This window comes from Oncorhynchus keta, chromosome 4 (genome assembly GCF_023373465.1).
Source record: "Oncorhynchus keta strain PuntledgeMale-10-30-2019 chromosome 4, Oket_V2, whole genome shotgun sequence".
NCBI lineage: Eukaryota > Metazoa > Chordata > Actinopteri > Salmoniformes > Salmonidae > Oncorhynchus > Oncorhynchus keta.
Window position 1 is genome coordinate 86,133,330 of NC_068424.1, and position 131,752 is coordinate 86,265,081.

At 43.7% G+C, this 131,752-nt stretch overlaps 3 protein-coding genes and 2 long non-coding RNA genes across 42 annotated transcripts; 2 read left to right on the top strand and 3 right to left on the bottom strand.

The window, feature by feature from the left end:
- Nucleotides 1-2,190: 2,190 nt before the first annotated feature.
- LOC118382034 (gap junction beta-1 protein-like) lies at nt 2,191-7,011 on the top strand. Of its 2 annotated transcripts, none has more exons than XM_052518018.1 (2): nt 2,191-2,679; nt 4,357-7,011. In XM_052518018.1, exon 2 carries the CDS (start codon nt 4,371-4,373, stop codon nt 5,196-5,198), a length of 828 nt encoding a protein of 275 aa, XP_052373978.1. In that variant the 5' UTR covers nt 2,191-2,679; nt 4,357-4,370; the 3' UTR covers nt 5,199-7,011. The 2 variants fall into 2 exon arrangements, with proteins under 2 accessions (XP_052373978.1, XP_052373977.1); XM_052518017.1 differs by lacking the exon at nt 2,191-2,679 and adding an exon at nt 2,888-3,372.
- Nucleotides 7,012-18,882: 11,871 nt separating this feature from the next.
- Nucleotides 18,883-20,306, bottom strand: LOC127929770 (uncharacterized). The gene is made up of 3 exons (XR_008136091.1): nt 19,851-20,306; nt 19,150-19,237; nt 18,883-18,907 (listed from the first exon to the last, which is right to left on the bottom strand). It is a non-coding gene; the product is annotated as an uncharacterized LOC127929770 (long non-coding RNA).
- A 797-nt stretch (nt 20,307-21,103) lies between these two features.
- On the top strand, nt 21,104-94,500 carry LOC118383632 (gap junction alpha-3 protein-like). 36 transcript variants are annotated; one of them, XM_052518020.1, is made up of 4 exons: nt 21,104-21,875; nt 90,916-91,065; nt 91,308-93,275; nt 93,328-94,500. In XM_052518020.1, exons 2-3 carry the CDS (start codon nt 90,937-90,939, stop codon nt 92,307-92,309), a joined length of 1,131 nt encoding a protein of 376 aa, XP_052373980.1. In that variant the 5' UTR covers nt 21,104-21,875; nt 90,916-90,936; the 3' UTR covers nt 92,310-93,275; nt 93,328-94,500. The 36 variants fall into 36 exon arrangements, with proteins under 36 accessions (XP_052373980.1, XP_052374001.1, XP_052373979.1 ...); XM_052518041.1 differs by having other exon boundaries at nt 93,926-94,500; XM_052518019.1 differs by having other exon boundaries at nt 91,308-93,249.
- Nucleotides 94,501-94,706: 206 nt separating this feature from the next.
- Nucleotides 94,707-96,595, bottom strand: LOC127929773 (uncharacterized). Its single transcript, XR_008136095.1, has 3 exons — nt 96,414-96,595; nt 95,739-96,345; nt 94,707-95,497 (listed from the first exon to the last, which is right to left on the bottom strand). It is a non-coding gene; the product is annotated as an uncharacterized LOC127929773 (long non-coding RNA).
- A 6,243-nt stretch (nt 96,596-102,838) lies between these two features.
- LOC118380448 (transcription termination factor 1-like) lies at nt 102,839-119,276 on the bottom strand. Of its 2 annotated transcripts, XM_052518057.1 has the most exons (10): nt 118,229-119,276; nt 117,818-117,945; nt 116,485-116,670; nt 116,263-116,344; nt 115,954-116,084; nt 115,620-115,815; nt 111,033-111,125; nt 105,160-105,225; nt 104,754-104,839; nt 102,839-104,371 (listed from the first exon to the last, which is right to left on the bottom strand). In XM_052518057.1, exons 1-10 carry the CDS (start codon nt 118,990-118,992, stop codon nt 104,223-104,225), a joined length of 1,881 nt encoding a protein of 626 aa, XP_052374017.1. In that variant the 5' UTR covers nt 118,993-119,276; the 3' UTR covers nt 102,839-104,222. The 2 variants fall into 2 exon arrangements, with proteins under 2 accessions (XP_052374017.1, XP_052374018.1); XM_052518058.1 differs by lacking the exon at nt 111,033-111,125.
- Nucleotides 119,277-131,752: the final 12,476 nt, after the last annotated feature.

Sequence of the window (131,752 nt, forward strand, 5' to 3'; positions counted from 1 at the left end):
CACCATGTATTGCTGACTGAGACACAGCAAGCACCATGCTCTACTGACTGAGACACAGCAAGCACCATGCTCTACTGACTGAGAAACAGCAAGCACCATGCTCTACTGACTGAGACACAGCAAGCACCATGCTCTACTGACTGAGACAGCAAGCACCATGCTCTACTGACTGAGACACAGCAAGCACCATGCTCTACTGACTGAGACACAGCAAGCACCATGCTCTACTGACTGAGACACAGCAAGCACCATGCTCTACTGACTGAGACACAGCAAGCACCATGCTCTACTGACTGAGACACAGCAAGCACCATGCTCTACTGACTGAGACACAGCAAGCACCATGCTCTACTGACTGAGACAGTCATACAGACATCATTATGTATGGCTCAGAGACACAGCAAGCACCATGCTCTACTGACTGAGACACAGCAAGCACCATGCTCTACTGACTGAGACACAGCAAGCACCATGCTCTACTGACTGAGACACAGCAAGCACCATGCTCTACTGACTGAGACACAGCAAGCACCATGCTCTACTGACTGAGACACAGCAAGCACCATGCTCTACTGACTGAGACACAGCAAGCACCATGCTCTACTGACTGAGACACAGCAAGCACCATGCTCTACTGACTACTAGCCAATCAGAACCATCTAATGGAAAGATCAGGGGAACAAGCCAATCAGAACCATCTAGTGGATAGATCAGGGGAACAAGCCAATCAGAATCATGTAATGGATAGATCAGGGAAACAAGCCAATCAGAACCATCTAATGGATAGATCAGGGAAACGAGCCAATCAGAACCATCTAATGGATAGATCAGGGAAACAAGCCAATCAGAACCATCTAATGGATAGATCAGGGGATCTAGCCAATCAGAACCATCTAATGGATAGATCAGTAGAACAAGCCAATCAGAACCAGCTAATGGATAGATCAGGAGAACAAGTCAATCAGAACCAGCTAATGGATAGATCAGGGAAACAAGCCAATCAGAACCATCTAATGGATAGATCAGGGAAACAAGCCAATCAGAACCATCTAATGGATAGATCAGGAGAACAAGCCAATCAGAATCATCTAATGGATAGATCAGGATATCAAGCCAATCAGAACCATCTAATAGATAGACCAGGAGAACAAGCCAATCAGAACCATCTAATAGATAGACCAGGAGAACAAGCCAATCAGAATCATCTAATGGATAGACCAGGAGAACAAGCCAATCAGAATCATCTAATGGATAGACCAGGAGAGCAAGCCAATCAGAATCATCTAATGGATAGATTGGGAGATCAAGCCAATCAGAACCATCTAATGGATAGATCAGGAGAACAAGCCAATCAGAATCATCTAATGGATAGATCAGGGGAACAAGCCAATCAGAACCATCTAATGGATAGACCAGGAGAGCAAGCCAATCAGAACCATCTAATGGATAGATCAGGAGAACAAGCCAATCAGAACCATCTAATGCATAGACCAGGAGAACAAGCCAATCAGAACCATCTAATGCATAGACCAGGAGAACAAGCCAATCAGAACCATCTAATGCATAGACCAGGAAAACAAGCCAATCAGAACCATCTAATGCATAGACCAGGAGAACAAGCCAATCAGAACCATCTAATGCATAGACCAGGAAAACAAGCCAATCAGAACCATCTAATGCATAGACCAGGAGAACAAGCCAATCAGAACCATCTAATGGATAGACCAGGAGAACAAGCCAATCAGAACCATCTAATGCATAGACCAGGAAAACAAGCCAATCAGAACCATCTAATGCATAGACCAGGAAAACAAGCCAATCAGAACCATCTAATGCATAGACCAGGAAAACAAGCCAATCAGAACCATCTAATGCATAGACCAGGAGAACAAGCCAATCAGAACCATCTAATGGATAGATCAGGAAAACAAGCCAATCAGAACCATCTAATGGATAGATCAGGGGAACAAGCCAATCAGAACCATCTAATGGATAGATCAGTAGAACAAGCCAATCAGAACCAGCTAATGGATAGATCAGGAGAACAAGTCAATCAGAACCATCTAATGGATAGATCAGGAGAACAAGCCAATCAGAACCATCTAATGGATAGATCAGGAGAACAAGCCAATCAGAACCATCTAATCCCTAAATAAACACCCAGTATATAACACAAAGACATTGACTGTCCACTTTTGGAAATGTTTCAGATTTATAGTTTCTTGAATGATTCTGCAAACATCTCATTTTACCCACTGCTCTCCCTTCTTTCCCCCCTGCTCTCTCAGTGGTTCAGGCCCTCTGCCCCTCCCCTCCCAGCACAATAAATAATGTGGCATGGGACTCAGGCCTTTTGTGTCCACACAGATTCTTTCTACTGTATGTTCTGCTGGGGGTAGGCAGAAACCAGGGCGTTTTATCAGAATAACACACCCGAGTCTTGTTGGGGCTCTGATAAAGGGCAGCATTGTATGGTAATAGTTTATATAAGACCATATGACCGCTGTGCTGCGCTGGGGCTCTGCTACGGTACAGGGTAGTGGCTAGTGTCGCGGGAATGATTAGCATTTTACCAACCCATCGTGTTCACAAGCCAAGAGCCTTCTGATTCGATGATAAAATAAACACATTTAATTTAACCCTTCTTTGTACACATTTTGTGTACCACCACAGCTGAAGGTAAAATCCATAATATCTCTGATTGTCTTTATTAACCTTTTGGATGATGATGTGTTGAGATTCCTGAGGAAAAGGAAAGAGATTCTGACTGTCTGAGGTGTTCTGGAGTTCTCTGAGAATTCTAGAATTCCAGACTAGATTCTAGAATGGTTCTGCAGAAAGACAGTAGTTACTGATATGAAACATCTGTTCACTCGAATACAATAACTTCTCTTGGTTTGATCTGGGTGTATTTTATGATTGGTATAGTTTAAAGACTGTTTTGAGATTGGCTATATATTTCTTCAGTTACAGTAGAGGTCTTAGACAGTGTCTGTCTGAAGTTAGTTGTAAGATTCTTCTAGTGAGATGGATGTTTAGAGTCGTTGCTTGGAGAATATATCTTGGCTGGTCTGTCTGGTGTAGCCGTGTCCGTTTGTCCGTCCGTCTGAAGGTCAGGTGACGGTCAGTCAGTATTAATACTTGTTGAATGGATCACATGTCTCCGTTATCGTTTCTCTATTGGCTATCAGAGCGTTACGTGGCGTGACGTTACGCCCGTGTTAGGCCATCGCCCGAGGTTCTTAAAGCGCAGGCCAGGGATTGGCTGAGTCTTGTTTGCCGTTGCTGTGACCCGACCAGCTCCATGGCCAGGCTACACCTGACGGTGGTGGTTTAAGGACCTGGTGCTGCCGCCGCTGCCGGCGGAGACTGGTAGGACCAACAGCTCAGGGAATACTGGGGCTGCTTTCTAAATCGCACCCTATTTAATGGGTCCTGGTTGAAAGTAGTGCACTTTTATAGGGAAAGGGGTGCTATTTGGGACATAGACAAGGGTTAGGTTGGGGATTGTTGTTTATATAGGAGGAAGGTTCTGTTTTAGTTCACCTTAGTACGGTTTGAGAATGGGGTTTTTCTGTCTGGTGTTTTAGTCCACGTTAGTACGGGTGAGAATGGGGTTTTTCTGTCTGGTGTTTTAGTCCACGTTAGTACGGGTGAGAATGGGGTTTTTCTGTCCGACGTGTCTGGTGTTTTAGTCCACGTTAGTACGGGTTGAGAATGTTTTTCTGTCTGGTGTTTTAGTCCACGTTAGTACGGGTTGAGAATGTTTTTCTGTCTGGTGTTTTAGTCCACGTTAGTACGGGTTGAGAATGTTTTTCTGTCTGGTGTTTTAGTCCACGTTAGTACGGGTTGAGAATGTTTTTCTGTCTGGTGTTTTAGTCCACGTTAGTACGGGTTGAGAATGTTTTTCTGTCTGGTGTTTTAGTCCACGTTATTACGGTTTGAGAATGTTTTAGTCCACGTTAGTACGGGTTGAGAATGTTTTTCTGTCTGGTGTTTTAGTTATTTGAGCTCAAGCATTTCAGATTGGTTGTTGGTTGGATACATACAGTACACCTGTGGGGTTATTTAAGAACTCTCTCTTCCTCACTACAGGTTTGATTGATTGCCTTTATTAAGGATTGACTCAGAGATTGTACAGTTTCAATGACTATATCAATTTGTTAAATCAAATCAAATCGACATGTGTCACCAACGTGATGTACCTTGACGTCCCCTAATTCCTTCATAGCATGTTTCCTTGACATGGTCGTTCTTATAGAGAAGGACCACCTTCCCCAGTGTGATCGAACGTCAGCTTGTATCAATCAATACATTGTCAACAGAACTATATCCCTTCCTGTTTCTCCTCTCCAGACCTGGAATCGAAAATGAACTGGGGGTCCTTTTACGCCGTAATCAGCGGCGTAAACAGGCATTCCACCGGCATCGGCCGCATCTGGCTGTCTGTCATCTTCATCTTCAGAATCCTGGTCCTCGTGGTGGCGGCCGAGTCGGTCTGGGGCGACGAGAAGTCTGGCTTCACCTGCAACACTCAGCAGCCCGGCTGCAACTCCGTCTGCTATGACCAGTTCTTTCCCATCTCACACATCCGCCTGTGGGCCTTGCAGCTCATCCTGGTGTCCACGCCTGCTCTCCTAGTGGCCATGCATGTAGCCCATCGCAGACACATCAACAAGAAGATCCTGAAGAAGTCCGGGCGCGCTTCCCCTAAGGAGTTGGAAGAAATCAAGTATCAGAGGTTTGCGATCGCAGGCGCCCTCTGGTGGACCTACATGATCAGTGTGCTGTTTAGGATCGTTCTGGAAGTCGGCTTCCTTTATATATTCTACTTGATCTACCCAGACTTCAAGATGTTCCGTCTGGTCAAGTGTGACTCGTACCCCTGCCCCAACACTGTGGACTGCTTCGTGTCTCGACCCACGGAGAAAACCATCTTCACCGTGTTCATGCTCTCCGTGTCGGGGGTGTGTGTTCTCCTTAACCTGGCCGAGGTGGCCTACCTGATTGGCAGAGCCTGTCTGAGGTGTATCCATGGTAACCAGGACAAGAATAAGGTAGCAGGGATTGGTCAGAAACTGTCCTCCTACAAACAGAATGAAATCAACCAGATGATCGCTGACCAGTCGAAGTTCAAGTTCAACGTGGGAGCTAGGAAGACCTCTATGGAGAAGGGAGAGAGGTGTTCTGCTTTCTGATAGGCTGCCCTGGAAGGGAGAGAGGTGCTCTGCTTTCTGATAGGCTGCCCTGGAAGGGAGAGAGGTGCTCTGCTTTCTGATAGGCTGCCCTGGAAGGGAGAGAGGTGCTCTGCTTTCTGATAGGCTGCCCTGGAAGGGAGAGAGGTGCTCTGCTTTCTGATAGGCTGCCCTGGAAGGGAGAGGTGTTCTGTTTTGCTGCCTATGGAGATGGGAAAGCAGGGCTCTGCTTTCTGATACGCTGTCTAGTCCGAGTTCACTGCTTCAAACTAATGAACTGTAACCAGCATGTAACCATATACCGGATAGAAATCCTTAACAGCTCCATCTAGTAATAACATCAATCATTCACTCATTTATTTCTTCATCTATTTATTCTAGTGGCTGGTGCTACAGGTTCTCAACATTCCTAACGGTGGTAGGATATAGAGAAGAACAAACAAGCCCAGACAAACTCAACGCTAGATTGGAGAGAGAACTTTGTTTCATGGTGATCGACACAGTCACTGTTTTGTCTCACAACCTTGGGGCAGGAAGTAGTGGATAAAGGAACATTTGTTTCAGTACATGACTTGACAAACCCATTGTATTGGAACTCACTGAGTCTCCTACAGCAGGGAGACTACTCCTACAATACGGAGATTATTCCTACAGGGTGGAGACTACTCCTACAGCAGGGAGACTACTCCTACAGCAGGGAGACTACTCCTACAGCACGGAGATTACTCCTACAGCGTGGAGACTACTCCTACAGCACGGAGACTACTCCTACAGCACGGAGACTACTCCTACAGCAGGGAGACTACTCCTACAATACGGAGATTACTCCTACAATACGGAGATTACTCCTACAGCGGAGGGACTACTCCTACAGCGGAGAGACTACGGCACGGAGACTACTCCTACAGACTACTCCTACAGCAGGGAGACTACTCCTACAATACGGAGATTACTCCTACAGCGTGGAGACTACTCCTACAGCATGGAGACTACTCCTACAGCACGGAGACTCCTCCTACAGAAGGGAGACTACTCCTACAATACGGAGATTACTCCTACAGCGGAGGGACTACTCCTACAGCGGAGAGACTACGGCACAGAGACTACTCCTACAGACTACTCCTACAGCAGAGAGACTACTCCTACGGCAGGGAGACTACTCCTACAGCAGGGAGACTACCCCTACGGCACGGAGACTACTCCTACGGCACGGAGACTACTCCTACAGACTACTCCTACAGTAGGGAGACTACTCTTACTGAATGGAGACTACTCGTACAGCAGGGAGACTACTCGTACAGCAGGGAGACTACTCCTACGGCACGGAGACCACTCCTACAGAATGGAGACTACTCCTACAGCACGGAGACTACTCCTACAGACTACTCCTACGGCACGGAGACTACTCCAACAGACTACTCCTACAGCACGGAGACTACTCCTACAGCAGGGAGACTACTCCTACGGCACGGAGAGTACTCCTACAGACTACTCCTACAGCAGGGAGACGACTCCTACGGCACGGAGAGTACTCCTACAGACTACTCCTACAGACTACTCCTACGTCAGGGAGAATACTCCTATGGCAGAGACTGCTCCTACAGACTACTCCTACAGACTACTCCTACAGCAGAGAGACTACTCCTACAGCAGGAACAGATCACTCATAAAGACTTTGAAGGTATTTTTAATGGTGCACAGCAAACTATGGAGCTTTAATACATTGCTTTCAGTACCAAGAGTGTTAGCAGCCGCGACGTGGAAAACTGGTTGTCCTAAAATGGATTACTGACAACTTCCATTAATGGTTGTTAACCCGTACAAAGTTATGGTATGTTAATATCCCACATTATACTGTTATATATATATGGTATGTTCATATCCCACATTATACTGTTATATATGATATGTTAATATCCCACATTATACTGTTATATATATGATATGTTCATATCCCACATTATACTGTTATATATGGTATGTTCATATCCCACATTATACTGTTATATATATGGTATGTTCATATCCCACATTATACTGTTATATATATGGTATGTTCATATCCCACATTATACTGTTATATATGGTATGTTCATATCCCACATTATACTGTTATATATGTTATGTTCATATCCCACATTATACTGTTATATATGGTATGTTCATATCCCACATTATACTGTTATATATATGGTATGTTCATATCCCACATTATACTGTTATATATGGTATGTTCATATCCCACATTATACTGTTATATATATGGTATGTTCATATCCCACATTATACTGTTATATATATGGTATGTTCATATCCCACATTATACTGTTATATATATGATATGTTCATATCCCACATTATACTGTTATCTATATGGTATGTTCATATCCCACATTATACTGTTATATATATGGTATGTTCATATCCCACATTATACTGTTATATATGGTATGTTCATATCCCACATTATACTGTTATATATGGTATGTTCATATCCCACATTATACTGTTATATATGGTATGTTCATATCCCACATTATACTGTTATATATATGATATGTTCATATCCCACATTATACTGTTATATATATGATATGTTCATATCCCACATTATACTGTTATATATGGTATGTTCATATCCCACATTATACTGTTATATATATGATATGTTCATATCCCACATTATACTGTTATATATATGGTATGTTCATATCCCACATTATACTGTTATATATGATATGTTCATATCCCACATTATACTGTTATATATGGTATGTTCATATCCCACATTATACTGTTATATATGGTATGTTCATATCCCACATTATACTGTTATATATATATATATATATATATATGTTATGTTCATATCCCACATTATACTGTTATATATATATATATATATATGTTATGTTCATATCCCACATTATACTGTTATATATGATATGTTCATATCCCACATTATACTGTTATATATGATATGTTCATATCCCACATTATACTGTTATATATGTTATGTTCATATCCCACATTATACTGTTATATATATGGTATGTTCATATCCCACATTATACTGTTATATATGGTATGTTCATATCCCACATTATACTGTTATATATATGGTATGTTCATATCCCACATTATACTGTTATATATGTTATGTTCATATCCCACATTATACTGTTATATATGGTATGTTCATATCCCACATTATACTGTTATATATGATATGTTCATATCCCACATTATACTGTTATCTATGGTATGTTCATATCCCACATTATACTGTTATATATGGTATGTTCATATCCCACATTATACTGTTATATATATGGTATGTTCATATCCCACATTATACTGTTATATATGGTATGTTCATATCCCACATTATACTGTTATATATGGTATGTTCATATCCCACATTATACTGTTATATATGATATGTTCATATCCCACATTATACTGTTATATATGGTATGTTCATATCCCACATTATACTGTTATATATATGATATGTTCATATCCCACATTATACTGTTATATATGATATGTTCATATCCCACATTATACTGTTATATATATGGTATGTTCATATCCCACATTATACTGTTATATATGGTATGTTCATATCCCACATTATACTGTTATATATATATATATATGGTATGTTCATATCCCACATTATACTGTTATATATGGTATGTTCATATCCCACATTATACTGTTATATATATGGTATGTTCATATCCCACATTATACTGTTATATATATGATATGTTCATATCCCACATTATACTGTTATCTATGGTATGTTCATATCCCACATTATACTGTTATATATATGATATGTTAATATCCCACATTATACTGTTATATATGATATGTTCATATCCCACATTATACTGTTATATATATGATATGTTCATATCCCACATTATACTGTTATATATATGATATGTTCATATCCCACATTATACTGTTATATATATGGTATGTTAATATCCCACATTATACTGTTATATATGGTATGTTCATATCCCACATTATACTGTTATATATGGTATGTTAATATCCCACATTATACTGTTATATATATGGTATGTTCATATCCCACATTATACTGTTATATATGATATGTTAATATCCCACATTATACTGTTATATATATGGTATGTTAATATCCCACATTATACTGTTATATATATGATATGTTCATATCCCACATTATACTGTTATATATGGTATGTTCATATCCCACATTATACTGTTATATATATGATATGTTAATATCCCACATTATACTGTTATATATATGATATGTTAATATCCCACATTATAATGTTATATATATGGTATGTTAATATCCCACATTATACTGTTATATATATGATATGTTCATATCCCACATTATACTGTTATATATATGGTATGTTAATATCCCACATTATACTGTTATATATATGATATGTTCATATCCCACATTATACTGTTATATATATGGTATGTTCATATCCCACATTATACTGTTATATATGGTATGTTAATATCCCACATTATACTGTTATATATATGGTATGTTCATATCCCACATTATACTGTTATATATATGGTATGTTCATATCCCACATTATACTGTTATATATATGGTATGTTCATATCCCACATTATACTGTTATATATGATGTGTTCATATCCCACATTATACTGTTATATATATGGTATGTTCATATCCCACATTATACTGTTATATATATGGTATGTTCATATCCCACATTATACTGTTATATATGGTATGTTAATATCCCACATTATACTGTTATATATGGTATGTTCATATCCCACATTATACTGTTATATATATGATATGATATGTTCATATCCCACATTATACTGTTATATATATGATATGTTCATATCCCACATTATACTGTTATATATATGATATGTTCATATCCCACATTATACTGTTATATATGATATGTTCATATCCCACATTATACTGTTATATATATGGTATGTTCATATCCCACATTATACTGTTATATATGGTATGTTAATATCCCACATTATACTGTTATATATATGGTATGTTCATATCCCACATTATACTGTTATATATATGGTATGTTCATATCCCACATTATACTGTTATATATGGTATGTTCATATCCCACATTATACTGTTATATATATGATATGTTAATATCCCACATTATACTGTTATATATATGATATGTTCATATCCACATTATACTGTTATATATATGGTATGTTAATATCCCACATTATACTGTTATATATGGTATGTTAATATCCCACATTATACTGTTATATATATGATATGTTAATATCCCACATTATACTGTTATATATATGATATGTTAATATCCCACATTATACTGTTATATATATGATATGTTAATATCCCACATTATACTGTTATATATGATATGTTCATATCCCACATTATACTGTTATATATATGATATGTTAATATCCACATTATACTGTTATATATATGATATGTTAATATCCCACATTATACTGTTATATATATGGTATGTTAATATCCCACATTATACTGTTATATATATGGTATGTTCATATCCCACATTATACTGTTATATATATGATATGTTAATATCCCACATTATACTGTTATATATATGATATGTTAATATCCCACATTATACTGTTATATATATGATATGTTAATATCCCACATTATACTGTTATATATATGATATGTTCATATCCCACATTATACTGTTATATATGGTATGTTCATATCCCACATTATACTGTTATATATATGATATGTTAATATCCCACATTATACTGTTATATATATGATATGTTAATATCCCACATTATACTGTTATATATATGATATGTTAATATCCCACATTATACTGTTATATATATGATATGTTAATATCCCACATTATACTGTTATATATATATATATGGTATGTTAATATCCCACATTATACTGTTATATATATGATATGTTCATATCCCACATTATACTGTTATATATATGATATGTTAATATCCCACATTATACTGTTATATATATGGTATGTTAATATCCCACATTATACTGTTATATATATGGTATGTTCATATCCCACATTATACTGTTATATATATGATATGTTAATATCCCACATTATACTGTTATAAATGGTATGTTCATATCCCACATTATACTGTTATATATATGATATGTTCATATCCCACATTATACTGTTATATATATGGTATGTTAATATCCCACATTATACTGTTATATATGATATGTTCATATCCCACATTATACTGTTATATATATGATATGTTAATATCCCACATTATACTGTTATATATATGATATGTTCATATCCCACATTATACTGTTATATATATGGTATGTTAATATCCCACATTATACTGTTATATATGGTATGTTAATATCCCACATTATACTGTTATATATATGATATGTTAATATCCCACATTATACTGTTATATATATGATATGTTAATATCCCACATTATACTGTTATATATATGATATGTTAATATCCCACATTATACTGTTATATATATGATATGTTAATATCCCACATTATACTGTTATATATATGGTATGTTAATATCCCACATTATACTGTTATATATATGGTATGTTCATATCCCACATTATACTGTTATATATATGATATGTTAATATCCCACATTATACTGTTATATATGGTATGTTCATATCCCACATTATACTGTTATATATATGATATGTTCATATCCCACATTATACTGTTATATATATGGTATGTTAATATCCCACATTATACTGTTATATATGATATGTTCATATCCCACATTATACTGTTATATATATGGTATGTTCATATCCACATTATACTGTTATATATATGATATGTTAATATCCCACATTATACTGTTATATATATGATATGTTCATATCCCACATTATACTGTTATATATATGGTATGTTAATATCCCACATTATACTGTTATATATGGTATGTTAATATCCCACATTATACTGTTATATATATGGTATGTTAATATCCCACATTATACTGTTATATATGATATGTTCATATCCCACATTATACTGTTATATATATGATATGTTAATATCCCACATTATACTGTTATATATATGATATGTTCATATCCCACATTATACTGTTATATATATATGGTATGTTAATATCCCACATTATACTGTTATATATGATATGTTCATATCCCACATTATACTGTTATATATGGTATGTTCATATCCCACATTATACTGTTATATATATATATATATGGTATGTTCATATCCCACATTATACTGTTATATATGATATGTTCATATCCCACATTATACTGTTATATATGGTATGTTAATATCCCACATTATACTGTTATATATATGGTATGTTAATATCCCACATTATACTGTTATATATGATATGTTCATATCCCACATTATACTGTTATATATATGATATGTTCATATCCCACATTATACTGTTATATATATGGTATGTTCATATCCCACATTATACTGTTATATATATGGTATGTTAATATCCCACATTATACTGTTATATATATGATATGTTCATATCCCACATTATACTGTTATATATATGGTATGTTAATATCCCACATTATACTGTTATATATATGGTATGTTCATATCCCACATTATACTGTTATATATATGATATGTTAATATCCCACATTATACTGTTATATATATGATATGTTAATATCCCACATTATACTGTTATATATATGATATGTTAATATCCCACATTATACTGTTATATATATGGTATGTTAATATCCCACATTATACTGTTATATATATGGTATGTTAATATCCCACATTATACTGTTATATATATGATATGTTAATATCCCACATTATACTGTTATATATATGATATGTTCATATCCCACATTATACTGTTATATATATATATGGTATGTTCATATCCCACATTATACTGTTATATATATGATATGTTCATATCCCACATTATACTGTTATATATGGTATGTTCATATCCCACATTATACTGTTATATATATGGTATGTTCATATCCCACATTATACTGTTATATATGGTATGTTCATATCCCACATTATACTGTTATATATGGTATGTTCATATCCCACATTATACTGTTATATATGGTATGTTCATATCCCACATTATACTGTTATATATATATGATATGTTCATATCCCACATTATACTGTTATATATGGTATGTTCATATCCCACATTATACTGTTATATATATGGTATGTTCATATCCCACATTATACTGTTATATATATGGTATGTTCATATCCCACATTATACTGTTATATATATGGTATGTTCATATCCCACATTATACTGTTATATATATGATATGTTCATATCCCACATTATACTGTTATCTATGGTATGTTCATATCCCACATTATACTGTTATATATATGGTATGTTCATATCCCACATTATACTGTTATATATGGTATGTTCATATCCCACATTATACTGTTATATATGGTATGTTCATATCCCACATTATACTGTTATATATATGGTATGTTCATATCCCACATTATACTGTTATATATATGGTATGTTCATATCCCACATTATACTGTTATATATATGATATGTTCATATCCCACATTATACTGTTATATATGATATGTTCATATCCCACATTATACTGTTATATATGGTATGTTCATATCCCACATTATACTGTTATATATATGATATGTTCATATCCCACATTATACTGTTATATATGGTATGTTCATATCCCACATTATACTGTTATATATATGGTATGTTCATATCCCACATTATACTGTTATATATATGGTATGTTCATATCCCACATTATACTGTTATATATGGTATGTTCATATCCCACATTATACTGTTATATATATGGTATGTTCATATCCCACATTATACTGTTATATATGGTATGTTCATATCCCACATTATACTGTTATATATGATATGTTCATATCCCACATTATACTGTTATCTATGTTATGTTCATATCCCACATTATACTGTTATATATATGATATGTTCATATCCCACATTATACTGTTATATATGGTATGTTCATATCCCACATTATACTGTTATATATATGATATGTTCATATCCCACATTATACTGTTATATATGGTATGTTCATATCCCACATTATACTGTTATATATGATATGTTCATATCCCACATTATACTGTTATATATGGTATGTTCATATCCCACATTATACTGTTATATATATGATATGTTCATATCCCACATTATACTGTTATATATGGTATGTTCATATCCCACATTATACTGTTATATATATGATATGATATGTTCATATCCCACATTATACTGTTATATATATGATATGTTCATATCCCACATTATACTGTTATATATATGATATGTTCATATCCCACATTATACTGTTATATATGGTATGTTAATATCCCACATTATACTGTTATATATATGATATGTTCATATCCCACATTATACTGTTATATATATGATATGTTCATATCCCACATTATACTGTTATATATGGTATGTTCATATCCCACATTATACTGTTATATATGGTATGTTCATATCCCACATTATACTGTTATATATATGGTATGTTAATATCCCACATTATACTGTTATATATATGATATGATATGTTCATATCCCACATTATACTGTTATATATGATATGTTCATATCCCACATTATACTGTTATATATGATATGTTCATATCCCACATTATACTGTTATATATATGATATGTTCATATCCCACATTATACTGTTATATATAGGATATGATATGTTCATATCCCACATTATACTGTTATATATATGGTATGTTCATATCCCACATTATACTGTTATATATGGTATGTTCATATCCCACATTATACTGTTATATATATGGTATGTTCATATCCCACATTATACTGTTATATATATATGGTATGTTCATATCCCACATTATACTGTTATATATGGTATGTTCATATCCCACATTATACTGTTATATATGGTATGTTCATATCCCACATTATACTGTTATATATATGGTATGTTCATATCCCACATTATACTGTTATATATATGGTATGTTCATATCCCACATTATACTGTTATATATGGTATGTTCATATCCCACATTATACTGTTATATATATGATATGTTCATATCCCACATTATACTGTTATATATATGGTATGTTCATATCCCACATTATACTGTTATATATATGATATGTTCATATCCCACATTATACTGTTATATATATGGTATGTTCATATCCCACATTATACTGTTATATATATGGTATGTTCATATCCCACATTATACTGTTATATATATGGTATGTTCATATCCCACATTATACTGTTATATATGGTATGTTCATATCCCACATTATACTGTTATATATATGATATGTTCATATCCCACATTATACTGTTATATATGGTATGTTCATATCCCACATTATACTGGTACCGGTACAGAGTCAATGTGGAGGCTATATACAGGGGGTACCAGTACAGAGTCAATGTGGAGGCTATATACAGGGGGTACCAGTACAGAGTCAATGTGGAGGCTATATACAGGGGGTACCGGTACAGAGTCAATGTGGAGGCTATATACAGGGTATTAGGGTACAGAGTCAATGTGGAGGCTATATACAGGGGGTACCAGTACAGAGTCAATGTGGAGGCTATATACAGGGGGTACCAGTACAGAGTCAATGTGGAGGCTATATACAGGGGGTACCAGTACAGAGTCAATGTGGAGGCTATATACAGGGGGTACCAGTACAGAGTCAATGTGGAGGCTATATACAGGGGGTACCAGTACAGAGTCAATGTGGAGGCTATATACAGGGTGTTACGGTACAGAGTCAATGTGGAGGCTATATACAGGGTATTACGGTACAGAGTCAATGTGGAGGCTATATACAGGGTATTACGGTACAGAGTCAATGTGGAGGCTATATACAGGGTATTACGGTACAGAGTCAATGTGGAGGCTATATACAGGGTGTACCGGTACAGAGTCAATGTGGAGGCTATATACAGGGTGTACCGGTACAGAGTCAATGTGGAGGCTATATACAGGGTGTACCGGTACAGAGTCAATGTGGAGGCTATATACAGGGTGTACCGGTACAGAGTCAATGTGGAGGCTATATACAGGGGGTACTGGAACAGAGTCAATGTGTGGGGGCACCAGTTAATCAAGGTTATATATACATGGAGGTAGAATTATTAAAGTGACTATGCATGGAGTGGGGGCAATGTAAATAGTCTGGGTAGCCATTTGATTAGATGTTCAGCAGTCTTATGGCTTGGGGGTAGAAGCTGTTTAGAAGCCTTTTGGACCTAGACTTGGCGCTCCAGGAAACGCTTGCCGTGCGGTAGTAGAGAGAACAGTCTATGACTAGGGTGGCTGGAATTTTTGGCAATTTTATTGGTCTTTCTCTGAGACCGCCTGGTATAGAGGTCCTGGATGGCAGGAAGCTTGACCCCAGTGATGTACTGGGCCGTACGCACTACCCTCTGTAGTACCTTGCGGACGGAGGGCGAGCAGTTGCCGTACCAGGCAGTGATGCAACCAGTCAGGATGCTCTTGATGGTGCTGCTGTAAACCTTTTGAGGATCTGAGGACCCATACCAGATCTCTTCAGTCTCCTGAGGGGGAATAGGTTTTATCGTGCCCTCTTCACGACTGTCTTGGTGTGTTTGGACCATGTTAGTTTGTTGGTGATGTGGACACCAAGGAACTTGACGCTCTCAACCTGCTCCACTACAGCCCCGTCGATGAGAATGGGGGCGTGCTCGGTCCTCCTTTTCCTGTAGTCCACAATCAGCTCCTTTGTCTTGATCACGTTGAGGAGAGGTCCTGGCACCCCACGGACAGGACTCTGACCTCCTCCCTATCGACGTTGGTCATGGTGTTTCTATCTTCTCAGACCGCTAACAAATATATAAACGCAACATGCAACAATTTCACTTTAAAAAAATTCAATTGCACCGAATCTGTGGATTTAACATGACTGGGCATAGGCCCGCCCACTTGGGAGCCCAAGCCAATCAGAATGAGTTTTTCCCCACAAATGGACTTTACTACAGACATAAATACTCCTCAGCACCCCCTCCACCCCACCTCAGATGATCCTGCAGGTGAAGAAGCCGGATGTCCTGGACTGGTGTGGTTACAACGGTGGTCTGAGGTTGTGAGGCTGGTTGGACGTACTGACAAATTCTCTAAAACGGTGTTGGAGGCGGCTTATGGTAGAGAAATTAACAATAAATTATCTGGCAACAGCTCTGGTGGACATTCCTGCAGTCAGCATGCCAATTGCACACTCCCTCAAAACTAGAGACATCTGCGGCATTGTGTTGTGTGTCCAAACGGCACATTTTAGAGTGAACTTTTATTGTTCCCAGCACAAGGTGCATCTGTGTAATGATCATGCTGTTTAATAATATATGCCATTTAGCAGACGCTTTTATCCAAAGCGACTTACAGTCATGTGTGCATACATTCTACGTATGGGTGGTCCCGGGGATCGAACCCACTACCCTGGCGTTACAAGCGCCATGCTCTACCAACTGAGCTACAGGACCACCATAATCAATCAGATTCTTGATATGCCACACCTGTCCGGTGGATTATCTTGTCAAGGGAGAAATACTCACTAACAGGAATGTAAACAAACGTGTGCACAACATTTTTGAGAAATCAGCTTTTTGTGCAAATGGAACATTTCTGTGATTTACATCAGTCATCTCAACACAACGAACTGAGTTTGAACCTGGTCATTATTCTGGATCTGCCCGGTGTCATTGTTGAGAAGTCACATGACGTGCAGTGGAGCCTATGAAGAGGCAGAGATTAGAGAGAGAATTCATTTGTCTTTCTTCAGGTTTGGGCGTTGCCAGGCAAAGTAGATTAGCCAATAACATCCTGGTTTTTGATTGGTTGAAAACAGGCTGTTGCCATTTGACATTTACCTACAGTTTTTTTTAATGACATTAAATCATTTTATTTGGATAATATTATTTATTTTTCATATTTAATGAAAGTTATTGTACTGTAATATAATTATTCTCCTCTCTTTTCCTGTCTAGTTTCCAGTTTATAATTTAATCATGCGCATTGTTCTCATAAAAGGCTAAATACATTTTGTTGTACAGTAAAATGATAAAGATAATGAATTGAACCTGTGCTTGTCATTCAGCTGTTCAACAGCTCTTTATTGCTGCTTCAGTTGCAGTATTAAATGTTCATCTACTGTCTGTAAACATCCTGGTTGGTGTCACATGTGCTCCCTCTCCGGCCTCGAGGTCACCAGGCTGCTCGTTATGGCGCACACCTGTCACCATCGTTACACACACCTGTCACCATCATTACGTGCACCTGTCACCATCGTTACGCACACCTGTCACCATCATTACACACACCTGTCACCATCGTTACGCACACCTGTCACCATCATTACACACACCTGTCACCATCATTACGCACACCTGTCACCATCATTACGCACACCTGTCACCATCGTTACGCACACCTGTCACCATCGTTACGCACACCTGTCACCATCATTACGCACACCTGTCACCATCATTACACACACCTGTCACCATCATTACACACACCTGTCACCATCATTACACACACCTGTCACCATCGTTACACACACCTGTCACCATCATTACGCACACCTGTCACCATCGTTACACACACCTGTCACCATCATTACGCACACCTGTCACCATCGTTACACACACCTGTCATCATCGTTACACACACCTGTCACCATCGTTACACACACCTGTCACCATCGTTACACACACCTGTCACCATCGTTACTCACACCTGTCACCATCATTACACACACCTGTCACCATCATTACACACACCTGTCACCATCATTACACACACCTGTCACCATCATTACACACACCTGTCACCATCATTACACACACCTGTCACCATCATTACACACACCTGTCACCATCATTACACACACCTGTCACCATCATTACACACACCTGTCACCATCATTACACACACCTGTCCTCATCATTACACACACCTGTCCTCATCATTACACACACCTGTCCTCATCATTACACACACCTGTCCTCATCATTACACACACCTGTCACCATCGTTACTCACACCTGTCACCATCGTTACATACACCTGTCACCATCGTTACACACACCTGTCACCATCATTACACACACCTGTCACCATCATTACACACACCTGTCACCATCATTACACACACCTGTCACCATCATTACACACACCTGTCACCATCATTACACACACCTGTCACCATCATTACACACACCTGTCACCATCATTACACACACCTGTCACCATCATTACACACACCTGTCACCATCATTACACACACCTGTCACCATCATTACACACACCTGTCACCATCATTACACACACCTGTCACCATCGTTACGCACACCTGTCCCCATCGTTATGCACACCTGTCTCCATTACGCACACCTGTCACCATCATTACACACACCTGTCACCATCGTTACACACACCTGTCACCATCATTATACACACCTGTCACCATCATTATACACACCTGTCACCATCATTACACACACCTGTCACCATCATTACACACACCTGTCACCATCGTTATGCACACCTGTCACCATCGTTACGCGCATTATGACACTCACCTGGACTCCATCACTGATTTACCTGCCTTATATCCCCAGGCGTCATTGTTTCTGTGTCCGGTCTGTGGCCTTTGTTCTTGTTTGTGTATCTATTTATTAAAACACTCCCTGAACCTGCTTCCCGACTCTCAGCGCACATCGGTACAGTTGGACCGGATTTCCTGCTTATTCCGTCTTGATTCCCGGAATTCTAAAAAAACGGGATTTCTGGGAATTTTGGGGAAAGTAAACGGAAAATATCGCAACCCTGGTGTATATCTGACAGATGAAACAGGTATATTATTGTACATTAAGGAATAAAATCCACAATGATTTGACCAACTCGTGTGTTGTTGACTTTATAAAAACATTGACTGACATTGCAAAGTGTCAGTAGCTGTATGTTGTTATAGATCCCGACCTCTGGTTTCACATCTTAGTATACAGTAAATCCATGCGGATGTCATCTGTGTTGACCAGCGCTCCCTATAGCAACCTTCCTGGAGTTGTCTACGTTGGCGTCTTCTCACTCCCTCCATTACACTCCTGTCATTGGTGGCTTGAACATTCTTCGCCTGCCTGTCATTGGTGGCTTCAGGACCTGAACGGCTGCTCTTCTCCAAAGCTGAGTCCCAAATAGTTCCAAATTTAGTGCTCATAGGTCTCTGGTCTAAAGTCGTGCACTATATAGAGAATCGGGTTCTATAGGGCTCTGGTCAAAAGTAGTGCACTATATAGGGAATAAGGTTCTATAGGGCTCTGGTCAAAAGTAGTGCACTATATAGGGAATAGGGTGACATAGGGCTCTGGTCTAAAGTAGTGCACTATATGGTGAATAGGGTGCCATTAGGGACACCCACACATGAAGTCATGCCCCCTGCCCTCCTACACCACAGTGACAGAGACACCCTTCCCCTATATTTAGCACTGAGCTGCACTTGATGCCAGACAGACCAGAAAGTCAAGCTTATTGGCCAGCTGCCCTGTCGATCACCTCAACAAGCTGGAGAGTTGGGCCAGGGGCTGCCATAGCTGACGTTAGAGAGTGCCCTCAGCCCTGGGCCAAATGTAACCCTGGGGGACAGAGGGAGGGGATAGAGGGAGGGAGAGTTGGTCTTGGCTAGCAGCAGTATCAGTAGCAGTGCCGTTCAGCTGGTTGGAAGGGAGAGAGGGTCGGAGAGGAACTCCAGGAGGGAAGACAGGGAGAGAGGGTCGGAGAGGAACTCTAGGAGGGAAGTCAGGGAGGAACTCTAGGAGGGAAGACAGGGAGAGAGGGTCGGAGAGGAACTCTAGGAGGGAAGTCAGGGAGGAACTCTAGGAGGGAAGACAGGGAGAGAGGGTCGGAGAGGAACTCTAGGAGGGAAGACAGGGAGAGAGGGTCGGAGAGGAACTCTAGGAGGGAAGACAGGGAGAGGATCGGAGAGGAACTCTAGGAGGGAAGACAGGGAGAGAGGGTCAGAGAGGAACTCTAGGAGGGAAGACAGGGAGAGAGGGTCGGAGAGGAACTCTAGGAGGGAAGACAGGGAGAGAGGGTCGGAGAGGAACTCTAGGAGGGAAGACAGGGAGAGAGGGTCAGAGAGGAACTCTAGGAGGGAAGACAGGGAGAAGCCTCGGCTAACTGAAGAGGGAAGACAGGAGTGTGTTGGTGTGGAACGGTCTTGTTGTGGCCAGTGGTGGGCTGGTCTGGTGTTTCCTGTCCATTCAAGGGCATTCCATCTGCTGAGACCTGGACAGGAGAGAGACAGCGGAGAGGAGCAACCAGCCACATAGGTCTCACTGGGTTGGAGAGAGAGAGAGGGACAGGGGAGGAGGGAGAGACGCAGAAGGAAGGAGGCTACGAGGGGAGCCACATGGTCTCAGTCCCACAAGGAGCTACTCTTCTGGGGACAGTAGACTGACGAGGTAGGTACTTCCATATTCTACTTTCTGTTTCAGTTTTCTTCTCTGGATTTATGTGTGTGGTACTGTTTGGATGGAGAGAAAAGATGTAGATTCAATGTAAAGGTGTTGACTTGACCCAGTAACCCAGTAAGGTGTTGACTTGACCCAGTAACCCAGTAAGGTGGGGACTTGACCCAGTAACCCAGTAAGGTGGGGACTTGACCCAGTAACCCAGTAAGGTGGGGACTTGACCCAGTAACCCAGTAAGGTGGGGACTTGGCCCAGTAACCCAGTAAGGTGGGGACTTGACCCAGTAACCCAGTAAGGTGGGGACTTGACCCAGTAACCCAGTAAGGTGGGGACTTGACCCAGTAACCCAGTAAGGTGGGGACTTGACCCAGTAACCCAGTAAGGTGGGGACTTGACCCAGTAACCCAGTAAGGTGGGGACTTGACCCAGTAACACAGTAAGGTGGGGACTTGACCCAGTAACCCAGTAAGGTGGGGACTTGACCCAGTAACCCAGTAAGGTGGGGACTTGACCCAGTAACCCAGTAAGGTGGGGACTTGACCCAGTAACCCAGTAAGGTGGGGACTTGACCCAGTAACCCAGTAAGGTGGGGACTTGACCCAGTAACCCAGTAAGGTGGGGACTTGACCCAGTAACCCAGTAACCCAGTAAGGTGGGGACTTGACCCAGTAACCCAGTAAGGTGGGGACTTGACCCAGTAACCCAGTAAGGTGGGGACTTGACCCAGTAACCCAGTAAGGTGGGGACTTGACCCAGTAACCCAGTAAGGTGGGGACTTGACCCAGTAACCCAGTAACCCAGTAAGGTGAGGACTTGACCCAGTAACCCAGTAACCCAGTAAGGTGAGGACTTGGCCCAGTAACCCAGTAAGGTGGGGACTTGGCCCAGTAACCCAGTAAGGTGGAGACTTGGCCCAGTAACCCAGTAAGGTGGGGACTTGGCCCAGTAACCCAGTAAGGTGGTGACTTGACCCAGTAACCCAGTAAGGTGGGGACTTGGCCCAGTAACCCAGTAAGGTGGGGACTTGACACAGTAACCCAGTAAGGTGGGGACTTGACCCAGTAACCCAGTAAGGTGGGGACTTGACCCAGTAACCCAGTAAGGTGGGGACTTGGCCCAGTAACCCAGTAAGGTGGGGACTTGACCCAGTAACCCAGTAAGGTGGGGACTTGGCCCAGTAACCCAGTAAGGTGGGGACTTGACCCAGTAACCCAGTAAGGTGGGGACTTGACCCAGTAACCCAGTAAGGTGGGAACTTGACCCAGTAACACAGTAAGGTGGGGACTTGACCCAGTAACCCAGTAACCCAGTAAGGTGGGGACTTGACCCAGTAACACAGTAAGGTGGGGACTTGACCCAGTAACGCAGTAAGGTGGGGACTTGACCCAGTAACACAGTAAGGTGGGGACTTGACCCAGTAACCCAGTAAGGTGGGGACTTGGCCCAGTAACCCAGTAAGGTGGGGACTTGGCCCAGTAACCCAGTAAGGTGGGGACTTGACCCAGTAACCCAGTAAGGTGGGGACTTGACCCAGTAACCCAGTAAGGTGGGGACTTGGCCCAGTAACCCAGTAAGGTGGGGACTTGACCCAGTAACCCAGTAAGGTGGGGACTTGACCCAGTAACCCAGTAAGGTGGGGACTTGACCCAGTAACCCAGTAAGGTGGGGACTTGACCCAATAACCCAGTAAGGTGGGGACTTGGCCCAGTAACCCAGTAAGGTGGGGACTTGGCCCAGTAACCCAGTAAGGTGGGGACTTGGCCCAGTAACCCAGTAAGGTGGGGACTTGACCCAGTAACCCAGTAAGGTGGGGACCTGTCCCAGTAACCCAGTAAGGTGGGGACTTGGCCCAGTAACCCAGTAAGGTGGGGACTTGACCCAGAAACCCAGTAACCCAGTAAGATGAGGACTTGGCCCAGTAACCCAGTAAGGTGAGGACTTGGCCCAGTAACCCAGTAAGGTGGGGACTTGGCCCAGTAACCCAGTAAGGTGGGGACTTGACCCAGTAACCCAGTAAGGTGGGGAATTGTCCCAGTAACCTAGTAAGGTGGGGACTTGACCCAGAAACCCAGTAAGGTGGGGACTTGACCCAGTAGCCCAGTAAGGTGGGGACTTGGTCCAGTAACCCAGTAAGGTGAGGACTTGACCCAGTAACCCAGTAAGATGTGGACTTGACCCAGAAACCCAGTAAGGTGGGGACTTGACCCAGTAACCCAGTAAGGTGGGGACTTGGCCCAGTAACCCAGTAAGGTGGGGACTTGACCCAGAAACCCAGTAAGGTGGGGACTTGACCCAGTAACCCAGTAAGGTGGGGACTTGACCCAGTAACCCAGTAAGGTGGGGACTTGACCCAGTAGCCCAGTAAGGTGGGGACTTGACCCAGTAACCCAGTAAGGTGGGGACTTGGCCCAGTAACCCAGTAAGGTGGGGACTTGGCCCAGTAACCCAGTAAGGTGGGGACTTGGCCCAGTAACCCAGTAAGGTGGGGACTTGACCCAGTAACCCAGTAAGGTGGGGACTTGACCCAGTAACCCAGTAACCCAGTAAGGTGGGGACTTGGCCCAGTAACCCAGTAAGGTGGGGACTTGACCCAGTAACCCAGTAAGGTGGGGACTTGACCCAGTAACCCAGTAAGGTGGGGACTTGACCCAGTAACCCAGTAACCCAGTAAGGTGGGGACTTGGCCCAGTAACCCAGTAAGGTGGGGACTTGACCCAGTAACCCAGTAAGGTGGGGACTTGACCCAGTAACACAGTAAGGTGGAGACTTGGCCCAGTAACCCAGTAAGGTGGGGACTTGACCCAGTAACCCAGTAAGGTGGGGACTTGACCCAGTAACCCAGTAAGGTGGGGACTTGACCCAGTAACCCAGTAAGGTGGGGACTTGGCCCAGTAACCCAGTAAGGTGGGGACTTGACCCAGTAACCCAGTAAGGTGGGGACTTGACCCAGTAACCCAGTAAGGTGGGGACTTGGCCCAGTAACCCAGTAAGGTGGGGACTTGACCCAGTAACCCAGTAAGGTGGGGACTTGACCCAGTAACCCAGTAAGGTGGGAACTTGACCCAGTAACACAGTAAGGTGGGGACTTGACCCAGTAACCCAGTAACCCAGTAAGGTGGGGACTTGACCCAGTAACACAGTAAGGTGGGGACTTGACCCAGTAACGCAGTAAGGTGGGGACTTGACCCAGTAACACAGTAAGGTGGGGACTTGACCCAGTAACCCAGTAAGGTGGGGACTTGGCCCAGTAACCCAGTAAGGTGGGGACTTGGCCCAGTAACCCAGTAAGGTGGGGACTTGACCCAGTAACCCAGTAAGGTGGGGACTTGACCCAGTAACCCAGTAAGGTGGGGACTTGGCCCAGTAACCCAGTAAGGTGGGGACTTGACCCAGTAACCCAGTAAGGTGGGGACTTGACCCAGTAACCCAGTAAGGTGGGGACTTGACCCAGTAACCCAGTAAGGTGGGGACTTGACCCAGTAACCCAGTAAGGTGGGGACTTGGCCCAGTAACCCAGTAAGGTGGGGACTTGGCCCAGTAACCCAGTAAGGTGGGGACTTGGCCCAGTAACCCAGTAAGGTGGGGACTTGACCCAGTAACCCAGTAAGGTGGGGACCTGTCCCAGTAACCCAGTAAGGTGGGGACTTGGCCCAGTAACCCAGTAAGGTGGGGACTTGACCCAGTAACCCAGTAAGGTGGGAATTGTCCCAGTAACCTAGTAAGGTGGGGACTTGGCCCAGTAACCCCGTAAGGTGGGGACTTGACCCAGTAGCCCAGTAAGGTGGGGACTTGGTCCAGTAACCCAGTAAGGTGAGGACTTGACCCAGTAACCCAGTAAGATGTGGACTTGACCCAGAAACCCAGTAAGGTGGGGACTTGACCCAGTAACCCAGTAAGGTGGGGACTTGGCCCAGTAACCCAGTAAGGTGGGGACTTGACCCAGTAACCCAGTAAGGTGGGGACTTGGCCCAGTAACCCAGTAAGGTGGGGACTTGACCCAGAAACCCAGTAAGGTGGGGACTTGACCCAGTAGCCCAGTAAGGTGGGGACTTGACCCAGTAACCCAGTAAGGTGGGGACTTGGCCCAGTAACCCAGTAAGGTGGGGACTTGGCCCAGTAACCCAGTAAGGTGGGGACTTGACCCAGTAACCCAGTAAGGTGGGGACTTGGCCCAGTAACCCAGTAAGGTGGGGACTTGACCCAGTAACCCAGTAAGGTGGGGACTTGACCCAGTAACCCAGTAACCCAGTAAGGTGGGGACTTGGCCCAGTAACCCAGTAAGGTGGGGACTTGACCCAGTAACCCAGTAAGGTGGGGACTTGACCCAGTAACCCAGTAAGGTGGGGACTTGACCCAGTAACCCAGTAACCCAGTAAGGTGGGGACTTGGCCCAGTAACCCAGTAAGGTGGGGACTTGACCCAGTAACCCAGTAAGGTGGGGACTTGACCCAGTAACCCAGTAAGGTGGGGACTTGGCCCAGTAACCCAGTAAGGTGGGGACTTGACCCAGTAACACAGTAAGGTGGGGACTTGACCCAGTAACACAGTAAGGTGGGGACTTGGCCCAGTAACACAGTAAGGTGGAGACTTGGCCCAGTAACCCAGTAAGGTGGGGACTTGGCCCAGTAACCCAGTAAGGTGGGGACTTAGTGTCGTAAGAGGTTGAGATCTCTGAATGAACCCCAGTATTGAAAAGGCAGATATGGTTTGGTTGTTATTGTTGTGTTCCAGAGGAGGACATGGGATTTACCCGTTGCTCTTCCCCAAACAGTAGCAGCCCAAATCTCAACAACTGATTCCACTGTTAGACCTGTTGATCACAGATCAAACTCAGTCATGGATCACATCTACTAGCTGTCTAATTCCTACAGTCTAACAGCGTTAGTCTCTAGTTATAACTAAATTCTGTCTAATTCCTACAGTCTGTAATGACAGTTTAGTCTCTAGTTATAACTAAATTCTGTCTAATTCCTACAGTCAGTAATGACAGTTTAGTCTCTAGTTATAACTAAATTCTGTCTAATTCCTACAGTCTGTAATGACAGTTTAGTCTCTAGTTATAACTAAATTCTGTCTAATTCCTACAGTCTGTAATGACAGTTTAGTCTCTAGTTATAACTAAATTCTGTCTAATTCCTACAGTCTGTAATGACAGTTTAGTCTCTAGTTATAACTAAATTCTGTCTAATTCCTACAGTCTCTAATGACAGTTTAGTCTCTAGTTATAACTAAATTCTGTCTAATTCCTACAGTCAGTAATGACAGTCTCTCGACACACACAGGCCTCTCTCTATACTATCCCTGGCTACAACCTGCTGTCCCCCGGTCCAAATATATCCCCTTCCCAAATGTAATATAAACCTGTCTGTGTCACTACCTGCCCTGTAGACAGGGGTGTGAAGAAACACACACACACACACACACACACACACACACACACACACACACACACACACACACACACACACACACACACACACACACACACACACACACACACACACACACACACACACACACACACACACACACACACACACACACACACACACACAAGCTTGGGATACTCCTCTGATCTAGGCCCCCCTGTTGTGAGTCAGTCTATTGGAAGACAGGGACAGGACACTCAGCACGTTGAGGACAGTTGTCTCCTGTTGTGAGTCAGTCTATTGGAAGACAGGGACAGGACACTCAGCACGTTGAGGACAGTTGTCTCCTGTTGTGAGTCAGTCTATTGGAAGATAGGGACAGGACACTCAGCACGTTGAGGACAGTTGTCTCCTGTTGTGAGTCAGTCTATTGGAAGACAGGGACAGGACACTCAGCACGTTGAGGACAGTTGTCTCCTGTTGTGAGTCAGTCTATTGGAAGATAGGGACAGGACACTCAGCACGTTGAGGACAGTTGTCTCCTGTTGTGAGTCAGTCTATTGGAAGACAGGGACAGGACACTCAGCACGTTGAGGACAGTTGTCTCCTGTTGTGAGTCAGTCTATTGGAAGATAGGGACAGGACACTCAGCACGTTGAGGACAGTTGTCTCCTGTTGTGAGTCAGTCTATTGGAAGACAGGGACAGGACACTCAGCACGTTGAGGACAGTTGTCTCCTGTTGTGAGTCAGTCTATTGGAAGACAGGGACAGGACACTCAGCACGTTGAGGACAGTTGTCTCCTGTTGTGAGTCAGTCTATTGGAAGACAGGGACAGGACACTCAGCACGTTGAGGACAGTTGTCTCCTGTTGTGAGTCAGTCTATTGGAAGATAGGGACAGGACACTCAGCACGTTGAGGACAGTTGTCTCCTGTTGTGAGTCAGTCTATTGGAAGACAGGGACAGGACACTCAGCACGTTGAGGACAGTTGTCTCCTGTTGTGAGTCAGTCTATTGAAAGATAGGGACAGGACACTCAGCACGTTGAGGACAGTTGTCTCCTGTTGTGAGTCAGTCTATTGAAAGATAGGGACAGGACACTCAGCACGTTGAGGACAGTTGTCTCCTGTTGTGAGTCAGTCTATTGGAAGACAGGGACAGGACACTCAGCACGTTGAGGACAGTTGTCTCCTGTTGTGAGTCAGTCTATTGAAAGACAGGGACAGGACACTCAGCACGTTGAGGACAGTTGTCTCCTGTTGTGAGTCAGTCTATTGGAAGACAGGGACAGGACACTCAGCACGTTGAGGACAGTTGTCTCCTGTTGTGAGTCAGTCTATTGAAAGACAGGGACAGGACACTCAGCACGTTGAGGACAGTTGTCTCCTGTTGTGAGTCAGTCTATTGAAAGACAGGGACAGGACACTCAGCACGTTGAGGACAGTTGTCTCCTGTTGTGAGTCAGTCTATTGAAAGACAGGGACAGGACACTCAGCACGTTGAGGACAGTTGTCTCCTGTTGTGAGTCAGTCTATTGAAAGACAGGGACAGGACACTCAGCACGTTGAGGACAGTTGTCTCCTGTTGTGAGTCAGTCTATTGGAAGACAGGGACAGGACACTCAGCACGTTGAGGACAGTTGTCTCCTGTTGTGAGTCAGTCTATTGAAAGACAGGGACAGGACACTCAGCACGTTGAGGACAGTTGTCTCCTGTTGTGAGTCAGTCTATTGAAAGACAGGGACAGGACACTCAGCACGTTGAGGACAGTTGTCTCCTGTTGTGAGTCAGTCTATTGAAAGACAGGGACAGGACACTCAGCACGTTGAGGACAGTTGTCTCCTGTTGTGAGTCAGTCTATTGGAAGACAGGGACAGGACACTCAGCACGTTGAGGACAGTTGTCTCCTGTTGTGAGTCAGTCTATTGAAAGACAGGGACAGGACACTCAGCACGTTGAGGACAGTTGTCTCCTGTTGTGAGTCAGTCTATTGGAAGACAGGGACAGGACACTCAGCACGTTGAGGACAGTTGTCTCCTGTTGTGAGTCAGTCTATTGGAAGACAGGGACAGGACACTCAGCACGTTGAGGACAGTTGTCTCCTGTTGTGAGTCAGTCTATTGAAAGACAGGGACAGGACACTCAGCACGTTGAGGACAGTTGTCTCCTGTTGTGGGTCAGTCTATTGAAAGACAGGGACAGGACACTCAGCACGTTGAGGACAGTTGTCTCCTGTTGTGAGTCAGTCTATTGAAAGACAGGGACAGGACACTCAGCACGTTGAGGACAGTTGTCTCCTGTTGTGAGTCAGTCTATTGAAAGACAGGGACAGGACACTCAGCACGTTGAGGAGAGTTGTCTCCTGTTGTGAGTCAGTCTATTGGAAGACAGGGACAGGACACTCAGCACGTTGAGGACAGTTGTCTCCTGTTGTGAGTCAGTCTATTGGAAGACAGGGACAGGACACTCAGCACGTTGAGGACAGTTGTCTCCTGTTGTGAGTCAGTCTATTGAAAGACAGGGACAGGACACTCAGCACGTTGAGGAGAGTTGTCTCCTGTTGTGAGTCAGTCTATTGGAAGACAGGGACAGGACACTCAGCACGTTGAGGACAGTTGTCTCCTGTTGTGAGTCAGTCTATTGGAAGACAGGGACAGGACACTCAGCACGTTGAGGACAGTTGTCTCCTGATACAGACCTGACAGATACAGATACAGACCTGACAGATACAGATACAGACCTGACAGATACAGACCTGATAGACACAGACCTGACAGATACAGATACAGACCTGACAGACACAGATACAGACCTGACAGATACAGATACAGACCTGACAGATACAGACCTGACAGATACAGACCTGACAGATACAGATACAGACCTGACAGATACAGACCTGACAGACACAGATACAGACCTGACAGACACAGACCTGACAGACACAGACCTGACAGATACAGACCTGACAGATACAGATACAGACCTGACAGATACAGATACAGACCTGACAGATACAGATACAGACCTGACAGATACAGATACAGACCTGACAGACACAGATACAGACCTGACAGACACAGATACAGACCTGACAGATACAGATACAGACCTGACAGATACAGATACAGATACAGACCTGACAGATACAGACCTGACAGATACAGATACAGACCTGACAGATACAGATACAGATACAGACCTGACAGATACAGACCTGACAGATACAGATACAGATACAGACCTTACAGATACAGACCTGACAGATACAAATACAGACCTGACAGATACAGACCTGACAGACACAGACCTGACAGATACAGATACTTACCTGACAGATACAGGCCTGACAGATACAGATACAGACCTGACAGATACAGACCTGACAGATACAGATACAGACCTGACAGATACAGACCTGACAGATACAGATACAGATACAGATACACAGACCTGACAGATACAGACCTGACAGATACAGATACAGACCTGACAGATACAGACCTGACAGATACAGACCTGACACAGACCTGACAGATACAGACCTGACAGATACAGACCTGACAGATACAGATACAGATACAGACCTGACAGATACAGACCTGACAGATACAGACCTGACAGATACAGACCTGACAGATACAGATACAGACCTGACAGATACAGACCTGACAGATACAGACCTGATACAGACCTGACAGATACAGACCTGACAGATACAGATACAGACCTGACAGATACAGACCTGACAGATACAGACCTGACAGATACAGACCTGACAGATACAGACAGACCTGACAGATACAGACCTGACAGATACAGACCTGACAGATACAGATACAGACCTGACAGATACAGACCTGACAGATACAGACAGACCTGACAGATACAGACCTGACAGACAGATACAGACCTGACAGATACAGACCTGACAGATACAGATACAGACCTGACAGATACAGACCTGACAGATACAGATACAGACAGATACAGACCTGACAGATACAGACCTGACAGATACAGATACAGACCTGACAGATACAGACCTACAGATACCCTGACAGATACAGACCTGACAGATACAGACCATACAGACCTGACAGATACAGACCTACAGATACAGACCTGACAGATACAGACCTGACAGATACAGATACAGACCTGACAGACAGATACAGACCTGACAGATACAGACCTGACAGATACAGATACAGACCTGACAGATACAGACCTGACAGATACAGATACAGACCTACAGACAGATACAGATACAGACCTGACAGATACAGACCTGACAGATACAGACACAGATACAGACCTGACAGATACAGACCTGACAGATACAGACCCTGACAGATACAGACCTGACAGATACAGATACAGACCTGACAGATACAGACCTGACAGATACAGACCTGACAGATACAGATACAGACCTGACAGATACAGATACAGACCTGACAGATACAGACCTGACAGATACAGACCTGACAGATACAGATACAGACCTGACAGATACAGACCTGACAGACTGACAGATACAGACCTGACAGATACAGACCTGACAGATACAGACCTGACAGATACAGACCTGACAGATACAGACCTGACAGATACAGACCTGACAGATACAGATACAGACCTGACAGATACAGACCTGACAGATACAGATACAGACCTGACAGATACAGACCTGACAGATGACAGATACAGACCTGACAGATACAGACCTGACAGATACAGACCTGAGATACAGACCTGACAGATACAGATACAGACCTGACAGATACAGACCTGACAGATACAGATACAGACCTGACAGATACAGACCTGACAGATGACAGATACAGATACAGATACAGACCTGACAGATACAGACCTGACAGATACAGATACAGACCTGACAGATACAGACCTGACAGATACAGATACAGACCTGACAGACCCTGACAGATACAGACCTGACAGATACAGATACAGACCTGACAGATACAGACCTGACAGATACAGATACAGACCTGACAGATACAGACCTGACAGATACAGACCTGACAGATACAGACCTGACAGATACAGACCTGACAGATACAGACCTGACAGATACAGATACAGACCTGACAGATACAGACCTGACAGATACAGACCTGACAGATACAGATACAGACCTGACAGATACAGATACAGACCTGACAGATACAGACCTGACAGATACAGACCTGACAGATACAGACCTGACAGATACAGATACAGACCTGACAGATACAGACCTGACAGATACAGACCTGACAGATACAGATACAGACCTGACAGATACAGACCTGACAGATACAGACCTGACAGATACAGACCTGACAGATACAGACCTGACAGATACAGATACAGACCTGACAGATACAGACCTGACAGATACAGATACAGACCTGACAGATACAGACCTGACAGATACAGATACAGACCTGACAGATACAGACCTGACAGATACAGACCTGACAGACCTACAGAGATACAGACCAGACCTGATACAGATACAGACCTGACAGATACAGACCTGACAGAGACCTGACAGATACAGACCTGACAGATACAGACCTGACAGATACAGATACAGACCTGACAGATACAGACCTGACAGATACAGACCTGACAGATACAGACCTGACAGATACAGACCTGACAGATACAGATACAGACCTGACAGATACAGACCTGACAGAAACAGATACAGACCTGACAGATACAGACCTGACAGATACAGACTGACAGACCTACAGATACAGACCAGACCCTGACAGATACAGACCTGACAGATACAGATACAGACCTGACAGATACAGACCTGACAGATACAGACCTGACAGATACAGATACAGACCTGACAGATACAGACCTGACAGATACAGACCTGACAGATACAGACCTGACAGATACAGACCTGACCCAGACAGATACAGATACAGACCTGACAGATACAGACCTGACAGATACAGACCTGACAGATACAGATACAGACCTGACAGATACAGACCTGACAGATACAGATACAGACCTGACAGATACAGACCTGACAGATACAGATACAGACCTGACAGATACAGACCTGACAGATACAGACCTGACAGATACAGATACAGACCTGACAGATACAGACCTGACAGACATAGACCTGACAGATACAGACCTGACAGACACAGATACAGACCTGACAGATACAGACCTGACAGATACAGACCTGACAGATACAGACCTGACAGATACAGACCTGACAGATACAGACCCCAGACAGATACAGACCTGACAGATACAGATACAGATACAGACTGACAGATACAGACCTGACAGATACAGACCTGACAGATACAGATACAGACCTGACAGATACAGACCTGACAGATACAGATACAGACAGATACACAGACCTGACAGATACAGATACAGACCTGACACAGACCTGACAGATACAGACCTGACAGATACAGATACAGACCTGACAGATACAGACCTGACAGATACAGATACAGACCTGACAGATACAGACCTGACAGATACAGACCTGACAGATACAGACCTGACAGATACAGACCTGACAGACCTGACAGATACAGACCTGACAGATACAGACCCTGAGACAGATACAGACCTGACAGATACAGATACAGACCTGACAGATACAGACCTACATACAGACCTGACAGATACAGACAGACTGACAGATACAGACCAGACAGATACAGACCTGACAGATACAGACCTGACAGACCTGACAGATACAGATACAGACCTGACAGATACAGACCTGACAGATACAGATACAGACCTGACAGATACAGACCTGACAGATACAGATACAGACCCTGACAGATACAGACCTGACAGATACAGACCTGAGATACAGACCCTGACAGATACAGATACAGACCTGACAGATACAGACCTGACAGATACAGACCAGACCTGACAGATACAGATACAGACCTGACAGATACAGACCTGACAGATACAGACCTGACAGATACAGATACAGACCTGACAGATACAGATACAGATACAGACCTGACAGACAGATACAGACCTGACAGATACAGACCTGACAGATACAGATACAGACCTGACAGATACAGATACAGACCCTGACAGATACAGACCAGACAGATACAGATACAGACCTGACAGATACAGACCTGACAGATACAGATACAGACCTGACAGATACAGACCTGACAGATACAGACCTGACAGATACAGATACAGACCTGACAGATACAGATACAGACCTGACAGATACAGATACAGACCTGACACCCTGACAGATACAGATACAGACCTGACAGATACAGACCTGACCTGACAGATACAGACCTGACAGATACAGACAGACCTGACAGATACAGACCTGAGATACAGACCTGACAGATACAGATACAGACCTGACAGATACAGACCTGACAGACAGACAGATACAGACCTGACAGATACAGACCTGACAGATACAGACCTGACAGATACAGATACAGACCTACAGATACAGACCTGACAGATACAGACCTGACAGATACAGATACAGACCTGACAGATACAGACCTGAGATACAGATACAGACCTGACAGATACAGACCTGACAGATACAGACCTGACAGACAGACCTGACAGATACAGATACAGACCTGACAGATACAGACCCTGACAGATACAGACCTGACAGATACAGATACAGACCTGACAGATACAGACCTGACAGATACAGACCTGACAGATACAGATACAGACCTGACAGATACAGATACAGACCTGACAGATACAGACCTGACAGATACAGACCTGACAGATACAGATACAGACCTGACAGATACAGACCTGACAGACAGACCTGACAGATACAGACCTGACAGATACAGATACAGACCTGACAGATACAGACCTGACAGATACAGATACAGACCTGACAGATACAGACCTGACAGATACAGACCTGACAGATACAGATACAGACCTGACAGATACAGACCTGACAGATACAGACCTGACAGATACAGACCTGACAGATACAGATACAGACCTGACAGATACAGACCTGACAGATACAGATACAGACCTGACAGATACAGACCTGACAGATACAGACCTGACAGATACAGACCTGACAGATACAGACCTGACAGATACAGATACAGACCTGACAGATACAGACCTGACAGATACAGATACAGACCTGACAGATACAGACCTGACAGATACAGATACAGACCTGACAGATACAGACCTGACAGATACAGATAGATACAGACCTGACAGATACAGACCTGACAGACAGACCTACAGATACAGACCTACAGATACAGACCTGACAGATACAGATACAGACCTGACAGATACAGACCTGACAGATACAGACCTACAGACCTGAGATACAGATACAGACCTGACAGATACAGACCAGATACAGACCTGACAGACACAGACCTGACAGATACAGACCTGACAGATACAGATACAGACCTGACAGATACAGACCTGATACAGATACAGACCTGACAGATACAGACCTGACAGATACAGATACAGACCTGACAGATACAGACCTGACAGACATAGACCTGACAGATACAGACCTGACAGACACAGATACAGACCTGACAGATACAGACCTGACAGATACAGACCTGACAGATACAGATACAGACCTGACAGATACAGACCTGACAGATACAGACCTGACAGATACAGATACAGACCTGACAGATACAGATACAGACCTGACAGATACAGTACAGACCTGACAGATACAGACCTGACAGATACAGATACAGACCTGACAGATACAGACCTGACAGATACAGATACAGACCTGACAGATACAGACCTGACAGATACAGATACAGACCTGACAGATACAGACCTGACAGATACAGACCTGACAGATACAGATACAGACCTGACAGATACAGACCCTGACAGATACAGACCTGACAGATACAGACAGACTGACAGATACAGACCTGACAGATACAGATACAGACCTGACAGATACAGATACAGACCTGACAGATACAGACCTGACAGATACAGACCTGACAGATACAGATACAGACCTGACAGATACAGACCTGACAGATACAGATACAGACCTGACAGATACAGACCTGACAGATACAGACCAGACATGACAGATACAGATACAGACCTGACAGATACAGATACAGACCTGACAGATACAGATACAGACCTGACAGATACAGACCTGACAGATACAGACCTGACAGATACAGATACAGACCTGACAGATACAGACCTGACAGATACAGACCTGACAGATACAGATACAGACCTGACAGACCTGACAGATACAGACCTGACAGATACAGATACAGACCTGACAGATACAGTACAGACCTGACAGATACAGACCTGACAGATACAGATACAGACCTGACAGATACAGACCTGACAGATACAGATACAGACCTGACAGATACAGATACAGACCTGACAGATACAGATACAGACCTGACAGATACAGATACAGACCTGACAGATACAGACCTGACAGATACAGATACAGACCTGACAGATACAGACCTGACAGATACAGATACAGACCTGACAGATACAGACCTGACAGATACAGACCTGACAGATACAGATACAGACCTGACAGATACAGACAGACCTGACAGATACAGACCTGACAGACATAGACCTGACAGATACAGACCTGACAGACACAGATACAGACCTGACAGATACAGACCTGACAGATACAGACCTGACAGATACAGATACAGACCTGACAGATACAGATACAGACCTGACAGATACAGACCTGACAGATACAGATACAGACCTGACAGATACAGACCTGACAGATACAGATACAGACCCTGACAGATACAGACCTGACAGATACAGATACAGACCTGACAGATACAGACACAGACCTGACAGATACAGACCTGACAGATACAGACCTGACAGACCAGATACAGACCTGACAGATACAGACCTGACAGATACAGACCTACAGATACAGACCTGACAGATACAGACCTGACAGATACAGACCTGACAGATACAGATACAGACCTGACAGATACAGACCTGACAGATACAGACCCTGACAGATACAGACCTGACAGACAGACCTGACAGATACAGACCTGACAGATACAGACAGATACAGACCTGACAGATACAGACCTGACAGATACAGATACAGACCTGACAGATACAGACCTGACAGATACAGACAGACCTGATACAGACCTGACAGATACAGACCTGAGATACAGATACAGACCTGACAGATACAGATACAGACCTGACAGATACAGACAGACCTGACAGATACAGACCTGACAGATACAGACCTGACAGATACAGACCTACAGATACAGACCTACAGAGATACAGACCTGACAGATACAGATACAGACCTGACAGATACAGACCTACAGACCAGACCTGACACAGATACAGACCTGACAGATACAGACCTGACAGACCTACAGATACAGACCTGACAGATACAGACCTGACAGATACAGATACAGACCTGACAGATACAGACCTGACAGATACAGACCTGACAGACAGACCTGACAGATACAGACCTGACAGATACAGATACAGACCTGACAGATACAGACCTACAGACACAGATACAGACCTGACAGATACAGACCTACAGACCTGACAGATACAGACCTGACAGATACAGACCTGACAGATACAGATACAGATACAGACCTACAGACACCTGAGATACAGACCTGACAGATACAGATACAGACCTGACAGATACAGACAGACTGACAGATACAGACCTGACAGATACAGATACAGACCTGACAGATACAGACCTGACAGATACAGACCTACAGATACAGACCTGACAGATACAGATACAGACCTGACAGATACAGACCTGACAGATACAGATACAGACCTACAGACCTGACAGATACAGACCCTGACAGATACAGATACAGACCTGACAGATACAGACCTGACAGATACAGACCTGACAGATACAGACAGACCTGACAGATACAGACCTGACAGATACAGACCTGACAGATACAGACCTGACAGATACAGATACAGACCTGACAGATACAGACCTGACAGATACAGATACAGACCTGAGATACAGATACAGACCTGACAGATACAGATACAGACCTGACAGATACAGACCTGACAGATACAGACCTACAGATACAGACCCTGACAGATACAGACCTGACAGATACAGACCTACAGACCCTGACAGATACAGACCTGACAGATACAGACCTGACAGATACAGACCTACAGATACAGACCTGACAGATACAGACAGACCTGACAGATACAGATACAGATACAGACCTGACAGATACAGACCTGACAGATACAGATACAGACCTGACAGATACAGACCTGACAGATACAGATACAGACCTGACAGATACAGACCTGACAGATACAGACCTGACAGATACAGATACAGACCTGACAGATACAGACCTGACAGATACAGACCTGAGATACAGACCTGACAGATACAGACCTGACAGATACAGACCTGACAGATACAGACCTGACAGATACAGATACAGACCTGACAGATACAGACCTGACAGATACAGATACAGACCTGACAGATACAGACCTGACAGACCTGACAGATACAGATACAGACCTGACAGATACAGACCTGACAGATACAGACCTGACAGATACAGATACAGACCTGACAGATACAGACCTGACAGATACAGACCTGACAGATACAGATACAGACAGACCTGACAGATACAGATACAGACCTGACAGATACAGACCTGACAGATACAGATACAGACCTGACAGATACAGACCTGACAGATACAGACCTGACAGATACAGACCTGACAGATACAGATACAGACCTGACAGATACAGATACAGACCTGACAGATACAGACCTGACAGATACAGATACAGACCTGACAGATACAGACCTGACAGATACAGATACAGACCTGACAGATACAGACCTGACAGATACAGATACAGACCTGACAGATACAGACCTGACAGATACAGATACAGACCTGACAGATACAGACCTGACAGATACAGACCTGACAGATACAGACCTGACAGATACAGATACAGATACAGACCTGACAGATACAGACCTGACAGATACAGATACAGACCTGACAGATACAGACCTGACAGATACAGATACAGACCTGACAGATACAGACCTGACAGATACAGATACAGACCTGACAGATACAGACCTGACAGATACAGATACAGACCTGACAGATACAGACCTGACAGATACAGACCTGACAGATACAGATACAGACCTGACAGATACAGACCTGACAGATACAGATACAGACCTGACAGATACAGACCTGACAGATACAGATACAGACAGACCTGACAGATACAGACCTGACAGATACAGACCTGACAGATACAGACCTGACAGATACAGATACAGACCTGACAGATACAGACCTGACAGATACAGATACAGACCTGACAGATACAGACCTGACAGATACAGACCTGACAGATACAGACCTGACAGATACAGATACAGACCTGACAGATACAGACCTGACAGATACAGATACAGACCTGACAGATACAGACCTGACAGATACAGATACAGATACAGACCTGACAGATACAGACCTGACAGATACAGACCTGACAGATACAGACCTGACAGATACAGATACAGACTGACAGATACAGACCTGACAGATACAGACAGATACAGATACAGACCTGACAGATACAGATACAGACCTGACAGATACAGACCTGACAGATACAGATACAGAGACCTGACAGATACAGACCTGACAGATACAGACCTGACAGATACAGACCTGACAGATACAGACCTGACAGATACAGACCTACAGACCTACAGATACAGACCTGACAGATACAGACCTGACAGATACAGATACAGACCTGACAGATACAGACCTGACAGATACAGACCTGACAGATACAGACCTGACAGATACAGATACAGACCTGACAGATACAGACCTGACAGATACAGACCTGACAGACCAGACAGATACAGACCTGACAGATACAGATACAGACTGACAGATACAGATACAGACCTGACAGATACAGACAGACCTGACAGATACAGACCTGACAGATACAGACCTGACAGACAGATACAGACCTGACAGATACAGACCTGACAGATACAGATACAGACCTGACAGATACAGATACAGACCTGACAGATACAGACCTGACAGATACAGATACAGACCAGATACAGACCTGACAGATACAGACCTGACAGATACAGACCTGACAGATACAGACCTGACAGATACAGACCTGACAGATACAGATACAGACCTGACAGATACAGACCTGACAGATACAGATACAGACCTGACAGATACAGACCTGACAGATACAGATACAGACCTGACAGATACAGATACAGACCTGACAGATACAGACCTGACAGATACAGACCTGACAGATACAGATACAGACCTGACAGATACAGACCTGACAGATACAGATACAGACCTGACAGATACAGACCTGACAGATACAGATACAGATACAGACCTGACAGATACAGACCTGACAGATACAGACCTGACAGATACAGACCTGACAGACAGATACAGACCTGACAGATACAGACCTGACAGATACAGACCTGACAGATACAGACAGACCTGACAGATACAGACCTGACAGATACAGATACAGACCTGACAGATACAGACCTGACAGATACAGATACAGAGACCTGACAGATACAGACCTGACAGATACAGATACAGACCTGATACAGATACAGACCTGACAGATACAGACCTGACAGACCTGACAGATACAGACCTGACAGACACAGACCTGACAGATACAGACCTGACAGATACAGATACAGACCTGACAGATACAGACCTGACAGATACAGACCTGACAGATACAGATACAGACCTGACAGATACAGACCTGACAGATACAGACCTGACAGATACAGATACAGACCTGACAGATACAGACCCAGATACAGATACAGACAGACAGACAGACCTGACAGATACAGACCTGACAGATACAGATACCCACAGCAGATACAGATACAGACCTGACAGATACAGACCTGACAGATACAGATACAGACCTGACAGATACAGACCTGACAGATACAGACCTGACAGATACAGATACAGACCTGACAGATACAGATACAGACCTGACAGATACAGACCTGACAGATACAGACCTGACAGATACAGACCTGACAGATACAGATACAGACCTGACAGATACAGACCTGACAGATACAGATACAGACCTGACAGATACAGACCTGACAGATACAGACCTGATACAGACCTGACAGATACAGACCTGACAGATACAGATACAGACCTGACAGATACAGACCTGACAGATACAGATACAGACCTGACAGATACAGACCTGACAGATACAGATACAGACCTGACAGATACAGACCTGACAGATACAGACCTGACAGATACAGACCTGACAGACCAGACCTGATACAGACAGACCTGACAGATACAGACCTGACAGATACAGATACAGACCTGACAGATACAGACCTGACCAGACCTGACAGATACAGATACAGACCTGACAGATACAGACCCGACAGATACAGTACAGACCTGACAGATACAGACCTGACAGATACAGATGACAGATACAGACCTGACAGATACAGACCTGACAGATACAGATACAGACCTGACAGATACAGACCTGACAGATACAGACCTGACAGATACAGACCTGACAGATACAGACCTGACAGATACAGTACAGACCTGACAGATACAGACCTGACAGATACAGATACAGACCTGACAGATACAGACCTGACAGATAGATACAGACCTGACAGATACAGACCTGACAGATACAGACCTGACAGATACAGACAGACCTGACAGATGACAGACCTGACAGATACCCTGACAGATACAGATACAGACCTGACAGATACAGACCTGACAGATACAGAGACCTGACAGATACAGACCTGACAGATACAGACCTGACAGATACAGACCTGACAGATACAGACCTGACAGATACAGACCTGATACAGATACAGACCTGACAGATACAGATACAGACCTGACAGATACAGACCTGACAGATACAGATACAGACCTGACAGATACAGACCTGACAGACACAGATACAGATACAGACCTGACAGATACAGATACAGACCTGACAGATACAGACCTGACAGATACAGACCTGACAGATACAGATACAGACCTGACAGATACAGATACAGACCTGACAGATACAGACCTGACAGATACAGACCTGACAGATACAGATACAGACCTGACAGATACAGACCTGACAGATACAGATACAGACCTGACAGACACAGACCTGACAGATACAGATACAGACCTGACAGATACAGACCTGACAGACCTGACAGATACAGATACAGACCTGACAGATACAGACCTGACAGATACAGATACAGACCTGACAGATACAGATACAGACCTGACAGATACAGACCTGACAGATACAGACCTGACAGATACAGATACAGACCTGACAGATACAGACACAGACCTGACAGATACAGACCTGACAGATACAGATACAGACCTGACAGATACAGACCTGACAGATACAGATACAGACAGACACAGACCTGACAGATACAGATACAGATACAGACCTGACAGATACAGACCTGACAGATACAGACCCAGATACAGATACAGACCTGACAGATACAGATACAGACCTGACAGATACAGACCTGACAGATACAGATACAGACCTGACAGATACAGATACAGACCTGACAGATACAGACCTGACAGACCTGACAGATACAGACCTGACAGATACAGATACAGACCTGACAGATACAGATACAGACCTACAGAGACCTGACAGATACAGATACAGACCTGACAGATACAGACCTGACAGATACAGATACAGACCTGACAGATACAGACCTGACAGATACAGATACAGACCTGACAGATACAGACCTGACAGATACAGACCTGACAGATACAGACCTGACAGATACAGACCTGACAGATACAGATACAGACCTGACAGATACAGACCTGACAGATACAGATACAGACCTGACAGATACAGACCTGACAGATACAGACCTGACAGACACAGACCTGACAGATACAGATACAGACCTGACAGATACAGACCTGACAGATACATACAGACCTGACAGATACAGACCTGACAGATACAGATACAGACAGATACAGACCTGACAGATACAGATACCTGACAGATACAGACCTGACAGATACAGACCTGACAGATACAGACCTGACAGATACAGACCTGACAGATACAGACCTGACAGATACAGACCTGACAGATACAGATACAGACCTGACAGATACAGACCTGACAGATACAGACCTACAGATACAGACCTGACAGATACAGACCTGACAGATACAGACCTGACAGATACAGACCTGACAGATACAGATACAGACCTACAGACAGACCTGACAGATACAGACCTGACAGATACAGACCTGACAGATACAGACCTGACAGATACAGACCTGACAGACCTGACAGATACAAAGATACAGACCTGACAGATACAGACCTGACAGACCCTACAGACGAATACAGATACAGACCTGACAGATACAGACCTGACAGATACAGACCTGACAGATACAGACACAGAGACCTGACAGATACAGATACAGACCTGACAGATACAGACCTGACAGATACAGATACAGACCTGACAGATACAGACCTGACAGATACAGACCTGACAGATACAGATACAGACCTGACAGATACAGACCTGACAGATACAGATACAGACCTGACAGATACAGATACAGACCTGACAGATACAGACCTGACAGATACAGACCTGACAGATACAGATACAGACCTGACAGATACAGACCTGACAGATACAGACCTACAGATACAGACAGATACAGACCTGACAGATACAGACCTGACAGATACAGATACAGACCTGACAGATACAGATACAGATACAGACCTGACAGATACAGATACAGACCTGACAGATACGGACCTGAGATACAGATACAGACCTGACAGATACAGACCTGACAGAGATACAGATACAGACCTGACAGATACAGACCTACAGGCCAGATACAGATACAGATACAGACCTGACAGATACAGACCTGACAGATACAGATACAGACCTGACAGATACAGACCTGAGATACAGATACAGACCTGACAGATACAGACCTGACAGATACAGATACAGACCTGACAGATACAGACCTGACAGATACAGATACAGACCTGACAGATACAGACCTGACAGATACAGACCTGACAGATACAGACCTGACAGATACAGACACAGATACAGACAGACCTGACAGATACAGACCTGACAGATACAGACCTGACAGACCTACAGATACAGACCTGACAGATACAGATACAGACCTGACAGATACAGACCTGACGAATACAGATACAGACCTGACAGATACAGACCTGACAGATACAGATACAGACCTGACAGATACAGACCTGACAGATACAGACCTGACAGATACAGACCTGACAGATACAGACCTGACAGATACAGACAGACCTGACAGATACAGACCTGACAGATACAGATACAGACCTGACAGATACAGACCTACAGATACAGATACAGACCTGACAGATACAGACCTGACAGATACAGACCTGACAGATACAGACCTGACAGATACAGACCTGACAGATACAGATACAGACCTGACAGATACAGACCTGACAGATACAGATACAGACCTGACAGATACAGACCACGGCAGATACAGATACAGACCTGACAGATACAGACAGACAGACCTGACAGATACAGACCAGACCTGACAGATACAGATACAGACCTGACAGATACAGACCTGACGAGATACAGACCTGACAGATACAGATACAGACCTGACAGATACAGACCTGACAGATACAGATACAGACCTGACAGATACAGACCTGACAGATACAGACCTGACAGATACAGATACAGATACAGACCTGACAGATACAGACCTGACAGATACAGATACAGACCTGATACAGAGATACAGACCTGACAGATACAGACCACATACAGACCTGACAGATACAGATACAGACCTGACAGATACAGACCTGACAGATACAGACCTGACAGATACAGATACAGACCTGACAGATACAGACCTACAGACAGATACAGACAGACACATTCACGATACAGACCACCCACAGATACAGACCTGACAGATACAGATACAGACCTGACAGATACAGATACAGATACCCTGACAGACACAGACCTGACAGATACAGATACCCTGACAGATACAGACCTGACAGATACAGACCTACGATACAGATACAGATACAGATACAGACCTGACAGATACAGACCTGACAGATACAGACCTGACAGATACAGACCTGACAGACACAGACCAGCAGATACAGATACAGACCTGACAGATACAGACCAGATACAGTACAGACCTGACAGATACAGACCTGACAGATACAGATACAGACCTGACAGATACAGACCTGACAGATACAGATACAGACCTGACAGATACAGACCTGACAGATACAGACCTGACAGATACAGATACAGACCTGACAGATACAGATACAGACCTGACAGATACAGACCTGACAGATACAGATACAGACCTGACAGATACAGATACAGACCTGACAGATACAGACCTGACAGATACAGACCTGACAGATACAGACCCTGACAGATACAGACCTGACAGATACAGACCTGACAGATACAGACCTGACAGATACAGATACAGACCTGACAGATACAGACCTGACAGATACAGACCTGACAGATACAGATACAGACCTGACAGATACAGACCTGACAGATACAGATACAGACCTGACAGATACAGACCTGACAGATAACAGATACAGACCTGACAGATACAGACCTGACAGATACAGATACAGACCTGACAGATACAGACCTGACAGATACAGACACAGACCTGACAGATACAGACCTGACAGATACAGATACAGACCTGACAGATACAGACCTGACAGACACAGACCTGACAGATACAGACCTGACAGATACAGACCTGACAGATACAGATACAGACCTGACAGATACAGACCTGACAGATACAGATACAGACCTGACAGATACAGACCTGACAGATACAGACCTGACAGATACAGATACAGACCTGACAGATACAGATACAGACCTGACAGATACAGATACAGACCTGACAGATACAGATACAGACCTGACAGATACAGATACAGACCTGACAGATACAGACCTGACAGATACAGATACAGACCTGACAGATACAGACCTGACAGATACAGACCTGACAGATACAGATACAGACCTGACAGATACAGACCTGACAGATACAGACCTGACAGATACAGATACAGACCTGACAGATACAGACCTGACAGATACAGATACAGACCTGACAGATACAGACCTGACAGATACAGATACAGACCTGACAGACACAGACCTGACAGATACAGACCTGACAGATACAGACCTGACAGACCTGACAGATACAGACCTGACAGATACAGACCTGACAGATACAGATACAGATATACAGACCTGACAGATACAGATACAGACCTACAGATACAGACCTGACAGATACAGACCTGACAGATACAGACCTGACAGATACAGACAGACTGACAGATACAGACCTGACAGATACAGATACAGACCTGACAGATACAGACCTGACAGATACAGACCTGACAGATACAGATACAGACCTGACAGATACAGACCTGACAGATACAGATACAGACCTGACAGATACACGAGATACAGACCTGACAGATACAGATACAGATACAGATACAGACCTGACAGATACAGACCTGACAGATGACAGATACAGATACAGACCTGACAGATACAGACCTGACAGATACAGACCTGACAGATACAGACCTGACAGATACAGACCTGACAGATACAGATACAGACCTGACAGATACAGACCTGACAGATACAGATACAGACCTGACAGATACAGACCTGACAGATACAGACCTGACAGACAGATACAGACCTGACAGATACAGATACAGACCTGACAGATACAGACCTGACAGATACAGATACAGACCTGACAGATACAGACCTGACAGATACAGACCTGACAGATACAGATACAGACCTGACAGATACAGATACAGACCTGACAGATACAGACCTGACAGATACAGATACAGACCACACAGATACAGACCTGACAGATATAGATACAGACCTGACAGATACAGACCACAGCAGATACAGACCTGACAGATACAGACCTGACAGATACAGACCTGACAGATACAGATACAGACCTACAGATACAGATACAGACCTGACAGATACAGACCTGACAGATACAGATACAGACCTGACAGATACAGACCTGACAGATACAGATACAGATACACAGATACAGACCTGACAGATACAGATACAGACCTGACAGATACAGACCTGACAGATACAGACCTGACAGATACAGATACAGACCTGACAGATACAGACCTGACAGATACAGATACAGACCTGACAGATACAGACCTGACAGATACAGACCTGACAGATACAGACCTGACAGATACAGATACAGACCTGACAGATACAGACCTGACAGATACAGATACAGACCTGACAGATACAGATACAGACCTGACAGATACAGACCTGACAGATACAGATACAGACCTGACAGATACAGACCTGACAGATACAGATACAGACCTGACAGATACAGACCTGACAGATACAGATACAGACCTGACAGATACGATACAGACCTGACAGATACAGACCTGACAGATACAGGCAGATACAGACCTGACAGATACAGATACAGACAGATACAGACCTGACAGATACAGACCTGACAGATACAGATACAGACCTGACAGACACAGACCTGACAGATACAGACCTACAGACAGATACAGATACAGACCTGACAGATACAGACCTGACAGATACAGATACAGACCTGACAGATACAGTACAGACCTGACAGATACAGACCTGACAGATACAGATACAGACCTGACAGATACAGACCTGACAGATACAGACCTGACAGATACAGATACAGACCTGACAGATACAGACCTGACAGATACAGACCTGACAGATACAGATACAGACCTGACAGATACAGACCTGACAGATACAGATACAGACCTGACAGATACAGATACAGACCTGACAGATACAGATACAGACCTGACAGATACAGACCTGACAGATACAGATACAGATACAGACCTGACAGATACAGATACAGACCTGACAGATACAGACCTACAGATACAGATACAGACCTGACAGATACAGATACAGACCTGACAGATACAGACCTGACAGATACAGATACAGATACAGATACAGACCTACAGATACAGACCTGACAGACACAGACCTGACAGATACAGATACAGACCTGACAGATACAGACCTGACAGATACAGATACAGACAGATAGATACAGACCTGACAGATACAGACCTGACAGATACAGATACAGACCTGACAGATACAGACAGACCTGACAGATACAGATACAGACCTGACAGATACAGACCTGACAGATACAGACCTGACAGATACAGACCAGACAGATACAGATACAGACCTGACAGATACAGACCTGACAGATACAGACCTGACAGATACAGACCTGACAGACCCTGACAGATACAGACCTGACAGATACAGACCACAGCATACAGATACAGACCTGACAGATACAGACCTGACTACAGATACAGATACAGATACAGACCTGACAGATACAGACCTGACAGATACAGATACAGACCTGACAGATACAGATACAGACCTGACAGATACAGATACAGACCTGACAGACACAGACCTGACAGATACAGACCTGACAGATACAGACCTGACAGATACAGACCTGACAGATACAGATACAGACCTGACAGATACAGACCTGACAGATACAGATACAGACCTGACAGATACAGACCTGACAGATACAGACCTGACAGATACAGATACAGACCTGACAGATACAGATACAGACCTGACAGATACAGACCTGACAGATACAGATACAGACCTGACAGATACAGACCTGACAGATACAGATACAGACCTGACAGATACAGATACAGATGACAGATACAGACCTGACAGATACAGACCAGACAGATACAGACCTGACAGATACAGACCTGACAGATACAGATACAGACCTGACAGATACAGACCTGACAGATACAGATACAGACCTGACAGATACAGATACAGACCTGACAGATACAGACCTGACAGATACAGATACAGATACAGATACAGATACAGACCTGACAGATACAGATACAGACCTACAGATACAGACCTGACAGATACAGATACAGACCTGACAGATACAGACCTGACAGATACAGATACAGACCTGACAGATACAGACCTGACAGATACAGATACAGACCTGACAGATACAGACCTGACAGATACAGACCTGACAGATACAGACCTGACAGATACAGATACAGATACAGACCTGACAGATACAGACCTGACAGATACAGATACAGACCTGACAGACACAGACCTGACAGATACAGACCTGACAGATACAGACCTGACAGATACAGACCTGACAGATACAGATCAGACCTGACAGACACAGATACAGACCTGACAGATACAGACCTGACAGATACAGACCTGACAGATACAGATACAGACCTGACAGATACAGACCTGACAGATACAGGTACAGACCTGACAGATACAGACCTGAGATACAGATACAGATACAGACCTGACAGATACAGACCTACAGATACAGACCTGACAGATACAGACCAGACCTGACAGATACAGATACAGATACAGACCTGACAGATACAGACAGATACAGACCTGACAGATACAGATACAGACCTGACAGATACAGACCTGACAGATACAGATACAGACCTGACAGATACAGACCTGACAGATACAGATACAGACCTGACAGATACAGACCTGACAGATACAGATACAGACCTGACAGATACAGACCTGACAGATACAGACCTACAGATACAGACCTGACAGATACAGATACAGACCTGACAGATACAGACCTGACAGATACAGATACAGACCTGACAGATACAGACCTGACAGACACAGACCTGACAGATACAGACCTGACAGATACAGACCTGACAGATACAGATACAGACCTGACAGATACAGACCTGACAGATACAGACCTGACAGATACAGACCTGACAGATACAGATACAGACCTGACAGATACAGACCTGACAGATACAGACCTGACAGATACAGATACAGACCTGACAGATACAGACCTGACAGATACAGATACAGACCTGACAGATACAGATACAGACTGACAGATACAGACCTGACAGATACAGATACAGACCTGACAGATACAGACCTGACAGATACAGATACAGACCTGACAGATACAGACCTGACAGATACAGATACAGACCTGACAGATACAGACCTGACAGATACAGACCTGACAGATACAGACCTGACAGATACAGACCTGACAGATACAGATACAGACCTGACAGATACAGACCTGACAGATACAGATACAGACCTGACAGATACAGACCTGACAGATACAGATACAGACCTGACAGATACAGACCTGACAGATACAGACCTGACAGATACAGATACAGACCTGACAGATACAGACCTGACAGATACAGATACAGACCTGACAGATACAGACCTGACAGATACAGACCTGACAGATACAGATACAGATACAGACCTGACAGATACAGATACAGACCTGACAGATACAGACCTGACAGATACAGATACAGATACAGACCTGACAGATACAGATACAGACCTGACAGATACAGACCTGACAGATACAGACAGAGATACAGACCTGACAGATACAGATACAGACCTGACAGATACAGACCTGACAGATACAGACCTGACAGATACAGACCTACAGATACAGACCAGACCTGAGATACAGATACAGACCTGACAGATACAGACCTGACAGATACAGATACAGACCTGACAGATACAGACCTGACAGATACAGATACAGACCTGACAGATACAGACCTGACAGATACAGATACAGACCTGACAGATACAGACCTGACAGATACAGACCTACAGATACCTGACAGATACAGATACAGACCTGACAGATACAGACCTACAGATACAGATACAGACCTGACAGATACAGATACAGACCTGACAGATACAGACCTGACAGATACAGACCTGACAGATACAGACCTGACAGATACAGACCTGACAGATACAGATACAGACCTACAGATACAGACCTGACAGATACAGACCTGACAGATACAGACCTGACAGATACAGACCTGACAGATACAGATACAGATACAGACCTGACAGATACAGACCTGACAGATACAGATACAGACCTGACAGATACAGACCTGACAGACCTGACAGATACAGATACAGACCTGACAGATACAGATACAGATACAGACCTGACAGATACAGATACAGACCTGACAGATACAGATACAGACCTGACAGATACAGACCTGACAGAGATACAGACCTGACAGATACAGATACAGACCTGACAGACAGACACAGATACAGATACAGACCTGACAGATACAGACCTGACAGATACAGATACAGACCTACAGATACAGACCTGACAGATACAGACCTGACAGATACAGATACAGATACAGACCTGACAGATACAGACCTGACAGATACAGATACAGACCTGACGATACAGACAGATGACAGATACAGACCTGACAGATACAGATACAGACCTGACAGATACAGACCTGACAGATACAGACCACACAGATACAGATACAGATGACAGATACAGACCTGACAGATACAGATACAGACCTGACAGATACAGACCTGACAGACCTGACAGATACAGATACAGACCTGACAGATACAGACCTGACAGATACAGATAGACCTGACAGATACAGACCTGACAGATACAGACCTGACAGATACAGATACAGACCTGACAGATACAGACCTGACAGATACAGATACAGACCTGACAGATACAGATACAGACCTGACAGATACAGACCTGACAGATACAGATACAGACCTGACAGATACAGATACAGACCTGACAGATACAGACCTACAGATACAGATACAGACCTGACAGATACAGATACAGATACAGACCTGACAGATACAGACCTGACAGATACAGATACAGACCTGACAGATACAGATACAGACCTGACAGATACAGACCTGACAGAGATACAGACCTGACAGATACAGACCTGACAGATACAGACCTGACAGATACAGACCTGACAGACAGATACAGACCTGACAGATACAGACCTGACAGATACAGATACAGACCTGACAGATACAGACCTGACAGATACAGATACAGATACAGATACAGACCTGACAGATACAGATACAGACCTGACAGATACAGACCTGACAGATACAGACCTGACAGATACAGATACAGACCTGACAGATACAGACCTGACAGATACAGATACAGATACAGACCTGACAGATACAGACCTGACAGATACAGATACAGACCTGACAGATACAGACCTGACAGATACAGATACAGACCTGACAGATACAGACCTGACAGATACAGATACAGACCTGACAGATACAGACCTGACAGATACAGATACAGACCTGACAGATACAGACCTGACAGATACAGACCTGACAGATACAGACCTGACAGATACAGATACAGACCTGACAGATACAGACCTGACAGATACAGATACAGACCTGACAGATACAGACCTGACAGATACAGACCTGACAGATACAGACCTGACAGATACAGATACAGACCTGACAGATACAGACCTGACAGATACAGATACAGATACAGACAGATACAGATACAGACCTGACAGATACAGACCTGACAGATACAGATACAGACCTGACAGATACAGACCACAGATACAGATACAGACCTGACAGATACAGACCTGACAGATACAGATACAGACCAGACCTGACAGATACAGACCTGACAGATACAGATACAGACCTGACAGATACAGACCTGACAGATACAGACCTGACAGATACAGATACAGACCTGACAGATACAGACCTGACAGATACAGATACAGACCTGACAGATACAGACCTGACAGATACAGACCTGACAGATACAGACCTGACAGATACAGACCTGACAGATACAGACCTGACAGATACAGATACAGACCTGACAGATACAGACCTGACAGATACAGATACAGACCTGACAGATACAGACCTGACAGATACAGATACAGACCTGACAGATACAGACACAGACCTGACAGATACAGACCTGACAGATACCTGACAGATACAGACCTGACAGATACAGATACAGACCTGACAGATACAGACCTGACAGATACAGATACAGACCTGACAGATACAGACCTGACAGATACAGACCTGACAGATACAGACCACAGCAGATACAGACCTGACAGATACAGACCTACAGATACACAGATACAGACCTGACAGATACAGACCTGACAGATACAGATACAGACCTGACAGATACAGACCTGACAGATACAGATACAGACCTGACAGATACAGACCTGACAGATACAGATACAGACCTACAGATACAGACCTGACAGATACAGATACAGACCTGACAGATACAGACCTGACAGATACAGATACAGACCTGACAGATACAGACCAGATACAGATACAGACCTGACAGATACAGATACAGACCTGATACAGATACAGACCTGACAGATACAGATACAGACCTGACAGATACAGACCTGACAGATACAGACCTGACAGATACAGATACAGACCTGACAGATACAGATACAGATACAGACCTGACAGATACAGATACAGACCTACAGATACAGACCTGACAGATACAGATACAGACCTGACAGATACAGACCTGACAGACAGATACAGACCTGACAGATACAGACCTGACAGATACAGACCTGAATACAGATACAGACCTGACAGATACAGACCTGACAGATACAGATACAGATACAGATACAGACCCTGACAGATACAGACCTGACAGATACAGACCTGACAGATACAGATACAGACCTGACAGATACAGACCTGACAGATACAGACCTGACAGATACAGACCTGACAGATACAGACCTGACAGATACAGACCTGACAGATACAGATACAGACCTGACAGATACAGACCTGACAGACACAGACCTGACAGATACAGATACAGACCTGACAGATACAGACCTGACAGATACAGATACAGACCTGACAGATACAGACCTGACAGATACAGATACAGACCTGACAGATACAGACCTGACAGATACAGATACAGACCTGACAGATACAGACCTACAGATACAGACCTGACAGATACAGACCTGACAGATACAGACCTGACAGATACAGATACAGACCTGACAGATACAGACCTGACAGATACAGATACAGACCTGACAGATACAGACCTGACAGATACAGACCAGACAGATACAGATACAGACCTGACAGATACAGACCTGACAGAGACAGACCTACAGATACAGATACAGACCTGACAGATACAGACCTGACAGATACAGATACAGACCTGACAGATACAGACCTGACAGATACAGATACAGACCTGACAGATACAGACCTACAGATACAGACCTGACAGATACAGACCTGACAGATACAGACCTGACAGATACAGATACAGACCTGACAGATACAGACCACAGAGATAGATACAGACCTGACAGATACAGACCTGACAGATACAGATACAGATACAGACAGACCAGATACAGATACAGACCTGACAGATACAGACCACAGACAGATACAGACCCTGACAGATACAGACCACAGATACAGATACAGACCTGACAGATACAGATACAGACCTGACAGATACAGACCTGACAGATACAGATACAGACCTGACAGATACAGACCTGACAGATACAGACCCTGACAGATACAGATACAGACCTGACAGATACAGATACAGACCTGACAGAGATACAGACCTGACAGATACAGATACAGACCTGACAGATACAGACCTGACAGATACAGACCTGATACAGATACAGACCTGACAGATACAGACCTACAGATACAGACAGACCTGACAGATACAGACCTGACAGATACAGATACAGATACAGACCTGACAGATACAGACCTGACAGATACAGATACAGACCTGACAGATACAGACCTGACAGATACAGATACAGATACAGACCTGACAGATACAGACCTGACAGATACAGATACAGACCTGACAGATACAGACCTGACAGATACAGATACAGACCTGACAGACACAGACCTGACAGATACAGATACAGACCTGACAGATACAGACCTGACAGATACAGACCTGACAGATACAGATACAGACCTGACAGATACAGATACAGACCTGACAGATACAGACCTGACAGATACAGATACAGACCTGACAGATACAGACCTGACAGATACAGACCTGACAGATACAGATACAGACCTGACAGATACAGACCTGACAGATACAGACCTGACAGATACAGACCTGACAGATACAGATACAGACCTGACAGATACAGACCTGACAGATACAGACCTGACAGATACAGATACAGACCTGACAGATACAGACCTGACAGATACAGATACAGACCTGACAGATACAGACCTGACAGATACAGATACAGACCTACGAATACAGACCTGACAGATACAGACCAGACCAGACAGATACAGACCTGACAGATACAGACCTGACAGATACAGACCTGACAGATACAGAAGATACAGACCTGACAGATACAGATACAGACCTACAGATACAGATACAGATACAGATACAGACCTGACAGATACAGACCTGACAGATACAGATACAGACCTGACAGATACAGACCTGACAGATACAGATACAGATACAGATACAGACCTGACAGATACAGACCTGACAGATACAGATACAGACCTGACAGAGATACAGACCTGACAGATACAGATACAGACCACAGACAGATACAGATACAGACCTGACAGATACAGATACAGACCTGACAGATACAGACCTACAGATACAGACAGATACAGATACCCTGACAGATACAGACCTGACAGATACAGATACAGATACAGACCTGACAGATACAGATACAGACCTGACAGATACAGATACAGACCTGACAGATACAGACCTGACAGATACAGATACAGACCTGACAGATACAGACCACAGAGATACAGACCTGACAGATACAGATACAGACCTGACAGATACAGACCTGACAGATACAGACACAGAGATACAGATACAGACCTGACAGATACAGATACGGAGCCTGACAGATACAGACCTGACAGATACAGATACAGACCTGACAGATACAGATACAGACCTGACAGATACAGACCTGACAGATACAGACCTGACAGATACAGACCTGACAGATACAGATACAGATACAGACCTGACAGATACAGATACAGACCTGACAGATACAGACCTGACAGATACAGACCTGACAGATACAGACCTGACACAGATACAGACCTGACAGATACAGACCTGACAGATACAGATACAGATACAGATACAGACCACAGATACAGATACAGACCTGACAGATACAGACCTGACAGATACAGACCTGATACAGATACAGATACAGACCTGACAGATACAGACCTGACAGATACAGATACAGACCTGACAGACACAGACCTGACAGATACAGACCTGACAGATACAGATACAGACCTGACAGATACAGACCTGACAGATACAGACCTGACAGATACAGACCTGACAGATACAGATACAGACCTGACAGATACAGACCTGACAGATACAGACCTGACGATGACAGATACAGACCTGACAGATACAGACCTGACAGATACAGACAGACCTGACAGATACAGATACAGACCACAGACAGATACAGACCTGACAGATACAGATACAGACCTGACAGATACAGACCTACAGACCTGACAGATACAGATACAGATACAGACCTGACAGATACAGATACAGATACAGATACAGATACAGATACAGACCTGACAGATACAGACCTGACAGATACAGATACAGACCTGACAGATACAGATACAGACCTGACAGATACAGATACAGACCACAGCAGATACAGATACAGACCTGACAGATACAGACCTGACAGATACAGATACAGACCTGACAGATACAGATACAGACCTGACAGATACAGACCCTGACAGATACAGATACAGACCTGACAGATACAGACCTGACAGATACAGATACAGACCTGACAGATACAGACCTGACAGATACAGATACAGACCTGACAGATACAGACCACACAGATACAGATACAGACCTGACAGATACAGACCTGACAGACCTGACAGATACAGACCAGACCTGACAGATACAGACCTGACAGATACAGACCTGACAGATACAGATACAGATACAGACCTGACAGATACAGACCTGACAGATACAGACCCTGACAGATACAGACCTGACAGATACAGATACAGACCTGACAGATACAGACCTGACAGATACAGATACAGACCTGACAGATACAGACCTGAGAGATACAGATACAGACCTGACAGATACAGACCTGACAGATACAGATACAGACCTGACAGATACAGACCACAGAGATACAGACCTGACAGATACAGACCTACAGATACTACAGATACAGACCTGACAGATACAGACAGACCTGACGAGATACAGACCTACAGATACAGACCTGACAGATACAGACCTGACAGATACAGATACAGACCTGACAGATACAGACCTGACAGATACAGATACAGACCTGACAGATACAGACCTGACAGATACAGACCTGACAGATACAGATACAGACCTGACAGATACAGACCTGACAGATACAGATACAGACCTGACAGATACAGATACAGACCTGACAGATACAGACCTGACAGATACAGACCTACAGATACAGACTGACAGATACAGATACAGACCTGACAGATACAGACCTGACAGATACAGACCTGACAGATACAGACCTGACAGATACAGATACAGATACAGCCACAGCAGATACAGATACAGACAGATACAGATACAGACCTGACAGACACAGATACAGACCTGACAGATACAGACCTACAGATACAGACCTGACAGATACAGACCTGATACAGACCTGACAGATACAGATACAGACCTGACAGATACAGACCTGACAGATACAGACCTGACAGATACAGATACAGACCTGACAGATACAGATACAGACCTGACAGATACAGACCTGACAGATACAGATGACAGATACAGACCTGACAGATACAGACCTGACAGATACAGATACAGATACAGATACAGACCTGACAGATACAGACCTGACAGATACAGATACAGACCTGACAGATACAGACCTGACAGATACAGATACAGACCTGACAGATACAGACCTGACAGATACAGACCTGCAGATACAGACCTGACAGATACAGACCTGACAGATACAGACCTGACAGATACAGACCTGACAGATACAGATACAGATACAGATACAGACCTGACAGATACAGATACAGACCTGATAGATACAGACCTGACAGATACAGATACAGACCTGACAGATACAGACCTGACAGATACAGATACAGACCTGACAGATACAGACCTGACAGATACAGATACAGATACAGATACAGACCTGACAGATACAGACCTGACAGATACAGATACAGACCTGACAGATACAGACCTGACAGATACAGATACAGACCTGACAGATACAGACCTGACAGAGATACAGACCCTGACAGATACAGACCTGACAGATACAGATACAGACCTGACAGATACAGACCTGACAGATACAGATACAGACCTGACAGAACAGATACAGACCTGACAGATACAGACCTGACAGATACAGATACAGACCTGACAGATACAGACCTGACAGATACAGATACAGATACAGACACAGACCTGACAGATACAGATACAGACCTGACAGAGAGACCTGACAGATACAGACCTGACAGATACAGATACAGACCTGACAGAGATACAGACCTGACAGATACAGAGACCTGACAGATACAGATACAGACCACAGCAGATACAGATACAGACCTGAGATACAGATACAGACCTGACAGATACAGATACAGACCTGACAGATACAGATACAGACCTGACAGATACAGATACAGACCTGACAGATACAGACCTGACAGATACAGATACAGACCTGACAGATACAGACCTGACAGATACAGATACAGACCTGACAGACACAGACCTGACAGATACAGATACAGACCTGACAGATACAGACCTGACAGATACAGATACAGATACAGACCTGACAGATACAGACCTGACAGATACAGACCTGACAGATACAGACCTGACAGATACAGATACAGACCTGACAGATACAGACCTGACAGATACAGATACAGACCTGACAGACACAGATACAGACCTGACAGATACAGACCTGACAGATACAGACCTGACAGATACAGACCTGACAGATACAGATACAGACCTGACAGATACAGACCTGACAGATACAGACCTGACAGATACAGATACAGACCTGACAGATACAGACCTGACAGATACAGACAGACCTGACAGATACAGACCTGACAGATACAGACCTGACAGATACAGATACAGACCTGACAGATACAGACCTGACAGATACAGACACAGACCTGACAGATACAGACCTGACAGATACAGATACAGACCTGACAGATACAGACCTGACAGATACAGACCTGACAGATACAGATACAGACCTGACAGATACAGACCTGACAGATACAGATACAGACCTGACAGATACAGACCTGACAGATACAGATACAGACCTGACAGATACAGACCTGACAGATACAGATACAGACCTGACAGATACAGATACAGACCTGACAGATACAGACCTGACAGATACAGATACAGACCTGACAGATACAGATACAGACCTGACAGACACAGACCTGACAGATACAGACCTGACAGATACAGACCTGACAGATACAGATACAGACCTGACAGATACAGATACAGACCTGACAGATACAGACCTGACAGACACAGATACAGACCTGACAGACACAGACCTGACAGATACAGATACAGACCTGACAGATACAGACCTGACAGAGACAGATACAGACCTGACAGATACAGATACAGACCTGACAGATACAGACCTGACAGATACAGACCTGACAGATACAGACCTGACAGATACAGACCTGACAGACACAGACCTGACAGATACAGATACAGACCTGACAGATACAGACCTGACAGATACAGATACAGACCTGACAGATACAGACCTGACAGATACAGACCTGACAGATACAGATACAGACCTGACAGATACAGACCTGACAGATACAGATACAGACCTGACAGATACAGACCTGACAGATACAGACACAGACCTGACAGATACAGACCTGACAGATACAGACCTGACAGATACAGATACAGACCTGACAGATACAGACCTGACAGATACAGATACAGACCTGACAGATACAGACCTGACAGATACAGACCTGACAGATACAGATACAGACCTGACAGATACAGATACAGACCTGACAGATACAGACCTGACAGATACAGATACAGACCTGACAGATACAGACCTGACAGACCTGACAGATACAGACCTGACAGATACAGACCTGACAGATACAGATACAGACCTGACAGACCTGACAGATACAGACCCTGACAGATACAGATACAGACCTGACAGACACAGACCTGACAGATACAGATACAGACCTGACAGATACAGACCTGACAGATACAGATACAGACCCAGACAGATACAGACCTGACAGATACAGATACAGACCTGACAGATACAGACCTGACAGATACAGATACAGACCTGACAGATACAGACAGACCTGACAGATACAGACCTACAGATACAGACCTGACAGATACAGACCTGACAGATACAGATACAGACCTGACAGATACAGATACAGACCTGACAGATACAGACCTGAGCAGATACAGATACAGACCTACAGATACAGACCTGACAGATACAGATACAGACCTGACAGATACAGACCTGACAGATACAGACCTGACAGATACAGACCTGACAGATACAGACCTGACAGATACAGATACAGACCTGACAGATACAGACCTGACAGATACAGATACAGACCTGACAGATACAGACCTGACAGATACAGACCTGACAGATACAGATACAGACCTGACAGATACAGACCTGACAGATACAGACAGACCTGACAGATACAGACCTGATACAGACCTGACAGATACAGACCTGACAGATACAGACCTGACAGATACAGACCTGACCTGACAGATACAGACCTGACAGATACACAGACCTGACAGATACAGACCTGACAGATACAGACCTGACAGATACAGATACAGACCTGACAGATACAGACCTGACAGATACAGATACAGACCTGACAGATACAGACCTGACAGATACAGATACAGACCTGACAGATACAGACAGAGATACAGATACAGACCTGACAGATACAGATACAGACCTGACAGATACAGACCTGACAGATACAGATACAGACCTGACAGATACAGATACAGACCTGACAGATACAGACCTGACAGATACAGACCTGACAGATACAGACACAGACCTACAGATACAGACCTGACAGATACAGATACAGACCTACAGACCTGACAGATACAGACCTGACAGATACAGACCTGACAGATACAGATACAGACCTGACAGATACAGATGACAGACACAGATACAGACCTGACAGATACAGATACAGACCTGACAGAGACCTACAGATACAGACCTGACAGATACAGATACAGACCTGACAGATACAGACCTGACAGATACAGACCTGACAGATACAGATACAGACCTGACAGATACAGACCTGACAGATACAGTACAGACCTGACAGATACAGACCTGACAGATACAGACCTGACAGATACAGATACAGACCTGACAGATACAGACCTGACAGATACAGATACAGACCTGACAGATACAGACCTGACAGATACAGACCACAGACAGATACAGATACAGACCTACAGATACAGACCTGAGATACAGACCTGACAGATACAGACCTGACAGATACAGATACAGACCTGACAGATACAGACCTGACAGATACAGACCTGACAGATACAGACCTGACAGATACAGATACAGACCTGACAGATACAGATACAGACCTGACAGATACAGACCTGACAGATACAGATACAGATACAGATACAGACCTGACAGATACAGATACAGACCTGACAGATACAGATACAGATACAGATACAGACCTGACAGACACAGACCTGACAGATACAGATACAGACCTGACAGATACAGATACAGACCTGACAGATACAGACCTGACAGATACAGACCACACAGATACAGACCTGACAGATACAGATACAGAGATACAGACCAGACCTGACAGATACAGATACAGACCTGACAGATACAGATACAGACCTGACAGATACAGACCTGACAGATACAGATACAGACACAGATACAGACCTGACAGATACAGATACAGACCTGACAGATACAGACCTGACAGATACAGATACAGACCTGACAGATACAGACCAGACAGATACAGATACAGACAGATACAGATACAGACCTGACAGAGATACAGATACAGACCTACAGATACAGACCTGACAGATACAGACACAGACCTGACAGATACAGACCTGACAGATACAGACCTGACAGATACAGACAGACCTGACAGATACAGACCTGACAGATACAGATACAGACCTGACAGATACAGACCTGACAGATACAGACCTGACAGATACAGATACAGACCTGACAGATACAGATACAGACCTGACAGATACAGATACAGACCTGACGATACAGATACAGACCTGACAGATACAGATACAGACCTGACAGATACAGACCTGACAGATACAGATACAGACCAGACCTGACAGATACAGATACAGACCTGACAGATACAGACCTGATACAGACACAGACCTGACAGATACAGACCTGAGACCTACAGATACAGATACAGACCTGACAGACACAGACCTGACAGATACAGATACAGACCTGACAGATACAGACCTGACAGATACAGATACAGACCTGACAGATACAGACCTGACAGATACAGACCTGACAGATACAGATACAGACCTGACAGATACAGATACAGACCTGACAGATACAGACCTGACAGATACAGACCTGACAGATACAGATACAGATACAGACCTGACAGATACAGATACAGACCTGACAGACACAGACCTGACAGATACAGACCTGACAGATACAGACCTGACAGATACAGATACAGACCTGACAGATACAGACCTGACAGATACAGATACAGACCTGACAGATACAGACCTGACAGATACAGACCTGACAGATACAGACCTGACAGATACAGATACAGACCTGACAGATACAGACCTGACAGATACAGACCTGACAGATACAGACCTGACAGACAGACCAGACCAGATACAGACCTACAGATACAGATACAGACCTGACAGAGATACAGACCTGACAGATACAGTACAGACCTGACAGATACAGACCTGACAGATACAGATACAGACCTGACAGATACAGACCTGACAGATACAGATACAGACCTGACAGATACAGACCTGACAGATACAGATACAGACCTGACAGATACAGACCTGACAGATACAGATACAGACCTGACAGATACAGACCTACAGATACAGATACAGACCTGACAGATACAGACCTGACAGATACAGACCTGACAGATACAGATACAGACCTGACAGATACAGACCTGACAGATACAGATACAGACCTGACAGATACAGACCTGACAGACCAGACAGATACAGATACAGACCTGACAGATACAGATACAGACCTGACAGATACAGATACAGACCTGACAGACAGATACAGACCTGACAGATACAGATACAGATACAGATACAGACCTGACAGATGACAGATACAGACCTGACAGATACAGATACAGACCTGACAGATACAGACCTGACAGATACAGATACAGACCTGACAGATACAGACCAGACCTGACAGATACAGACCTACAGATACAGATACAGACCTGACAGATACAGACCAGACCTGACAGATACAGATGACAGATACAGACCTGACAGATACAGATACAGACCTGACAGAGACCTGACAGAGATACAGATACAGACCTGACAGATACAGATACAGACCTGACAGATACAGACCTGACAGATACAGATACAGACCTGACAGATACAGACCTGACAGATACAGATACAGACCTGACAGATACAGACCTGACAGATACAGATACAGACCTGACAGACACAGACCTGACAGATACAGACCTGACAGATACAGATACAGACCTGACAGATACAGACCTACAGATACAGACCTGACAGATACAGACCTACAGACCTGACAGATACAGATACAGATACAGATACAGACCTGACAGATACAGACCTGACACAGACCTACAGACACAGACAGACCTGACAGATACAGATACAGACCTGACAGACACAGACCTGACAGATACAGATACAGACCTGACAGATACAGACCTGACAGATACAGACCTGACAGATACAGATACAGATACAGACCTGACAGATACAGATACAGACCTGACAGATACAGACCTGACAGATACAGACCTGACAGATACAGACCTGACAGACACAGATACAGACCTGACAGATACAGATACAGACCTGACAGACACAGACCTGACAGATACAGATACAGACCTGACAGATACAGACCTGACAGATACAGACCAGACCTGACAGATACAGACCTGACAGATACAGATACAGACCTGACAGATACAGATACAGACCTGACAGATACAGACCTGACACAGACCTGACAGATACAGACCCTGACAGATACAGATACAGACCTGACAGATACAGATACAGACCAGACAGATACAGACCTGACAGATACAGATACAGACCTGACAGATACAGATACAGACCTGACAGATACAGACCTGACAGATACAGATACAGACACAGATACAGACCTGACAGATACAGATACAGACCTGACAGATACAGATACAGACCTGACAGATACAGACCTGACAGATACAGATACAGACCTGACAGATACAGACCTGACAGATACAGATACAGACCTGACAGATACACAGACCTGACAGATACAGACCTGACAGATACAGATACAGACCTGACAGATACAGACCTGACAGATACAGATACAGACCTGACAGATACAGACCTGACAGATACAGATACAGACCTGACAGACACAGACCTGACAGATACAGACCTGACAGATACAGACCTGACAGATACAGACCTGACAGATACAGACCTGACAGATACAGACCTGACAGATACAGATACAGACCTGACAGATACAGACCTGACAGATACAGACCTGACAGATACAGATACAGACCTGACAGATACAGATACAGACCTGACAGATACAGTACAGACCTGACAGATACAGACCTGACAGATACAGACCTGACAGATACAGACCTGACAGATACAGATACAGACCTGACAGATACAGACCTGACAGATACAGATACAGATACAGACCTGACAGATACAGATGACACAGATACAGACCTGACAGATACAGATACAGACAGATACAGACCTGACAGATACAGATACAGACCTGACAGATACAGATACAGACCTGACAGATACAGATACAGACCTGACAGATACAGACCTGACAGATACAGATACAGACCTGACAGATACAGACCTGACAGATACAGATACAGACAGATGACAGATACAGATACAGACCTGACAGATACAGATACAGACCTGACAGACACAGACCTGACAGACAGATACAGACCTGACAGATACAGATACAGACCTGACAGATACAGACCTGACGACAGATACAGACCTGACAGATACAGACCTGACAGATACAGACCTGACAGACCTGACAGATACAGACCTGACAGATACAGACCTGACAGATACAGATATACAGACCTGACAGATACAGATACAGACCTGACAGATACAGACCTGACAGATACAGACCTGACAGATACAGATACAGATACAGACCTGACAGATACAGATACAGACCTGACAGATACAGACCTGACAGATACAGATACAGACCTGACAGATACAGACCTGACAGATACAGATACAGACCTGACAGATACAGACCACAGAGATACAGACCTGACAGATACAGATACAGATACAGACAGATACAGACCTGACAGATACAGACCTGACAGATACAGACCTGACAGATACAGATACAGACCTGACAGACACAGACCTGACAGATACAGACCTGACAGATACAGACCTGACAGATACAGACCTGACAGATACAGATACAGACCTGACAGATACAGACCTGACAGATACAGATACAGACCTGACAGATACAGATACAGACCTGACAGATACAGACCTGACAGATACAGATACAGACCTGACAGATACAGACCTGACAGATACAGATACAGACCTGACAGACAGATACAGACCTGACAGATACAGATACAGACCTGACAGAACAGATACAGACCTGACAGATACAGACCACAGAGATACAGATACAGATACAGACCTGAGATACAGATACAGACCTGACAGATACAGACCTGACAGATACAGATACAGACCTGACAGATACAGACCTGACAGATACAGATACAGACCTGACAGATACAGACCTGACAGATACAGACCTGACAGATACAGATACAGACCTGACAGATACAGATACAGACCTGACAGATACAGATACAGACCTGACAGACACAGACCTGACAGATACAGACCTGACAGATACAGATACAGACCTGACAGATACAGACCTGACAGATACAGATACAGACCTGACAGATACAGATACAGACCTGACAGATACAGACCTGACAGATACAGATACAGACCTGACAGATACAGATACAGACCTGACAGACACAGACCTGACAGATACAGATACAGACCTGACAGATACAGACCTGACAGATACAGATACAGACCTGACAGATACAGATACAGACCTGACAGATACAGACCTGACAGATACAGATACAGACCTGACAGATACAGACCTGACAGATACAGATACAGATACAGACCTGACAGATACAGATACAGACCTGACAGATACAGACCTGACAGATACAGATACAGACCTGACAGATACAGACCTGACAGATACAGATACAGACCTGACAGATACAGACCTGACAGATACAGATACAGACCTGACAGATACAGATACAGACCTGACAGATACAGATACAGACCTGACAGACAGATACAGATACAGACAGACTGACAGATACAGATACAGACCTGACAGATACAGACCTGACAGATACAGATACAGACCTGACAGACACAGACCTGACAGATACAGATACAGACCTGACAGATACAGATACCAGACCTGACAGATACAGATACAGACCTGACAGATACAGACCTACAGACCTGACAGATACAGATACAGACCAGACAGATACAGACCTGACAGATACAGATACAGACCTGACAGACACAGACCTGACAGATACAGACCTGACAGATACAGATACAGACCTGACAGATACAGACCTGACAGATACAGATACAGACCTGACAGATACAGTACAGACCTGACAGATACAGACCTGACAGATACAGATACAGACCTGACAGATACAGACCTGACAGATACAGATACAGACCTGACAGATACAGACCTGACAGATACAGATACAGACCTGACAGATACAGATACAGACCTGACAGATACAGATACAGACCTGACAGACACAGACCTGACAGATACAGACCTGACAGATACAGATACAGACCTGACAGATACAGACCTGACAGATACAGACCTGACAGATACAGATACAGACCTGACAGATACAGACCTGACAGATACAGATACAGACCTGACAGATACAGACCTGACAGACACAGACCTGACAGATACAGACCTGACAGATACAGACCTGACAGATACAGATACAGACCTGACAGATACAGATACAGACCTGACAGATACAGACCTGACAGATACAGATACAGACCTGACAGATACAGACCTGACAGATACAGATACAGATACAGACCTGACAGATACAGACCTGACAGATACAGACCTACAGATACAGACCTGACAGATACAGACCTGACAGATACAGATACAGACCTGACAGACACAGACCTGACAGATACAGATACAGACCTGACAGATACAGACCTGACAGATACAGACCTGACAGATACAGACCTGACAGATACAGACCTGACAGATACAGACCTGACAGATACAGATACAGACCTGACAGATACAGACCTGACAGATACAGATACAGACCTGACAGATACAGACCTGACAGATACAGATACAGACCTGACAGATACAGACCTGACAGACACAGACCTACAGATACAGACCTGACAGATACAGACCTGACAGATACAGACCTGACAGATACAGATACAGACCAGACAGATACAGATACCCTGACAGATACAGATACAGACCTGACAGATACAGACCTGACAGATACAGATACAGATACAGACCTGACAGATACAGATACAGACCTGACAGATACAGACCTGACAGATACAGACCTGACAGATACAGACCTGACAGATACAGATACAGACCTGACAGATACAGACCTGACAGACCTACAGATACAGACCTGACAGATACAGATACAGACCTGACAGATACAGATACAGACCTGACAGATACAGACCTGACAGATACAGACAGACCTGACAGATACAGACCAGACCTGACAGATACAGATACAGACCTGACAGATACAGACCTGACAGATACAGACCTGACAGATACAGACCTGACAGACCTGATACAGACCTGACAGATACAGATACAGACCTGACAGATACAGACCTGACAGATACAGATACAGACCTGACAGATACAGACCTGACACAGACCTGACAGATACAGACCTGACAGAGATACAGACCTGACAGATACAGAGATACAGACCTGACAGATACAGATACAGACCTGACAGATACAGATACAGACCTGACAGATACAGACCTGACAGATACAGAGACCTGACAGATACAGACCTGACAGATACAGATACAGACCTGACAGATACAGACCTGACAGACAGATACAGACCTGACAGACACAGATACAGACCTGACAGATACAGATACAGACCTGACAGATACAGATACAGACCAGACACAGACCTACAGATACAGACCTACAGATACAGACCTGACAGATACAGACCTGACAGATACAGATACAGACCTGACAGATACAGACCTGACAGATACAGATACAGACCTGACAGATACAGACCTGACAGATACAGATACAGACCTACAGATACAGACCTACAGATACAGATACAGACCTGACAGATACAGATACAGACCTGACAGATACAGACCTGACAGATACAGATACAGACCTGACAGATACAGACCTGACAGATACAGATACAGACCTGACAGATACAGACACAGACCTGACAGATACAGACCTGACAGACAGATACAGATACAGACCTACAGACCTACAGATACAGACCTGACAGATACAGATACAGACCTGACAGATACAGACCTGACAGATACAGATACAGACCTGACAGATACAGACCTGACAGATACAGATACAGACCTGACAGATACAGACCTGACAGATACAGATACAGACCTGACAGATACAGATACAGACCTGACAGATACAGACCTGACAGATACAGATACAGACCTGACAGATACAGACCTGACAGATACAGACCTGACAGATACAGACCTGACAGATACAGACCTGACAGATACAGATACAGACCTGACAGATACAGACCTGACAGATACAGACCTGACAGATACAGACCTGACAGATACAGACCTGACAGATACAGATACAGACCTGACAGATACAGACCTGACAGATACAGATACAGACCTGACAGATACAGACCTGACAGATACAGATACAGACCTGACAGATACAGACCTGACAGATACAGATACAGACCTGACAGATACAGACCTGACAGATACATACAGACCTGACAGATACAGATACAGACCTGACAGATACAGACCTGACAGATACAGATACAGACCTGACAGATACAGAGATGACAGATACAGACCTGACAGATACAGACCTGACAGATACAGACCTGACAGATACAGATACAGACCTGACAGATACAGATACAGACCTGACAGACACAGACCTGACAGAGATACAGACCTGACAGATACAGACCTGACAGATACAGATACAGACCTGACAGATACAGACCTGACAGATACAGATACAGACCTGACAGACAGATACAGACCTGACAGAGATACAGATACAGACCTGACAGATACAGACCTGACAGATACAGACCTGACAGATACAGATACAGACCTGACAGATACAGATACAGACCTGACAGACACAGACCTGACAGATACAGATACAGACCTGACAGATACAGACCTGACAGATACAGATACAGATACAGACCTGACAGATACAGACCTGACAGATACAGATACAGACCTGACAGATACAGACCTGACAGATACAGATACAGACCTGACAGACACAGACCTGACAGATACAGATACAGATACAGACCTGACAGATACAGACCTGACAGATACAGACCTGACAGATACAGATACAGACCTGACAGATACAGATACAGACCTGACAGATACAGATACAGACCTGACAGACACAGACCTACAGATACAGACCTGACAGATACAGACCTGACAGATACAGACCTGACAGATACAGATACAGACCTGACAGATACAGATACAGACCTGACAGACACAGACCTGACAGACACAGATACAGACCTGACAGACACAGACCTGACAGATACAGATACAGACCTGACAGATACAGACCTGACAGATACAGATACAGACCTGACAGATACAGACCTGACAGATACAGATACAGACCTGACAGATACAGATACAGACCTGACAGATACAGACCTGACAGATACAGACCTGACAGATACAGACCTGACAGATACAGATACAGACCTGACAGACACAGACCTGACAGATACAGATACAGACCTGACAGATACAGATACAGACCTGACAGACACAGACCTGACAGATACAGATACAGACCTGACAGATACAGATACAGACCTGACATACAGATACAGACCTGACAGATACAGATACAGACCTGACAGATACAGACCTGACAGATACAGATACAGACCTGACAGACACAGATACAGACCTGACAGATACAGATACAGACCTGACAGACACAGACCTGACAGATACAGATACAGACCTGACAGATACAGACCTGGCAGATACAGATACAGACCTGACAGACACAGACCTGACAGATACAGTACAGACCTGACAGATACAGACCTGACAGATCAGACCTGACAGATACAGACCTGACAGATACAGACCTGACAGATACAGACCTGACAGATACAGATACAGACCTGACAGATACAGACCTGACAGATACAGATACAGACCTGACAGATACAGATACAGACCTGACAGATACAGACCTGACAGATACAGATACAGACCTGACAGACACAGACCTGACAGATACAGATACAGACCTGACAGATACAGACCTGACAGATACAGACCTGACAGATACAGACCTGACAGATACAGATACAGACCTGACAGATACAGACCTGACAGATACAGACCTGACAGATACAGATACAGACCTGACAGATACAGACCTGACAGATACAGACACAGACCTGACAGATACAGACCTGACAGATACAGATACAGACCTGACAGATACAGACCTGACAGATACAGATACAGACCTGACAGATACAGACCTGACAGATACAGATACAGACCTGACAGATACAGATACAGACCTGACAGATACAGACCTGACAGATACAGATACAGACCTGACAGATACAGATACAGACCTGACAGACACAGACCTGACAGATACAGACCTGACAGATACAGACCTGACAGATACAGATACAGACCTGACAGATACAGAGACCTGACAGACACAGACCTGACAGATACAGATACAGATACAGACCTGACAGATACAGATACAGACCTGACAGATACAGACCTGACAGAGATACAGATACAGACCTGACAGATACAGACCAGACCTGACAGATACAGACACAGATACAGACCTGACAGATACAGATACAGACCTGACAGATACAGATACAGACCTGACAGACACAGACCTGACAGATACAGATACAGACCTGACAGATACAGACCTGACAGATACAGATACAGACCTGACAGATACAGACCTGACAGATACAGATACAGACCTGACAGATACAGACCTGACAGATACAGATACAGACCTGACAGACACAGACCTGACAGATACAGACCTGACAGATACAGACCTGACAGATACAGATACAGACCTGACAGATACAGACCTGACAGATACAGATACAGACCTGACAGACACAGACCTGACAGATACAGATACAGACCTGACAGATACAGACCTGACAGATACAGATACAGACCTGACAGATACAGACCTGACAGATACAGATACAGACCTGACAGATACAGATACAGACCTGACAGATACAGACCTGACAGATACAGATACAGACCTGACAGATACAGACCTGACAGATACAGATACAGACCTGACAGATACAGATACAGACCTGACAGATACAGATACAGACCTGACAGATACAGATACAGATACAGACCTGACAGATACAGACCTGACAGATACAGATACAGACCTGACAGATACAGATACAGACCTGACAGATACAGATACAGACCTGACAGAGATACAGACCTGACAGAGATACAGACCTGACAGATACAGACCTGACAGACAGACCTGACAGATACAGATACAGACCTGACAGATACAGACCTGACAGATACAGATACAGACCTGACAGAGACCTACAGATACAGACAGACCTGACAGACCTGACAGACCTGACAGATACAGACCTGACAGATACAGACCTGACAGATACAGACCTACAGACCTGACAGATACAGACCTGACAGATACAGATACAGACCTGACAGATACAGACCTGACAGATACAGATACAGACCTGACAGATACAGATACAGACCTGACAGATACAGACCTGACAGATACAGATACAGACCTGACAGATACAGACCTGACAGATACAGATACAGACCTGACAGATACAGACCTGACAGATACAGACCTGACAGATACAGATACAGACCTGACAGATACAGATACAGACCTGACAGATACAGACAGATACAGACCTGACAGATACAGATACAGATACAGACCTGACAGATACAGACCTGACAGATACAGATACAGACCTGACAGATACAGACCTGACAGATACAGATACAGACCTGACAGATACAGACCTGACAGATACAGATACAGACCTGACAGATACAGACCTGACAGATACAGATACAGACCTGACAGATACAGATACAGACCTGACAGATACAGACCTGACAGATACAGATACAGACCTGACAGATACAGATTCAGACCTGACAGACACAGATACAGATACAGACCTACAGATACAGACCTGACAGATACAGATACAGACCTGACAGATACAGATACAGACCTGACAGACACAGACCTGACAGACACAGATACAGACCTGACAGATACAGACCTGACAGATACAGATACAGACCTGACAGATACAGACCTGACAGACACAGATACAGACCTGACAGATACAGATACAGACCTGACAGATACAGACCTGACAGATACAGACCTGACAGATACAGATACAGACCTGGCAGATACAGATACAGACCTGACAGATACAGATACAGATACAGACCTGACAGATACAGACCTGACAGATACAGTACAGACCTGACACAGACCTGACAGATACAGACCTGACAGATACAGATACAGATACAGACCTGACAGATACAGACCTGACAGATACAGATACAGACCTGACAGACACAGACCTGACAGATACAGATACAGATACAGACCTGACAGATACAGACCTGACAGATACAGATACAGACCTGACAGATACAGATACAGACCTGACAGATACAGATACAGACCTGACAGATACAGATACAGACCTGACAGACACAGACCTGACAGATACAGACCTGACAGATACAGACCTGACAGATACAGATACAGACCTGACAGATACAGATACAGACCTGACAGACACAGACCTGACAGATACAGATACAGACCTGACAGACACAGACCTGACAGATACAGATACAGACCTGACAGATACAGACCTGACAGATACAGATACAGACCTGACAGACACAGACCTGACAGATACAGATACAGACCTGACAGATACAGATACAGACCTGACAGACACAGACCTGACAGATACAGATACAGACCTGATACAGATACAGACCTGACAGATACAGATACAGATACACATACAGACACAGACCTGACAGATACAGATACAGACCTGACAGATACAGATACAGACCTGACAGACACAGACCTGACAGATACAGATACAGACCTGACAGATACAGATACAGACCTGACAGATACAGATACAGACCTGACAGATACAGATACAGACCTGACAGAGATACAGACCTGACAGATACAGATACAGACCTGACAGATACAGATACAGACCTGACAGACACAGATACAGACCTGACAGATACAGATACAGACCTGACAGACACAGACCTGACAGATACAGATACAGACCTGACAGATACAGACCTGACAGATACAGATACAGATACAGACACAGACCTGACAGATACAGATACAGACCTGACAGACACAGATACAGACCTGACAGATACAGACCTGACAGATACAGACCTGACAGATACAGACACAGACCTGACAGACACAGACCTGACAGATACAGATACAGACCTGACAGATACAGACCTGACAGATACAGATACAGACCTGACAGATACAGACCTGACAGATACAGACCTGACAGATACAGATACAGACCTGACAGATACAGACCTGACAGATACAGATACAGACCTGACAGACACAGACAGATACAGACCTGACAGATACAGATACAGACCTGACAGATACAGATACAGACCTGACAGATACAGATACAGACCTGACAGATACAGACAGATACAGACCTGACAGATACAGACCTGACAGATACAGATACAGACCTGACAGATACAGACCTGACAGATACAGATACAGACCTGACAGATACAGATACAGACCTGACAGATACAGACCTGACAGATACAGATACAGACCTGACAGATACAGACCTGACAGATACAGACCTGACAGATACAGACCTGACAGATACAGACCTGACAGATACAGATACAGACCTGACAGATACAGATACAGACCTGACAGACACAGACCTGACAGACACAGATACAGACCTGACAGACACAGACCTGACAGATACAGATACAGACCTGACAGATACAGACCTGACAGACACAGATATAGACCTGACAGATACAGATACAGACCTGACAGATACAGACCTGACAGATACAGACCTGACAGATACAGATACAGACCTGGCAGATACAGATACAGACCTGACAGACACAGACCTGACAGATACAGATACAGACCTGACAGATACAGACCTGACAGATACAGTACAGACCTGACAGATACAGACCTGACAGATACAGACCTGACAGATACAGATACAGATACAGACCTGACAGATACAGACCTGACAGATACAGATACAGACCTGACAGACACAGACCTGACAGATACAGATACAGATACAGACCTGACAGATACAGACCTGACAGATACAGACCTGACAGATACAGATACAGACCTGACAGATACAGATACAGACCTGACAGATACAGATTCAGACCTGACAGACACAGACCTGACAGATACAGACCTGACAGATACAGACCTGACAGATACAGATACAGACCTGACAGATACAGATACAGACCTGACAGACACAGACCTGACAGACACAGATACAGACCTGACAGACACAGACCTGACAGATACAGATACAGACCTGACAGATACAGACCTGACAGATACAGATACAGACCTGACAGACACAGACCTGACAGATACAGATACAGACCTGACAGATACAGATACAGACCTGACAGACACAGACCTGACAGATACAGATACAGACCTGACAGATACAGACCTGACAGATACAGATACAGATACAGATACAGACACAGACCTGACAGATACAGATACAGACCTGACAGATACAGATACAGACCTGACAGACACAGACCTGACAGATACAGATACAGACCTGACAGATACAGATACAGACCTGACAGATACAGATACAGACCTGACAGATACAGATACAGACCTGACAGATACAGATACAGACCTGACAGATACAGATACAGACCTGACAGATACAGATACAGACCTGACAGACACAGATACAGACCTGACAGATACAGATACAGACCTGACAGACACAGACCTGACAGATACAGATACAGACCTGACAGATACAGACCTGACAGATACAGATACAGATACAGACACAGACAGATACAGATACAGACCTGACAGACACAGATACAGACCTGACAGACACAGACCTGACAGATACAGACCTGACAGATAGAGACACAGACCTGACAGACACAGACCTGACAGATACAGATACAGACCTGACAGATACAGACCTGACAGAGATACAGACCTGACAGACACAGACCTGACAGACACAGACCTGACAGATACAGATACAGACCTGACAGATACAGATACAGACCTGACAGATACAGACCTGACAGATACAGATACAGACCTGACAGATACAGATACAGACCTGACAGATACAGATACAGACCTGACAGATACAGATACAGACCTGACAGATACAGATACAGACCTGACAGATACAGATACAGACCTGACAGATACAGATACAGACACAGACCTGACAGATACAGACACAGACCTGACAGATACAGATACAGACCTGACAGACACAGACCTGACAGATACAGACCTGACAGATACAGATACAGACCTGACAGATACAGACCTGACAGATACAGATACAGACCTGACAGATACAGACCTGACAGATACAGATACAGACCTGACAGATACAGACCTGACAGATACAGATACAGACCTGACAGATACAGACCTGACAGATACAGATACAGATACAGACCTGACAGATACAGACCTGACAGATACAGATACAGATACAGATACAGACACAGACCTGACAGATACAGATACAGACCTGACAGATACAGACCTGACAGACACAGACCTGACAGATACAGATACAGACCTGACAGATACAGATACAGACCTGACAGATACAGATACAGACCTGACAGATACAGATACAGACCTGACAGATACAGATACAGACCTGACAGATACAGATACAGACCTGACAGATACAGATACAGACCTGACAGACACAGATACAGACCTGACAGATACAGATACAGACCTGACAGACACAGACCTGACAGATACAGATACAGACCTGACAGATACAGACCTGACAGATACAGATACAGATACAGACACAGACCTGACAGATACAGATACAGACCTGACAGACACAGATACAGACCTGACAGACACAGACCTGACAGATACAGACCTGACAGATACAGACACAGACCTGACAGACACAGACCTGACAGATACAGATACAGACCTGACAGATACAGACCTGACAGATACAGATACAGACCTGACAGATACAGACCTGACAGATACAGACCTGACAGACACAGATACAGACCTGACAGATACAGATACAGACCTGACAGACACAGACCTGACAGATACAGATACAGACCTGACAGACACAGACCTGACAGACACAGACCTGACAGATACAGATACAGACCTGACAGATACAGATACAGACCTGACAGATACAGATACAGACCTGACAGATACAGATACAGACCTGACAGATACAGACCTGACAGATACAGATACAGACCTGACAGATACAGACCTGACAGATACAGATACAGACCTGACAGATACAGATACAGACCTGACAGATACAGACCTGACAGATACAGATACAGACCTGACAGATACAGATTCAGACCTGACAGACACAGACCTGACAGATACAGACCTGACAGATACAGACCTGACAGATACAGATACAGACCTGACAGATACAGATACAGACCTGACAGACACAGACCTGACAGACACAGATACAGACCTGACAGACACAGACCTGACAGATACAGATACAGACCTGACAGATACAGACCTGACAGACACAGATACAGACCTGACAGATACAGATACAGACCTGACAGATACAGACCTGACAGATACAGACCTGACAGATACAGATACAGACCTGACAGATACAGATACAGACCTGACAGACACAGACCTGACAGATACAGATACAGACCTGACAGATACAGACCTGACAGATACAGACCTGACAGATACAGTACAGACCTGACAGATACAGACCTGACAGATACAGACCTGACAGATACAGATACAGATACAGACCTGACAGATACAGACCTGACAGATACAGATACAGACCTGACAGACACAGACCTGACAGATACAGATACAGATACAGACCTGACAGATACAGACCTGACAGATACAGACCTGACAGATACAGATACAGACCTGACAGATACAGATACAGACCTGACAGATACAGATACAGACCTGACAGACACAGACCTGACAGATACAGACCTGACAGATACAGACCTGACAGATACAGATACAGACCTGACAGATACAGATACAGACCTGACAGACACAGACCTGACAGATACAGATACAGACCTGACAGATACAGACCTGACAGATACAGATACAGACCTGACAGATACAGACAGACAGATACAGATACAGACCTGACAGACACAGACCTGACAGATACAGATACAGACCTGACAGATACAGATACAGACCTGACAGACACAGACCTGACAGATACAGATACAGACCTGACAGATACAGACCTGACAGATACAGATACAGATACAGATACAGACACAGACCTGACAGATACAGATACAGACCTGACAGATACAGATACAGACCTGACAGACACAGACCTGACAGATACAGATACAGACCTGACAGATACAGATACAGACCTGACAGATACAGATACAGACCTGACAGATACAGATACAGACCTGACAGATACAGATACAGACCTGACAGATACAGATACAGACCTGACAGATACAGATACAGACCTGACAGATACAGACACAGACCTGACAGATACAGATACAGACCTGACAGACACAGACCTGACAGACACAGACCTGACAGATACAGACCTGACAGATACAGATACAGATACAGACACAGACCTGACAGATACAGATACAGACCTGACAGACACAGATACAGACCTGACAGACACAGACCTGACAGATACAGACCTGACAGATACAGACACAGACCTGACAGACACAGACCTGACAGATACAGATACAGACCTGACAGATACAGACCTGACAGATACAGATACAGACCTGACAGATACAGACCTGACAGACACAGACCTGACAGACACAGATACAGACCTGACAGATACAGATACAGACCTGACAGACACAGACCTGACAGATACAGATACAGACCTGACAGACACAGACAGATACAGACCTGACAGATACAGATACAGACCTGACAGATACAGATACAGACCTGACAGATACAGATACAGACCTGACAGATACAGATACAGACCTGACAGATACAGATACAGACACAGACCTGACAGATACAGATACAGACCTGAAAGACACAGATACAGACCTGACAGACACAGACCTGACAGATACAGACCTGACAGATACAGATACAGACCTGACAGATAAAGACCTGACAGATACAGATACAGACCTGACAGATACAGACCTGACAGATACAGATACAGACCTGACAGATACAGACCTGACAGATACAGACCTGACAGATACAGATACAGATACAGACCTGACAGATACAGATACAGACCTGACAGATACAGACCTGACAGATACAGACCTGACAGATACAGATACAGATACAGACCTGGCAGATACAGATACAGACCTGACAGACACAGACCTGACAGATACAGTACAGACCTGACAGATACAGACCTGACAGATACAGACCTGACAGATACATATACAGATACAGACCTGACAGATACAGACCTGACAGATACAGATACAGACCTGACAGATACAGACCTGACAGATACAGATACAGACCTGACAGACACAGACCTGACAGATACAGATACAGACCTGACAGACACAGATACAGACCTGACAGATACAGACCTGACAGATACAGATACAGACCTGACAGACACAGACCTGACAGATACAGATACAGACCTGACAGATACAGACCTGACAGATACAGACCTGACAGATACAGATACAGACCTGACAGATACAGACCTGACAGATACAGTACAGACCTGACAGATACAGACCTGACAGATACAGACCTGACAGATACAGATACAGATACAGACCTGACAGATACAGACCTGACAGATACAGACACAGACCTGACAGATACAGACCTGACAGATACAGATACAGACCTGACAGACACAGACCTGACAGATACAGACCTGACAGATACAGATACAGACCTGACAGATACAGATACAGACCTGACAGATACAGACCTGACAGATACAGACCTGACAGATACAGATACAGACCTGACAGATACAGATACAGACCTGACAGATACAGACCTGACAGATACAGATACAGACCTGACAGATACAGATACAGACCTTACAGATACAGACCTGACAGATACAGACCTGACAGATACAGACCTGACAGATACAGATACAGACCTGACAGATAAAGACCTGACAGATACAGACCTGACAGATACAGATACAGACCTGACAGATACAGACCAGACAGATACAGATACAGACCTGACAGATACAGACCTGACAGATACAGACCTGACAGATACAGATACAGACCTGACAGATACAGACCAGACAGATACAGATACAGACCTGACAGATACAGATACAGACCTGACAGATACAGACCTGACAGATACAGATACAGACCTGACAGATACAGACCTGACAGATACAGACCTGACAGATACAGATACAGACCTGACAGATACAGACCTGACAGATACAGATACAGATTACAGACACAGACCTGACAGATACAGACCTGACAGATACAGACCTGACAGATACAGATACAGACCTGACAGACCTGACAGATACAGACCTGACAGATACAGATACAGACCTGACAGATACAGACCTGACAGATACAGATACAGACCTGACAGATACAGACCTGACAGATACAGATACAGATACAGACCTGACAGATACAGACCTGACAGATACAGATACAGACCTGACAGATACAGATACAGACCTGACAGACACAGACCTGACAGATACAGATACAGACCTGACAGATACAGACCTGACAGATACAGATACAGATACTCTCTCTACTCCAGACACATTAACTAGTCTAGTCTCTCTCCTCCAGACACATTAACTAGTCTCTCTCTACTCCAGACACATTAACTAGTCTCTCTACTCCAGACACATTAACTAGTCTCTCTCTACTCCAGACACATTAACTAGTCTCTCTACTCCAGACACATTAACTAGTCTCTCTCTACTCCAGACACATTAACTAGTCTCTCTACTCCAGACACATTAACTAGTCTCTCTCCTCCAGACACATTAACTAGTCTCTCTCCTCCAGACACATTAACTAGTCTCTCTACTCCAGACACATTAACTAGTCTCTCTCCTCCAGACACATTAACTAGTCTCTCTACTCCAGACACATTAACTAGTCTCTCTACTCCAGACACATTAACTAGTCTCTCTCCTCCAGACACATTAACTAGTCTCTCTACTCCAGACACATTAACTGGTCTCTCTCCTCCAGACACATTAACTAGTCTCTCTCCTCCAGACACATGAACTAGTCTCTCTCTCTCCTCCAGACACATTAACTAGTCTCTCTCTCTACTCCAGACACATTAACTAGTCTAGTCTCTCTCCTCCAGACACATTAACTAGTCTAGTCTCTCTCCTCCAGACACATTAACTTGTCTAGTCTCTCTCCTCCAGACACATTAACTAGTCTAGTCTCTCTCCTCCAGACACATTAACTAGTCTAGTCTCTCTCCTCCAGACACATTAACTAGTCTAGTCTCTCTCTCCTCCAGACACATTAACTAGTCTAGTCTCTCTCTCCTCCAGACACATTAACTAGTCTAGTCTCTCTCCTCCAGACACATTAACTAGTCTCTCTCTCCTCCAGACACATTAACTAGTCTCTCTCCTCCAGACACATTAACTAGTCTAGTCTCTCTCTCCTCCAGACACATTAACTAGTCTAGTCTCTCTCTCCTCCAGACACATTAACTAGTCTAGTCTCTCTCCTCCAGACACATTAACTAGTCTCTCTCCTCCAGACACATTAACTAGTCTAGTCTCTCTCCTCCAGACACATTAACTAGTCTAGTCTCTCTCCTCCAGACACATTAACAAGTCTCTCTACTCCAGACACATTAACTAGTCTCTCCTCCATACACATTAACTAGTCTAGTCTCTCTCCTCCAGACACATTAACTAGTCTAGTCTCTCTCCTCCAGACACATTAACTAGTCTCTCTCTCCTCCAGACACATTAACTAGTCTAGTCTCTCTCCTCCAGACACATTAACTAGTCTCTCCTCCAGACACATTAACTAGTCTAGTCTCTCTCCTCCAAACACATTAACTAGTCTCTCTCTCTCCTCCAGACACATTAACTAGTCTAGTCTCTCTCCTCCAGACACATTAACTAGTCTCTCTCCTCCAGACACATTAACTAGTCTAGTCTCTCCTCCAGACACATTAACTAGTCTCTCTCTCTCCTCCAGACACATTAACTAGTCTCTCTCTCTCCTCCAGACACATTAACTAGTCTAGTCTCTCTCCTCCAGACACATTAACTAGTCTCTCTCTCTCCTCCAGACACATTAACTAGTCTAGTCTCTCTCCTCCAGACACATTAACTAGTCTAGTCTCTCTCCTCCAGACACATTAACTAGTCTAGTCTCTCTCCTCCAGACACATTAACTAGTCTAGTCTCTCTCCTCCAGACACATTAACTAGTCTAGTCTCTCTCCTCCAGACACATTAACTAGTCTAGTCTCTCTCCTCCAGACACATTAACTAGTCTCTCTACTCCAGACACATTAACTAGTCTCTCTACTCCAGACACATTAACTAGTCTCTCTCCTCCAGACACATTAACTAGTCTCTCTCCTCCAGACACATTAACTAGTCTAGTCTCTCTCTCCTCCAGACACATTAACTAGTCTAGTCTCTCTCTCCTCCAGACACATTAACTAGTCTAGTCTCTCTCCTCCAGACACATTAACTAGTCTCTCTCTCCTCCAGACACATTAACTAGTCTAGTCTCTCTCCTCCAGACACATTAACTAGTCTAGTCTCTCTCTCCTCCAGACACATTAACTAGTCTAGTCTCTCTCCTCCAGACACATTAACTAGTCTCTCTCCTCCAGACACATTAACTAGTCTAGTCTCTCTCCTCCAGACACATTAACTAGTCTAGTCTCTCTCCTCCAGACACATTAACAAGTCGCTCTACTCCAGACACATTAACTAGTCTCTCCTCCATACACATTAACTAGTCTAGTCTCTCTCCTCCAGACACATTAACTAGTCTAGTCTCTCTCTCCTCCAGACACATTAACTAGTCTAGTCTCTCTCCTCCAGACACATTAACTAGTCTCTCCTCCAGACACATTAACTAGTCTAGTCTCTCTCCTCCAAACACATTAACTAGTCTCTCTCTCCTCCAGACACATTAACTAGTCTAGTCTCTCTCCTCCAGACACATTAACTAGTCTCTCTCCTCCAGACACATTAACTAGTCTAGTCTCTCCTCCAGACACATTAACTAGTCTCTCTCTCTCTCCTCCAGACACATTAACTAGTCTCTCTCTCTCCTCCAGACACATTAACTAGTCTAGTCTCTCTCCTCCAGACACATTAACTAGTCTCTCTCTCTCCTCCAGACACATTAACTAGTCTAGTCTCTCTCCTCCAGACACATTAACTAGTCTAGTCTCTCTCCTCCAGACACATTAACTAGTCTCTCTCTCTCCTCCAGACACATTAACTAGTCTAGTCTCTCTCCTCCAGACACATTAACTAGTCTAGTCTCTCTCCTCCAGACACATTAACTAGTCTCTCTCCTCCAGACACATTAACTAGTCTAGTCTCTCCTCCAGACACATTAACTAGTCTCTCTCTCTCCTCCAGACACATTAACTAGTCTCTCTCTCTCCTCCAGACACATTAACTAGTCTAGTCTCTCTCCTCCAGACACATTAACTAGTCTCTCTCTCTCCTCCAGACACATTAACTAGTCTAGTCTCTCTCCTCCAGACACATTAACTAGTCTAGTCTCTCTCCTCCAGACACATTAACTAGTCTAGTCTCTCTCCTCCAGACACATTAACTAGTCTAGTCTCTCTCCTCCAGACACATTAACTAGTCTAGTCTCTCTCCTCCAGACACATTAACTAGTCTAGTCTCTCTCCTCCAGACACATTAACTAGTCTCTCTACTCCAGACACATTAACTAGTCTCTCTACTCCAGACACATTAACTAGTCTCTCTCCTCCAGACACATTAACTAGTCTCTCTCCTCCAGACACATTAACTAGTCTAGTCTCTCTCCTCCAAACACATTAACTAGTCTCTCTCTCCTCCAGACACATTAACTAGTCTAGTCTCTCTCCTCCAGACACATTAACTAGTCTCTCTCTCCTCCAGACACATTAACTAGTCTAGTCTCTCTCCTCCAGACACATTAACTAGTCTAGTCTCTCTCTCCTCCAGACACATTAACTAGTCTAGTCTCTCTCCTCCAGACACATTAACTAGTCTCTCTCCTCCAGACACATTAACTAGTCTAGTCTCTCTCCTCCAGACACATTAACTAGTCTAGTCTCTCTCCTCCAGACACATTAACAAGTCTCTCTACTCCAGACACATTAACTAGTCTCTCCTCCATACACATTAACTAGTCTAGTCTCTCTCCTCCAGACACATTAACTAGTCTAGTCTCTCTCTCCTCCAGACACATTAACTAGTCTAGTCTCTCTCCTCCAGACACATTAACTAGTCTCTCCTCCAGACACATTAACTAGTCTAGTCTCTCTCCTCCAAACACATTAACTAGTCTCTCTCTCTCCTCCAGACACATTAACTAGTCTAGTCTCTCTCCTCCAGACACATTAACTAGTCTCTCTCCTCCAGACACATTAACTAGTCTAGTCTCTCCTCCAGACACATTAACTAGTCTCTCTCTCTCTCCTCCAGACACATTAACTAGTCTCTCTCTCTCCTCCAGACACATTAACTAGTCTAGTCTCTCTCCTCCAGACACATTAACTAGTGTCTCTCTCTCCTCCAGACACATTAACTAGTCTAGTCTCTCTCCTCCAGACACATTAACTAGTCTAGTCTCTCTCCTCCAGACACATTAACTAGTCTCTCTCTCTCCTCCAGACACATTAACTAGTCTAGTCTCTCTCCTCCAGACACATTAACTAGTCTAGTCTCTCTCCTCCAGACACATTAACTAGTCTAGTCTCTCTCCTCCAGACACATTAACTAGTCTAGTCTCTCTCCTCCAGACACATTAACTAGTCTAGTCTCTCTCCTCCAGACACATTAACTAGTCTCTCTACTCCAGACACATTAACTAGTCTCTCTACTCCAGACACATTAACTAGTCTCTCTCCTCCAGACACATTAACTAGTCTCTCTCCTCCAGACACATTAACTAGTCTCTCTACTCCAGACACATTAACTAGTCTCTCTACTCCAGACACATTAACTAGTCTAGTCTCTCTCCTCCAGACACATTAACTAGTCTAGTCTCTCTCCTCCAGACACATTAACTAGTCTAGTCTCTCTCCTCCAGACACATTAACTAGTCTAGTCTCTCTCCTCCAGACACATTAACTAGTCTAGTCTCTCTCCTCCAGACACATTAACTAGTCTCTCTCCTCCAGACACATTAACTAGTCTCTCTCCTCCAGACACATTAACTAGTCTAGTCTCTCTCCTCCAGACACATTAACTAGTCTCTCTCCTCCAGACACATTAACTAGTCTAGTCTCTCTCCTCCAGACACATTAACTAGTCTCTCTCCTCCAGACACATTAACTAGTCTAGTCTCTCTCCTCCAGACACATTAACTAGTCTAGTCTCTCTCCTCCAGAAACATTAACTAGTCTCTCTCCTCCAGACACATTAACTAGTCTCTCTCCTCCAGACACATTAACTAGTCTCTCTCCTCCAGACACATTAACTAGTCTAGTCTCTCTCCTCCAGACACATTAACTAGTCTAGTCTCTCTCCTCCAGAAACATTAACTAGTCTCTCTCCTCCAGACACATTAACTAGTCTCTCTCCTCCAGACACATTAACTAGTCTCTCTCCTCCAGACACATTAACTAGTCTCTCTCCTCCAGACACATTAACTAGTCTCTGTCTCCTCCAGACACATTAACCGGTCTCTCTCTCTCCTCCAGACACATTAACTAGTCTCTCTCTCCTCCAGACACATTAACTAGTCTCTCTCTCTCCTCCAGACACATTAACTAGTCTCTCTCTCCTCCAGACACATTAACTAGTCTAGTCTCTCTCCTCCAGACACATTAACTAGTCTCTCTCTCCTCCAGACACATTAACTAGTCTAGTCTCTCTCCTCCAGACACATTAACTAGTCTCTCTCCTCCAGACACATTAACTAGTCTAGTCTCTCTCCTCCAGACACATTAACTAGTCTAGTCTCTCTCCTCCAGACACATTAACTAGTCTCTCTCCTCCAGACACATTAACTAGTCTCTCTCCTCCAGACACATTAACTAGTCTCTGTCTCCTCCAGACACATTAACCGGTCTCTCTCTCTCCTCCAGACACATTAACTAGTCTCTCTCTCCTCCAGACACATTAACTAGTCTCTCTCTCTCCTAACATACAAAAACCATGAATGGATAGCATCGCCCGCTTCCCTTGAAAAACAGTTTGCCCTACAGCCAATTCTGTTGAATCAAATTCTGTATCTGTCAGGTCTGTATCTGTATCTGTCAGGTCTGTGTCTTTCACTAGTCTAGTCTAGTCTCTCTCCTCCAGACACATCTCCTCTCTCTCCGTTCCCTTCGGTCTCTCTCTCTCCTCTCTCTCCGTTCCCTTCGGTCTCTCTCTCCTCTTTCTCCGTTCCCTTCGGTCTCTCTCTCCTCTTTCTCCGTTCCCTTCGGTCTCTCTCTCCTCTCTCTCCGTTCCCTTCGGTCTCTCTCTCTCCTCTCTCTCCGTTCCCTTTGGTCTCTCTCTCCTGTCTCCCCGTTCCCTTCGGTCTCTCTCTCCTCTCTCTGCGTTCCCTTCGGTCTCTCTCTCCTCTCTCTCCGTTCCCTTCGGTCTCTCTCTCCTCTCTCTCCGTTCCCTTCGGTCTCTCTCTCCTCTCTCTCCGTTCCCTTCGGTCTCTCTCTCCTCTCTCTCCGTTCCCTTCGGTCTCTCTCTCCTCTCTCTCCGTTCCCTTCGGTCTCTCTCTCCTCTCTCTCCGTTCCCTTCGGTCTCTCTCTCCTCTCTCTCCGTTCCCTTCGGTCTCGCTCTCCTCTCTCCCCGTTCCCTTCGGTCTCTCTCTCCTCTCTCTCTGTTCCCTTCGGTCTCTCTCTCCTCTCTCTCCTCTCTCCCCGTTCCCTTCGGTCTCTCTCTCCTCTCTCTCCGTTCCCTTCGGTCTCTCTCTCCTGTCTCTCCGTTCCCTTCGGTTTCTCTCTCTCTCCTCTCTCTCCGTTCCCTTCGGTCTCTCTCTCCTCTCTCTCCGTTCCCTTCTGTCTCTCTCTCCTCTCTCCCCGTTCCCTTCGATCTCTCGCTCCTCTCTCTCCGTTCCCATCGGTCTCGCTCTCCTCTCTCCCCGTTCCCTTCGGCCTCGCTCTCCTCTCTCCTCTCTCCCCGTTCCCTTCGGTCTCTCTCTCCTCTCTCTCTGTTCCCTTCGGTCTCTCTCTCCTCTCTCTCCTCTCTCCCCGTTCCCTTCGGTCTCTCTCTCCTCTCTCTCCGTTCCCTTCGGTCTCTCTCTCCTCTCTCTCCGTTCCCTTCGGTCTCTCTCTCCTCTCTCCCCGTTCCCTTCGGTCTCGCTCTCCTCTCTCCCCGTTCCCTTCGGTCTCTCTCTCCTCTCCCTTCGGTCTCTCTCTCCTCTCTCTCCGTTCCCTTCGGTCTCTCTCCTCTCTCCCCGTTCCCTTCGGTCTCTCTCTCCTCTCTCTCCGTTCCCTTCGGTCTCTCTCTCTCCTCTCTCCCTGTTCCCTTCGGTTTCTCTCTCCGTTCCCTTCGGTCTCTCTCTCCTCTCTCTCCTCTCCCTTCGGTCTCTCTCACATATATGATCTATGGTTAGCTAGTATTTTTCTCCCCTTACAGCCAGGGCTCTGATCTGTCACTACCATGGGGGGGGACTGGAACCTGCTGTCTATGTCTTAACTAGTCCCTCTCTCTCCTCTCTCTCCGTTCCCTTCGGTCTCTCTCTCCTCTCTCTCCGTTCCCTTCAGTCTCTCTCTCCTCTCTCTCCGTCCCCTTCAGTCTCTCTCTCCTCTCTCTCCGTCCCCTTCGGTTTCTCTCTCCTCTCTCCCCGTTCCCTTCGGTCTCTCTCTCCTCTCTCTCCGTTCCCATCGGTCTCGCTCTCCTCTCTCTCCGTTCCCTTCGGTCTCTCTCTCCTCTCTCTCTGTTCCCTTCGGTCTCTCTCTCCGTTCCCTATCTCCCCTATCTCCGTTCCCTTCGGTCTCTCTCTCCTCTCTCTCCATTCCCTTCGGTCTCTCTCTCCTCTCGCCCCGTTCCCTTCGGTCTCTCTCTCTCCTCTCTCCCCGTTCCCTTCGGTCTCTCTCTCCTCTCTCCCTGTTCCCTTCGGTCTCTCTCTCCTCTCTCTCCTCTCTCCCCGTTCCCTTCGGTCTCTCTCTCTCCTCTCTCCCCGTTCCCTTCGGTCTCTCTCTCCTCTCTCTCCGTTCCCTTCGGTCTCTCTCTCCTCTCTCTCCGTTCCCTTCGGTCTCTCTCTCCTCTCTCCCCGTTCCCTTCGGTCTCTCTCTCCTCTCTCTCCGTTCCCTTCGGTCTCTCTCTCCTCTCTCCCCGTTCCCTTCGGTCTCTCTCTCTCCTCTCTCCCCGTTCCCTTCGGTCTCTCTCTCCTCTCTCTCCGTTCCCTTCGGTCTCTCTCTCCTCTCTCCCCGTTCCCTTCGGTCTCTCTCTCCTCTCTCTCCGTTCCCTTCGGTCTCTCTCTCCTCTCTCTCCTCTCTCTCCGTTCCCTTCGGTCTCTCTCTCCTCTCTCCCCGTTCCCTTTGGTCTCTCTCTCCTCTCTCCCTGTTCCCTTCGGTCTCTCTCTCCTCTCTCCCCGTTCCCTTCGGTCTCTCTCTCCTCTCTCTCCGTTCCCTTCGGTCTCTCTCTCCTCTCTCTCCTGTCTCCCCGTTCCCTTCGGTCTCTCTCTCCTCTCTCCCTGTTCCCTTCGGTCTCTCTCTCCTCTCTCTCCATTCCCTTCGGTCTCTCTCTCCTCTCGCCCCGTTCCCTTCGGTCTCTCTCTCTCCTCTCTCCCCGTTCCCTTCGGTCTCTCTCTCCTCTCTCTCCGTTCCCTTCGGTCTCTCTCTCCTCTCTCCCCGTTCCCTTCGGTCTCTCTCTCTCCTCTCTCCCCGTTCCCTTCGGTCTCTCTCTCCTCTCTCTCCGTTCCCTTCGGTCTCTCTCTCCTCTCTCTCCTCTCTCTCCTCTCTCTCCGTTCCCTTCGGTCCTTCTCTCCTCTCTCTCCGTTCCCTATCTCCCCTATCTTCGTTCCCTTCGGTCTCTCTCTCCTCTCTCTCCATTCCCTTCGGTCTCTCTCTCCTCTCGCCCCGTTCCCTTCGGTCTCTCTCTCTCCTCTCTCCCCGTTCCCTTCGGTCTCTCTCTCCTCTCTCCCTGCTCCCTTCGGTCTCTCTCTCCTCTCTCTCCCTGTTCCCTTCGGTCTCTCTCTCCTCTCTCTCCGTTCCCTTCGGTTTCTCTCTCCGTTCCCTTCGGTCTCTCTCTCCTCTCTCTCCTCTCCCTTCGGTCTCTCTCACATATATGATCTGTGGTTAGCTAGTATTTTTCTCCCCTTACAGCCAGGGCTCTGATCTGTCACCTCCATGGGGGACTCTCCCTCCCTACAGCCACAGTAGTCTGCTACTACCATGGGGGACTGGAACCTGCTGTCTATGTCTTAACTAGTCCCTCTCTCCCATCGCTCTCCCTCCCTACAGCCACAGTAGTCTGCTACTACCATGGGGGACTGGAACCTGCTGGGGAAGCTGCTGGAGAAAGCCCAGGAACACAGCACCGTAGTGGGAAAGGTCTGGCTCACGGTCCTCTTCATCTTTAGGATCCTGGTCCTGAGCGCCGCAGCAGAGAAGGTCAATAAGAATTATTCAACACCTTTACAAATGTTTTTTTAAATTTGTTTAAATTTTATTTATTATTTAACCAGGCAAGTCAGTTAAGAACACATTCTTATTTTCAATGACGGCCTAGGAACAGTGGGTTAACTGCCTTGTTCAGGGGCAGAACGACAGATAAGTTTAGAGCGTCAGCCATTGGAGTACAACAATACACAAACACTAAATGCAACTTGTTATTTCCGTTGTGTTCCCGGTAGGTGTGGGGGGACGAGCAGTCAGGGTTCACCTGCGACACCAAGCAACCTGGATGTGAGAACGTCTGTTATGACATCACCTTCCCCATCTCTCACGTCCGCTTCTGGGTCCTACAGATCATATTCGTCTCCACGCCCACCCTCATTTACCTGGGTCATATATTACACCTGGTGAGGATGGAGGAGAAACAGAAGCAGAGGGAGAAGGACGCAGATCGGGCCGGGGACAAACTGGAGTCCAACGCCTGTAAAGCCCGGGTGAGGGACGACAGTGGTAGGGTTCGACTAAAGGGGGAACTACTGAGGACCTACGTGTTCAACGTCATCTTCAAGACGCTGTTCGAGGTGGGCTTCATCGTCATGCAGTACCTGCTCTATGGCTTCCAGCTGCAGCCCATGTACACCTGTGACCGCTCGCCCTGCCCCAACACAGTCAACTGCTACATCTCCCGACCCACAGAGAAAACCATCTTCATCATCTTCATGCTAGTAGTGGCAGGTTTGTCTCTGTTCCTCAACCTGATAGAGATGTACCACCTGGGATCCACTAAGTGTCGCCAGGGGATCAAGTACCACCGGGAGGATCTGAGCTCAGACTCTGTCTCCAAGGAGCCCAGCGAGGTGGACGAGGCTGTACCCTACGCTCCCAGCTACGACCACTACCACGGAGGCCAGCCAGCCTACCCCCAACTCCAACCAGACCAGCAGGTCCAGCCAGCATACCCTCCTGTCCCCAGCTATAACATGTCCCCGCTATCTGAGGAGACTGACTCCACCTACCAGCCCTACCACAACAAAGCAGCCTACAAGCAGAACAAGGACAACCTGGCGGTGGAGAGGAGTGGCAGCAGGCAGCCGGAAGAAGAGGGGGACCTGAAAGGGAAGAAGGGTGGAGGAGAAACGTGGGGGGGGTCGGAGCCAGGTTCCCCATCTCTAGCCCGGGCTGGACGCTCCACTGCTAAACACGGCAACAACAAGACCAGAATAGACGATCTGAAGATCTGAGAGGGGGGTTAGGTTGCTATGACGATGTCTTAGGTTCACCTCCGAGGGTCTTATGTTGCTTGAAAGGCATTCTTAGGGGTCTGTCCCAAATGGCACCCGATTCACTATATAGTGCACTACTTTTGACCGAGGCCTGTGACAGTCCAGAGCTCCGGTCCAAAGTAGATCACTATATAGGGAATAGGGTGCCATTTGGGACACAGGTGTGTCCAACAGAGCTAAGGCCATCCTGCCCTCACCCCCCCCCCGGTGGCCTGGTGGATGGCAGAGCTTTGACTCACTGGGGGGGAATGACACTTGTAGGACACACAAATAAACTTTGAGCGTTACGGTTGTAAAACACGATCTACGAAGGGACCATTGGGTTTCATATTATATGACGAACCGCGACGTCTCAAATCTCTTTTAGAAAACCTTCTGGTTCTGGTCTCTACGTGGGAAAGAAGGTTCTGGTCTCTACGTGGGAAAGAAGGTTCTGGTCTCTACGTGGGAAAGAAGGTTCTGGTCTCTACGTGGGAAAGAAGGTTCTGGTCTCTACGTGGGAAAGAAGGTTCTGGTCTCTACGTGGGAAAGAAGGTTCTGGTCTCTACGTGGGAAAGAAGGTTCTGGTCTCTACGTGGGAAAGAAGGTTCTGGTCTCTACGTGGGAAAGAAGGTTCTGGTCTCTACGTGGGAAAGAAGGTTCTGGTCTCTACGTGGGAAAGAAGGTTCTGGTCTCTACGTGGGAAAGAAGGTTCTGGTCTCTACGTGGGAAAGAAGGTTCTGGTCTCTACGTGGGAAAGAAGGTTCTGGTCTCTACGTGGGAAAGAAGGTTCTGGTCTCTACGTGGGAAAGAAGGTTCTGGTCTCTACGTGGGAAAGAAGGTTCTGGTCTCTACGTGGGAAAGAAGGTTCTGGTCTCTACGTGGGAAAGAAGGATCTGGTCTCTACGTGGGAAAGAAGGTTCTGGTCTCTACGTGGGAAAGAAGGTTCTGGTCTCTACGTGGGAAAGAATATTCTGGTCTCTACGTGGGAAAGAAGGTTCTGGTCTCTACGTGGGAAAGAAGGTTCTGGTCTCTACGTGGGAAAGAAGGTTCTGGTCTCTACGTGGGAAAGAAGGTTCTGGTCTCTACGTGGGAAAGAAGGTTCTGGTCTCTACGTGGGAAAGAAGGTTCTGGTCTCTACGTGGGAAAGAAGGTTCTGGTCTCTACGTGGGAAAGAAGGTTCTGGTCTCTACGTGGGAAAGAAGGTTCTGGTCTCTACGTGGGAAAGAAGGTTCTGGTCTCTACGTGGGAAAGAAGGTTCTGGTCTCTACGTGGGAAAGAAGGTTCTGGTCTCTACGTGGGAAAGAAGGTTCTGGTCTCTACGTGGGAAAGAAGGTTCTGGTCTCTACGTGGGAAAGAAGGTTCTGGTCTCTACGTGGGAAAGAAGGTTCTGGTCTCTACGTGGGAAAGAAGGTTCTGGTCTCTACGTGGGAAAGAAGGTTCTGGTCTCTACGTGGGAAAGAAGGTTCTGGTCTCTACGTGGGAAAGAAGGTTCTGGTCTCTACGTGGGAAAGAAGGTTCTGGTCTCTACGTGGGAAAGAAGGTTCTGGTCTCTACGTGGGAAAGAAGATTCTGGTCTCTACGTGGGAAAGAAGGTTCTGGTCTCTACGTGGGAAAGAAGGTTCTGGTCTCTACGTGGGAAAGAAGGTTCTGGTCTCTACGTGGGAAAGAAGGTTCTGGTCTCTACGTGGGAAAGAAGGTTCTGGTCTCTACGTGGGAAAGAAGGTTCTGGTCTCTACGTGGGAAAGAAGGTTCTGGTCTCTACGTGGGAAAAAAGGTTCTGGTCTCTACGTGGGAAAGAAGGTTCTGGTCTCTACGTGGGAAAGAAGGTTCTGGTCTCTACGTGGGAAAGAAGGTTCTGGTCTCTACGTGGGAAAGAAGGTTCTGGTCTCTACGTGGGAAAGAAGGTTCTGGTCTCTACGTGGGAAAGAAGGTTCTGGTCTCTACGTGGGAAAGAAGGTTCTGGTCTCTACGTGGGAAAGAAGGTTCTGGTCTCTACGTGGGAAAGAAGGATCACGTCCATTAAATACAACAACTATTATATTGGAAATGTTTGTGCATTTCAGACTCTGAAGAATAAGAGGATATATTTGACATGTAGTTATCGAACGTTGTGTGTTGTGTTGTAGTAATGATTCTATATTGGGGGGGGGGAAAGGATGTTGTTTAACATTTGACAAAGTAAAAAAAAAATGTTTGAATGAAGACGTCACGTTTAATTTGTTTCTACGTCGAAGAATGATAACCCTGGGGTGTACTTTAACAATCTGGCCCAAATGGTACCCTATTCTCCATAGGGTACACTACATTGGACTAGGAACCATAGGGTACACTACATTGGACTAGGAACCATAGGGTACACTACTTTGGACTAGGAACCATAGGGTACACTACTTTGGACTAGGAACCATAGGGTACACTACTTTGGACTAGGAACCATAGGGTACACTACTTTGGACTAGGAACCATAGGGTACACTACTTTGGACTAGGAACCATAGGGTACACTACTTTGAACTAGGAACCATAGGGTACACTACTTTGGACTAGGAACCATAGGGTACACTACTTTGGACTAGGAACCATAGGGTACACTACTTTGGACTAGGAACCATAGGGTACACTACTTTGGACTAGGAACCATAGGGTACACTACTTTGGACTAGGAACCATAGGGTACACTACTTTGGACTAGGAACCATAGGGTACACTACTTTGGACTAGGAACCATAGGGTACACTACTTTGGACTAGGAACCATAGGGTACACTACTTTGGACTAGGAACCATGGGGTACACTACTACTACTACTATTACAACTACCTTCACATACTAGAAGAGTTACTACTACTACTACTACTACTACTGCTGCTACCTACTAGAATAGTTACTACTACTACTACTGCCGTAACATTCTAGAAGAGTTACTACTACTACTACTACTACTACCTTCACATACTAGAAGAGTTACTACTACTACTACCTTCACATTCTAGAAGAGTTACTACTACTACCTTCACATTCTGGAAGTTACTACTACTACTACTACTACTACTACTACTACCTTCACACACTAGAGTTACTACTACTACTACCTTCACATACTAGAATAGTTACTACTATTACTACTACTACCTCCACATACTAGAAGAGTTACTTCTACTACCACCTTCACATACTAGAAGAGTTACTACTACTACTACCACCTTCACATACTAGAAGAGTTACTACTACTACCACCTTCACATTCTAGAAGAGTTACTACTACTACCACCTTCACATACTAGAAGAGTTACTACTACTACCTTCACATACTAGAAGAGTTACTTCTACTACCACCTTCACATACTAGAAGAGTTACTACTACTACTACCACCTTCACATACTAGAAGAGTTACTACTACTACCACCTTCACATTCTAGAAGAGTTACTACTACTACCACCTTCACATACTAGAAGAGTTACTACTACTACTACCTTCACATACTAGAAGAGTTGCTACTATTACTACTACTACCTTCACATACTAGAAGAGTTACTACTACTACTACTACTACTACCTTCACATTCTAGAAGAGTTACTACTACTACTACTACTACTACTACTACTACTACCTTCACATTCTAGAATAGTTACTACTACTACTACTACTACCTTCACATACTAGAAGAGTTACTACTACTACTACTACTACTACTGCTACCTACTAGAATAGTTACTACTACTACTACTACTACTGCTACCTACTAGAATAGTTACTACTACTACCTTCACATACTAGAAGAGTTGCTACTATTACTACTACTACCTTCACATACTAGAAGAGTTGCTACTATTACTACTACTACCTTCACATACTAGAAGAGTTACTACTACTACTACTACTACTACCTTCACATTCTAGAAGAGTTACTACTACTACTACTACTACTACTACTACTACTACCTTCACATTCTAGAAGAGTTACTACTACTACTTTCACATTCTGGAAGTTACTACTACTACTACTACTACCTTCACATACTAGAAGAGTTACTACTACTACTACCTTCACATACTAGAAGAGTTGCTACTACTACTACCTTCACACACTAGAAGAGTTGCTACTACTACCACCTTCACATTCTAGAAGAGTTACTACTACTACCACCTTCACATTCTAGAAGAGTTACTACAACTACCACCTTCACATTCTAGAAGAGTTACTACTACTACTACTACCTTCACATACTAGAAGAGTTACTTCTATTACTACTATTACTACTACTACTACTGCTACTACTACTACTACTACTACTACTTTCACATTCTAGAAGAGTTACTTCTATTACTACTACTACTACTACTACTACTGCTACTACTACTACTACTACTACTACTTTCACATTCTAGAAGAGTTACTTATACTACTACTACTACTACTACTGCTGCTACTACTACTACTACTACTACTGCTACCTTCACATACTAGAAGAGTTACTACTACTACTACTGCTACCTTCACATTCTAGAAGAGTTACTACTACTACTACCATCACATTCTAGAATAGTTACTACTACTACTACTACCTACCCAATCACAGTAAAATATGTAGGTAACATGTCTCACAGTAGAGTATGTAGGTAACATGTCTCACAGTAAAGTATAATTAACATGTCTCATAGTAAAGTATGTAGGTAACATGTCTCATAGTAAAGTATGTAGGTAACATGTCTCACAGTAAAGTATGTAGGTAACATGTCTCACAGTAGAGTATGTAGGTAACATGTCTCACAGTAGAGTATAATTAACATGTCTCACAGTAGAGTATGTAGGTAACATGTCTCACAGTAAAGTATGTAGGTAACATGTCTCACAGTAGAGTATGTAGGTAACATGTCTCACAGTAGAGTATAATTAACATGTCTCACAGTAAAGTATGTAGGTAACATGTCTCACAGTAGAGTATAATTAACATGTCTCACAGTAAAGTATGTAGGTAACATGTCTCACAGTAAAGTATGGAGGTAACATGTCTCACAGTAAAGTATGGAGGTAACATGTCTCACAGTAGAGTATAATTAACATGTCTCACAGTAGAGTATGTAGGTAACATGTCTCATAGTAAAGTATGGAGGTAACATGTCTCACAGTAGAGTATGTAGGTAACATGTCTCATAGTAAAGTATGTAGGTAACATGTCTCACAGTAGAGTATGTAGGTAACATGTCTCACAGTAAAGTATGGAGGTAACATGTCTCACAGTAAAGTATGTAGGTAACATGTCTCACAGTAGAGTATAGGTAACATGTCTCACAGTAGAGTATGTATGTAGGTAACATGTCTCATAGTAAAGTATGGAGGTAACATGTCTCACAGTAGAGTATGTAGGTAACATGTCTCATAGTAGAGTATAATTAACATGTCTCACAGTAGAGTATGTAGGTAACATGTCTCATAGTAAAGTATGTAGGTAACATGTCTCACAGTAAAGTATGGAGGTAACATGTCTCACAGTAGAGTATGGAGGTAACATGTTTCACAGTAAAGTATGTAGGTAACATGTCTCACAGTAGAGTATGTAGGTAACATGTCTCACAGTAAAGTATGGAGGTAACATGTTTCACAGTAGAGTATGGAGGTAACATGTTTCACAGTAAAGTATGTAGGTAACATGTCTCACAGTAAAGTATGTAGGTAACATGTCTCACAGTAAAGTATGGAGGTAACATGTCTCACAGTAAAGTATGGAGGTAACATGTCTCACAGTAAAGTATGTAGGTAACATGTCTCACAGTAGAGTATGGAGGTAACATGTTTCACAGTAAAGTATGTAGGTAACATGTCTCACAGTAGAGTATGGAGGTAACATGTTTCACAGTAAAGTATGTAGGTAACATGTCTCACAGTAAAGTATGTAGGTAACATGTCTCACAGTAGAGTATGGAGGTAACATGTTTCACAGTAAAGTATGTAGGTAACATGTCTCACAGTAAAGTATGGAGGTAACATGTCTCACAGTAAAGTATGGAGGTAACATGTCTCACAGTAAAGTATGTAGGTAACATGTCTCACAGTAAAGTATGGAGGTAACATGTCTCACAGTAAAGTATGGAGGTAACATGTCTCACAGTAAAGTATGTAGGTAACATGTCTCATAGTAAAGTATGTAGGTAACATGTCTCACAGTAAAGTATAATTAACATGTCTCACAGTAGAGTATGTAGGTAACATGTCTCACAGTAAAGTATGTAGGTAACATGTCTCACAGTAAAGTATGGAGGTAACATGTCTCACAGTAAAGTATGTAGGTAACATGTCTCACAGTAAAGTATGTAGGTAACATGTCTCACAGTAAAGTATGTAGGTAACATGTCTCACAGTAAAGTATGTAGGTAACATGTCTCACAGTAAAGTATGGAGGTAACGTGTCTTCGGCCAAGGTGTATGTAAACTTCCGACTTCAACTGTACTCTACTATGAGACATGTTACCTACATACTCTACTGTGAGACATGTTACCTCCATACTTTACTGTGAGACATGTTACCTCCATACTTTACTGTGAGACATGTTACCTCCATACTTTACTGTGAGACACGTTACCTCCACATGCCAGTTTCATCACTTTATTTAAGTGTCACGTGATCTCAGTGTATATATATATATATATTTCTGTTCTGAATGGCCCCAGAGTCTGCAACATCACCAAGCAAGCGGCACCATGAAGACCAAGGAGCTCTCCAAAAATGTTGTGGAGAAGTACAGATCAGGGTTGGGATTATAAAAAAAATATCTGAAACTTTGACCATCCCACCGAGCACCATTAAAGCCATTATTAAAAACTGGAAAGAATATGGCACCACAACAACCCTGCCAAGAGAGGGCCGCGCAACACGTGATACACTGAGATCACGTGACACTTAAATAAAGTCCACCTGTGTGCAATCTAACTAATTATGTGACTTCTGAAGGTAGTTGGTTGCACCAGATCTTATTTAGGGGCTTCATAGCAAAGGGGATGAACACAATACGCACTACTTTTCCATATATTCTTTTCTTCAAATTTTTTAAAACAAGTATTTTTTTTTCAATTCACTTCACCAATTTGGACTATTTTGTATGTGTCAATTGCATGAAATCCAAATAAAAATCAGTTTATATTACAGGTTGTAAAGCAACAAAATAGGAAAAACGCCAAGGGGGATGAATACTTCTGCAAGCTGCTGTGGGTGTTACCAATGTGGGAAGCTATGATTTTTATTTCAATGACAAAAATGATGTTTGATCAAAAGTTGTAAAGATCTATCACCTTTAGAAGCATAATGCTGACAAACTCTATATGTAACTTCGTTAAGTTAAGCGTCAGATTTGAATAAAGCATTAGCCTACCAGATACTAACTATCACAAGACCAGAAGATACTAAATATGTAGGTATCATCTATGACAGATCTCAATAACCGCCATAGTCTAATTAACGTCACTTTGTTAGCCAAAACAACAACAAAAATTTAAAGGCACAAAAACACCACACGTATTATTTAATCTAATCATTACACAACTCTTCTTCCAAATTATAGGAGCACATCTGTGTCACTCTATCGTCCAACCAACAGATTAACACAGGAACTCTAAAAATAAATCCACAGTATTTTTTATTTAACCTTCAGAACAGATTGAGATTAAAAAGATAAAAAATATAATTTACAAGAGAGCCCTGTACACATTACAATAAAAAAAGCATACTAAAACATACATGTATAAAATATAATTCAACACACAATAAACAAAAAATAAAAGCAATCCCATTCAACTACATAGAGGTCCTAAAATCAATGATGTAAACTGCATCAGAACATGAGTGGCACCAGAACATCTAACTGCAGTGAACTCTGCAAAACGTTACACAAATTAGGGGCAAATAAAACAAAGCCGTTTTTTCCCCAAATCGGTGGCAACTGACGGGATCTCCAGTGTTAACCATTCCTGTGGCAACTGAAGGGATCTCCAGTGTTAACCATTCCTGTGGCAACTGACGGGATCTCCAGTGTTAACCATTCCTGTGGCAACTGACAGGATCTCCAGTGTTAACCATTACTGTGGCAACTGACGGGATCTCCAGTGTTAACCATTCCTGTGGCAACTGACGGGATCTCCAGTGTTAACCATTCCTGTGGCAACTGACGGGATCTCCAGTGTTAACCATTCCTGTGGCAACTGACGGGATCTCCAGTGTTAACCATTACTGTGGCAACTGACGGGATCTCCAGTGTTAACCATTCCTGTGGCAACTGACGGGATCTCCAGTGTTAACCATTACTGTGGCAACTGACGGGATCTCCAGTGTTAACCATTCCTGTGGCAACTGACGGGATCTCCAGTGTTAACCATTACTGTGGCAACTGACGGGATCTCCAGTGTTAACCATTCCTGTGGCAACTGACGGGATCTCCAGTGTTAACCATTACTGTGGCAACTGACGGGATCTCCAGTGTTAACCATTCCTGTGGCAACTGACGGGATCTCCAGTGTTAACCATTACTGTGGCAACTGACGGGATCTCCAGTGTTAACCATTCCTGTGGCAACTGACGGATCTCCAGTGTTAACCATTACTGTGGCAACTGACGGGATCTCCAGTGTTAACCATTCCTGTGGCAACTGACGGGATCTCCAGTGTTAACCATTACTGTGGCAACTGACGGGATCTCCAGTGTTAACCATTCCTGTGGCAACTGACGGGATCTCCAGTGTTAACCATTCCTGTGGCAACTGACGGGATCTCCAGTGTTAACCATTCCTGTGGCAACTGAAGGGATCTCCAGTGTTAACCATTCCTGTGGCAACTGACGGGATCTCCAGTGTTAACCATTCCTGTGGCAACTGACGGGATCTCCAGTGTTAACCATTCCTGTGGCAACTGACGGGATCTCCAGTGTTAACCATTACTGTGGCAACTGAAGGGATCTCCAGTGTTAACCATTACTGTGGCAACTGACGGGATCTCCAGTGTTAACCATTCCTGTGGCAACTGACGGGATCTCCAGTGTTAACCATTCCTGTGGCAACTGACGGGATCTCCAGTGTTAACCATTCCTGTGGCAACTGACGGGATCTCCAGTGTTAACCATTACTGTGGCAACTGAAGGGATCTCCAGTGTTAACCATTACTGTGGCAACTGACGGGATCTCCAGTGTTAACCATTCCTGTGGCAACTGACGGGATCTCCAGTGTTAACCATTCCTGTGGCAACTGACGGATCTCCAGTGTTAACCATTCCTGTGGCAACTGACGGGATCTCCAGTGTTAACCATTCCTGTGGCAACTGAAGGGATCTCCAGTGTTAACCATTCCTGTGGCAACTGACGGGATCTCCAGTGTTAACCATTCCTGTGGCAACTGACGGGATCTCCAGTGTTAACCATTCCTGTGGCAACTGACGGGATCTCCAGTGTTAACCATTCCTGTGGCAACTGAAGGGATCTCCAGTGTTAACCATTACTGTGGCAACTGACGGGATCTCCAGTGTTAACCATTCCTGTGGCAACTGACGGGATCTCCAGTGTTAACCATTCCTGTGGCAACTGACGGATCTCCAGTGTTAACCATTCCTGTGGCAACTGACGGGATCTCCAGTGTTAACCATTCCTGTGGCAACTGAAGGGATCTCCAGTGTTAACCATTCCTGTGGCAACTGACGGGATCTCCAGTGTTAACCATTCCTGTGGCAACTGACGGGATCTCCAGTGTTAACCATTCCTGTGGCAACTGAAGGGATCTCCAGTGTTAACCATTACTGTGGCAACTGAAGGGATCTCCAGTGTTAACCATTCCTGTGGCAACTGACGGGATCTCCAGTGTTAACCATTCCTGTGGCAACTGAAGGGATCTCCAGTGTTAACCATTCCTGTGGCAACTGAAGGGATCTCCAGTGTTAACCATTCCTGTGGCAACTGACGGGATCTCCAGTGTTAACCATTCCTGTGGCAACTGAAGGGATCTCCAGTGTTAACCATTCCTGTGGCAACTGACGGGATCTCCAGTGTTAACCATTCCTGTGGCAACTGACGGGATCTCCAGTGTTAACCATTACTGTGGCAACTGACGGGATCTCCAGTGTTAACCATTCCTGTGGCAACTGAAGGGATCTCCAGTGTTAACCATTCCTGTGGCAACTGAAGGGATCTCCAGTGTTAACCATTCCTGTGGCAACTGACGGGATCTCCAGTGTTAACCATTCCTGTGGCAACTGACGGGATCTCCAGTGTTAACCATTCCTGTGGCAACTTGTGACGCTTAACTTAATGAAGTTACATATAGATTTTGTCAGATTGCTTTGTAAATAAATGCGAATACTCTCTCTCTTCTTACAGACAGAGAGGTCCATCCCACATTTTATACAGACTACAATGATGAGTCCTAAAAATGGTCCCCTGTGATAAAACGTGTTGCTGAATGACAGCATCCTTGTGTTTTAAAACAGACGTTGCCTGTAAAAAAACTATCACCGAAATCCAATACAGGGAGAAGCGTTGGTTTGAACAATCTTTCTCCTGTTTTTAATACTAAGGCGTGATTTATTTAGATATAAACAATAAAAAAAACAATCTTAGATCTTAGATTCTAAGTCAAATTTTCTATATCCGTTAGGAAGGACAACTCATCATCAATCCAGACACCCAGATACTTATATTGAGAAACTAGCTTAATTTAGGCTCCATTTATAGCGCAAATATGCAGGTCCTTTGTGACCTCGAGAACAGCATGAGCTTGGTTTTTACTTGTATTTAACAATAATGTAAGATCTGTAAGTGATTTCAGAACGGGATCAAAGTCATGCTGAAGTTCACGGACGGCCTGCTGCACCGAGGTGGCACAGGAATACAACATGGTGTCATAGCGATGAATGTTACAAGTATAAACAGTGTTTCCTATGTCTTTAATATACAAAGTGAACAATAATGGACCCAAAGTAGAACCCTGAGGAACACCTTTTTGAATCTCAGGAAATTCAGATTCAACCCCGTCTATCAAGATGGCCTGAGTTCTGTCACGAACATAATTCTGATACCATAAACAGGCTGTATACCCCAGGCCAACTCGATAATAACTTGATAATTTATTCAGTAAAACAGAATGATCAACAGTGTTGAACATCTTCGACAGGTCAATAAACAAGGCAGCACAGATCTCTTTAGCATCCAAGGCATTGACAAGATCATTAACAACTAGCGTGGTTGCTGTGGTAGTACCACGCCCAGGCCTAAAACCCTAATTGGTTTATATTAAGAATATAATTGTCAGATAAAAAAGGAACAAAGTTGTACATTAATCAAGGATTCAAGAATCTTAGTTTAACAAGTTCGTCTTGAAAAGTTGTCAAGATCATTTGTATCCCCACCCTAATGGAGTGATAGATGTCTACATCATTTGTATCCCCACCCTAATGGAGTGATAGATGTCTACATCATTTGTATCCCCACCCTAATGGAGTGATAGATGTCTACATCATTTGTATCCCCACCCTAATGGAGTGATAGATGTCTATATCATACTACTACAGATTTCCATGCTTTTGGAATACCTCCTAACTATGTTAATATAAAATGTGGGCCACTGAGCCAGTAATAAGGGGTGGCTGCACACTACAGCAGACCAGGCTCCAAATGATCAGCACCTGGGGATGTTATCATGTCTAATGTTAACAAAGCATCCATCTTTAATCGGTGAATGTCAGAAAAAGGAAAACTCCTGACCAGCATTTTCGGTATCGTCCAATAGATTTTCACCATCTACATCCAAACTACTCTTTTCAAAAGATGCCTTACATCCAAAATATAAAGCTCACAGAGATAATAAAAAATAAAAAAAAGATTGATAATCAACTGTTCTGAACCTCGCCGTAATAATCTCAGTCGTCCTCATCTTCAAAGATCTCTGAGAGCAGGAAGTGCTCTTGTGGATCTTCTCTGGACTCGGTCTCCCCTGACTCGGTCTGACTGTGTCGGAGGAGCTCTTCAAACTTGGGCAGAACACGACTGTACAGGAAATCAATGGTCTCTGAAAGTAAAACACATATACATTAAATTAGTAAATGTGTCCAGCAAACAACAAGATTCTTCCTCGAAGCATCACTATATTTGAAGGGGGGGGGGGGGGGCAATCAGTGGTTTTTACATGTGATCACACATGACATTTTCTTCTGAAGTGTTCATCTCTTTCCGAATGTAGAAACATAATTTACACATACGTAGACTTGTATAGTGCTGGAGATGAATAAGGAGGTTAAAAAACATGCAGTCAAGACGGAGCTAGCTTATACTTCCTGTCCCTCGGAAGTGATGTCACCGGAACACTGATCATAGTGACTTGCACTCAACTATTCTAAACGCATACCTCCAACCTAAAACAAAAAACAAATGTGTGTATGACAGCAGCTTACCACAGAAAGACATGCTCTGACGCAACGGCACTTTGGCTACTTTTAGCTTGTGGTAGTGCATCTGTACGTAGCAAGGAGTGACTCCCCTTTAAAACAGGAAAGAAAGGTTAGCAGATAGCATAGCATTCCCACACACATAAACCACAACGACCCTGCCATGTGCTGTTGTACTCCTCACTCCTAGAAGGTAGGAAACATTTGGCCAAGGCTGAGTCTCTACTGTACAGAAACCCTTTCTTTGACGATTAACGACCGAGTTTGTAGACAGTTAAAACATCTGGTTTGAGAATCGAAACGTAAAATACGAACATAATACAGACCTCTGTCAGAGAAAATGTTATAAATAATAAAAATGCAACATTGTCTAATAACAAAGTATAATCTGTGTATAATAACAACCTCTTACCCAATTGTGTGAGCAATTTCTTCCCAGTCAACATCTGAGGCATCTTCCACCTGCATTGCGTTCAACCTGAAAGGTCAAAATGACATTGAATCAACATTGGCAAAATAAAAATGGTTGACCATGCCAGTTTCATGTGCCATTATACCAGGAACAAGACCATGCCAGTTTAATGTGCCATTATACCAGGAACAAGACCATGCCAGTTTCATATGCCATTATACCAAGAACAAGACCATGCCAGTTTCATGTGCCATTATACCAGGAACAAGACCATGCCAGTTTCATGTGCCATTATACCAGGAACAAGACCATGCCAGTTTCATATGCCATTATACCAAGAACAAGACCATGCCAGTTTCATGTGCCATTATACCAGGAACAAGACCATGCCAGTTTCATGTGCCATTATACCAAGAACAAGACCATGCCAGTTTCATATGCCATTATACCAAGAACAAGACCATGCCAGTTTCATGTGCCATTATACCAAGACCATGCCAGTTTCATGTGCCATTATACCAAGACCATGCCAGTTTCATATGCCATTATACCAAGAACAAGACCATGCCAGTTTCATGTGCCATTATACCAAGACCATGCCAGTTTCATATGCCATTATACCAAGAACAAGACCATGCCAGTTTCATGTGCCATTATACCAAGACCATGCCAGTTTCATGTGCCATTATACCAAGACCATGCCAGTTTCATGTGCCATTATACCAAGACCATGCCAGTTTCATGTGCCATTATACCAAGAACAAGACCATGCCAGTTTCATGTGCCATTATACCAAGACCATGCCAGTTTCATGTGCCATTATACCAAGAACAAGACCATGCCAGTTTCATGTGCCATTATACCAAGAACAAGACCATGCCAGTTTCATGTGCCATTATACCAGGACCATGCCAGTTTCATGTGCCATTATACCAAGAACAAGACCATGCCAGTTTCATGTGCCATTATACCAAGACCATGACCATGCCAGTTTCATATGCCATTATACCAAGACCATGCCAGTTTCATGTGCCATTATACCAAGACCATGCCAGTTTCATGTGCCATTATACCAAGACCATGCCAGTTTCATATGCCATTATACCAAGAACAAGACCATGCCAGTTTCATGTGCCATTATACCAAGACCATGCCAGTTTCATGTGCCATTATACCAAGAACAAGACCATGCCAGTTTCATATGCCATTATACCAGGAACAAGACCATGCCAGTTTCATGTGCCATTATACCAAGAACAAGACCATGCCAGTTTCATGTGCCATTATACCAGGAACAAGACCATGCCAGTTTCATGTGCCATTATACCAGGAACAAGACCATGCCAGTTTCATGTGCCATTATACCAAGACCATGCCAGTTTCATGTGCCATTATACCAAGACCATGCCAGTTTCATGTGCCATTATACCAAGACCATGCCAGTTTCATATGCCATTATACCAAGAACAAGACCATGCCAGTTTCATGTGCCATTATACGAAGAACAAGACCATGCCAGTTTCATGTGCCATTATACCAGGAACAAGACCATGCCAGTTTCATGTGCCATTATACCAAGACCAAGACCATGCCAGTTTCCTGTGCCATTATACCAAGACCATGCCAGTTTCCTGTGCCATTATACCAAGACCAAGACCATGCCAGTTTCATATGCCATTATACCAAGACCATGCCAGTTTCCTGTGCCATTATACCAAGACCAAGACCATGCCAGTTTCATATGCCATTATACCAAGACCATGCCAGTTTCCTGTGCCATTATACCAAGACCAAGACCATGCCAGTTTCATATGCCATTATACCAGGAACAAGACCATGCCAGTTTCATGTGCCATTATACCAAGACCATGCCAGTTTCATGTGCCATTATACCAAGACCATGCCAGTTTCATATGCCATTATACCAAGAACAATACCATGCCAGTTTCATGTGCCATTATACCAAGACCATGCCAGTTTCATGTGCCATTATACCAGGAACGAGACCATGCCAGTTTCATGTGTCATTATACCAGGAACAAGACCATGCCAGTTTCATATGCCATTATACCAAGAACAAGACCATGCCAGTTTCATGTGCCATTATACCAAGACCATGCCAGTTTCATGTGCCATCATACCAAGACCATGCCAGTTTCATGTGCCATTATACCAAGAACAAGACCATGCCAGTTTCATATGCCATTATACCAAGAACAAGAGCATGCCAGTTTCATGTGCCATTATACCAAGACCATGCCAGTTTCATGTGCCATTATACCAAGACCATGCCAGTTTCATATGCCATTATACCAAGACCATGCCAGTTTCATGTGCCATTATACCAAGACCATGCCAGTTTCATATGCCATTATACCAAGACCATGACCATGCCAGTTTCATGTGCCATTATACCAAGAACAAGACCATGCCAGTTTCATGTGCCATTATACCAAGACCAAGACCATGCCAGTTTCATGTGCCATTATACCAAGACCAAGACCATGCCAGTTTCATGTGCCATTATACCAAGAACAAGACCATGCCAGTTTCATGTGCCATTATACCAAGACCAAGACCATGCCAGTTTCATGTGCCATTATACCAAGACCAAGACCATGCCAGTTTCATGTGCCATTATACCAAGAACAAGACCATGCCAGTTTCATGTGCCATTATACGAAGAACAAGACCATGCCAGTTTCATGTGCCATTATACCAGGAACAAGACCATGCCAGTTTCATGTGCCATTATACCAGGAACAAGACCATGCCAGTTTCATGTGCCATTATACCACGAACAAGACCATGCCAGTTTCATGTGCCATTATACGAAGAACAAGACCATGCCAGTTTCATATACCATTATACCAAGACCATGCCAGTTTCATGTGCCATTATACCAAGAACAAAAGACTTCCATTGGCCCTGTAAATCAGGACTACGCAGAACACTAACGCAGATGGTATATACTATGATTATAAGTCACTGGGTTAATAAATCATATTACACCACATTAATAAGTCACTGGGTTAATAAATCATATTACACCACATTAATAAGTCACTGGACTGGGTTAATAAATCATATTACACCACATTAATAAGTCACTGGGTTAATAAATCATATTACACCACATTAATAAGTCACTAGACTGGGTTAATAAATCATATTACACCACATTAATAAGTCACTGGGTTAATAAATCATATTAAACCACATTAACAAGTCACTGGGTTAATAAATCATATTAAACCACATTAATAAGTCACTGGGTTAATAAATCATATTACACCACATTAATAAGTCACTAGACTGGGTTAATAAATCATATTACACCACATTAATAAGTCACTGGGTTAATAAATCATATTACACCACATTAATAAGTCACTAGACTGGGTTAATAAATCATATTACACCACATTAATAAGTCACTAGACTGGGTTAATAAATCATATTACACCACATTAATAAGTCACTGGGTTAATAAATCATATTACACCACATTAATAAGTCACTGGGTTAATAAATCATATTACACCACATTAATAAGTCACTAGACTGGGTTAATAAATCATATTACACCACATTAATAAGTCACTGGGTTAATAAATCATATTACACCACATTAATAAGTCACTGGGTTAATAAATCATATTACACCACATTAATAAGTCACTGGGTTAATAAATCATATTACACCACATTAATAAGTCACTGGGTTAATAAATCATATTACACCACATTAATAAGTCACTAGACTGGGTTAATAAATCATATTACACCACATTAATAAGTCACTGGGTTAATAAATCATATTACACCACATTAATAAGTCACTAGACTGGGTTAATAAATCATATTACACCACATTAATAAGTCACTAGACTGGGTTAATAAATCATATTACACCACATTAATAAGTCACCAGACTGGGTTAATAAATCATATTACACCACATTAATAAGTCACCAGACTGTATTAATAAATCATATTACACCACATTAATAAGTCACTGGGTTAATAAATCATATTACACCACATTAATAAGTCACTGGGTTAATAAATCATATTACACCACATTAATAAGTCACTGGGTTAATAAATCATATTACACCACATTAATAAGTCACTGGGTTAATAAATCATATTACACCACATTAATAAGTCACTAGACTGGGTTAATAAATCATATTACACCACATTAATAAGTCACTAGACTAGGTTAATAAATCATATTACACCACATTAATAAGTCACCAGACTGGGTTAATAAATCATATTACACCACATTAATAAGTCACCAGACTGGGTTAATAAATCATATTACACCACAATAATAAGTCACTAGACTGGGTTAATAAATCATATTACACCACATTAATAAGTCAATGGGGTAATAAATCATATTACACCACATTAATAAGTCACCAGACTGGGTTAATAAATCATATTACACCACATTAATAAGTCACCAGACTGGGTTAATAAATCATATTACACCACAATAATAAGTCACTAGACTGGGTTAATAAATCATATTACACCACAATAATAAGTCACTAGACTGGGTTAATAAATCATATTACACCACATTAATAAGTCAATGGGGTAATAAATCATATTACACCACATTAATAAGTCACTGGGTTAATAAATCATATTACACCACATTAATAAGTCACTAGACTGGGTTAATAAATCATATTACACCACATTAATAAGTCACTAGACTGGGTTAATAAATCATATTACACCACATTAATAAGTCACTGGGTTAATAAATCATATTACACCACATTAATAAGTCACTGGGTTAATAAATCATATTACACCACATTAATAAGTCACTGGGTTAATAAATCATATTACACCACATTAATAAGTCACTGGGTTAATAAATCATATTACACCACATTAATAAGTCACTGGGTTAATAAATCATATTACACCACATTAATAAGTCACTGGGTTAATAAATCATATTACACCACATTAATAAGTCACTAGACTGGGTTAATAAATCATATTACACCACATTAATAAGTCACTGGGTTAATAAATCATATTACACCACATTAATAAGTCACTAGACTGGGTTAATAAATCATATTACACCACATTAATAAGTCACTGGGTTAATAAATCATATTACACCACATTAATAAGTCACTGGGTTAATAAATCATATTAAACCACATTAATAAGTCACTGGGTTAATAAATCATATTACACCACATTAATAAGTCACTGGGTTAATAAATCATATTACACCACATTAATAAGTCACTAGACTGGGTTAATAAATCATATTACACCACATTAATAAGTCACCAGACTGGGTTAATAAATCATATTACACAACATTAATAAGTCACTAGACTGGGTTAATAAATCATATTACACCACATTAATAAGTCACTGGGTTAATAAATCATATTACACCACATTAATAAGTCACTGGGTTAATAAATCATATTACACCACATTAATAAGTCACTGGGTTAATAAATCATATTACACCACATTAATAAGTCACTGGGTTAATAAATCATATTACACCACATTAATAAGTCACTAGACTGGGTTAATAAATCATATTACACCACATTAATAAGTCACTGGGTTAATAAATCATATTACACAACATTAATAAGTCACTGGGTTAATAAATCATATTACACCACATTAATAAGTCACTGGGTTAATAAATCATATTACACCACATTAATAAGTCACTGGGTTAATAAATCATATTACACCACATTAATAAGTCACTAGACTGGGTTAATAAATCTTCCAAAGAAAATAAAAACTAAACAATTCTACAATAGCATATATTGAATTTAAAAATCTTCACAAAAACTCACGCTTTGATCAAATCCACTTTAGCCTTTAGTGTTTTCACACCTCCACTGAATGCTGGTTGTCCATGTGCCATTTTGTATGCCATAACACCCAACCTGGGAACAGAGAAGAGAAGATACAGCCTCTGCCTCAAAAGACAATGTTCTGAATCTAAACGCGTGTGGAAACAAAACCAGGGCGACATTGTCAAAGTGGAAGAATTGTGCAACGTGCAAAAAATAACAATTTGAGTTATAAAAAGGAGACGACTATTTAACTAGAGTTTAGCGAGCAATTCATCTGGGCTAACTAACAACTAACACTGTGTACGATATAATCATTTCTGATCATTTCCCTGTTTAACATAAGTAACATAGAATCTTAACAGTGCCATATTCCATAAGGTTAACTGGCTAAAGAGTAATACTGTCATGCTTGCCAAGTGGCTAAAGAGTAATATTGTCATGCTGGCCAACTGGCTAAAGAGTAATATTGTCATGCTGGCCAACTGGCTAAAGAGTAATATTGTCATGCTGGCCAACTGGCTAAAGAGTAATATTGTCATGCTGGCCAACTGGCTAAAGAGTAATATTGTCATGCTGGCCAACTGGCTAAAGAGTAATATTGTCATGCTGGCCAACTGGCTAAAGAGTAATATTGTCATGCTGGCCAACTGGCTAAAGAGTCATATTGTCATGCTGGCCAACCGGCTAAAGAGTAATATTGTCATGCTGGCCAACTGGCTAAAGAGTAATATTGTCATGCTTGCCAACTGGCTATGGCAGAAGTTTGGCATACAGTGCATACAGAAAGTATTCAGACCCCTTGACCTTTTCCACTTTTGTTACAGCCTTATTCTAAAATTACTTTAAATCTTTTCCCCCTCTCAGTCTACACGTAATACCCCATAATGACATCATAATACCCCATAATGACATCATAATACCCCATAATGACATCATAATACCCCATAATGACATCATAATACCCCACAATGACGTCATAATACCCCATAATGACAACGCAAAAACAGCTTTTTAGAAATGTATCCCATTCTTTTCTGAATATCCTCTCAAGCTTTGTCAGGTGGGATGGGGAGCACCGAATCCACTCCTGCGTTGTCTTGGCTGTGTGCTTAAGGTCTTTGTCCTGTTGGAAGGCGAACTTTTGCCCGACTCCGAGGTCCCGAGTGCTCTGGAGCAGGTTTTCATCAAGGATCTCTCTGTTCATCTTTCCCTCTATCCCAACAAGTTTTCCAGTCCCTGCCACTGAAAAACATCCCCACAGTATGATGCTGCCACCACCACCATGCTTCATCATAGGAATGGTGTCAGGTTTCCTCCAGACGTGACGCTTGGCATTTAGGCCAAAAAGAGTTCAGTCTTGGTTTCATCAGACCAGAGAATCTTGTTTCTCATGGGCTGAGTCCTTAAGGTGCCTTGTGGCAAATTCCAAGCGGGTTGTCATGTGCCTTTTACTGAGGTGTGGCTTCCATCTGGCCACTCTACCATAAAGGCCTGATTGGTACAGTGCTGCAGAGATGGTTGTCATTCTGGAAGGTTCTACCATTTCCACAGAGGAACTCTAGAGCTCTGTCACAGTGACCATCAAGTTCTTGGTCACCTCCCTGACCAATGCCCTTCTTCCCGATTGGCCAGTTTGGCCGGGCAGCCAGCTCTAGGAAGAGTCTTCGTGGTTCCAAACTTTTTCCATTTAAGAATGATGGAGGCTACTGTGTTATTGGGGACCTTCAATGCTGCAGGAATGTTTAGGTACCCTTCCCCAGATTTGTGCATGCTGGCCAATCTGGCTAAAGAGCTCCACGGACAATTCCTTTGACCTCATGGCTTGGTTTTTGCTCTGACATGCACTGTCAACTGTGAGACCTTATATTGATTTCCAAATCATTTATAATCAAACTTTATTTGTCACATGCGCCAAATTAAACAATCAAAAATGGCATTGACATATCAAAGCTGATTTCTGGCAGGCTGCAAGAGGATGTGCTAGCTGTTGTGATTGGCTCTTAGCGGTGAAATTATTACTCCCGAAACCCAACAGCGTCCTCCTGGATACCCTAGACCCACTCCAATTCGCTTAACCAACAATGCAGTTCAAGAAAGAGTTAAGAAAATATTTATCAAATAAACTAAAAAATTAAATAATAAAGTAACAATAATGAGTCAATGTACAGGGGTATAGGTTAGTCAAGGTCTACTGGATGTCATAAGGTGAGATTTAGGTTAAGATTTAGATGCACTATTGTAAAGTGGCTGTTCCACTGGATGTCATAAGGTGAATGCACCAATTTGTAAGTCGCTCTGGATAAGAACGTCTGCTAAATGACTTAAATGTAAATGTCATCTGTACATATAGGTAGGGATGACGTGACTTATGCATAGATAATAAACAGCGAGTAGCAGCAGTGTAAAAAACAAATAGAGGGGGGGGTCAATATAAATAGTCTGGTGGCCATTTGATTAATTGTTCAGCAGTCTTATTGGCTGGGGGGTAGAAGCTGTTAAGGAGCCTCTTGGACCGAGACTTGGTGGTCCGGTACCGCTTGCCGTGCGGAAGCAGAGAAGACGTGGGTGGCTGGAGTCTTTGACAATGTTAGGCCTTTCTCTGACACCGCCTGGTATAGAGGTCTTGGGTGGCAGGAAGCTTGGCCCCAGTGATGTATTGGGCCGTACGCACGACCCTCGGTAGCGAATTGCGGTTGGAGGCCGAGCAGTTGCCAAACCAGGCGGTGATGCAACGGTCAGCATGCTCTCGATGGTGCAGGTGTAGAATTTTTTGAAGATTTGAGGACCCATGCCAAATCTTTTCAGTCTCCTGAGGGTAAAGGGTGTTGTCGTGCCCTCTGAACTGACTTAGTGTGTTTTGACCATGATAGTTTGTAATGTGGACACAATGAACTTTAATCTCCCCCGCTCCACTACAGCCCCGCCTCAATGTTAATGGGGAACTGTTCGGCCCTCCTAATCCTGTCGTCCAATGACCTTCACAATGCTCACATTGAGGACAGTTGCCAGGTAATGACCTCAATGACATAGGCTGTCTCTTCGTTGTCGAAGATCAGGCCCTCATTGTTGTGTCAGCCATTAATGATGATGTTGGCCTGGTGTTTCCCCACGCCAGCACTATGGTTTGATTCCCTGAGTTGTTGTCCCCAGCATTCTCACATAGGTGTTCCCCCCAGGTGGGAAAGGGCAGCGTGGTTTGATTCCCATCTGAGGATCTGTTGGGGCGGTTATTCCCCCCGGAGGGGTCTGGTTATCCCCCCGGAAGATGCTGTTGGGTTTCCAAAGTTTGAAAATGACAGTGGTTACCACCCCCAGAACTAATCCAACCTCAGCGAATCCTGGTTAAATGGCGTCCATTATCACCCCCACGGCGTCAATGTGAAGGAGACGACCTTCATGCCGGAAGGATGAATTTTGACTATACCAGCCAGAATATAGCATGAACATATAGCATGGCAACTTGGTATGAACTTTGAACCCTTATTCACTAAAGAAGTGATACCTCCTAGCCGTTGCATTAGCAAAGCAACTGTAAACGTGGGTTAGGAAAGGACGGACAACATAACCAGTCTAACACACACAACGATACAGCAACGTATCCAGTTTACCACCAGAGACATTCTTCAGAGGACCAGAGATGCATGCTGGACCACCCGGTCTCTCATCTACGAACAATCTACTGATTGGTATTTTCTACTTCCTGTATATAGCAGTGTTATTTTCTACTTCCTGTATATAGCCGTGTTATTTTCTACTTCCTGTATATAGCAGTGTTATTTTCTACTTCCTGTATATAGCTGTGGTATTTTCTACTTCCTGTATATAGCTGTGTTATTTTCTACTTCCTGTATATAGCCGTGTTATTTTCTACTTCCTGTTTATAGCCGTGTTATTACTTCTGGTACTCCCTGTATATAGCCATGTTATTTTCTACTCCCTGTATATAACCATGTTATGTTCTACTTCCTGTATATAGCTTCCTGTTTATGTTATTTTCTACTTCCTGTTTATAGCCGTGTTATTTTCTACTTCCTGTATATAGCCGTGTTATTTTCTACTTCCTGTTTATAGCCGTGTTATTTTCTACTTCCTGTTTATAGCCGTGTTATTTTCTACTTCCTGTTTATAGCCATGTTATTTTCTACTTCCTGTATACAGCCGTGTTATTTTCTACTTCCTGTATATAGCCATGTTATTTTTACTCGTTATAGTTATTCACTGAGTATTTACTCCTTGTGTCACTATGTCTATTTTATCTTTACCTCTGCATGGTTGGAAAAAAGGAACCGTCAGTCAGCATTTCACTGTTAAGTCTATCTGACACATCCAATAGTCTCTTGACAGATTCTACGGTACAATTTATGTTTACAGTCTGTCCATGAAAGATTAGTGAGCGATACGTGAATACCAACGTCATCATAAAACACATTGTTGAAGAAAAGTTCCAAATTAAATCACCCTGGAAGATCATAATGTATTTTACGGTAATTTCTGCACTTTGCATAATTATTTTTCACTGTGAAAACGTCGGCCATTTTTTTTTTTTTTTTTCAACAGTCACCCATGAACCTCTGTACTACACACCATTTCATTCGACACTGGTCCCGGTGGCGTGTCTTAACCCTCCGGCATACAACTGTCCAGGGGATGTTGTGGTACAGCTGGTCTTTCCTGACGGTGGCATGCCCTCTGCCAGGCTCCACCTGTCCCAGCAGGTGGTCTCGCACAGCCTCCATTAGTCTCTTCAGTTCTTCCTCGCCCCAAGAACCTAAGTTTGCGACTGAAATAACACACACACCAAACAAAGCGGGACCGTTGTTCAGACAAAAACGCTGGTAACAAAATGGCCCAGAAAGTTAGTGAAGCAGGATGTCAGGAAAGGAGTCGTTATATTTCATTAACGTTCCCGATGACTTACAAATCTGAGAAAACCGCTTCCTAAGGGGCGTTTCACTCCGGCCAGTCAACTGTGAGATCTTCACCCAATTATTGCCGTGCAACGTCTGCAGTTTTTTCAAAGAGTAAAGTTCATCTTCGCTGAACCTTCGTCTAAAAATTCATATAGAAACATTCAAGTAATAAGTCTGTAAAAGCCCAGTATAACGAGCTTCATGTCAGCAGAAACGGCACAGTTGTTGGTTCCAATTCAACATCACTATACTTTTGTACACAGCCAAAGCCCATTATTGCCGTTGTCAGTTCCTTAAAGTAACTAGCCCAGTCTTACCGGCCCTTGTAACTGCTGCCATCAAACATTTTCCTCCCACCACGAGTATAGATCTTATGCCAAGGCCTCGGGATTCCTTCAGCTGGAACAGGTTAGGGAGAGGTTAGATCAGTTTTCAGGGAAATCCCTTAGCATACCTATTTAGCACTGTAGACAATAGTAAAGACCGGGATATAAATGTGGACTAGTTATCATTATGAAGCTGGCTGGAAGTCAACGCACCTATTCTCGCAGGGAATCTGTGATGACTCTTCAGCCTCTGGATAAAAGACAGTTCGTCTCTGAAGCGCTTTGTATGGAAGAGTTTAGCGGCGTTCTCAATCCCTGTGAGAGCCAAGAAGTCATTTATGTTCCTCATGAGTTGTCTGTTCTCCTGTGCGCTGTATCGTCCAGTTCGCAGGGAAATGCCTGGAAAAGACAGAAGATTCCACAGAGTCTTAACCTAGGGCTCCAGTCTAGCACGGTAACCAAGGGCTCCAGTCTAGCACGGTAACCAAGGGCTCCAGTCTAGCACGGTAACCAAGGGCTCCAGTCTAGCACGGTAACCAAGGGCTCCAGTCTAGCACGGTAACCAAGGGCTCCAGACTAGCACGGTAACCTAGGGCTCCAGTCTAGCACGGTAACCAAGGGCGCCGGACTAGCACGGTAACCTAGGGCTCCAGTCTAGCACGGTAACCTAGGGCGCCAGACTAGCACGGTAACCTAGGGCGCCGGACCAGGTAACCTAGGGCTCCAGTCTAGCACGGTAACCTAGGGCGCCAGACTAGCACGGTAACCTAGGGCGCCAGACCACGTTAACCTAGGGCGCCAGACTTAACCTCGGGCAGACGTTAACCTCGGGCTCCAGACTCCTAGGGGCGCCAGAAGCGTTAACCTCGGGCTCCAGACTCCAAACGGGTACATTTTCAGTTGGTTGCACCAGCCCATGATTTGGTCGCACCCAAAAAAATGCATGAGTGACCTAATATCATAGGCTAATTTCTGTGTCTAGTCCACCACCTGAGTAAGAGGAAACTCAAAACACAATGTCTTTAAAATAATACCCACTGGTTTTTGTCCAGCAGCAGGCCCCAGCGGAACAGGCACAGAGACTCCCATTACATTACTGTTAACAAACACTGGTTTCAGCCATTTTGAGTCAGGTGATGTAGATTGTGCAGCTCACACCAACGAGACAAATTTAAAAAAATATAACTGTCACATCCAAGTCTAAATCTTACCGTATGCAGACGGCTTTAGGGTGGTTTAACCTACGGGGTCTAAATGACGTCAGTCTGGAGCCCTGGTTTAACCTACGGGGTCTAAATGATGTCAGTCTGGAGCCCTGGTTTAACCTACGGGGTCTAAATGATGTCAGTCTGGAGCCCTGGTTTAACCTACGGAGTCTAAATGATGTCAGTCTGGAGCCCTGGTTTAACCTATGGAGTCTAAATGACAAGACATTTCTGAAACATCTCTCAACACAGTAGCATGTTACATAACATTGCTTACATGTGGACACGTTAGCTACATCATCCGACGCTAAACACCATGAGGGTTGAAAGAATAAACCTACCTTGTCCTCGGAATTCCTTGAATCGATCAAGATCATACTTGATCATCGCTCTGATCTTATTAACAGGCCGAGACGCAATATTGGGATCAAACTCTTTGAGCTCAATCATAGCCCTCCATTCGTTTTCACTGTAACACAGAGAGGGGAGAAATATCTCAATAACATCTAAAACACCTGTTTTTGAAACCTCCGAGTTGACAGGGCAGGACAGAAATGCCTCCTCTCTGCACCGGAAGAGAGGTTTCAGATGAAACTCTGGTACACAGCCCAATGATTCACAAAGGTCTGCTTTTCACCAGCAAATCCTACTGTCAATGGTTATGTTCACTACCCACCAATAGGGGAAAATCAATCTTCAGTATATGCTAGAATCACTCTTAAAACAAGTGTCTGACAGTCCTTTCTACGGACCTTAGAGCTTTATCGTTTTGGATGCGTCTGCGGTGTTGGGTGCTTGTCTCAACCACGGTTGTATGGAGGCCATCTTGCCCTGTCTCAGATTCTGGGCCAGCATCGGGAGTCCTGTTATCTGACTTAGAGGGGGCACTGTCCATTCCTGTGTCGGACTCTCTGCAGCATCGTCTCTTGTTTCTCCTGCTGCCCTCTTCAGCCCCTCCATCCGGTTGTGTTTTCAGCCTCGTTGTCGTTTTCCATTTTCTCCCAGTTTGTTCTAGAATACCTGGGAGCTCGGTTTTATCTGGACACACGCTCAGTGGAATCTCTCCAACTTTTTCCTTCTTTCGTTTCCTGTTCTCTTTCTCGTTCTTCTGTACCTTCGTTACCACATTTTCCCCTTCCGTGTATAGTTCTATGATTTCAGGATCATCTGCTAATCTTAAAACTGTCTCACGGCTTTCCGTTCCCTCTTCAAGCTTCGTTTGTCTGTTCTTGAGCTTCTTCTTACTCTTTATGGCCACTACGGGCACCCTTACACCTGAGACATCTACTGCAGACGCTGAGAGGCCACTGTCCATCCCCTCTTCTGTCTCTCTGTCATTACGGGTTCTCTTTTTCTTCCAGCTACTCATCCCCTCCGCGGCAACAGTCACTCCATCGTCTCCCACACGTTGTGTGTGAAGAGTGTTTGACTTTTTCTTCGTTCTCTCTTCAGTTCGTTCCTCAGGATCTGGTACCTCCATTTGCTTCTTACATTTCTTCCTCTCTTTCTCCACCATGTCCAACTCTGTCACCGTTTGCTCTTTATGTTCAGGTTCGCGTTTCGCATCCGTCGACCGTGTCAGTTACCACAAATGAGAATGTTTCAGGAACGTCTTTCATGTAAAAAGATGGGATGTTGGAAACAGGGAATCTCAGTCGCCCAGTTCTGGAAACAGGGAATCTCAGTCGCCCAGTTCTGGAAACAGGGAATCTCAGTCGCCCAGTTCTGGAAACAGGGAATCTCAGTCGCCCAGTTCTGGAAACAGGGAATCTCAGTCGCCCAGTTCTGGAAACAGGGAATCTCAGTCAACAGGTCTCAGCCCAGTTCTGGAAACAGGGAATCTCAGTCGCCCAGTTCTGGAAACAGGGAATCTCGCCCAGTTCTGGAAACAGGGAATCTCAGTCGCCCAGTCTGGAAACAGGGAATCTCAGTCGCCCAGTTCTGGAAACAGGGAATCTCAGTCGCCCAGGTCTGGAAACAGGGAATCTCAGTCGCCCAGTTCTGGTAACAGGGGAATCTCAGTCGCCCAGTTCTGGAAACAGGGAATCTCAGTCGCCCAGTTCTGGAAACAGGGAATCTCAGTCGCCCAGTTCTGGAAACAGGGAATCTCAGTCGCCCAGTTCTGGAAACAGGGAATCTCAGTCGCCCAGTTCTGGAAACAGGGAATCTCAGTCGCCCAGTTCTGGAAACAGGGAATCTCAGTCGCCCAGTTCTGGAAACAGGGAATCTCAGTCGCCCAGTTCTGGAAACAGGGAATCTCAGTCGCCCAGTTCTGGAAACAGGGAATCTCAGTCGCCCAGTTCTGGAAACAGGGAATCTCAGTCGCCCAGTTCTGGAAACAGGGAATCTCAGTCGCCCAGTTCTGGAAACAGGGAATCTCAGTCGCCCAGTTGTCCAGTTGTCGTCCCCGGCACGGTGGCAGCTGTTTAACCGATTTGCTCCATCTATAAAACACAAAGACAATATTAAACTAAGCCGATTAAACTGAACTCTACGACTTACCAAGGAGTTGATCGGCGACTAGCGCAGGCAGACTGGGGCTTCGATGTCAAATAAAATGAAGTAACCAAAAACGATTGATTTCAGCACCCAAAGAATAGCCTGTGATTACACACAGCATTGTATTTCAAAACACACACACACACACACACACACACACACACACACACACACACACACACACACACACACACACACACACACACCTGAGCAATGGAACAGTTGCATAGGTATGTTTTTGTACTCCCACTTTGAGGAGAAAATTATCATAATCCATTCGGTAATTTGTCATTTTCAAATAATTAATAATGTTTTGAGCTAGTCTGTATTAAAATAGATACTGTCCATTTTATATATGATAAAATAATTAACAGATTGCATTTTGCACCCCCCGAGATGAATGGTTCTGCCCACCAGAAAGGTTTTCTACCCTCCCCCCCGAGATGAATGGTTCTGCCCACCAGAAAGGTGTTCTACCCTCCCCCTCGAGATGAATGGTTCTGCCCACCAGAAAGGTGTTCTACCCTCCCCCCCGAGATGAATGGTTCTGCCCACCAGAAAGGTGTTCTACCCTCCCCCTCGAGATGAATGGTTCTGCCCACCAGAAAGGTGTTCTACCCTCCCCCCGAGATGAATGGTTCTGCCCACCAGAAAGGTGTTCTACCCTCCCCCTCGAGATGAATGGTTCTGCCCACCAGAAAGGTGTTCTACCCTCCCCCTCGAGATGAATGGTTCTGCCCACCAGAAAGGTGTTCTACCCTCCCCCCCGAGATGAATGGTTCTGCCCACCAGAAAGGTGTTCTACCCTCCCCCCCGAGATGAATGGTTCTGCCCACCAGAAAGGTGTTCTACCCTCCCGCCCGAGATGAATGGTTCTGCCCACCAGAAAGGTGTTCTACCCTCCCCCCAAGATGAATGGTTCTGCCCACCAGAAAGGTGTTCTACCCTCCTCCCCGAGATGAATGGTTCTGCCCACCAGAAAGGTGTTCTACCCTCCCCCCCAAGATGAATGGTTCTGCCCATGTGTGAAGATTGAGGGATTTTTAAAATCCATTTTAGAATAAGGCTGTAATGTAACAAAATGTGGGAAAAGTCAAGGGGTCTGAATACTTTCTGAAGGCCCTGTATCGAACTGATACACAAGCTACATTATTGCCAAATGACAACGGTTTTCAACATAAATAAAAATGGACTGGTGTGTTCCAACAACAAGCTGCAGTTTGGGAAGAACTGCATCTTGTCTACTTTACAAACTGCTAGAGTCATTTAGAATTGGTTTTCCCAGGGCTTGGCTACAACCTGCCCAAACATCGACAGGTTCTGAAAATATGCAGTTTCGATAAAGACAACGAGCATATTTTAATCAGAATCATTAAGCCAAGTACTACTCACCATTTAATTTTAATGTTACCTTTATTTAACCAGGCAAGTCAGTTAATTAAGAACATATTCGTATTTTCAATGACGGCCTGGGAACAGTGGGTTAACTGCCTGTTCAGGGGCAGAACGACAGATTTGTACCTTGTCAGCTCGGGGATTTGAACTCGCAACCTTCCGGTTACTAGTCCAACGCTCAAACCACTAGGCTACGCTGCCGCACCAAACAGATGTCGTGTCCAAAACTCATTTACAAAAGTCAAAATAACAGGTAGAATAAACTAAATCAAACATGTGTATATTGTAAAGACAGATGTTTGATTGCAACACTGAATAACATTGTCTTTCAACTCGCCAAATTGAGCCCCGTTTCAAATGATCACTGAGAATAACTTTCACACGCAAGATGTGGATCACTTCGCAATGGCATCTTCTTTCTATTTTATCCTGTTATATTACATCATGGGTTTTACTATAGAATAGGTGTCTTGACTGAGAGATGGGCTCTGGAAATAAGAGCGTGTCTGTTAAATGAACAAACCAAGGCTTTATCATTGTTGCACATAAACTTCTACAGACAAGCTCCACATTGCCGAGGTTTCTGCCTTTATCAGGTCGATAATAAGGTTCCAATAGATCAATATTAAATGGTACCTTATGACGGAATAATATATATTATTATATATTAGCAATTAGGACTTGTTATCTGTAATGGTTATGATAAACATATATTTTTAAGTGTTTTAAATGTCGTTTCTTGCCGTTTCAGACCAATTCTGCCGCACATGCGCACACGTTAAAAACATTTGTTCACACGTGCACAAACACCGTTCCACGTATGATCAGCACAACTATAGCTCGTCAGCTGGCCTGTTAACTACACGTGACAGACTCTAGCTTTCTAGCTAAATAAGCAAATCTGAGATACATCTCGGAAAGAAAAACAAAACAAGCACTGACCTGAACGAACACACGGGAAAGTAAACTCACTTTCACTCCATAGCTTCCTTCTTCTGTTTGACGCGTTAAGGGCTGGCGAGCCCATCAGCAGACCACAGCGCCCCCAGGTGGACGGGGTGTTACTATAACGGACAGTCAGACCCACCAGCTCATAACATAAAGAAATGACTACGGTGTGAGGAAAGAAACAGTGTGATCTAGTATGATCATGTATTGGATTGATAGACAACTAATTATAACACAGGCGGGAGGTACACAATTGGCCCAGCGTCGTCCGGGTTTGGCCGGGGTAGGCCGTTATTGTAAATAAGAAATTGCCTGGTTAAATAAAAAAAATATTAAAATCTAAAGTGTGTTCACAAATGTGTTTGCATTTCTGTTAGTGAGCGTTTCTCCTTTGCCAAGATAGTCCATCCACTGACAGGTTTGGCATATCAAGAAGCTGATTAAACAGCATGATCATTACACAGGTGCACCTTGTGCTGGGGGGCAATAAACGGCCACTCTAAAATGTGCAGTTTTGTCACACAACACAATGCCACATATGTCTCAAGTTTTGAGGGAGCAGCAATTGGCATGCTGACTGCAGTAATATCTACCAGAGCTATTTCCAGATAATTTAATGTTCATTTCTCTACCATAAGCTGCACCCAACGTTGTTTTTCGAGAATTTAATAGTTTGTCCAACCGGTCTCATAACCGCAGACGTGTAATGGCGTTGTGTGGGCGAGCGGTTTGCTGATGTCAACATTGTGAACACAGGGCCTCATGGGGGGGTTATGGTATGGGCAGGCATAAACTACGGACAACGAACACAATTGTATTTTATCGATGGCAATTTGAATGCACAGAAATACCGTGACGAGACCCAGTTTAGTGACCAACAGAAACCTATCTGTGTTCCCAGTCAAGTCCAATCTATAGATTAGGACCTAATGAATTAATTCCCAGTCAAGTCCAATCTATAGATTAGGGCCTAATGAATTAATTCCCAGTCAAGTCCAATCTATAGATTAGGGCCTAATGAATTAATTCCCAGTCAAGTCCAATCTATAGATTAGGACCTAATGAATTAATTCCCAGTCAAGTCCAATCTATAGATTAGGACCTAATGAATTAATTCCCAGTCAAGTCCAATCTATAGATTAGGGCCTAATGAATTAATTCCCAGTCAAGTCCAATCTATAGATTAGGGCCTAATGAATTAATTCCCAGTCAAGTCCAATCTATAGATTAGGACCTAATGAATTAATTCCCAGTCAAGTCCAATCTATAGATTAGGACCTAATGAATTAATTCCCAGTCAAGTCCAATCTATAGATTAGGACCTAATGAATTCATTTCAATTGACTCATTTCCTCCATATGAACTATAACTCAGTAAAATCAGTACATTTGTTATATGTAGACGTTTCTATTTTGGTTCAATATATATTATATTATATTATGTTATAGTATATATTATTATAGTTATATTCTTGGACAAAAGATATTTGATGATGTTCTATAGTCTATCAGAGACATCAGTCCGTCTCTTATTACCCAGAGAGACATTCCAAAACAGCACTATTAATCATTCCCGTTTCTAATGACGTGAACAGCAGACCTGCTGATTTCCCCCATAATGCTTTGTAATGTTTTGATCATGACATTATCTTTCAAATTAAATTTTAAAAAAAACTGTATTTACACACACCACTTTATTTGTAACCCACAGCATGAATGACCTACAGTTGGTTGAAGCTCCTACCTGTAAGATATGGCAGGTGAATATGTTATGTTATGGAGTTGTTTTGCCTTCATTGGTCCTGGGGCCCTTCTGAGGGTCAATGAAATCATCAACTCTACCAGGGCATTTTAGCCAAACACCTGGTTGCCAGGTGCTGGTTGCTAGGAGGCCGAAACCGTATGTGGATCTTTCAGTAAGACAATTCGCTGGGTTTCTATCCAATTGGCGAACAGATTTTAATGCTAATATTCTCAAATCTGCAACAACAACAAAAAAACAATATGCGCGTTTCCATCAAATTGACTTGTTGCGGATAAAAGGTTGTGCGTGATTTACGTAATGCAGAAAAATAACTTTTGTGATTAAATTCCCATGTATCAGATAATTTTTTTAAATTTGGTTTGGTTTCCATCGCATTTTCAACTCAACTGATGGTTTTGTCACAACAACAAAAATGATGTCACGCAGCAAATGTACCCACTCTGGTATTGGCAGCTGCACTCTGACCTACAGCTTGCAGATACACTGCAGGTATAGCCTACTACACCATGAGATTAGTATGACAAAAAGAGTGAGATTATTTTTTGAATTGTCAAACAGCAGTCAAGCATCGATCATCGTGTCCCCAGAATAAGACCCTCCCTATTTATTGGAAAGGTCACGGTCAAAGGTCAAGATCACGGGTGCGCGTTCACCACCCTGGGAAGTTAATCATCATTTATGCAATCTGTAGTTCACCCTGTATCTGGGAGCAGTTGACGAGACACACACCAAGGCCAGTTTAGGCACATTTGCTTTAACGAAACACTTTTTTGTGACAAAACTATTGTTAGAATTGAAAAAAGGCGATGGAAACACATTGAACAGTTAATACATTAGAAATTATTCGGTACGTGAAAATTTAAGCGAAAAAATGTACATGTTGCTGTCATGCATAGGTGTAATAGGTGGCAGGGATGTCAGGCGCAGGAGAGTCAAATGGAGTGTAAATATGGAGTCTTTTAATAAAGTCCAACGAGTATGCTCCATAACAATAAATGTACAAACAAACAAAACATAATAATAATAATATATATATATATATGCCATTTAGCAGACGCTTTTATCCAAAGCGACTTACAGTCATGTGTGCATACATTCTACGTATGGGTGGTCCCGGGAATCGAACCCACTACCCTGGCGTTACAAGCACCATGCTCTACCAACTGAGCTACAGAAGGACTGGGTACGAAGACCCGACGCGCACCTATACAAACAATCACACTACACTGACAACAAATCAATCTCTGACAAAGACATGAGGGGAAACAGAGGGTTAAATACACAACAGGTAATGAATGGGATTGAAAACAGGTGTGTGGGAAGACAAGACAAAAACAATGGAAAATGAAAAAAGGATCAATGATGGCTAGAAGACCGGTGACGTCGAACGCCGAGCACCGCCCGAACAAGGAGAGGCAACAACTTCGGCAGAAGTCGTGACAGTTGCGTCATTCATTTGAATCAGCAACAAATCTGTTTGGTGAAAAAACACCACTGGTGAGAAAATGTGCACATTTTGACTTGATATTCTTATTTTTTGGGGGGGTTTTAATGGTGGTGTGCCTCTAATTCAGAGAATGATTTTTGGGGGGTTAATGGTGGTGTGCCTCTAATTTAGAGAATGATTTTTGGGGGGTTAATGGTGGTGTGCCTCTAATTTAGAGAATGATTTTTGGGGGGGTTAATGGTGGTGTGCCTCTAATTCAGAGAATGATTTTTTAATGGGGGTTTAATAGATGATTTTGGTGGTGTGCCTCTAATTCAGAGAATGATTTTTGGGGGTTTTAATGGTGGTGTGCCTCTAATTCAGAGAATGATTTTTGGGGGGGTTAATGGTGGTGTGCCTCTAATTTAGAGAATGATTTTTGGGGGGGTTAATGGTGGTGTGCCTCTAATTTAGAGAATGATTTTTGGGGGGGTTAATGGTGGTGTGCCTCTAATTTAGAGAATGATTTTTGGGGGGGTTAATGGTGGTGTGCCTCTAATTCAGAGAATGATTTTTGGGGGTTAATGGTGGTGTGCCTCTAATTCAGAGAATGATTTTTGGGGGGTTTAATGGTGGTGTGCCTCTAATTCAGAGAATGATTTTTGCAAAATAAAATCATAAAAAATTGTGTATTTTTAGTAGTGCAGTCACTATTTTTCAAAATGGCGTTTTTTTTCAGCTTCGATGTGACATTTTATGATGGGTTACTTTTGTCACCAGCAGCTCCTGCTCGAAAACATCCACCTTTTTCAGAATCCACCAGTCCTTGAGCAAATCAATGGATGCTTTTTTGTGACATTTTGGGGCCTCATCACTAAAAACCAACAGACAGGAGAGGAGAAAGGCACATCGAATAGGTTCTTCCCAACATGTGGAGCTGCAGCTTCTCATCTTCCACTTCCTGCTCACTCAGCAATAAACTCCACATTTATACAAGACAAGTAATTAAACGTTGAAAGGAAAACTCCTGTTGCCAGATGCCGACTTATCCCAGGAAACAGGAAGCTCTCTACTTTGGTCTCTCCAGCACCAGGTTCAGCCGACGGGGAAATATTAGATTGTATCAATAGGCTAATATAATCAATAACTCACACAAAAACAATAAAAACATTTTCATCATGGAGCCCCATGGGCTGAAGACTGTTAGTGACCTGGTCTACCAGACGTCTCTCTGACATGGAGCCCCATGGGCTGAAGACTGTTAGTGACCTGGTCTACCAGACGTCTCTCTGACATGGAGCCCCATGGGCTGAAGACTGTTAGTGACCTGGTCTACCAGACGTCTCTCTGACATGGAGCCCCATGGGCTGAAGACTGTTAGTGACCTGGTCTACCAGACGTCTCTCTCACCTCGATCCCCATGGGCTGAAGACTGTTAGTGACCTGGTCTACCAGACGTCTCTCTGACATGGAGCCCCATGGGCTGAAGACTGTTAGTGACCTGGTCTACCAGACGTCTCTCTGACCTCGAGCCCCAAGGGCTGAAGAAGTCTAACAGTGACCTGGTCTAACAGTAAGTCTCTGACATAGTAAGCCCCAGGGCTGAAGAAGTCTAACAGTGAGCCTGGTCTATAGTAAGTCTAACAGTAAGCCCCATGGGCTGAAGACTGATAGTGACCTGGTCTAACAGTAAGCCTGATAGAAGTCCCCAGTAAGCTGATAGTGACCTGGTCTACCAGACGTCTCTCTGACATGGAGCCCCATGGGCTGAAGACTGTTAGTGACCTGGTCTACCAGACGTCTCTCTGACCTCGAGCCCCGTAAGCCTGATAGTAAGTCTAACAGTAAGCCTGATAGTAAGTCTAACAGTAAGCCTGATAGTAAGTCTAACAGTAAGCCTGATAGTAAGTCTAACAGTAAGCCTAACAGTAAGCCTGATAGTAAGTCTAACAGTAAGCCTGATAGTAAGTCTAACAGTAAGCCTGATAGTAAGTCTAACAGTAAGCCTGATAGTAAGTCTAACAGTAAGCCTGATAGTAAGTCTAACAGTAAGCCTGATAGTAAGTCTAACAGTAAGCCTGATAGTAAGTCTGACAGTAAGCCTGATAGTAAGTCTAACAGTAAGCCTGGTAGTAAGTCTAACAGTAAGCCTGATAGTAAGTCTAACAGTAAGCCTGATAGTAAGTCTAACAGTAAGCCTGATAGTAAGTCTAACAGTAAGCCTGATAGTAAGTCTAACAGTAAGTCTGACAGTAAGTCTAACAGTAAGCCTGATAGTAAGTCTAACAGTAAGCCTGATAGTAAGTCTAACAGTAAGCCTGATAGTAAGTCTAACAGTAAGCCTGATAGTAAGTCTGACAGTAAGTCTAACAGTAAGCCTGATAGTAAGTCTAACAGTAAGCCTGATAGTAAGTCTAACAGTAAGCCTGATAGTAAGTCTAACAGTAAGCCTGATAGTAAGTCTAACAGTAAGTCTGACAGTAAGTCTGACAGTAAGTCTGACAGTAAGTCTGATAGCTGCAGGTAGTCTGACAGTAAGTCTAATAGATGCAGGTAGTCTGACAGTAAGTCTAATAGCTGCAGGTAGCCTGACAGTAAGTCTAATAGCTGCAGGTAGTCTGACAGTAAGTCTAATAGCTGCAGGTAGTCTGACAGTAAGTCTAATAGCTGCAGGTAGTCTGACAGTAAGTCTAATAGCTGCAGGTAGTCTGACAGTAAGTCTGACAGTAAGTCTAATAGCTGCAGGTAGCCTGACAGTAAGTCTGACAGTAAGTCTAATAGCTGCAGGTAGTCTGACAGTAAGTCTAATAGCTGCAGGTAGTCTGACAGTAAGTCTAATAGCTGCAGGTAGTCTGACAGTAAGTCTAATAGCTGCAGGTAGTCTGACAGTAAGTCTAATAGCTGCAGGTAGTCTGACAGTAAGCCTGACAGTAAGTCTGAATAGCTGCAGGTAGCTGACAGGTAGTCTGACAGTAAGTCTAATAGCTGCAGGTAGTCTGACAGTAAGTCTAATAGCTGCAGGTAGTCTGACAGTAAGTCTGACTGCAGTAAGTCTAATAGCTGCAGGTAGTCTGACAGTAAGTCTAATAGCTGCAGGTAGTCTGACAGTAAGTCTAATAGCTGCAGGTAGTCTGACAGTAAGTCTAATAGCTGCAGGTAGTCTGACAGTAAGTCTAATAGCTGCAGGTAGTCTGACAGTAAGTCTAATAGCTGCAGGTAGTCTGACAGTAAGTCTGACAGTAGCTGCAGGTAGTCTGACAGTAAGTCTAATAGCTGCAGGTAGTCTGACAGTAAGTCTAATAGCTGCAGGTAGTCTGACAGTAAGTCTGATAGCTGCAGGTAGTCTGACAGTAAGTCTAATAGCTGCAGGTAGTCTGACAGTAAGTCTAATAGCTGCAGGTAGTCTGACAGTAAGTCTAATAGCTGCAGGTAGTCTGACAGTAAGTCTGATAGCTGCAGGTAGTCTGACAGTAAGTCTAATAGCTGCAGGTAGTCTGACAGTAAGTCTAATAGCTGCAGGTAGTCTGACAGTAAGTCTGACAGTAAGTCTGACAGTAAGTCTGACAGTAAGTCTAATAGCTGCAGGTAGTCTGACAGTAAGTCTAATAGCTGCAGGTAGTCTGACAGTAAGTCTAATAGCTGCAGGTAGTCTGACAGTAAGTCTAATAGCTGCAGGTAGTCTGACAGTAAGTCTAATAGCTGCAGGTAGTCTGACAGTAAGTCTAATAGCTGCAGGTAGTCTGACAGTAAGTCTAATAGCTGCAGGTAGTCTGACAGTAAGTCTGACAGTAAGTCTAATAGCTGCAGGTAGTCTGACAGTAAGTCTGACAGTAAGTCTAATAGCTGCAGGTAGCCTGACAGTAAGTCTAATAGCTGCAGGTAGCCTGACAGTAAGTCTGACAGTAAGTCTAATAGCTGCAGGTAGTCTGACAGTAAGTCTGACAGTAAGTCTAATAGCTGCAGGTAGTCTGACAGTAAGTCTGACAGTAAGTCTAATAGCTGCAGGTAGTCTGACAGTAAGTCTAATAGCTGCAGGTAGTCTGACAGTAAGTCTAATAGCTGCAGGTAGTCTGACAGTAAGTCTGACAGTAAGTCTAATAGCTGCAGGTAGTCTGACAGTAAGTCTAACAGCTGCAGGTAGTCTGACAGTAAGTCTAATAGCTGCAGGTAGTCTGACAGTAAGTCTAATAGCTGCAGGTAGTCTGACAGTAAGTCTGACAGTAAGTCTAATAGATGCAGGTAGTCTGACAGTAAGTCTAATAGCTGCAGGTAGTCTGACAGTAAGTCTAATAGCTGCAGGTAGTCTGACAGTAAGCCTGACAGTAAGTCTAATAGATGCAGGTAGTCTGACAGTAAGTCTGACAGTAAGTCTAATAGATGCAGGTAGTCTGACAGTAAGTCTAATAGCTGCAGGTAGTCTGACAGTAAGTCTAATAGCTGCAGGTAGTCTGACAGTAAGCCTGACAGTAAGTCTAATAGCTGCAGGTAGTCTGACAGTAAGCCTGACAGTAAGTCTAATAGCTGCAGGTAGTCTGACAGTAAGCCTGACAGTAAATCTAATAGCTGCAGGTAGTCTGACAGTAAGTCTAATAGCTGCAGGTAGTCTGACAGTAAGTCTGACAGTAAGTCTAATAGATGCAGGTAGTCTGACAGTAAGTCTAATAGCTGCAGGTAGTCTGACAGTAAGTCTAATAGCTGCAGGTAGTCTGACAGTAAGCCTGACAGTAAGTCTAATAGCTGCAGGTAGTCTGACAGTAAGCCTGACAGTAAATCTAATAGCTGCAAGTAGTCTGACAGTAAGTCTAATAGCTGCAGGTAGTCTGACAGTAAGTCTAATAGCTTAAGTCTGACAGTAAGTCTAATAGCTGCAGGTAGTCTGACAGTAAGTCTAATAGCTGCAGGTAGTCTGACAGTAAGCCTGACAGTAAGTCTAATAGCTGCAGGTAGTCTGACAGTAAGCCTGACAGTAAGTCTAATAGCTGCAGGTAGTCTGACAGTAAGCCTGACAGTAAGTCTAATAGCTGCAGGTAGTCTGACAGTAAGCCTGACAGTAAGTCTAATAGCTGCAGGTAGTCTGACAGTAAGCCTGACAGTAAGTCTAATAGCTGCAGGTAGTCTGACAGTAAGTCTAATAGCTGCAGGTAGTCTGACAGTAAGTCTAATAGCTGCAGGTAGTCTGACAGTAAGTCTAATAGCTGCAGGTAGTCTGACAGTAAGTCTAATAGCTGCAGGTAGTCTGACAGTAAGTCTAATAGCTGCAGGTAGTCTGACAGTAAGTCTAATAGCTGCAGGTAGTCTGACAGTAAGTCTAATAGCTGCAGGTAGTCTGACAGTAAGTCTAATAGCTGCAGGTAGTCTGACAGTAAGTCTAATAGCTGCAGGTAGTCTGACAGTAAGTCTGACAGTAAGTCTAATAGCTGCAGGTAGTCTGACAGTAAGTCTAATAGCTGCAGGTAGTCTGACAGTAAGTCTAATAGCTGCAGGTAGTCTGACAGTAAGTCTAATAGCTGCAGGTAGTCTGACAGTAAGTCTAATAGCTGACAGGTAGTCTGACAGTAAGTCTAATAGCTGCAGGTAGTCTGACAGTAAGTCTAATAGCTGCAGGAAGCTAATAGCTGACAGTAGTCTGACAGTAAGTCTAATAGCTGCAGGTAGTCTGACAGTAAGTCTAATAGCTGCAGGTAGTCTGACAGTAAGTCTAATAGCTGCAGGTAGTCTGACAGTAAGTCTAATAGCTGCAGGTAGTCTGACAGTAAGTCTAATAGCTGCAGGTAGTCTGACAGTAAGTCTGATAGCTGCAGGTAGTCTGACAGTAAGTCTAATAGCTGCAGGTAGTCTGACAGTAAGTCTAATAGCTGCAGGTAGTCTGACAGTAAGTCTAATAGCTGCAGGTAGTCTGACAGTAAGCCTGACAGTAAGTCTGACAGTAAGTCTAATAGCTGCAGGTAGTCTGACAGTAAGTCTAATAGCTGCAGGTAGTCTGACAGTAAGTCTAATAGCTGCAGGTAGTCTGACAGTAAGTCTAATAGCTGCAGGTAGTCTGACAGTAAGTCTGACTGACAGTAAGTCTAATAGCTGCAGGTAGTCTGACAGTAAGTCTAATAGCTGCAGGTAGTCTGACAGTAAGTCTAATAGCTGCAGGTAGTCTGACAGTAAGTCTAATAGCTGCAGGTAGTCTGACAGTAAGTCTAATAGCTGCAGGTAGTCTGACAGTAAGTCTAATAGCTGCAGGTAGTCTGACAGT

Excerpts from the sequence above, each read along its gene's own strand:
- LOC118383632 (XM_052518020.1), top strand. The coding sequence starts at position 90,937 with ATGGGGGACTGGAACCTGCTGGGGAAGCTGCTGGAGAAAGCCCAGGAA. Across the intron at positions 91,066-91,307 it reads TGAGCGCCGCAGCAGAGAAG|GTGTGGGGGGACGAGCAGTC; the intron begins GTCAATAAGAAT and ends TGTTCCCGGTAG.
- LOC118380448 (XM_052518057.1), bottom strand. The coding sequence starts at position 118,992 with ATGGTGGAGAAAGAGAGGAAGAAATGTAAGAAGCAAATGGAGGTACCA. Across the intron at positions 116,085-116,262 it reads GGCAGCAGTTACAAGGGCCG|ACGAAGGTTCAGCGAAGATG; the intron begins GTAAGACTGGGC and ends ATGAATTTTTAG. Across the intron at positions 115,816-115,953 it reads GAAGCGGTTTTCTCAGATTT|TCGCAAACTTAGGTTCTTGG; the intron begins GTAAGTCATCGG and ends GTGTTATTTCAG.
- LOC118382034 (XM_052518018.1), top strand. The coding sequence starts at position 4,371 with ATGAACTGGGGGTCCTTTTACGCCGTAATCAGCGGCGTAAACAGGCAT.